The sequence below is a fragment of the Rhinopithecus roxellana genome, chromosome 6 (genome assembly GCF_007565055.1).
Source record: "Rhinopithecus roxellana isolate Shanxi Qingling chromosome 6, ASM756505v1, whole genome shotgun sequence".
In the NCBI taxonomy this organism is placed as follows: domain Eukaryota; kingdom Metazoa; phylum Chordata; class Mammalia; order Primates; family Cercopithecidae; genus Rhinopithecus; species Rhinopithecus roxellana.
This window is the reverse complement of record NC_044554.1, coordinates 132,142,808-132,281,937: the sequence shown is the minus strand read 5'-3', so window position 1 is coordinate 132,281,937 and position 139,130 is coordinate 132,142,808. Positions and strand designations below refer to the sequence as shown.

General features: G+C 37.1%; 1 pseudogene; it reads left to right on the top strand.

Annotated features, from left to right (window-relative positions):
* Positions 1 to 49,829: 49,829 nt before the first annotated feature.
* On the top strand, positions 49,830 to 120,365 carry LOC104655123 (annotated as a pseudogene).
* Positions 120,366 to 139,130: the final 18,765 nt, after the last annotated feature.

Below are 139,130 nucleotides of genomic sequence, written 5' to 3'. Positions count from 1 at the left end.
GCATCATATAGGCTTTCGAAAATCAACAATTCCTAGCCAGAAAGATTTAAATGTAATTACAGGTTTATAATGAAAGCAGATGTAGCAATAAATTGGTACATTATCTTACTTAGATGCTAATACCAAGTGTAGGCATAGTCCATTGGTATGGAAGTATTAAGAGCAACACCTACCACTGACAATGGTCAGATCCCGCATATTTTACAAAGTTTGTTAAGAAAAGGAAACCAAGAAAAGACTAAAAACCTCTATTGAAAGTTCTGTCAGGATATGGGAAGAGGGCCCAAAGAACAAAGAAGAAAATACAATAAATAGCTTTTGAACTTACCAAAAAGATTCTCAAGAGCATTTATAATGAAAGAAATGTTATTTAAAACAATGACGCAATGGATGGGGAAAATGAAATTTGACAATCCACTATCTTATCAAGTATATAAGAAAACCAGTATCATTCTTTTTTATTTCTAGTAGAGGTAGTATTAATTGATAATCAAGTCAATAAAGGGCAATGTAAATACTATTTTTAATTATAAATAAACATATCCTTTAACCTAGTAATTCCACTTCTAAAAACTGACCCCAATGTCTAGAAATAGATTGACAGATGATAATGATTTGTGTATTATATATACGTGTACGCATGTGTGAATACAGAAGTGACAGATATATAATTAATATAAAACATGCACAATAATATAATACAAGGATATGTGTTGCATCATGTTGGTATTTGCTAAAGTATGGAAACAACATAAGTAGACAGAAACATTGTCCACTGTGTTTTGTGGATGAAAAGTTTAAACAAATAACACAAGATCTTGTCTCTAAGATCTTATTTCTGTCTTTAATTTGTCAGAATTGGGGACTGGTAAAATTAGTAAGAAATCTCAGCACATATATATTCAAAAAACATTTCTTAGTTATCTTTTTGAAATGGCCCTCAAGCTGTTTATTTTTAATGCTTCAAACTATATATTTTTTTTTTCTGAGGCAGGGTCTCGCATGTGCCCAGTGCAATGGCAAAATAAGCTCACTACAGCCTTGACCTCCTAGGCTCAAGCAATCCTCCTACCTCAGCCTCCCAAGTAACTGGGACTATAGACACACGCCACGACGCCTGGCTAATTTTTTGTTGTTGTTATTGGAAGAGACAGGGTCTTGCTATGTTGCCAAGACTGGTCTTGAACTCCTGGGCTCAAGCCATTCACCCATCTCGGTCCCCCAAAGCACTGGGATTACAGGCATGAGTGACCGTACCCAACCTGACACAAAATATTGATTGGAAGTTGAGAGTCAAGATCTTTGATGTAGTATAAAACTCAAAAATGTTTATTCCTAATCATGTGTTTTAAAGCCAATTTAAAAAGCAATCATAAATGAGGGTACTTCTGCATAAATAAAAGTAAAAATGATGCTAAATATTTGTCATTTTGGAATGGACCTTTTTTTCTGCCTAAGTCCCTATCTTCCAAAATAATTTTAATTTTTTTAACCCTCTGGCTCGTTGCTGCTAATGTGAAACTGTACTTTGGATGTGCCAAAGGAATAACAAAAAGGAATTATCTTACATTTTAGCAATTGCCTGAAGTTAAATTTAATGAACTGAAAAAAATGTTTCCGCAACATTAGTAGGAACAGCTAAAAAAAAAAAAAAAAAAAAAAAAAAAGTCCCTTTTCTGTCTGTGGTGGTCAGTGCTTAACAAATAATGAGCAAAACTTTTGAAGCTCATGTGGACTTAGAAAACTTGGAAGTTCAGAGAACTGGTTGTCTTTCTGATTAGATATCCAGACTCAATTTTTGAGGCTAATAAGTAGGTAGGGGGAAAAGGTACATCAAAGACCTCTGGGGAAAAAAATGGAACAAATGCTTGCCTAATTGGATTATTGCTATATATCTCCCAAAACATCCTGTTAGAACTTGGCTGTGAAAAACAAGAACAACAAACACTTCAGAAGCTTTTGTCTTTCATCCAGGAATAGTTGGAGGAAGTTGAAAACTAGTATCAATGGTCAATCCAAGGACAGGTGTAATGAGAATGTTATTTACCACATGAAAAGACTTAGTTCTAACATTCCTCAATTGCTTCACTAATGTGATAACTGCTGGCAAACTATATTTATACTACAGTATAGAGGGAATTGCAGACAATTAAAGCTGAGAGTCTGAGAAAACCATCTTCTCTCAAACAAATGAGAAGACATGGTGTAAGTATTCACTGAATACAGGCAGTGGCATGTGGCATGCATCTCTACCCATTCATTCATTCCATAATAATTATTGAGAATCTATTATATGCCAGACACCATCCTAGGCTTTGATATAGTTGAAAAGAAAAATGACAAAACTTGTGTTTATGGAGCATACAGTCCAATGAGGGGAAAGAGACAGTAAAGAAACAAGGAACTGCAATATACTGGTTGGTGGGAAAATGCCATTGAGAAAAATTAAGTAGGGTAAAATGTTAAGAAGTGCTACAACATGGAAGAAGAAGTCCCCCTGATCTGGACACATTAAGAAGAAATGTAAAGGATGTGACAATTGAGAGAAACAGAGGTCCCAGGCAGTGAGCATTATGTGCAAAGCCCCTGAAGGGGGATCATGATTTGCTCATTATAGAATTATACAACAAATCCTACATGGATGAGAAAATTCTGCCTAAGAATAATAGTGGGTTGCTCAACTGGGAAACATTCTCCATCATCTCCTTAGATATTATGCAATATGTTGATGCTTCAGTTAGAAACTTCATGGAAAGACAGATTAGACTGAGAAAACTGAGATTCCAGAGTCAGAACCACCCCAACTTTCTATTACCATAATGAAACATCTCTGCATCTCTTCTAAATATATCAAAATGTTCTTGGTATGTTTGGAAAAATGCTGTAAATGTTAAAAGAAAAAAATGGTATCCTCTTAGAAATCACAGGCAATAAAGACTTTGAGAAATGTTTTTAATTATAGTATTCAGGTTTGTTAATAAGGAAAAGGCATGGACATACTCACAAGAAATTTAGCAATATATATTGATCTTAAAATGTTAATGCCCTTTGACCATGTAATTCCACTTTAGCAATCCTAAGTAAATTATTCAATATGATAAACTTTTATGTACTTCATTGCAACATCACAGATATTGGTTGAAAATATATGTTCAATCATACACATGAAAAAACTCATACTTAAGAGAAATCTACAAATTTAAGGAATATGGGATAGTATGCGATTTTCCCAGTTCTTTTTGAAAACATGAAAGAATTCATACTGGAGGGAAAGCCCTGTAAGTATAAAAAAATGGGGTAATAGCCTCAGTGTTTTTAGTTCTAGTTGAATACATCAAAGAATTTATTTGAGAATAAAACCTATAAAGGTACAAAATGTGGTAATGTGTTCATTTCTCTCAGATGCACTAAAAGACATGCTAATGCCCACTGAAGGTGGGTCGCAAATACAAGAATGTACTCTTGATTGAAAACCCAGTAGTTTGCAAAATATAGGAAAGTTTTAATTTTAATGATTATGTTTAAAGTCATATGGAAACACCCACTGGAAAGAAATCTCATAAATGTAAGTAATTTGGAAAGCTTCATGCAAATTAAATATTGCATAATGCTCAAAAATGCACATGGATGAAATGTTATGTAAGTCATAAATATATTGTGCTTCTCAGTGACTCATTCTTAGGGAGGGTCTCTAGTCTATAGATTTCTACTTCTTTTGCAAGGAAACAGGTGAGAATTCTGTAGATATTCTTTAAGCAAGAGTACACACATTTAATAGGTAGTTTTTTGTTCTTAAGTCAGTTAATAAAAAATTTTTTTCATTCATCTAAAAAGGTGTTGGATCCATGGGTGAATTGAAATCAACTTCTAACATATAGGTTAAGATGGATTTTATATAACTTTTTAATTGTTCTGTGATTAAATAAGTATTGATTGTTGGGATTTTCTTACTGTATATATCGCAAGTGTTGGTTATCCCTCATTTATTATATATACTCCAAATGTTTTATTAGAAAAACTACTCTTTTTGTCACAAAGAATTTTACTCTATATTCTTTGCTAATAGAATTAGTATCAAATTATAAGTATGTAAAGTTTAATGTATAGTCTCACATGAATTATCATTTCTTGTACTTTATCCTTTGTGACTCCGTTATTTGGATAGTTCACTTTGAATTAAAAAGACAAGTGTGTGTGTGTGTGTGTGTGTGTGTGTGTGTGTGTGTGTGTGTGTGTGTGTTCAATCTTAGGGGATGTTAGAGGAAATATGTTACATTCATATTGAAGCACTGAAAATTCTAAATTCTATGCTGATTTTCAATTTTATGTTAGTGAAGAATTTTGACATGGAAAAGGTTTATAATGTTCACTGAAAAGCAGCAGGATACAAAACATTGCACATGGTAAAAATATACTTCAGCATGGCCCCATGCCATAATGCAATGTAAACGGGAACTTGGAAAGAGAAGGTCTGGGTTCCAGCTCGTGTTCATCACTTATCATCTTGGTGTCTGAGAGCAAGTCACTGAGCCTCTCTACACTTAGGTTTTCTCTTCTATATAAGGGGAAGAGAATAACACCACTTCTGCCTTCCTTATAAAATTATAAAAATAAAATAATATGATACATTTAATATGGTTTATAAATGCTATTATGATTGGTGTAATCTTCCTTCAAACATTTTTAGTTTTAATATTATACCACAGAGTTTGAACTTAAGGCATTTTAAGCTGAAAATTAAATAGAAAAATAACTCTGGCAGCCATCAGGGCAAGGTTAGAAACTAATTAGAAGACTACTGCATTGGTCCAGAAAAAATAAACTGAGAGCTGAAGAAAGAGGAAGGAGTAATAGATATGAGAGGAGGATTTCATCAAGATATGTTAATGAGTTTGAATTGGTAGCACTTGATAACCTTTTAGATGAAGAGATTGATAAAAAGATTATTCCCAGGTGCCAGCTTAATTATCCATTTACTAAGACTGAGAGTGTAGAATAAAGATTGCATTTGGGAGCAATTGTTAAGTTTCAGGTGACTGTAGGACATCCAAGCAGACCTATACAAGGAGGATACTATACACTGGAGTCTAAACTCAATAGAAGGCTGGGTACAGTGGCTCACGCCTGTAATCCCAGCACAATGGGAGGCCAAGGCAGTCAGATCATTTGAGGTCAGGCGTTCAAGACTAGCCTGGCCAACATGGTGAAACCCTATCTCTACTAAAAACACAAAAAAAAATGAGCCAGGCATGGTGGCGCCTGCCTGTAATACCAGCTACCCAGCAGGCTGAGGCACGAGAATCGCTTGAACCCAGGAAGCAGAGGTTGCAGTGACCCGAGACTGCACCACTGCACTCCAGCCTGGGTGACAGTGTGGGACGCTGTCTCAAAAAAATAATAAAAAACACAAACTTAATAGAGAAGTTCAAAATTGTAGATTCAGAATTTGTAAGTCATCAGCCCTCAGTTAAATAAGAAGCAGTCAGAGTGCTGTGTAGAGAGACAACCCTGAGAAACACAAATATTTAATGGATGAAAATACAGAGACAAATCTGCAAAGGATAACATTAATGTAGAAATGAAAGAGAACAAGGAGAGAGTGATATAAAGGCCAAGGATAAGAAAAGAACTTGTCAAAATATTGCAGAGAAGGCAAAATGAGATGAAGACTAGAATTTATTTATTTTTTTTTTTTTTTTTTTTTTTTTTTAAATGCTGGAGGTGATGGATACCCCATTCTCATGATGTGTTTATTTCACATTACATGTCTGTATCAAAGTATCTTCTGTATATTTTGATAAATATACATAAATATATACACCTACTAGGCACCCACAAAAATTTTTTTTTTTTTTTTTTTTTTTTTATTATTATACTTTAAGTTCTAGGGTACATGTGCATAACGTGCAGGTTTGTTACATATGTATACCTATGCCATGTTGGTGTGCTGCACCCATCAACTCGTCAGCACCCATCAATTCATCATCTACATCATGTATAACTCCCCAATGCAATCCCTCCCTCCTCCCCCCTCCCCCCTCCCCACGATAGACCCCAGTGTGTGATGTTCCCCTTCCCGAGTCCAAGTGATCTCATTGTTCAGTTCCCACCTATGAGTGAGAACATGCGGTGTTTGGTTTTCTCTTCTTGTGATAGTTTGCTAAGAATGATGGTTTCCAGCTGCATCCATGTCCCTACAAAGGACGCAAACTCATCCTTTTTTATGGCTGCATAGTATTCCATGGTGTATATGTGCCACATTTTCTTAATCCAGTCTGTCACAGATGGACATTTGGGTTGATTCCAAGTCTTTGCTATTGTGAATAGTGCCGCAATAAACATACGTGTACATGTGTCTTTGTAGTAGAATAATTTATAATCCTTTGGGTATATACCCAGTAGTGGGATGGCTGGGTCATATGGTACATCTAGTTCTAGATCCTTGAGGAATTGCCATACTGTTTTCCATAATGGTTGAACTAGTTTACAATCCCACCAACAGTGTAAAAGTGTTCCTATTTCTCCACATCCTCTCCAACACCTGTTGTTTCCTGACTTCTTAATGATTGCCATTCTAACTGGTGTGAGATGGTATCTCATTGTGGTTTTGATTTGCATTTCTCTGATGGCCAGTGATGATGAGCATTTTTTCATGTGTCTGTTGGCTGTATGAATATCTTCTTTTGAGAAATGTCTGTTCATATCCTTTCCCCACTTTTTGATGGGGTTGTTTGTTTTTTTCTCGTATATTTGTTTGAGTTCTTTGTAGATTCTGGATATTAGCCCTTTGTCAGATGAGTAGGTTGCAAAAATTTTCTCCCATTCTGTAGGTTGCCTGTTCACTCTGATGGTAGTTTCTTTTGCTGTGCAAAAGCTCTTTAGTTTAATTAGATCCCATTTGTCAATTTTGGCTTTTGCTGCCGTTGCTTTTGGTGTTTTAGACATGAAGTCCTTGCCCATGCCTATGTCCTGAATGGTACTACCTAGATTTTCTTCTAGGGTTTTGATGGTATTAGGTCTAACATTTAAGTCTCTAATCCATCTTGAATTAATCTTCGTATAAGGGGTAAGGAAAGGATCCAGTTTCAGCTTTCTACTTATGGCTAGCCAATTTTCCCAGCACCATTTATTAAATAGGGAATCCTTTCCCCATTTCTTGTTTCTCTCAGGTTTGTCAAAGATCAGATGGCTGTAGATGTGCGGTATTATTTCTGAGGACTCTGTTCTGTTCCATTGGTCTATATCTCTGTTTTGGTACCCGTACCATGCTGTTTTGGTTACTGTAGCCTTGTAGTATAGTTTGAAGTCAGGTAGCGTGACGCCTCCAGCTTTGTCCTTTTGACTTAGGATTGTCTTGGCAATGCGGGCTCTTTTTTGGTTCCATATGAACTTTAAAGCAGTTTTTTCCAATTCTGTGAAGAAAGTCATTGGTAGCTTGATGGGGATGGCATTGAATCTATAAATAACCTTGGGGAGTATGGCCATTTTCACGATATTGATTCTTCCTATCCATGAGCATGGTATGTTCTTCCATTTGTTTGTGTCCTCTTTGATTTCACTGAGCAGTGGTTTGTAGTTCTCCTTGAAGAGGTCCTTTACATCCCTTGTAAGCTGGATTCCTAGGTATTTTATTCTCTTTGAAGCAATTGTGAATGGAAGTTCATTCCTGATTTGGCTCTCTGCTTGTCTGTTGCTGGTGTATAAGAATGCTTGTGATTTTTGCACATTAATTTTGTATCCTGAGACTTTGCTGAAGTTGCTTATCAGCTTAAGGAGATTTTGGGCTGAGACGATGGGGTTTTCTAAATATACAATCATGTCATCTGCAAACAGGGACAATTTGACTTCTTCTTTTCCTAACTGGATACCCTTGATTTCTTTCTCTTGCCTGATTGCCCTAGCCAGAACTTCCAACACTATGTTGAATAGGAGTGGTGAGAGAGGGCATCCCTGTCTTGTGCCAGTTTTCAAAGGGAATTTTTCCAGTTTTTGCCCATTCAGTATGATATTAGCTGTGGGTTTGTCATAAATAGCTCTTATTATTTTGAGGTACGTTCCATCAATACCGAATTTATTGAGCGTTTTTAGCATGAAGGGCTGTTGAATTTTGTCAAAAGCCTTTTCTGCATCTATTGAGACAATCATGTGGTTCTTGTCTTTGGTTCTGTTTATATGCTGGATTACGTTTATTGATTTGCGAATGTTGAACCAGCCTTGCATCCCAGGGATGAAGCCCACTTGATCATGGTGGATAAGCTTTTTGATGTGCTGCTGAATCCGGTTTGCCAGTATTTTATTGAGGATTTTTGCATCAATGTTCATCAGGGATATTGGTCTAAAATTCTCTTTTTTTGTTGTGTCTCTGCCAGGCTTTGGTATCAGGATGATGTTGGCCTCATAAAATGAGTTAGGGAGGATTCCCTCTTTTTCTATTGATTGGAATAGTTTCAGAAGGAATGGTACCAGCTCCTCCTTGTACCTCTGGTAGAATTCAGCTGTGAATCCATCTGGTCCTGGACTTTTTTTGGTGGGTAGGCTATTAATTGTTGCCTCAATTTCAGAGCCTGCTATTGGTCTATTCAGGGATTCAACTTCTTCCTGGTTTAGCCTTGGGAGAGTGTAAGTGTCCAGGAAATTATCCATTTCTTCTAGATTTTCTAGTTGATTTGCGTAGAGGCGTTTATAGTATTCTCTGATGGTAGTTTGTATTTCTGTGGGGTCAGTGGTGATATCCCCTTTATCATTTTTTATTGCATCTATTTGATTCCTCTCTCTTTTTTTCTTTATTAGCCTTGCTAGCGGTCTGTCAATTTTGTTGATCTTTTCAAAAAACCAACTCCTGGATTCATTGATTTTTTGGAGGGTTTTTTGTGTCTCTATCTCCTTCAGTTCTGCTCTGATCTTAGTTATTTCTTGCCTTCTGCTAGCTTTTGAATGTGATTGCTCTTGCCTCTCTAGTTCTTTTAATTGTGATGTTAGAGTGTCAATTTTAGATCTTTCCTGCTTTCTCTTGTGGGCATTTAGTGCTATAAATTTCCCTCTACACACTGCTTTAAATGTGTCCCAGAGATTCTGGTATGTTGTATCTTTGTTCTCATTGGTTTCAAAGAACATCTTTATTTCCGCTTTCATTTCGTTATGTACCCAGTAGTCATTCAGGAGCAGGTTGTTCAGTTTCCATGTAGTTGAGCGGTTTTGATTGAGTTTCTTAGTCCTGAGTTCTAGTTTGATTGCACTGTGGTCTGAGAGACAGTTTGTTATAATTTCTGCTCTTTTACATTTGCTGAGGAGTACTTTACTTCCAATTATGTGGTCAATTTTGGAATAAGTGCGATGTGGTGCTGAGAAGAATGTATATTCTGTTGATTTGGGGTGGAGAGTTCTATAGATGTCTATTAGGTCCGCTTGGTGCAGAGATGAGTTCAATTCCTGGATATCCTTGTTAACTTTCTGTCTCGTTGATCTGTCTAATGTTGACAGCGGAGTGTTGAAGTCCCCCATTATTATTGTATGGGAGTCTAAGTCTCTTTGTAAGTCTCTAAGGACTTGCTTTATGAATCTGGGTGCTCCTGTATTGTGTGCATATATATTTAGGAGAGTTAGCTCTTCCTGTTGAATTGATCCCTTTACCATTATGTAATGGCCTTCTTTGTCTCTTTTGATCTTTGATGGTTTAAAGTCTGTTTTATCAGAGACTAGGATTGCAACCCCTGCTTTTTTTTGTTCCCCATTTGCTTGGTAGATCTTCCTCCATCCCTTTATTTTGAGCCTATGTATGTCTCTGCATGTGAGATGGGTCTCCTGAATACAGCAGACTGATGGGTCTTGACTCTTTATCCAGTTTGCCAGTCTGTGTCTTTTAATTGGAGCATTTAGTCCATTAACATTTAAGGTTAATATTGTTATGTGTGAACTTGATCCTGCCATTATGATATTAACTGGTTATTTTGCTCGTTAGTTGATGCAGTTTCTTCCTAGCCTCGATGGTCTTTACATTTTGCCAAGTTTTTGCGATGGCTGGTACCGGTTGTTCCTTTCCATGTTTAGGGCTTCCTTCAGGGTCTCTTGTAAGGCAGGCCTGGTGGTGACAAAATCTCTAAGCATTTGCTTATCTGTAAAGGATTTTATTTCTCCTTCACTTATGAAACTTAGTTTGGCTGGATATGAAATTCTGGGTTTAAAATTCTTTTCTTTAAGAACGTTGAATATTGGCCCCCACTCTCTTCTGGCTTGTAGAGTTTCTGCCGAGAGATCTGCTGTTAGTCTGATGGGCTTCCCTTTGTGGGTGACCCGACCTTTCTCTCTGGCTGCCCTTAAGATTTTTTCCTTCATTTCAACTTTGGTGAATCTGGCAATTATGTGTCTTGGAGTTGCTCTTCTGGAGGAGTATCTTTGTGGCGTTCTCTGTATTTCCTGAATTTGAATGTTGGCCTGCCCTACTAGGTTGGGGAAGTTCTCCTGGATGATATCCTGAAGAGTGTTTTCCAACTTGGTTCCATTTTCCCCCTCACTTTCAGGCACCCCAATCAGACGTAGATTTGGTCTTTTTACGTAATCCCATACTTCTTGCAGGCTTTGCTCATTTCTTTTTCTTCTTTTTTCTTTTGGTTTCTCTTCTCGCTTCATTTCATTCATTTGATCTTCAATCGCTGATACTCTTTCTTCCAGTTGATCGAGTCGGTTACTGAAGCTTGTGCATTTGTCACGTATTTCTCGTGTCATGGTTTTCATCTCTGTCATTTCGTTTATGATCTTCTCTGCATTAATGAGTCTAGCTGTCAATTCTTCCACTCTTTTTTCAAGATTTTTAGTTTCTTTGCGCTGGGTACGTAATTCCTCCTTTAGCTCTGATAAGTTTGATGGACTGAAGCCTTCTTCTCTCCTCTCGTCAAAGTCATTCTCTGACCAGCTTTGATCCGTTGCTGGTGATGGGCTGCGCTCCTTTGCAGGGGGAGATGCGCTCTTATTTTTTGAATTTCCAGCTTTTCTGCCCTGCTTCTTCCCCATCTTTGTGGTTTTATCTGTCTCTGGTCTTTGATGGTGGTGACGAACTGATGGGGTTTTGGTATAGGTGTCCTTCCTGTTTGATAGTTTTCCTTCTGACAGTCAGAAGGACTCTCTGTTGGTCTGTTGGAGATTGCTTGAGGTCCACTCCAGACCCTGTTTGCCTGGGTATCAGCAGCAGAGGTTGCCGAAGATAGAATATTGCTGAACAGCGAGTGTACCTGTCTGATTCTTCCTTTGGAAGTGTCCTCTCAGGGGTGTACTCCACCCTGTGAGGTGTGGGGTGTCAGACTGCCCCTAGTGGGGGATTTCTCCCAGCTAGGCTACTCAGGGGTCAGGGACACACCTGAGCAGGCAGTCTGTCCGTTCTCAAATCTCAACCTCCGCGTTGGGAGATCCGCGGCTCTCCCCAAAGCTGTCAGACAGAGTCGTTCGCGTCTGCACCGGCTCCCGCTACTTCCCCTGTTGGTCTTCAGCTGTGCGCTGTCCCCAGAGGTCTAGAATTTATTATATTTGGCGCTTGGGTCATTGCTGACTTTTATCAGAGCTGGGTGAGTGGAGAGGTGGCTACGGAAGCTTGTGGAAGGGCAAGTTGTAGGTCAGGAAGTGAAGACATTTTATAAATAGTTCTTTTGAGAGTATTGGCTAGTGGGGCAGGTAGGATATCTCCCTAAATAAATGAAATACATGAGAGAGCAATAAAAATATATGTGATTTAGTATAGAAAGTAAAAGCAGACAGTTGCTATTAAAGATACAATTATTTGCTTTAAGTTTACTCCATTAACTGAACTAAGAGTTTAGCATGCGTCATTATCTCATTTTCACAGTGCTTCAATGAGGTAATATGACATCAATTGTAAAATGATAATATTGAGACTTGGACGACAAAGCAGGCATGCCTGTAAGCCTCCAGGGCCTGTCCTCTTAACCACTGGACTGTGCCAATTATAAGTTTATTGAGCTGAGGTCTTCAGCCTAAAAATGTGAAATGAGTCTCAGTTTCTCTTCTAGAACTACAGAGAATAATTCATATCTTTTTCCATATTACAGACTGAGCATCCCTAATCTGAAAATCTGAAATTTGGAATGTTCAAAAATCCAAGATTTTTTGAGAGTCCATGTGATGCTCAAAGCAAACGCATATTGGAACATTTCAAATTAGGTATGCTCAACTTGTAATTATATAATATCAATATTCCAAAATTACAAAAATTCAAAATCCAAAACATTTCTAGTCCCAGACATTATGTATTATTCGTCGTAAAGACGAATAAAGGGATACTCAACCTTTATTCATCTTTAAGTGTTTAAAGAAAAGTTCCCATGATATCCCACACCTCCTTCTCAAGCAAAATATTCCTGATTCCATCATGGTTCTTCAGATTAATTTCTATCTAAGCTTGCCTTTAATACACAAAGATTTGAGGTTCACAGACTTCTTATAATTCCAGTCATCTCACTCCAGACATTCTCCATTGTATCACTCTTCTTGGGATAAAATGCCCAGAACTAAAAATGACACACTAGATGAGGTCAAACCATCCTTGTTCTAGCCACAAAATACCAGTAAAAGCACACTAAGATTATATTCACACTTTTTGGTACATAGTCTTCTTTCAAATGACTAAGACTCCTAAATTTTCCTATTCTCATGAAGGAAAGTTATAAATTCTTTTCAACATTACATTCTATTACTATAATATTACAGAGTTCATTATTTTTCATTGATATACCATCGTTTGCATTTATCTATTACATGATTTTACTTTTATTTTCCAGTCTCTGCCTTTTAAGAAATATTGGAGACTTGTCTATAATCCAATGTATTATTTGTCTCCATCTTTGTGCCCTTTGTGGGTTTAATGCATACCTTTCTGTCTTCATCCAATACATCCATACTATTTGAAAGTATAAAACAGATCCTGAATACCTCTCAGAGACTGTCATTCATTCAGTAAATATTTATCAAGAAAAGGCTTCTAGGCCAGGCACAGTGGCTCATGCCTGTAATCCCAGCACTTTGGGAGGCTGAGGCAGGAGGATCACTTGAGGCCAGGAGTTTGAGACCAGCCTGGACAACATAGTGAGACCTCAATTCTACAAAAAAAAAAAAAAAAAAAAAAAAGAGGTTTCTAGGGTATTGGTAATGTGAACCTCTGGTGCTTAAATGAGAGGTTCACATTAGGATAACACATTAAGCTAAATATGTATAATTTGTGCAACAGAACAGAGTTCAAAAATCCAGATACATTTAGTTTATAATAAAGGTGTTAATTCAAATAAGTAAGGAAAAGAGTAATTATTTAATAAGTAGTAGTATAGAGACAACTAATAATCATTTGGAGGAAAAAACCCTGAATAATTTTTTAAATTATACTTTAAGTTCTGGGGTACATGTGCAGAACGTGCAGGTTTGTTACATAGGTATACACATGCCATGATGGTTTGCTGCACCCACCAACCCATCATCTACATTAGGTATTTCTCCTAATGCTAGCCTTCCCTAAGCCCCTCACCCCCTGACAGGTCCCAGTGTGTGATGTTCCCCTCCCTGTGTCCATGTGTTCTCATTGTTCAGCTCCCATTTATGAGAACATGCAGTATTTGGTTTTCTGTTCTTGTGTAAGTTTGCTGACAATGATATTTGCCAGCTTCATCCATGTCCCTGCAAAGTATATGAACTCATCCTTTTTTGTGGCTGCATAGTATTCCATGGTGTATATGTGCCACATTTTCTTTATCCAGTCTATCATTGATGGGCATTTGAAAACCCTGAATAACTTTAAGGTTTATTTTTACAGTTTTATTTTACTGTTTATTTTTCCTTTACCAGCTTGTGGTTTCTAGTCTGCAAACAGCAGAAATTTTTGCCTCTAACATTGCAATGTTGTAACATAGTTTTGCATATTCTGATTTAAACAAGTATTTCAATGACATTGTCATTTGCTTATTTTTCGTTTTCCTTATTGATTAATTTGAAAGCACACATTTCCTCATACTTAAAAAAATTTTCTAAAACAAAGAAATGTTATAGTCAAATAAATTGATTCCTAGCAGAAATGTTAATCCAAAAGTCTGGCTTTACAACCCCAGAGGGTACATTCCTTTACTCATTGATTCATTAACAGATATTTATTGTATATCTAATATATGCCAGGCCATGTGCCAGACTCTGGAGACACCAGCGATGAAAAATCGTGATCCCTTTTTTAAAAGAATTTTTATTTCTGTAGGTTTTTGGGTAACAGGTGGAATTTGGTTACATGAGTAAGTTCTTTATTGGCAATTTGTGAGATTTCAGTGAACCCATCATCCGAGCAGTATACACTGAACTCAGTTTTATAGTCTTTTATCCCATAAACCCCCTCCCACCCTTTCACCCGCGTCCCCAGGGTGGGAGCTAAGCAGTGAGGATGCAAAGGCATAAGAATGATACGATGGACTTAGGAACTCACGATCCATCTCTTAATGGGATTCAAGATCCATTGAGAACTTTGTCAGGAGAAAGATAACCTGAGACAGAATAAAACAATCGTTCTCTGACTAAATGTTGACACTTAATGTTAAAAATAAATAAAATTGATGAAATGTTCATTTTTTATAAAATCAGTTGGGAATATCAAAAGAGTTATAAACTTAAAAATGTGCTTTTGGTTCAAGAAGATAGTAGGAAAAGTAATAAACTTTTTTAAAAGCATTAATTTATTAAGTTTAATAAACTAAAATTGATAATTTGATTCATATTTTCCCAAAGTGAAGAAAATGCCACAACGTCTTTCATGCACCAATCAGGTTACCTGTTTCTACAACTTGAGAAAGTAAAAGTAGTCCTCTTCCTTGGGTTGTTTCCTAAGAACTCCAACCACTCCTCACCTTTAGTCAGGACTGCTGCGAAGGATGCCCCACCATATGCCAGCAATCCCAAAGCAAGTGGAATAAGGAAATAAGACTTCAACCCCTCACCCCATCCCAGATGCCCAGAGTCTATAAAAGATAAGATTATTTCATTTTGCACATTAATTAGATCACTTTAATTTCATGGACTTATTTCAAAGCATCTGCTAGGTTCTGTGTAGCTGCAAAACAACCTTAAAAGGCGTATGGGATACCAAACCAAAAGCAATGGATAGCAGGGACAGGTAGGGAAGGCCACAGTGAAAAGCAAAGGCCACCTGATGAACCACTCTCCCTGGGTGCTCAAAATGTCAAAGAGGCTCATGTGCTAGTCTTGGGGAGACCCCAAGAGAATAGATTTAGCATGCCCATATACTCAGATGTCATCATGGTACAGAGAGAACTAGGAAGAAAATAGACGATCTTAAAGACTGAATTTTTTCATCACAGAAAAAGCGAACATTGCTTAAGGAACTATTAAAATTATTAGATCAGTTTATATTTTAAAACAGATAATATAAAAAGTTAATTTTTCTCAGAGGTGAGATGAGCTGTAAGCAAAATAAAAATATGGAGGATTTAAAATCTGTTGAAGTTTAAAATTTGTAAATCTGTTGGAATTTGTTACATCACCACGCTGAACTAAAAGCCAGTCTTCACTGATCAGTGGGAGTGTTTCCTATATGTACATATTAAGATACAGTTCCCTTAAGGCTTTGATTGGCAGACTTAAAATTAAACCATAGTAGTCAATTGTAAAAGGCTTCCTTTTGTGAAATTTTCTCATAAAAGTATACTTGTTAAGAACAAGGAATCTGTGACCTCATTCCCTGGATTAAATGTTGAGTTCTGCCACTTGCAAGCTGTGTAAACTTGGAGAAATTAATCTTTGTGTTTCCATTTTCTTGTTTTTAAAATCTGGATAAAATTAATTTTTTTTCTTTCGTAAAGTCTTTCTACTCCTGCTATATCCTACCCTTTTAAAGTGCGCAGAATATGTGACTGCTTGATCAATGGCATACGGTAGAAAGATTCTGTGTTTAGGAGACTGATAGCTTCCACTTTCTCCCTCTGAAAGCATTTATTTTTGGAATCCAGCCACCATGCTGTAAGGTCTCACGTAGCTCCATGGAGGCACCATATGGAAAAGCACCAAGCCTCCAACCACAGACAGTGACTGAGCTACCAGCCAATAGCCAATACTAATGGAACAGACAAGATGAGTGAGTTGTCTTAAAAGCTGAGACACCTAGCAAGACTCCGTCTCAAAAAAAAAAAAAAAAAAAAAGCTGAGACACCTTACCTGTCATCACTTCAAACAGAGATGAGCTGACCCCACCAAACTATGCCTACATCACAGGTTTGTGAGTCAAATAAATGATTGCTGTTTTAAGCCACAAAGATGTATACAATTTGCATATTCAGCAATAGAGAACCAAAACAAAATTTGATACCTACAAGTTACAAATACCTAAAACATGTGGCACTAGCTTTGGCACCAGGCAGCAGGTGGAAGTTCGCAGGATCTTGGAAGATTTGCTCATGAAACCTAAAATAGACTTTTCCTAACTTCAGATAATTGTGGACCTTGGAAGTCATGTTAGGACCATAATTTACCCCCACGTTTATGAAACATAGAAGCTCTAAATAAAAATAGTTTAAGGAAGAGAAAAAGAGATCAATTATACTAGAATATAATTAGCTGCTTTGGGTCCAATTTAAAGGGTTATAAAATGGGATCTGTCAAGAAAGTCTTAAAGTTCTAGAGATTAATTAACATTGAAATAGAAATGGCTAAGATTTGCCAAATAACTCTAAATCATCCATTTTCTCCTCTGACAGGACAATAAAACTCGTGCTTAAACAGTAGCAGGAATGAGACAGGATAAATTTAAAATACACTTGGCAATAGAGTTAAACTTGTAAGTTCTGAGAAGGTAACATAAATCTGTCACAGTCACTCTGGGGGAGATCCTGACAAGATGTTCACAGACAAACTAGTTGGCCTCAGTTTTCATTTGTGTACTTTCAGCTGCAAGTAACCCTAACTCAAATTGCTTAAGCAGTGAAGCCATATATTATTGTGCCTAGCAGGGAAATCAAGACCACTGCAGGACTGACTGGCTCCCTGGCTCACTTCCATCATCAAGGATCCAGCTTCTTGGTACCTCTTGGTAATGCTCATGTTATCAGTGAGAATTCATTCATGTGACTATACCCCCCACAAGGCAGGCTGAGGAATATAGTCTCTGATTGATCAGCCATGTTTCTGGATGAAGTAAAAAATATATTTAGGGGAAAAGCAAGAGTCTGGAACAAAGAGTTTATGGCAATAGCAAACAACACTAAACTCAGCTTTTGTTCGCTTTGCAGGCTATATGGGAATAGTGCTCACTGGTGTTAGCTGGATAGTCAAAAACAAAGGCAGATGAGACTTGCTGGTAAATCTTGATCCCCCAGAAAGTTGAATAGTAGATTTACCTTTTTGGTAGACATAGTTGCTGGAATGAGAACACAGGACTAGCGCTCAACTGGGAATCCTTCATATGGTAGTAGGCGGACCCACAAATGTCAACATTCTCACATGCTCACTCAACCTAATAATAAAAAAGCAGGGTGCTCCTGCTCTAAGCACCTGTGACCTAGAGGATTCTCAATTCCACATAGACCACACTGACCAAATTTTAGGTGGATTTTGTTGAAGAGCAAGAGAAGCAACCGGGAGCTATGTCCACTTTCTTTTTTCCTTACCTAGTTAATTGCACTGCTTGGGGTAGAACCTGAGAAATCACATAAGCCAAGAAAAAAAAAATGGCATTCTTGAAGCCATGAGCAGGCCTTGGTAACCTGGCCTCTCTCACCTGCACAATGCTCTCTATCCTCTTCAGAATCAGCATTACCCATTCTCAACTTGGAGTGAAATTACAGGAGGCATTCAGTGAAAGAGACTAAGGTAACCTGGTCATGTCTAATACCTGCAAGAGGTCTTCACAGCCCAGCTTCTGAATGAGTTAGCTTTCTATCTGAGAGCCACCACACCAAGCTGCTACTTTACATTCCATCATTTAAAAAAGCCTGTTTGGGATTATTTTATGTTTTGGATTAATTTCACTACCATTCCTTTCTAAATCAATGGTTGAGTACACAATACATAATGCAAGATGTTACCTACATCCAGAAATTTTAACAGCCATGGAAATTCAATGTGTATTTCCCAAAACACATAATAAAATGCCTTAAATTTTGAAAAGAAAAATTAGAGCCATATAACCACTTGTCTCCAACTATCTCCAAAAGAGCCATATCTAGCACCTCTTACTTGTTAATTTCTCTGCCTGGCCCTTATCAAAAACAATAGGAGGGAACTCAATTGATTATACATGTGTTTACTATTATATCTTGGTTTGATTCCCAGGAAAGTTCCTTAAAACAAAGCTGGTCATGTTGTCTCACACATGAACACACACACACACATTTCATAGATGTCTCATCTTTAAACAGATTGACATCAAATGTCTTTTAAGACAATGGCAAACCCCCGAGGGTTTTAATACTGAAATGTATGATAGATAATGTCAGAAAACCCTAAGCAAATTAATTATTATACAACAGTGAGCTTCAAATAACTGAATACAGAGAAGTGAGGTGGCAGGGCAGTGGCACCGTAAACCTCCAGGGAATGTTATGTACATCACAGATAAACTGCAGAGCAAACCCTAAACAGCCATACAAGGCAGCCCCGCAGGTTTTTCCTTGCTTCCTCAAAACTTACAGCTATACGTGACACAGGGATTTTCCACTGCTGCCCTTGTGGATGACAACTTGCCAGTATAAAAAGCAGACCCCCAAGTTCCAAATGGCATCGCTTTACATTTGATGCCCAAGTGAACATTCTTGAGCTTCCATCGCCTGTCGGAAATTAACCCCTCCTTGCCATGAATACTCGCTACTTCTAAATCTCCAGGACACTATCACAGATGGTTTAGACACAAGTGCCTCACATGCTTTAGCTCCAGCTTCTCCACCATGCCACCTTGCTGCTGCCTCCTCAGCTGGTCACCGTTGTGAGTCTGGGTTAGACAACAGAAACCTGGGGCCGGCAAGTACCTCTGAACTGCCTGCTGGCCCTGCATTTCTCCACTGATGAGATACAAGACAAGGTAAATGCCACCGGACTCATATCCATGCAGGATTCCTTCTGCCTCTGTTTCCTGGAAAGGACTGCAGACAGTCATGTAATCTCATAACAGGAAACTCAAAAAAGAATACGATTTGACTCTCTAATTGGGGTGCTGGGGTCCACGTAGCATCCAGCCACTCTCCCATTGCATTTGCCTCTGTACTATCTACATAACAACAAGCATGAAGCCTATCCAGTGCTGGGAGGTCCCTACAGTTCATCTCTGAGGACTCTGGAGACTGCACCCTGGAAGATAAGTGACTGTGTAGAAGAGAGGCTTCAGAGCTGGTGCTGAATGGCTGACTGGAAGAGGATCTTGGTGCTTCTGCAGCAGCAGGACCATTTCCCAGTGTTAGGAGGAGCCACTTAACACTAAGTGTCTCCTCCTTCAGCTGCAAGTAACACCCAGGCTTCCAGGGGATGGAGAGTACCCTCACCTCTGTGACTTCAGCCCAGTGGCAAATTTTCAATTAATTATCCAGAGCACAACAGAAACCAGTCCATAGGTTTCACCAAGATTTTACAGAAGGATCTGAGGCAAAGGAAGGAAAGAGCAATATTTACAAGCAGCATTACTTATGGCTACATGTAGCAGGCATTGCTCACCAGGATAGTTTAGAGCAATTCCACCCAGACCCTTGATATTTGTTAGTGTTACTTCCCTGAATCCCCAAGCTCACCTTCTAGTGCAAAACCTACTTCCACAGGCTTCATTTTTTGAGCAGCTGAGCATTGTGTTCGACATCACAGCATTTCCCAGTTATGAGTGGATTACAGACAACTTTCACTTTCTTATTTATGCCTTTTTATTTACTAGAATGTATATAGATAGTAAACATTTTCATAACAAGAAAATTTAACATTTTCAGTCAAAAAATAATAAACTTCTTTCTGAGTAATGTTTGTTGTGGTGGAGGCTACTTTTCTCGGAAAAAAAAAAAGAAATTTTCCTTTGTAAAGGTTAATTTCATGAAGCATACACAAGTATCAATAGCCAAATCAATCAAGCAGAATAAAGGATATTAGAGAGCGAAGATCAACTTAATGAAATAAAGCTTGAAGACAAGATTAGAGAAAAAGGAATGAACACAGCCTCCAAGAAATATGGGACTACGTAAAAAGACCAAAGCTACGTTTGATTGGTGTACCTGAAAGTGACTGGGAGAATGAAACCAAGTTGGAAAACACACTTCTGGATGTTATCCAGGAAAACGTCCCCAATCTAGCAAGACAGGCCAACATTCAAATTCAGGAAATACAGAGAACACCACAAAGATACTCCTTGACGAAAGCAACCCCAAGACACATAATCATCAGATTCACCAAGGTTGAAATGAAGGAAAAAATGTGAAGGGCAGCCAGAGAGAAACGTCAGGTTACCCACAAAGGGAAGCCCATCAGACTAACAGCAGATCTCTCTACAGAAACCCTGCAAGCCAGAAGAGAGTGGGGGTCAATATTCAACACTCTTAAAGAAAAAAAATTTCAACCCAGATTTCATATCCAGCCAAACTAAGCTTCACAAGCAAAGGAGAAATAAAATCAATGGTTGAGTACACAATACATAATACAAGATGTTACCTACATCCAGAAATTTTAACAGCCATGGAAATTCAATGTGTATTTCCCAAAACACACAATAAAATGTCTTAAATTTTGAAAACAAAAATTAGGGCCATATAACCACTTGATCACCCCAACCATCTCCAAAAGAGCCATATCTAGCACCTCCTAATTGTTAATTTCTGTGCCTGGCCCTTATCAAATGCAGCATTTACAGACAAGCAAATGCTGAGAGATTTTGTCACCACCAGGCCTGCCTTACAAGAGCTCCTGAAGGAAGCACTAAACATGGAAAGGAACAACTGGTGCCAACCACTGTAAAAACATTCCAAATTGTGAAGACCATCAACACTATGAAGAAACTGCATCAACTAATGAGCAAAATAACCAGCTAGGGTCATAATGACAGTATCAAATTCACACATAACAATATTAACCTTAAATGTAAATGGATTAAATGACAGGCAAATTGGATAGAGTCAAGATCCATCAGTGTGTCGTATTCAGAAGACCCATCTCACGTGCAAAGACACACATAGGTTCAAAATAAATGGATGGAGGAAGATTTACAAAGCAAATGGAAAGAAAAAAAAAAAAAAAAAGCAGGGGTTGCATTCCTAGTCTCTATAAAACAGACTTTAAACAAACAAAGATCAAAAGAGACAAAGAAAGGCATTACATAATGGTAAAGGAATCAGTGCAACAAGAAGAGCTAACTATCTTAAATACATATGCACCCAATACAGGAGCACCCAGATTCAAACAGAAAATTTTAGACAGAAAAGTAACAATATTCAGGACTTGGACTCAGCTCTGGACCAAACGGACCTAATAGACATCTACAGAACTCTCCACCCCAAATCAACAGAATATACCTTCTTCTCAGCACCTCATCGCACTTACTCTAAAATTTACTACATAATTGGAAGTAAAACACTCCTCAGCAAATGCAAAAGAATGGAAATCATAACAAATAGTCTCTCAGATCACAGTGCAATCAAACTCAGGATTAAGAAACTCACTCAAAACCACACAACTACATGGAAATTGAACAACCTGCTCCTGAATGACTACTGAGTAAATAATGAAATTAAGGCAGAAATAAATAAGTTATTTGAAACCAATGAGAACAAAGACACAAGGTACCAGAATCTCCGGGACACAGCTAAAGCAGTGTTTACAGGGAAATTTATAGCACTAAACGCCCACAGGAGAAAGTGGGTAAGATCTAAAATCGACACCCTAATATCACAATTAAAAGAACTAGAGAAACAAGACCAAACAAATTCAAAAACTAGCAGAAGGCAAGAAATAACTAAGATCAGAACACAACTGAAGGAGACAGAGACATGATAACCCCTTCAAAAAAATCAATGAAACCAGGAGCTGTTTTTTTTTTTTTTTTTAAGATCGATAGACCGCTAGCCAGACTAAATAAAGAAGAAAAGAGAGAAGAATCAAATAGATGCAATAAAAAGTGATAAAGGGGATATAACCACTGATCCCAGAGAAATACAACCTACCATGAAAATACTATAAACACCTCTAAGCAAATAAAATAGAAAATCTAGAAGAAATGGATAAATTCCGGGACACATACACCCTCCCAAGTCTAAACCAGGAAGAAGTCGAATCCCTGAATAGACAAATACCAAGTTTTAAAATTAAGGCAGTAATTAATAGCCTACCAACCAAAAAAAGTCCAGGACAAGATGGATTCACAACCAAATTCTACCAGAGGTACAAAGAGGAGCTGGTACCGTTCCTTCTGAAACTATTCCAAACACTAGAAAAAGAAGGAATCCTCCCTAACTCATTTTATGAGGCCACTATCATCCTGATAAGAAGACACAACAAAAAAAGAAAATTTCAGGCCAATATCCCTGATTAATATTGATGCAAAAGTCTTCAATAATATACTGGCAAACTGAATCCAGCAGCACATCAAAAAGCTTATCCACTACGATCAAGTTGGCTTCATCCCTGGGATGCAAGGCTGGTTCAACATATGTAATCAATAAACGTAATCCATCACATAAACAGAACCAAAGACAAAAACCACGTGATTATCTCAATAGATGCAGAAAAGGTCTCTGAAAAATTTCAACACGCCTTCATGCTAAAAACTATCAATAAACTAGGTATTGATGGAACGTATCTCAAAATATTAAGAGCTATTGATGACAAACCCACAGCTAATATCATACTGAATGGGCAATAACTGGAAGCATTCCCTTTGAAAACTGGCACAAGACAGTTTTACACCTCTCTCACCACTCCTATTCAACATAATATTGGAAGTTCTAGCCAGGGCAATCAGGCAAGAGAAAGAAATGAAGGGTATTCAAATAGGAAGAGAGGAAGTCAAATTCTCTCTATTTGCAGATGACATGACTGTATATTTAGAAAACCCCATCGTCTCAGCCCAAAATTTCCTTAAGCTGATTAGGAACTTCAGTAAAGTCTCGGGATACAAAATCAATGTGCAAAAATCACAAGCATTCCTATACACCAATAATAGACAGACAAAGAGCCAAATCATGAGTGAACTCCCATTCACAATTGCTACAAAGAGAAGAAAATACCTAGGAATACAACTTGCAAGGGATGTGAAGGAGCTCTTCAAGAAGAACTACAAACCCCTGCTCAAGGAAATAGAGAGGACACAATCAAATGGAAAAAAATTCCATGCTCATGGATAGAAAGAATCAGTGTTGTGAAAACAGCCATACTGTCCAAAGTAATTTATAGATTCAATGCTATACCCATCAAGCTACCATTGACTTTCTTCACAGAATTAGAAAAAACTACTTTAAATTTCATATGGAACCAAAAAAGAGCCCACATAGCCAAGACAACCCTAAGCAAAAAGAACAAAGCTGGAGGCATCATGCTACCTGACTTCAAACTATACTACAAGTCTACAGTAACCAAAAGAGAATGGTACTGGTACCAAAAAAGATATATAGACCAATGGAACAGGACTAAGGCCTCAAAAATAACACCACACATCTACAACCATCTGATTTTTGACAAACCTGAAAAAAACAGCAATAGGGAAATGATTCCCTATTTAATAAATGGTGTTGGGAAAACTGGATAGCCATATGCAGAAAACTGAAACTGGACCCCTGCCTTACACCTTATACAAAAATTAACTCAAGATGGACTAAAGACTTAAATGTAGGACCTAAAACCATAAAAACCATAGAAGAAAACTTAGGCAATACCATTCAGGACATAGGCATGGGCAAAGACTTCACAGCTAAAACAGCAAAAGCAATGGCCACAAAAGCTAAAATTGACAGACGGGATCTCATTAAACTAAAGAGCTTTTACACAGAAAAAGAAACTATCATCAGAGTGAACAGGTAACCTACAAAATGACAAAAATGTTTGCAATCTATGCATCTGACAAAGAGCTAATATCCAGAATCTACAAAGAATTTAAACAAATTTACAAGAAAAAAACAACCCTATCCAAAAGTGGGGTAAGGATGTGAACAGACACTTCTCACCAGAAGACTTTAATGCAGCCAACAAATGTGAAAAAAAGCTCATCATCACTTGTCATTAGAGAAATGCAAATCAAAACCACAATGAGATACCATCCCATGCTAGTTAGAATGGCAAACATTAAAAAGTCAGGAAACAACAGATGCTGGAGAGGATGTGAAAAAATAGGAATGCTTTTACACTGTTGGTGGGAGTGTAAATTGGTTCAACCATTGTGGAAGACAGTGTGGCAATTCCTCAAGGATCTAGAATCAGAAATACCATTTGACCCAGCAATCCCATTACTGGATATATACACAAAGGATTATAAATCATTCTACTATAAAGGCACATGCACATGTATGTTTATTGCGGCACTGTTCACAATAGCAAAGACGTGGAACCAACCCAAATGCCCATCAATGATAGACCGGATAAAGAAAATGTGGCACGTATACAACATGGAATACTATATTTTATGCAGCCATAAAAAAGGATAAGTTCATGTCCTTTGCAGGGACATGGATGAAGCTGGAAATCATTACTCTCAGCAAACTAACACAAGAACAGAAAACCAAATGCCGCATGTTCTCACTCATAAGTGGGAGTTGAACAGTGAGAACACATGGACACAGGGAGGGAAACATCACACACTGGGGCCTGTCAGGGTTGGGGGTGCTGGGGAGGGATAGCATTAGGAGAAATACCTAATGTAGATGAGGGGTTAATGGGTGCAGCAAACCATCATGGCATGTGTATACCTATGTAACAAACCTGCACGTTCTGCACATGTACCCCAAAACTTAAAGTATAATAAAAAAATTAATTTCAACTAAACAAAAATTGAACCTCAGCAAGTAATTAAGATGTCATAAATCTATATAAAACAATTTAGCAAAGGAGAATGTTGTCTTTAATACACTAAATACTCATTTGCTTGAATAAAATGCTCTGGATTGAAAAAAAAACTAAGATAAATTCTCACTGTTTTAGTTTTCTAATACTACTATAACAAACTATCTTATTTTAATAATAAATGTTAATGATTTATGTTTAAAATTATTTAAGCCACAAATTTAGTAGCTTAAAATAACACAAACACTGGAGAACAAAAGTCTAAAATTAGGGAAGATCAGGGCTGGACTCTTTCTGGAGGTTTATGGGGAGAATTTGTTTCTTTGCCTTTTTCATCTTCTAGAGGCTTCCTGCATTCCCTCCTTGGCCCCTTCCTTTCATCATTTTAGCCTCTTGCTTCCCTTGTCACATTTCCTACTATTATCTCTGATCTTCCTTCCTCCCTTGTGATTTCTTTGGGCCAACTCTGAAAATTCAGAACAACCTCCCCATCTTAAGATCCTTAACTTCATCACACTTGCAAAGTCCCTTTTTACCATTTAAGATAGTATCTTTGATGATTCTAGGGATCTTTTTTGGGGAGGGACATACTCAGCCTATCACATCCATTTATATTTAAAATATGCTCTTATTAAGTAGCTACACAGATATTGTCAATATATCTACAAAGTCCAAAATGGAAAACTACAGTAATTGTTTATTTTAAAGGCTTACACAATTTTTTGATTTTATATCTGGAATTCTTTTAAAAAATAACCTCAGATTAGAAGCTGGTTAACCTCTACGTCTTTTCATGCATAGACATAGTAAGAATAGTTGTAAATATGTGTATGATCACTTTTTGAAAATGTAATCATTCCCAATTATACCTTTGTAGAAACACTTAGTCCAGAGATTCTATAGTCTCTCGAGTGAATCTTTTTAACTGTTCTTTTCCTAGAAGGAAAGGGAATGGGTAGGAGAGGAAGGGAAGGGAGAGGACAAGAGAGGAGGGGAGGTGAAGAAGAGAAGAGAGGAGGGAAATGAGAAAAGAAAGAGAAGAAAATACAAAACTGCAGTTTAGGAGAAGCAAAACACTGAAGTCTAAGTGAGAGCTCTCCTTTCATCACTTATTAGTCATATGACTAAACAAGTCACCTCATCATATCATCCTATATAAAACTGGGCCTATTATTTTCTGCCTTGCCTTTCTTACCAGCTGGGGTGAGGATCAAATGAGATACTTACAAGCTCAGACTACTATTATCATCCTGCAGGGTGAGGCATTTAAACTGCTCGTGTCCTGCTTGTCATTTAGATCACAAGGAGAAACACTTCCAGTCTGAGCTATTTACCTCAAATACAGAGCATGGTACATTGAATCCAAAATTTCTTCTGTCTTCACATAAAGCCTTCCAAGGGGAAAAAGAAGGATCATTTTAAAAGTAAAAAGTGATCTTTAAGAAACAAACATGTCTGTGCCATGTACAGACTTAATGATGACTTATCTAGGGAGTAGAGCTCAGTGAATTTGTGAGCAAAACTGGCCTACTCCAGCTTCATTTCTTCCACTTCCAAAAAATTTTTGTCAAGTTTTCAAAGAACAATGGAAAATCACCAAAAAGAATAAATATATATTTCAGGTTGGGATGGCCTGAACTGTGTAATTTGAGCTCCTTCCTGTTTCCTGGGATTAAAACACTGCATTGTAAAATATGCTTATTCATATGATAGAATCAATTGACTTAAACAATCTTAAGCCCTAGTCGCCTAAGTTTCCAAAAATTATGTTTTTGCACATAAAACGTCAAGAACTTCTTTAGCAAACTGCAACATTATAATTGGCATTACCACATCTCAAATGTTTTGCGTGGACATGCTCCAAATTCTAAGGCTTTAAGAGCTAGATGATTCAGTATTTCCAGATCTTCTAAGGCAAGGCTGGCAATCAACTGTAAGAACCAACAGACAGCTTTGTCTAGCTTAAAGAAAACCTGCTTCAACTTCTATTTAATATTACTGAGAGTCATCACACTTCTCTTTGACAAGACTGTTTGCACAAAGGTTTCTCCAGAGAGAAAGCCATGGGATTAATTTACCTCCATCATGGTGATTGACTGCAAAGCAGCCGACGGGCAACTGAAGTTTCTCCAATCTCCCTCACAAATTACTCTAAATGGTTTCGGGGATAAACTTGCCAAGGCTGTTTTGCCTAGCAGCTCTGACAGAAAAATGGGCAATTGACTTAAATAAAAAACTGGAGGATCCATTTGGGGTCTTCATAATAAAACTGTCATGAGGCCTTTGTTAGTTGGTGTTTGAGAAGTTGTGGATATATCATGTACATCTAGAAATTAAGGAGCCTGTTCTATGCACAGTTCTTAGGGAATTCATGATCTAACAACATAAAGCTGGGCCTTTCTAACACGGAATGTAAAGTAAGGCTAGAAGGAGATTTCCTAAAATGTTAAGAAAAACATTCATCACATAATGCTGTGAATTGTTTCTGTCCATCGTTCTTAACACAGATGAATCCCAAAGGAGAGTAATGTATTTCACTGATCCACTTTTTCAGAGAGGTGAATTGTGTCTCCACAGTATGGAAATAAGTCTGTTCACTCTGATGGTCAATTCAATTGCCTGGATAATGAGGATGTTAAATATTTTGAAGTAAGGACGAAGCCCTAAGAAAAACCACCCATGAGAGGAATCAGTTTATGTTATTTTCTGCTTTTAATTTTTAATTTATATAGCTGTGAATGTTTCCTAGGAGTGACTTTACATTGCTGATTAAAAGGGGGTTTTGGTTATCTTGCCTTTTATGACTGGCAAAGCACATGAAGAATAAGAATGCCTTGAATAATTGGGAGGAGATATGAGCTAAAAGTAATCTAGGCCCTTGGTGCACAGAGAGAACTTTAAATGCTTCCAATGCTATCATAAATGATTCCCTAGCAAAGCAGCTATTAGAAGGTCCTGTGAGCAGAGTACACTGATAAAAAGAAAAAGATATTGATTATTATGGTAGTTATTGAGTATAATTCCTTATCAAGCTCTGCAGTAGGTGCTGGGGATATAATGAATATGATGTGGTCTCTTCTCCCAAACAGCTCACAGTAAGGTAGGAAGAGAATCAAAATAACTTTGGCATACCAAAACTCATAAAATTCAGCTAAGACAGAGCTTAGATAAAATTTTATGGTTTAAATGCTAATATTAGGAAATAAGAATCATTACAATAGTCTCAGCTACAACAGTAAGTTAAAAATAATAACGAGTAAACTAAATCATAAGTAACTAAAAAAAATAGAGCAGACATCAGTAATAGAAAATAGACAAACAAAAAAGTCAGTATAATCAAGAGCAAATTTCTTAAAGCCTCGCCAGAATTATCAAGCTTTTTTTAAAAAAAGGAAAATATAAATTGCCTGTATCAGAAATGAAAGAGGAAACTTCACCACAGGACCTCTAGATGTTAAAAGAGAATCAGGGGAATATAAATGAACATTATGCCAACAACCTCAGCAACCTAGATAAAATGAGTAAATTCCTAGAAGGACAAATATCATCAAAACTGACAGGAAAATAAATTTAAAATCTTAATATTCCTTTATATATTAAAGAAAGTGACTTTTTTTTGTTTGTTTGTTTTTGTTTTTTTTTTGAGACGGGGTCTCCCCGTCATCCAGGCTGGAGGGCAGTGGTGCGACCATGGCTCACTGCAGTCTTGACCTCCCTGGCTCAGGTGATTCTCCCACCTCAATCTCCAGAGTAGCTGGGACTACAGGCACGTGCCACCACACCCAGCTAATTTTTCTCATATTTTTTCTGTAGACAGGGTTTTGCCATTTTGCCAAGTCTTATATCAAACTCCTGGGCTCAAACAATCTGCCTGCCTCAGTCTCCCAAAGTACTGGGATTACAGGCGTGAGTCATTGTGCCCAGTTGAAAGTGACTTTTTAAATTTAAAACATTCTCACGAAGAGAACTGCAGGCCCAGATGGCATCACTAAATTCTATTAAATATTTAAGGAAGAAATAATACCAATCTTACACTGACTCTTTCAGAAAATATGGGAGGATAGGATACATTAAACTAATTTTTACCAGGCCATCTTAAACCAACATAAAATTCTGAGAATATTATTAAAAGTAAAGAAAGTTCAAAATCAGTATCAATATTTTTTATGATGTAGATGTAAACATCCTTTAAAAATAATTGAAAATCAAACCCAGAATATACAAAAAGGATAATATAGCATGGACAAATCAGGTTCAGTTTTATACCATGAATAAAAAGGTATCAAACAAGCAATATTGGTTAATCAATATTGGTTGATCAATCAATGCAATTCACCATACTAGCAGACTAAAAAGGAGAATTTACACAATTAACTCAATAGATGCAGAAAAAGCATTAAACAAAATTACAAAAAATACAAAGAAGCTTTCTCAAACTGATAAAGTGATTTCTATGAAAACCTACACTTAACATCATACTTAATGGTGAATCATTTCCTCCTAAGATAAAGCACAAGGCTAGGATATCTGAAATCATTACTTTATTAACATTATATTAGACATTTTAGACATCGCAATAAGGTAAGAAAAAAATAAAATACAAAAAGATCAGAAAGCAAGGGGTGAAATTATCTCTGTTTTCAGATGATAAAATTGTTTATATAGAAATTCCTAGGGAATCAAGCAAGGTAAATGACTACAGAAATAATAAGTAAATCTGACAAGGTCAAAGAATACACACTTAATTATAAAATTTAATTGCATTTCCATATACAAGCAACAAACAAATGGAAAATTAAATGTAGAAACCATATCATTGATAATAGTATCAAAAAATAAAATACGTAAGTATAAACTTAATGAAAGAGTATAAGATCTCTGCACTGAAAACTGCAAAATACTGCTAAGAAAAATTTTTAGAGATCCAAATATATAAAAATATATACTATGTTTGTGAATTAGAAAAATCAATATTACTTATTAAGATGTCAATATTTTCCAAATTGATTTATAAGTCAACATAATATCAATTAAAGAAGCTGAGAAGCTGATTATAAAATTTATATAGAACTACAAAGAACCTAGAATCACTGAAACAATCTTGGAAAATAAAAATGGCAAAAATTTATACTACTTAATTTTAAAATTTACTATAAGAATGTCTGTAAACAACCTTCTCATCTGAAAATACAGTTTTACTTCTTCTTTTTGATCTTTATGTGACAAAATTTTTATTTCCAGCCTATATTCACTGTTCTTATAAACCAATATGAAAAAGAGAACAACCCAATTAAAAGTAAAAGGGCAAAAGGCAGGGATATACCTTCACAAAGGAAGATATCAAAATGCCAATAAACACATGAAAGGTGTTCAACCTAATACATTAGTAAAATGCAAATTCAGTCCATAATGATTTTGCATTACATACCTACTAAAAGACTAAAATTATTTAAAAGATTATAATCTCCAAATATTGATGAAGATGCAGAGCACCCGGAACTCTCACATAATGCTGGGGAGATTGTAAAATACTTCATCAACTTCAGAAGCTATTTGCAGTTTCTTTATAATGATACAAATATGCCTGCTAAATGACCCAGCAATGATTCCCCTAGGTTTATTCCAGAAAACAAAAAATACATGTCCACAAAAAAGAAATGTACAAGAATATTGACAGATTCATAATTACTAAAGCTGAAAGCAACCCAAATGTCTACTAGTAATCATAGGGAAATGGATAAACAAATACCATTATATTTGTACAATGGAATACTACTCAGAGATTTTAAAAAGGAACAGTCTCCTAGTACATGCATCAACATGGATGAATCTCAAAAACATTTTTCTAAGCAAAAGAATCCATACAGTATGATTCCATTTATGTAAAAATTCTGGAAAAGAAAAAACTAATTTTTGGTCCTAGAAATCGAAATTGTCTCTGGGGGTCTAGGGCAGGGCTTAATTGGGTAGAAGTATAAGGAAATTTTCTAGAATAATGGAAATGTACTACATCTTGACAGAAGTGTAGGTTCTATGGAAATACATACAGTATTTGCTACACCTGATTTAAAAGTACGCTGAAGACTTGTGCATTACTCTGTACGTAAATTTTATATTAAAAAAGTCCTAAACAAAATGAGAAAGTGTTAACGTTTGTTAAATACATGTGACTAGCATATGGGTGTCTGCTTATTAATCTCAATTTTTCTGCATTTTTGAAATAATACATACCTTTGAAAATGAGAGAAATAAATTGATTTTTAACAAAGATTCTGAAAACTAGCTTTGTAGGACCTCCTGACAGCCTTGAGAAGACATAAGAGAACATTGGATGCCTAAAAGTTGGCAGAAGTTGAAACAGAGAGAGGGATGGGAGCTTGGGGGGAAAAAGCACGCCTCACTATTTTACACGTTTACAAGAGACTGAGATCCTTATATTCACAGTTTCAGATCTTACGTCTTGAAAATAGACATTAATATCTGATTGTAGTAAACATAATCTTACTCAAGGTTTTGTAAATCTCACAGTCAATAGTTCTAAAATAAATTAAACCTATAAATAAATAATTTATTCCATATCAGCTACTAGGAGGATAGTCTCAGAGGAATTTGGTTTTCAATGCTGTGTTAATAGCTCTTCAAATAAATAGTGGTTTTAAGAACAGCAAAATGTAAACATGATTCAACATAAATCACAACTATGCTATTTTGCTTTACCGTACATATATTCTTGTAACGTTATACTGCTCAATTTCAATTATCTGTCACTTTAATGAGTAGGGGTTGAATAAAAATAAGATGTTATGCTTTAGTAATTGCTGAGCAGGATGTGAATGAGATAAATATTTAACTGGTCAAAACACAAGCCATTCTGACTCTCTGAATTTCCTTGGGATCCATATTTGAATTATCAAAGCAATTAACCTGACCTAAGTTTCCACCAAAAAGTCATGCATATCTGTGTTGTCAGTATCACACATTCAACTCCCAGGCTTCACTCACTTCTCCCTCTCTCTTGATCCTTACTGAAGAAAAGATATAAAATAAGTGTATGGTTTAGGATGGCATCTGGCAAAGAATTTATGATCCAGTGTCTCCCAATGTCCCGTTAAAATTCTAACTTTAAAAAAAAAAGAAAACACTAATAATAATAATACTGGAAATTAACTGGCAATACTGGCAATAATAATATTTTTCTACAATTAGAAAGAAATTTTCACTAATTATGACCTATGGAAGATGCTGTTTCCTTTCTCCCAAAGATTAAGAAAAAAATTACATTGAGAAACGGTTTAATAAAAGAACCGGAAGAAAATGATTTTTATTTCTAAAAAATATCTTCAAAAAGCTACCAAAAGCCATGACCTCTAGGAAATGGAAACAGAAAAGCATAAGCAAAAACAGATAAAGGTGGAAAATAAAAGAGCCATTTCTGAACATAAAAGCTGAAAATGGAGTGTAAAGGAAAAGATTGGTGTACTTTAGTACACACACAAAGTTAAAACTTCACAAACCAAATAAAATACACAAAAGCTGGAAAAATGATTGGCAGTATATATGATCAAAAATAATTAATAGCTTAACTTCATAAATAACTCTAACAATAAAAAAAAAAGCCATGAGAAAAAAACAAAAAAATACAAATAATTGCATAAGAAATGCAATTCTGGTAAACATGAAAGAATTCAGTCTGTTTAATAATCAAAGAAATGCAAATTATTATTCAATGAGATATACTTTATACTTTTATTTAATCAAATGAAAATAGCAACATTGGCAAGGATGAGATGAAAGGAATTCTCTCATACAATGCTAGCCTGAATAAAAATTATTACAACTTTATAAAAGATAACTTTGCTATTTAAATAAAAAGCCTTAAAATACATCTTAATGTTGAAGCCTCAAATTTCAAGAGAACTTGACATTAGGAAATAATCAAATTCTCACCAAAATACGCATCAGTTCAAGGTGGCAGTATTTATAAGAGAAAAATCATTGGAAATAACCTTTACTTTTAGTAATTAGTATTGGTTAAATAAATCTCATATATAACTATGAAAACTATTTTACAGTAATTAAAAATTCAGTTCTTGAATCATGTGGAGAAAATGTTTATCTTGAAATATCAATTTTAAAAAGTAGAACCAAGGTGATTAAAATTTTGTCAAAGAAAAATTGTAAATATATTACATCTATGAAGAGGTTAAAGGCTGAAGAAGGAAAATATATAAAACTAATTTAAAAAGAGGGTTTCTGGAGAACAAATTATAGGTGTCTTGTTTATTCTTTAAATATTTCTGAATTTTTCCAAATTATCTATAATGAACTTGCACTACTTTTATAATCAAGAATTCTATTTTAAAATCACAGAATTCAATCAGGATGAATTTCTTCCCAAAAAAATCACTAATTGATGATCAAAGAAAGCCAAATAATATGTCCTTGTATAATTACATATATTCATCTATGCAAAAAATGAGTGAATGATATAAATAAAACCACCGATACTATACCATAGGAACAGCTATGTGTTCCTTTAGTTTTTCAAAGAGCATCTGTCACAGTGAAAATACTCCACGTAATATAATTAATAAGGAGGTTAACGACGTATTTTTGAAAATTTCTTTTTCTAGGACAAAATGGCTTTGTGATTTTTAATGCTTCCCAAGAAAGACACCTGCACTTAATTTCAGCCTTTCTTCTAAAACCATTTCTTCCATTAGTTTCACCAGCTCACTTTTCACAGCAATTATTACAACTCTTCAGAAGTTCTGCAGAACTTAATAAAACAGCAAACGTAGTTATATATCCAGCAGTCATTTTAGACAATTAAATGCAGTTTTCAGTTTCCCTACACAAATGTGATAAATTGGAGCCCAGGACATTGCTTTGAACTCTGATGAAAGGAGTAATTTCTATTTCAAGCAACACCGTTCCCAATTTAAACTTTGGAAACAATCACTATAAAAAGTTGTCTTGACCAATTTATTCCACTAGATGGCAGTCTTGGGAAGCTACATGTAACGAAATTGTGTGATTTCTGAACATCAACCAAAAGACTAAGAAAAAGCAAGGCTATGGGAAGGTAAAATGAGGTTTAAAACGCTACAATAAGGAAATATAAACAAATTTGGGGGAAAAATTTAGGAATCACAGCTGAGACGGATAAGGGGAAACAAAAAATGACTAGACTCTCCTATCTGTATTAAGCATGCATTTTCAGATGTATAGCTCACTCCCTTTCTTACTTTGCTTTCATTAATCAAGTCCTCATGGAGCCCGTCCCCACCAGTGAGAGGACCAGATTCAATGTGGCCTTGTGATAATCATCTTCTCTGGCTTATGGCTCACATGCATGGCAAGCAAAATTAGGGATCTAAAAATGCACAGAACTGAGTTGCCCTCTGAAATGGAAGGGGAAGGGAAGATAAACAGACACCAGTTAGCGATGCAAGATGGAGATGGATCATGTTCCTATACCTCCCAAGATACCACTTTATGCTAACTGAATGCTTCGCCTTTTTATACTAAAGAAAACTACTTTGAATTAAAATTAGGCCATTTCAGAATCCAAACAGTTTGAGACCATGTCACTGATTCTTTTTGACTGAAGCAAAAGCTGGAAGGGTATCCTTAGAAAGCCTTGAAACTGAAAAACACTTTTTGCCCAGAATAGAGAGGACATGTAACAATACCTCATCCCTCTCATCAGGCTGTGGCATTGCAGGTAACTGCTTAATGTGGCTTTCTATGCTTTTCCTCTTTGGGCCCTTACTTTTTTCAGTGCCAGTTATGAAATGGAATTAAGGCTTCAGTTATTTCAGGAATGCCACAGATGAACTCAGCAGCACTAAACCATATGAGAAGCCAAGGACAAAGAACTATCGCTGAATCTCTAATAATTGGTCCTTATCCTTCCACTAAAATCATCACTAATTGAGACTGAATTGCTGGTGCAAAGACTGAGTAGAAATCACCTAATGGCATTCATTTACTGGGTCAAGAATGATAGCGGTTCTTTAGTTCATTCTTACAAAACACTGTTAATTCTTTAGTCTCCCCTTTCAAGAATTCATCTAGCACAGTATTTGTCTGTAATTCTTATTAGTAAACCAGGGCAACTCCATAGATGTAGGATAATGGTGTCAGGTGACTGCCTTATTACGAATGTCAGACTGAAGTTTAGGATATGAATTTCTAATTTTAACAAATAGTCAATCGGGATGGTAAACATTTAGATAATCCTCAAATGCTAAAAAAAAAAAAAAAAGAAAAAAGTCATTGAATAGAACATCGTTAGGAATAATGTGGAACAGAATACAAGCATCATCACATACCCTATTACAAAAAGTTAGTGACTGTATATTTTTACCTAATCAAACATTTTTATTCAAAGGAAAGTAAATACTTTCCTTATCATCCAAATTGTCCTTCTATATTGCACTAAATGTGTACCTGAAAATTTCAAGAATCTGTATGTATAATGTTTTGAAATTCAGTGTACAATAAATCCACTGTAAACTATAAAATAAATACTGATGTACTTGAACAGAGATGCTCATACAAGCAGATATTGGTATAATATGAATAGAATTAATGAAAATATTAAGAAGTTTGATATGGAAAATATAAGACAATGGATATATTTTTCTTGGGGACTTGGTAGGTCTTCTTAAAAGGCATAGAGGAAAATATTAACAATTTTGGCAATATTAAAATTTAAAACTTTGTTGCAAAAGGCATAAAAAGTTAAAATATAAGAGATTGAGGCCGGGCGCGGTGGCTCAAGCCTGTAATCCCAGCACTTTGGGAGGCCGAGGCGGGCGGATCACAAGGTCAGGAGATCGAGACTATCCTGGCTAACACGGTGAAACCCCGTCTCTACTAAAAAATACAAAAAACTAGCCGGGCGAGGTGGCGGGCGCCTGTAGTCCCAGCTACTCGGGAGGCTGAGGCAGGAGAATGGCGTGAACCCAGGAGGCGGAGCTTGCAGTGAGCTGAGATCTGGCCAGTGCACTCCAGCTTGGGTGACAGAGCGAGACTCCGTCTCAAAAAAAAAAAAAAAAAAAAAAAAAAAAAAAAAAAAAAAAAAAAAAAAATATAAGAGATTGAGTGAAGTTATTTCTATTGTGCCTCCAAGACAAAGGATTAGAATCCAGAATATATATAAAGAATACAAATTACCCAACAAAAACAAAGTAGCAAATAATATACCCGGCAAATCTCAGATTAGGGCAAAGTATACAAATATGATCCCAACGCTTCTGTGAACCAAGGGGAAGGCTAAGGTACAAGAGTACTGTTGAAGGCAGAGGTGGGAATGGAGGGATGAAAGAAGATAATTTCATTTTCTTTGCATCTTCTCAGCTGTTGGCTACAATTTTTTTAAACTTTTACTGGTCTATCATTTGTTTCAACTTCTGTACATGAATTAACTATGTTTTTAAAAAGTCTAGATTTCCCTAGTTTATTGTATCAAGAAAGCCTTGAACTCTATTCACAATAACTCAGACACCAATGCCAGGTAGAAGACGAGGTGGTTGAAGGAAAAGAACAGACACTCTATTGTATGCAAAGATGTAGCAAACATTTTTTAAAAGAACAATGGTCAGGTTTGGCCTTTAGGTGTAGATTTGTTTCTGCATCAAGATGATGAATGAAATTCTGTGTATGGATGCCACTCAAATTTTCAGATATTGTTCTGAGATTCTGACAAAGTGGACCACTTTAAACCAGGTTTATGATCTTCTCTAGGAAAATCATAAGCAACTCAGTCCAGGTTTTACGGGTTGGCACTACAGATTTCCACAAGAGAGCAGCATGTCCTCAGTTTTGAAAAGACATTGGCGTGTTTTGCTTCCATTCTCCACTCTAGATTTCTTTTTTCCCTTTCATACCAATGGCTGCTAAACACAAACATGTTTGGCTTCATCTGAGAACACCGATGTGAACATAATACATTCCTCCTCTACGCAGGCACAGGTGAGACTCTACTGGACACATGCTCATCATTTGCAAGAACACAGACCTGACCCAGCATAAAGAATGTGTTAAATGACAGTGGGGACAGTGGAGAGCTGTTTGAGATTATGTAATCTCATTCTACACAAGCTGGTAGAATTTTTCTCTTTATTAAGCACTGTTTACCTTCAGAAAATTTATCTTCCTCTCTTAGGTGAGTATATATTCACCAAAAACTTACAGCAACATGTACTGCTTATGTAAACATACAATAGATGGAGGTACTGTTTTCAACTTAAAAATATATATTTATACAATTTAGCACCTTCCTTCCAAGGCAAATATTAAATTATAATGTTTTCATGTTGACTGAGTCCCAAAAAGGTGCCAGGTTCTATAGTTCATATGGAAATAAAGTTAGGAGTGTATTAATAATATAAGAATTCAGTTTTCATTGTCTTTAATTTCAATACACAAAAAGAAAACTGAATTTTGCAGTAAATATATTTTCCAAATTGGTAAAAATTATTTTAATCCCAAATCTTACTGACTGCATAGACTACTTGAGCATTTTGTAATTTAAGTAATGCTTAACTACATTTGATTTAATGAAACATCAAAGAACCTAAAAGTAAAATCCTCTGTTTTTTACCCTTATTATCTATAAAACAGATTTGTTTTGTTGGGTTTTGTTTTTGTTTTAAATTCCCTAAAGCTTAGGTTGTTTTCCAGGGTGAATTATTTACTAATACCTATTACCCTCAAAAAAGGAGATTTCCCATCAAACTATTGGCATCCACTAAGTAATAATAACCTAAGAATTCAGCTGTGCAAAAAAAGCTATCTAAAGGGACCAGGAATGAATTACTTGTTTCACAGATAATTCTGTCTCTGCACAAAAGAAACAAGGGAGGGCTGCATTGTTCTTTTGATAACAAATAATAGATACCTTCTCTTATTTTCTCCTTTGCCTGCTCCAGGAATGAAGATGGAAATTTAACGCAAAGCATCCTGGTCCTTGCTCATTATGATTCTGTAAAGTCCTGCCATTTAGGAAATGTGTCTCAATTTCTGTGGAGATGAAGCAGGAAGGTCAGATTGAGCTTTAATCAAGGTATCTCCCTGCTGGGGTAGGAAGGCTTCCCTCCCCTCATATATGTGGCTTTAATTTGACTGCTTTTTTTTTTTTTTTTTTTTTTTTAAGTGCCTGAAGCCATGTTAGGGTCTGGCCGTGGCTGCTATTCACTTAATCCCTGAAGCCCAGTGAGTATACTGATATTGTCATTGACAATTTACTCTTGAGGTATTTTTCTGCTAAACTGGGAGGAATTTTGTTACTGTGCACTATCAAAAATACATGAAGGACTTGCCCCTTATTAAGAGATGCCATGTCAGTTGAGCTAACATTTATAATGAAACCCCAGCAATGAGCAGTCTCCATCCCTAACAGGAAACAAGGAAAAAAGTAGAACTCTTAAATTGCTCTATGCTGCAGGGAGGATTAGCTTCCTCCTGGGGAAAATATAGTGTGCTATCATGCCATTTTGTTCAAAGGATTTCCCCTCTTCTCACTGCCTTGGACTCTTTGTCATAGTCTCTCCCCTCACCCTGCCCCACCAGCATCCCCAATGCATGGGCATGGCCCCCAAACCCTTTGGCAATCTTCTCCATCCCTTTTATTTCATAAGGGAAAATTTATTTTCTTTTTCCAGTATTCTAGATGCTATAATTCATTCTGCATTAGGTGGGGATTACTGATTGACTCCCGAGAAGTCTGGAAAGTTAGACATTGATAAATCAGGTAGTTTTGGGGTTCAGAAGGGTGTCATACATGCTCCCAGACTTGATACTAGGTATGCCAGCTAAATTTTTCCCTTCGATTTGGAAGTCTCTCAAATTCCACTAAAGTGGTAGACTATATGCATTAAAAACAAAACTTGATTGCTATTCATCAAGTTTGAAACCATATATGTCCCACCCTTGGGCACTAGACATATGACATGGTTATGAGTGGGGCAGCCAACCCTACACAAAACCATAGGAATTGGAATCCTGTCATTGCCCCCTCCACCACCATTACCCTTGTCAGCCCCCTCTCCCGAGGCACCTTTTCTTCCCCATTCTTCCTCTGGCTGGCTATCTGTTGACAGTTAAGGGATAATTAACATCATTTTAAATTAGAAACATTTTCAGACAGGTTTGCAACTGAAAAGTGAGAATCAAGAAAGTTCTTCCATATGGCCTTTGGAAGGCTGCTTACCCGGGTTCTAAATAAAATCTCCAAAGCGACTCCAAGGATGTTGTTTGTAATTAGGGACTTTCAAGGAGGCCAGGAGCTTCTCCATGTTGTCTCTTTAACAGACTTTAACAGACTTTAACAGACTTTTCCTAATGAAAAACCTGTCCTTTTGCTAAAAATACCTTGAACTAAGATATCAATATTAAGAGATTAAGTAATAGTGCTTCAAGAAACAGAAAAAACTATTCTGTTAATGCCACAAATACTCCCCTCCCAACTTTTTGGTTTTCAAAATTACCTGCTCTTACTAGATAACACCTAGACTTTTCTAAACCATTTACAAGAGCCAAACTATTACATTAGCAAAGTGTCTTGGAAGCTCTGTCTCACCTCCCAGTTATCAGCCCCAAGACTGCCCAATATCCAATGTCAAGGGATGCAAAGTTTGATTCTTATCTACAAGTCTTGGCCTTCCTAACCTGATAACAGCCATGTTCTCTCTCAATATCTATATTCTTACATTTGCTAAGGCTCTTAATTGAGAGCAACAAAATCAGGCTCAAGAGAAGAAAATAAAATTTTTGATAAGATATGAAAGTGTCTACAGAAACTAAGGAAGAGTTGCCCAGCAGACCACGGTAAGGGCAGAAACTCAGACGGCAGATGGTCCTCAAGAATGGAATTAGGATCATGGTAGGTCTCCCACCCCATCTCTGCTGTGTGTTCTGCAATCATATTCATTCATTCATTCATTCATTCATTCATCCATTCTCTCTCTCTTTCTCTCCCCTCACCCCCTCCCCCACCCCTGCTTCTCTCTCAACTGGCATTGTTTTCTCTATTCATTATGGCAGAAAAATACAATCAGTAAGTAGTCTAAATTTTATACAGTATAGGTCTGTCATCTTGACAAACACAGAATCATCCTCAGAATAAGTTTTAAAATGCAGACAAATACTTTGGCCTATACAAATATCTTAATTTTAGGATATAAATTGTGTTCAGAAGATGTACTCACATGTCAGTGCACACTGGAACATGGTGGCCAACAAAAGGTCAAAAAACGGAATGAGTACTTGTGATCAGCTGAATAATAATCACCAAAAAGTATTCAGGCCCTAATCTTTGGAACGTATGGATGTTACCTTATTTGGCAAAAGTAACTTTGCAGGTGTGATTAGGTTAAGGCTCTTGAGGTGGGAAGATTATCCTGGATTATCCACTGTGCCCTAAAGGTGATCACAAATGTCCTTATAAGAGACAGGCAGAGTGAGATTCAGTTTTAGAGGAGATGAAAGCAGAAATTGGAAGGACGTTCTTTGAAGACAGAGGAAGAAACCACAAGCCAAGCAACACTGGAGTCTAAAACATGCAAGAAAACATATATTCCTGGGAGCTCCTGGAGAGTGCACAGCCCTACTGATACCTTGATTTCAGCTTAGTGAAAGCCATTTCTTTTTGTTTTTTGTAAGGTTTTGTTGCTGTAGTTGTTGTTTTATTTTTTCATGTGAAAGCCATTTCTGACTCCTATCCTCCATTACTGTAAAAGAATAAATGTGTGTTTTAGGATATCAAGTTTGTGGTATTAGAGCAGACATAGGAACCTAATGTAGTAATTCTTTAAAACACAAGAATGGGACTGGGCGCAGTGGCTCACGCCTGTAGTCCCAGCACTTTGTGAGGCCGAGGCAGGCAGATTGCCTGAGGTCAGGAGTTCAAGACCAGCCTGGCCAACAAAGTGAAACCCTGTCTCTATTAAAAAATGCAAGTTAGCTGGGTGTGGTGGTAGGTACCTGTAATCCCAGCTACTTGGGAGGCTGAGGCAGGAGAATTGCTTACACCTGGGAGACAGAGGTTGCTGTGAGCCAAGATTGTGCCACTGCACTCCAGCCTGGAGGACAGAGATTCCATTTCAAAAATAATAAAATAAATAAAATACAAGAAGGGGTAGCAATGCAAGGAAAGGAATTCTTAGTAAGACTCTGAGACCTCAGTACAAAAGAAGACTATAAATGGTCACTTGGGAGGAAGTTCAAAGAAAAACCAAGTATCGGGGGGGAAACCTAAATAGAGGAAAGAAAGATAAATATAAAGGCTAGAAAGGGCACTAAACTGGAAATTAACGTTCTGTTCCCAGATCCCTTACTCAGATTATAATGTAGAATAGGCTCTTTACCTTCTTAGCCTTTGTGTAGGCACCTTGACAGGAGGGTTTAAGTGACATAATCACAAAGGTTCCTGCAGCTTCAAGATTGTATGATGCTAAACCTCTAAGTTTTGGCCTAGATTTTGCAGTGTTAGCTCCTGGGGGCTCTTGAAGTTTACATTTCTGATTTTGACATGGTAGATACATTGACACAAAATCCAATACAACTAGAATGGAAAACCCCAGATGGGCACGTACAAAATCTCTGAGATTATTTAATAAGAAGGAGAACAAGGGAAACTAAAGGCAAGACCCTTGAGTCAGCTCTGGAAAAAATTTTCACAGTGGACTAACAACTGCTTGTAAAAGCATATGTGAATATTCCTCAAGGAAATCTGGAGACAGTTCTGCAGAGTTGAAAGTAAAACACAAATTTATCAGCACCACTGGAGGGAAAAACACATTCCCCGGTGATGACAGAATTTGTTGGTATAGAACAAATAGCACTTTAAAATAATAAGGTAATGTTTATGTTTGGGGAAATAATTTAAAGATAAACAAATGTGCCTACAATTGGTACATCAAAATTTATTTTGCCCTAAATTCCTCATCTGTGTTCCTTTTGTTGGTTAAAATCATAGCAATTCTAACAAAAGTTACTAGATATGTGAATCCTTATAAGTATGGCCATAAATTGTGTTTCAAAAATCTTCAAATCATTTGCATAGTTCTGTCATCATATGGAAATGCAAAGATGTTTGTTCTGTCTTGAAACCATAATAAAAAGACGACAAGCTATGTATGTGTCTGTTCAGTATTGCATTTAGCTGAGTGTAACAAAACTCAAGCTCTAATGGTTTAACGAAAGTGGGAAATCTCTTCGTTGATTAGAGTAAGTCCAGATGTAGGCAATTCCGGGTTAGTCCAAGGATTTCACGATGACATAAGTCTCAACTCCTATTCTGCTCTGTCATCCTCGCAAATGGCTTTACTTTACATTACTGACCCATAGCACAAGATAGCTGCTCCAGCTTCAACTCACTCTGCCTTCCAAGCAGGAAAAAGAGATGCAAAGGGCAAATGGTTTATTAATCCCTTTCAAAAGCTTTCCTCAAAGCAACATCTACGCACATTACACTGCTAGAACTATGTCCCTCTTTACACATCCCCAGTTGCAAAAGAGGCTGGCCAAAGCAATTTAAAAAAAAAAAAAAAAAAAAAAAAAAAAAGGCTGAGTACTTGCTTTCTTAAAAAGCATCAGAATTTGTTTTAGAAACAAAGCGCAGGATAATGAATATTAGGTAGACAACTAAAATATCTGTCAAATTCTTCAAAAATTGTCAACCATTTTATTTGCCTCAGTGAAGTGATCATTAGGGCTTCCCTTATAATCTCTTTTTAAAGAAGACTTTTAAAGAAAACTTTAGATTTTAAGATTATTTTTTAACTTTTAATTTCAGGGGTACATGTGTAGGATGCACAGGTTACATATGTGAATGTGTGTCATGGGGGTTTGCCGTACAGATTATTTCATCATCAAGGTATTAAACCTAGTATCCATTAGTCGTTTTTCCTGATCCTTTCCCTCCTCCCATTTTCCACTCTCTGGTAGGCCCCAGTGTGTGTTGTTCCTCTCTATGTGTTCTCATCGTTTAGTTCCCACCTATAAGTGAGAACATGTGATATTTGGTTTTATGTTTTTGCATTAGTTTGCTAAGGATAATGGCCTCCGGTTCCATCTGTGTCCCTGCAAAGGACATAATCTCGTCTTTTTTATGGCTACATAGTATTCCATGGTGTATATGTACCACATTTTCTTTATCCAGTCCATCATTGATGGGCATTTGGGTTGATTCCATGTCTTTGCTATTGTGAATAGTGCTGCAATGAACATATACGTGCATGTTTCTTTATAACAGAATGATTTATAATCCTTTAGGTATATATATATCCAGTAATAGGATTGTTTGGTTGAATGTTATTTCTGTCTTGAGGAATCATCACACTGTTTTCCACAATGGTTGAACTAATTTACAGTCCCACCAACAGTGTATAAGCATTCCTTTTTCTCCACAACCTCGCCAGCATGTTATTTTTTGACTTTTTAGTAATAGCCATTCTCACCAGTGTGAGATGGTATTTCACTGTAGTTTTGATTTGCATTTCTCTAATTATCAATGATGTCGAGCTTTTTTTCATATACTTGTTGGCCTCATGCATGTCTCCTTTTCACAACTGCCAAAAAAAAAAAAAACAAAAAACAAAAAAAAAAACAAAAAAAAAACAAAAAAAAAAAAAAACAGGAATACAGCTAACACGGTAAATGAAAGATCTCTACAAGAAGAGCTACAAAACACTGCTCAAAAAAATCAGAATTGACACAAATAAATGGAAAAACTTTCTTTGCTCATGGATAGGAAGAATCTGTATCTTTAAAATGGCCATACTGTCCAAAGCAATTGATAGATTCAATGCTATTCCCATTAACCTGCCATTGACATTCTTCACAGAATTAGAAAAAAAAAACAACAACCTATTTTAAAATTCATATAGAACCAAAAAAGGAGCCCAAATTGTGAAAGCAATCCTAAGCAAAAAGAACAAAGCTGGAGACATCATACTACCTGACATCAAACTATACTACAGGGCTGCAGTAACCCAAACAGCATGGACCTGGTACAAGAACAGGCACACAGAGCAATAGAACAGAATAGAGAACCCAGAAATGTGACTATACAACTACAAGTATCTGATCTTCAACAAACCTGACAAAAACAAGCAATGGGGAAAGGATGTCCTATTTAATAAATGGTGCTGGGATAACTAGCCATAAGCAGGATATTGAAACTGGACCACTTCCTTATACCATATACAAAAACTAACTCAAACTGGATTAAATACTTAAATGTAAAACCTAAAACTATAAAAAACCTGGAAGACAACATATGCAATAGCACTCAGGTCATAGGCGTGGGCAAAGATTTCATGAGGAAGATGCCAAAAGCAATTGCAATAAAAGGAAAAATTGACCAATGCAATCTAATTAAAGAGCTTGTACACAGCAAAAGAAACTATCAACAGAGTAAAGAGACAACCTACAGAATGGGAGAAAATTTTTGCAAACTGTATATCTGACAAAAGTCTAATATCCAATATCTATAAGGAACTTAAGCAAATTTATAAGAAAGAAACAACCACATTAAAAAGCAGACAAAGGACATGAATTCAGATTCTTTTGGTTGCAGCAACTGAACCAACTGACAAACTCCAGCAGAAAAGGGGGAGATTCTTGGACATACACTAAAGAATTTTATAAAATGAAGAAAAGTTTGAATAACTCCTCTCAGAAAGAAAACAATGTAGGGCTGCTCCAGAGACATTGTGGATTTTTTTCTCTACCAATCTGTCAATAACAGGTACAGACTACACGGTACATTTTATAAAATAGCACTCTAAAATTGCAAGGTGATAACTGCCAGCTCATGTCACAGCTGGATTTTTATTAGGTCACTGAATCACCCTATAAGGCCAGCATTTTCTGAATGATGGGGTATGTGATTGTTTCCATTAATCCCTTGGGTATCATCCCATTGCCTTGCCACTTTTGCTGTGAAGTCAATTTGGAGGTAATAAGTTTATTCCGACAGTGTATACGACCTTCAGTAAACTCACACATGGTGATACAGAGGACTAAAGAGAAGATAAAGAAAATTCAAATCCAGACTATGCATAACGATTCTAATATGGAAAAAAATTCTGATTTCTTCACTGATGAGAATTACCCAATTTAGTTAATTTAATTACCTCGTACCTAGAAAGCACCCTTGAGGTTTGGTGTTAAATTAGTGTTCAGAATTGAGTTCTTCTTCTTGAAAAATCATGCACTTAGCAATGATAGTAGGCAAGTCAGGCCCAGTGAGGAGACATTCATGCAGTTGAGCCTACAGTGAGGCTAACATCTATCTTTGTACCATGCCTGCCTTGTTCATGAGCCCACTGAATAAATACCTTTCTGGTTAATCAAGGGAAATGACTGACAACTATGGGTCATTTTGTCTACCTGATTTACTAAGGGCCTCTTCCACAGTGAAAGTCTTCTGAAAAGCATACATAAGATACAACTCTTTTCATCCTCTAAATGCATTCTGAGAGATTCAGCCACACCAACCCATCTCTTAACCTTCTGTCACCAATATTCCAATTTTGATCTTCCCCAACTAGAACTAGACAAAAACTGTTACCTAGAAATAAGTATAGATCAAAATTTCCTTTTAGCAAAATAAGCAGTAAATTGTTGTTTTGTGTTCTGGTCACAAAGAGACTTAACCTTCTCTGCTGTCTTTCAGGGCCACTCATAACTGGAACTGAAACACTGCAGACCACTTCCAGTTCATGTCAGCATTTCACAGAGAACCAGGCATGAGTGATTTATCTTTAGTTAAGTGGCCATGGGAAACTACCCATGAGGCCATCCTAGGTATGAATTGAGGAATTTATTGCAATGTAAACGATGGAAGTGAATGTGACCTGATTATGCAAATAATTTCTATATTCATGATCTAGTTTGATGAGAGAATGTTACTAGTTGTATGCAGCTTTAAAAATAATATATCACATAGCATGAGTTGCTTATGAGTAGCTCAAAGCCTGTAGCTGTCCAAGACCAGATGTTCTATCTTCACCAGTGTCAGAAAGCTGAGACTCATTCTAAGGTGAAGGAGAGTTACATGGAAAAAGAGGATGGCTCTGCCCTCACTCTGACTTCCACTCAACTGTCCCATGAGGGCTTGTCACAGACTACACAGTACTTCCTATTCTCCATACAGCACCTTTGGAACTGCTAATCATAGGGCTGAGTAAAGAGTAATGTAAATTTTCTTACAGAAGAGCTAAAGATGCTTCTCTTGCTCTGGGAGATTTTTGGATACCCAGAGGTGATAGATTCGTAATTCTTTCCCTCCTCTCTCTTGGCATGGTTCAGTGTGGATAGAGTCTATTTACCTGTCCCATAGACTTTGGGCTTCACCACCATATGACTTGCTTTGATCAATGAAGTGTTGGAGGGTATATACCAGTATTCCAATTTCTGAAAGAGACTTTGAGAGGTGATGTGTGTTTCTAGCTGCCCTCTTGCATCCCTGCCTTCCACGGAGAGAAACTCATACCTCAAGTAGGTGGCACTCCTTCAACTTGGACTCTGGAAAGAGAAGACACCTGAAGCAGACCAGAACCCTACCTGCAGCCTGAATTAGAGCTCCAGTGGCAATGTACAATGCAAGTGAACGAGAAATAAATGCTTGTTTTTGTAAGCTACTGAGATTCTTGAGGTTGTTACAGCAAAACCTAATGGAAGTATATAAATATGTCAAAGTAAACAGGTTAGAGACACTGCATAACATGCTTCTTCAAAATGTGTTATAAACTGTCTTTGCAATCTGAAGAGGACCACTTTGTCATGTGTTGTGCCTCCTTTTTTATAAGGGACACCAGGTATAGAAACTCATCTTTTAATTTGGAAATAATATCTCAACATACTCTAAACCATTAAAATCTTGGAAATTTCATAGTATCAAACCTCAATCATTTTAGAAGTTATGTGCTACCCCTTGAACCAAAATGTCTAGGGTAACTCCCATTTCCTGTTTTTCCAGGTCCATCATCTTGACATCATCAATAGTATGATAAAACCCATATAATACAGACTCTTGGGGGTTTGCTCAAACTATGCACCAGACTCCAGATGCTTTAAGTGTTGTTTGTTAATGACTCATAGCTATAGCCTTTTACTCAAGGCTACATGAGAAAGAGACTTTTTGAGCAAGGATCCTAATGGCCAATTTGGGGACAAATAGGCTGCTAGTTTTCCATCCTAGAATATACAGGAGTGCCCCTCACCTGCACACACACACACACACACACACACTCCAAAGGCCAACTTCAAATACCTAGTTTCCCACATTTCCTGAGTGTCTACTGCCTGCAATCTCTTCCCAAGATGATGATTGTATTTGTTTAGGTTATTAGGCCTGTGAGCAACAAAAATGAACTCTAGTTAGCCTAATTTAAAACATTATTGTAAGATTATAGCAGTGGCTCACAAATTAAAATAAGAGTTGAACAGTGAATATTTGAAGTGTGAAGAAATCACAAAACCTCCAGGGACATTTGCAGCAGAGATTTGAGACTTTAACACTGGCAGTTTCTGGAGTTTGGCTGCACATTAGAATCACATGGGCATTATGAAAGTTTTGTTGCTAATGCACAGTTTTTACCCTAATCTAAAATAAAAATCTTTTGGAATGGGACCCAGGCCTCAATAGCTTTTAAAATCTCAGAGGTGATCCCAGTTAGTAACCATAGTTGAAATTTAAGCTGCATTAGCATCACCTGGAGGGCTTGTTAAATCTCAGCGTTCCTGATTTACATAAAATCAGTTAGAAATAATTTGCATTCATAAAAAGTTCCAGGTGACACTGCACCTGGGTCTGGGTGGGGTCTGAGCTACTGCAATCCTAACAAGCTCTCATGTGTTCTGAGACTGCTGATCCTGAAATCACACATAGACTAGCAAAATTCTATAGCAGTGGCCCTCAAACTTTAGCATGTATGCATAGTAGTCATTGCAAACTTTGTGAAAACACAGATTACTGAACTCCATCACCAGATTCTGATTCAAGCAGCTGCCAGATGATGCTGATGCTGCCAGTCCATAAACCAGACTTTTTATAGCACTGCTCTAGAGCACTGGATCTAAACCAGAAAAGATTTTTCCCCTGAGGGGACACTTGGAAAGATCTGGGTACATTTTTGACTGTCACACTGGGGCAAATGAGAGAGGAGGGCAGATGGAGAAGGCACCTAGTGCGTAGAGGCCAGGGATACAGCTAAACCTTCTGTAAGGCACAGGACAGCCTTCCACAACAAGGAATTATCCAGCCAAAAATGTCAATAGTGCCAAGGTTGAGAAACCCTGCTCTAGAGTGTGGCCATTACCGAAGCCCAGTTGCTCCTCCCTAGCTATCTGTCCTGATTTTATAATTCCTGTGAAAAAGAATAATATTGCTCCCTCTAAGGTTACGTATCCACCCCTGGATCAATCAGCTATATCTGGGAGGCAAGACCTTGCTATACACACTGGAGATGCAGCCTTTGGAGAGACACAATAGAAGGCAGAAAACAAGATATTTCAAAAGTCAAAAGAAGCAGGGAAAGCTTAACCTTAGCTGAGACCACTGTGTTCACTAGAGTCAAGATGATGGTGAGTAATGGGCATCTCTTTCTGAGCGGTAAAAAGATGTTTGTGTCTTCATATATGCAGCAGTCACTGGAGCTGCTGTCGTAACCTGAACAGCTGAGAACCTCACCCTAGTCTTTGAACCCTAATGCAGTTGCAAAGAGTTCCTTGTATTTCTATACTTCTTATTTTTCCTTGAAATAGATCATCATCCCTGAGGTAGCTGAGCCTATTTCTTTTTCTTGCAAACCAAAGCATGCACACACACACATGCAGGCACACATACACACAATGCTTGGTGTTGGTTCAACATGTACTTTCCATCTGTCCCTCCCAGGATCTGGTGAAACACACAGCCAGCTGAGGCTAAGGGACATGGCCTACCCAGTCTTATGGGATCACCCTTCACTTCAGTTGTTCAATACTGTATCAGCACTAACTTCTTTATTCTACCAAAGTGTTTTGGAATTGTTACTTTATTGAGTAGAAGTAATAATAGCTATCTTTTATTGAGCACCCTTTCAGGCTTTGTCCTGAACAAGTATCCAAAATTTGCAGATACAGATATATACATATACAAACATACACACATATATACACACATATATTCAAATATACACACATATATACATGTATACAAACATATGTTTGTATGCATATATATGAAATATATATATTTTTAGTTCTAACAAGATTTTCATGAGAAAATATTATCAACAAAGAAAATTAGTCTTAATGAAGTTAGATAACAAGCCCAAAATAATATATTTTGAAAGTAGAACTGGAATACAAACCCAGGTCTGTAAAACACCAAAATCTTTTACTTAATCACCATATTCTCCTTTATACCCTACCCTCTCTGCCATCATCCCACCATCCATCACCTAGTAATAGTGGTGCGAGGCTTTCATCATTTGATGCACATTATTTCTAGGCTACATGTTAGCTAAAATATAACTTCATAAGTGCAAATTTTACTCACACACCTACAGCAGAACCTGGCCAGATAGCAGGTTGTCAGTAAATGTGTTTTTAATAAGTGTTTTGTTTTAGAAGAGTTTTACATTTGTACAACATTTACAAACACAGTACAAAGAGTTCCTGTCCACCCCTCACCTAGTTTGCCCTTTTGTGATTTCAAACAGATGGTAAAGTAAACTCAGAATGAAAGAGCCCTCATTGTAATCATTTTCTGAACAAAGACACCGCATATGAGCCTGTAACTGCAACCAACTCCCTGTAGGTCAGCCGGCAACATGCTGTCAGATCAGCCCAGCTGGAATGAACCCTGGGTGTCAAAGAATGTTCTGGGAATTTCCCGGAGCTTTGTGGATTTCACACCTGACACTTCACTGGCTCTTACAACAGAGGGTAAGTGAGCAGAGTCTGCATTTTCCAGGCTAGCTCCTCAGAAGGTTGTGTCTCACTTAGATCATCAAAGCCATTGGCCAGATGTCCTGTCATGCCCTGCACTTTGTACAATGCCAAGTATACTGCAGATAGTTCCACAAGTGCTAAATAACAGTGTCTAACTTTCATGGGCTATTTGCTGTACAGTCATTCTTTATATTCATTCTATTAACTGCCATTGTCTCTGCTCTTGGTGAGAAAAAGTGTTACGGGTGACAAGATGGACATCTGTTTAAAAGACATGTTCAGAAATAGAACTCCTTGCTCCCAATCATGTCAAACTCTCACAGTATTTGACTGGAGCAAAGCATAAAAAAGTTTTAGCGGCTTGTCCTTTATGCTAGTTGCAAAATTTACAACCACCCCTCCACTTGCATCTTCTCTGAGATCCTATCTGCCTTTGAGGACTAACGTGACATAATTCTACTCAACTATAATAATGTAATGGTGAAGAGGAATTTTCTGCTTGGAAGAGACCATCTCATTTCAATATGCTGTGACATCTTTTGGAAACCAATATCCTCTATAATGGAGAATGGCTGCAGATCAAGGGCAATCATTTCTGTGATTTATGAGCAGTGCAAGCAGATGGTTTTTTGAATATTTGGCCTTTTCCCAAAACCTCATGCAAGCTAAGCTGTTATATCTTATTGCATGAAAAGTCTGCTTCCAGGTGAGGGGATGGGCTGACTCCGAATCTGCCTTTGTACTTGAAACCAGGGGCAGAAGATACAGCTAACCTAAAGAAAGTCAAAGAAACTGGGTTTTGTTTTTTGAATTTTCTCTATAGTTAGCAGCAATCATAACTACAGACCAACTTGTGACCACCAAAAAAAAAAAAAAAAAAAAAAAAAAAGACAGCCAGATACCTGGTCTGGAAGGTGATGATGTCTCACTTTGCCATGGTTATTAGATTATCAATTTTCTCCCCCCAAGACTTGTGTGATTCACAGGGAACACTATTAGCCTGGCAAGAATTAATTACAGCCCTGACAAAGGTGACCTTCCAAACAAAAGCAAAAAAGCAAACCAGTCTTTTGTGTGAGGCACCTGAATGATTAGGAGGTTTGGCTAGGATTCTTAACAGGATCTTGAGAATTGCCATCTGATTAAAAAGGAACATGTTGGATTGTTTTAAGCAGAAGGCCAGAGTGTGTGGGACTTTAGCCTAAGCCATGACAGGAAATATTAATTATCTGCTGTATTCAATATATAAGATTTGAAGGCTCCTATTTCAATTCTGTTAATCTCATCACAGGTCATAAAAAAATGGGAATTTTGAGGACCAAAGACTGACAATGGAGAAAGAAACATCATTTCATTTCAGCATCAGAAGACTTGGGGATGTTGCACATTGTCTTAGTCTGTTTGGGCTGCTATAACCAAATAATAGAAACTGGGTGGTTTATAAACAACGGAAAGTAATTTCTCACAGTTCTGGGAGCTGGAAAGTCCAAGATCAAGGCATCAGTAGATTTGGTGTCTAGCGAGTGCTCGCTTTTAGTTCATAGATGGTGCCTTCTTGCTGTGTCCTCACATTGTAGAAGGGACAAGGCAGGTCCCTGGAGCCTCTATTATAAAGACACTAGTCCCATTCTAATGATCTAATCACATTCCCAAACCCCACCTCCTAATACCCCTAATACCATCTCATTGCTGATTACGTTACAACACATGAATTTTGGAGAGGCAGAAACATTCAGACTGTAGCACACATAGGAGTGAAGGAAGCCAGTCAGAGCCACCTGAAACAGGACCCGCAAAAAGTGACTTTATCTACAGTCAGTCTATCCAACACTGTGTCCCTAGCTTGAGATTCTATCTGTTACTCTTCCTTTTCCAGGATATTAATATTGGGAAAATGTATGAAGTCACCAAAATGAGTCTTTAAGAATCCCACATTCTTCCCTGTAGCAGTGAAACCGTCCCTCTCCTCAGTTTCTCAGTGCCCAACAGCACAGCAATCCTTTCCTAAACAAAACTGTGCATTCAGGAAAGGTTTTGCTACCTGTAACAAACCTCGAAATAAACCTACATCAATTTTTACTGCAAAGGTTTTATTTTGGGGCTGAAATGGAAAGCTTTGGCACATGTTAAAAGGATTTCAAGGATAAACAGTAAGTTTTCTTTGTTTTTTGTTTTTTGCAATGCTACCAACTTGTCACAGTGGCAAGCTTCCTTCCTATGATTAATTTTGCTCCCAGAAAGTATCCAATGTCCCAGAAATGAACAATTAGGCAGATCTGTCTGTCTCTACCAGTGTATTCTAAGACCATACTGGGTTCAGCTCATAGGTTTCCCTGGAAACATGTACTTGCACTGGTCTGTCCATTTTCACAGCTCTGGGTGACAAAGGGTACAATTCTCTTTAAGAATGTAGCCCTGGCTGGGAGCAGTGGCTCACACCTCTATCCCAGCACTTTGGGAGGCGGAGGTGGGCAGATCACCTGAGGTCAGGAGTTCGAGACTAGTCTGGCCAACATGGAGAAACCTCATCTCTACTAAAAATACAAAAAAGTTAGCCAGGCATGGTGGCAGGCACCTGTAATCCCAGCTACTCAGGAGGCTGAGACAGAAGAATCGCTTGAACCCGGGAGGCAGAGGTTGCAGTGAGCCCAGATCACCCCATTGCACTCCAGCCTGGGCAACAAAGAATGAAACTCCGTCTAAAAAAAAAAAAAAAAGAATGCAGCCCGGAGCATCCTTAGGAAGTCTTACAATTTTCAGTTCTATGAATATTCTTCTTATTCCACAAGTTCTGCTTTTATTCATCCCCTTATTTGATCATTCACATACCCATTTAACAAAAGTTTATTGATTGCCTGTCCTAGACTAATGACACAGTCCTGGGCTTACAGCTCTGAAAAGGGCAGACAAGGTTTATGTTCTCACATATACATTTAATTATCTGCTTGACTTCATGTTATTTGATTATACTTTTAATCATTCCTTGAGCTACTTCATTGTTTTTGAAGAAGCAAAGTATCTCTAACCATTTTACATTAAATGCCAACACAAGCCAGCTTCTCATAAACCGTTAAGTAAAAGATATTCAAGTCCATTATTAAGAAAAACAATAGCAAGGAAAATATTAAGAAAATTAATGGCATATTATTAAAGCTGTAATGAGATACAAATTCATAATTTGGTGTTGGTCACTGTTTCTTATTTTAGCCATTCTGATAGGTATATACTGACATTTTAATTTGATTTTCCTAATGATTATGATGTTGGAAATCTTTTCACATGTCTATTTGTCATCCGTTTTTCTCTCATTTTAGCCATTCTGATAGGTGTATACTGATATTTTAATTTGATTTTCCTAATGATTATGGATTATGAAAAGATGTTGGAAATCTTTTCACATGTTTATTTGTCATCCATTTTTCTCATTCAGTAAAATATCTCTTCTTGACATTTGCCCATTTTCTTGTTTTTGTTTTACTGTTTTGAGTTTTTTTGCATATTCCAGACACTAATCCTTCATCAGACATGTAGTTTGCAAATATTTTCTCCTAGTCAGTATCTTATCTTGCTATCCACTTAAAAGGGTTTTTCACAGAGAAAAGGGTTTTTAATTTTTTTTTTTTAATTTTATGAAGCTCAATTTATCAATTTTCCTTTTCTGGATCATACTTTTGGTGTCAAGTTTAACCCTAGATCTCAAAGATTTTCTCCTATTTTTTTTCCAAAATTTTATAGTTTTACATTTAAGTCCATGTTCCAATTTGACTTAATTTTTATATGCAGTATGAGACTTATGTCAGTTTTTGTCTATGGATGTCCACTTGCTCCAATATAGTTTGTTGAAAATGCTAGCTTTCATCAAATTGCTTTTGCATCTTTGAAAAAAAATCAATCAGGCTTAATTTTGGAGACCTGCTTCTGGGTTTTCTATCCTGTCCACTGATCTATGTGTCTACCCTTCTGCCAATAACACAGTCTCAGTTACTGTAGAAATTAAGTAGACTGGTTCCTCCCAATTTGTTCTTTTTCAAATAGTTTTAGCTACTCTAGTTTCTTTGACTTTCCATTTAAATATTAGAATAATCTTCTGTATATATACACAAAAAATATTTCTGGAACTATAGGAATTGCATTCAGCCTGTGTATCAATTTTTGGAGAATTGACATCTTTACTATGTTGATTCTTCCAATCTATGAATATGGTATGTCTTTCCAGCTATTTAGATCTTCTTTGCTTTCTTTCATCAGTATTTGTAGTTTCTGTCTCCAAGTCCTATTTATGTTTTGATATATTTATACCTCAGTATTTCTTTCTCTTTTTTTGGAGCAAATTTAAATGGTATTTTATATTTAATTGTGGCTTTTCTACATGTTTATTGCTGATGTATAGAAATAAAATAGATTTTTGTATGCCTATCTTGAATCTTGCAACTTTGCTGAACTTACTTATTCATTCCAGGAATTTTTGTATAGATTCCTTGGAATTTATACATGAACAATTATACCATCTGAAAGTAGGAACAGGTTTTTTTCTTCCTTTCCAACCAATATGCCTTTTAGTTCCCTTTCTTGTCTTGTTGTACTGACTAGAACTTCTAGCACTAAGTTGAGTAATAAGAGCAGACACCCTTACCTTGTTGCCAATCTTAGGGAAAAACATTTAATCTTTTACTATTAAGTAAAATATTAACTGTGGAGTTTTTGTAGATGATCTTTAACAGATTGAGAACACTCCCCTTTATTTCTATTTGTTCTGAAAGTCTTTGTGATGAATGGGTGAATGTCCAGTGCTTTTTTCTGCATTGCTTGTTATGAACATAACAATTTTTTCTCTACCATGGTAGGTTGCATTAATTTATTTTCCAGTATTGAGCTAGACTTGCCTTCTTTGAACAAATCCCATTTGTTCATAGTGTCTAATTCTTTTTAGCTGAATTATATTTGATAGTGTTTTACTGAGGATTTTTACATCCATGTTTATGAGGGATACTGGTCTATAGTTAGCTTTTTTGTACTTTAATTTTTTGGTATCAGAGTAATACTAGCATCATAAAATGAATTGAGAAGCATTTTCTTCTCTTCTAATTTCTGGATGACTTGGTGTACAGTTAATGTTAATTCTTTTTTTACATGTTTGCTAGAATTCGCAAGGAAAACCATCTGGGCTCGGATATTACTATTTTGGGAGTTTTTAAGTAATAAGATCAATTTTTTAAATAGTTACAGGGCTATTTGAATTATCTGTTTTATATTGGGTGAGTTGTAGTAATCTGTGGTTTTTGAGGATTTGGCCCATTCATCAAAGGTATCAAATTTATGTGTGAAATCATTTCTTGTGGCCTCTGCTAACATATGAGGAGAGTGAGTGGTCTTTCCACAAAAGGGAAGTCAGGAAAGTCATGACACTCCTCTAGGCCACTATCCAGGAGAGACAGAGGTGCGTGATTACTGCCAGGTAAGACTGGGAGTTCAAGATCCCCATGTGGTATCCACTGATACCACAGAGTAGGTGGGTCCTCATAACTGCCTGGTAGGTATGAAAGTCTTGGCTCCCTACTTATCCTTCCCTAACATGACCCTGAGAGGGGAGATGATGCACCTTGTCACATTCTGGTGAGGATAGAAGTCCAGATTCACATTTAATCCTTGCTATTGTGGATAAGGGTTGGGATCACAACATTTCTGTGGTGTTTGGCTACAGTGCTTTTTATTGATCTAAGAGAGCTTTTAGGGTTCTACTCTTGTTGTTTTGTCTGTCTGGGCTGCCCATTTCTTGGTCCTTTGGCTAGAGGAAGGTGGCTTTTATTGAGACTTTTGAAAATGTGTGCCTTTTGATTTTTCTGGGCTGCCAACTTCTTCAGCTCCAAGTCTGTGGTATATTAGGCAAAAAGAAAATCCAAGGAACTTACTACTCCATTATTTCTTGGGTCTCAAGATCTCCAGTAAGTCCACCTTCTTCTCTTCACCTTTCAGAATCTCCTTATGCTTGTTTTATATGTAAGTCTGGGGTTTTAGTTGTAGTTAGTGGGAAGAGTAAAGAACAATACTTCTAATCCATCTTCCCAAGAGCAGAATTTCTGAGTATCTTTAAAAACAAAAATAAAAAAAATTACAGTGTATTTTTTTTATAAAGAGTAATACGTGGAGTATATAAATTTTATAGCCCATATAAATCTATCAATAGATAGTAAATACAAAGCTTCTCTGATTCCTTTACATAAGAATGATAATATATGACTAAACAGAGAATTTCTGGTTAATCTCAAATTATTTTTACTTACTTCAAAATTCTATAAATATGCTCCACTAGCATCTAATGTTCAACATTATGGAGAAAAAGATTGAGACCAGCCTGATTGCTCTACTTTGTCTTTCTAGATGCTCAGAGGATTCTTTGTTTACTATTGAAATTCCAAAATTTCTGTAGGTATGTTTAGGTGTAGTTTTCCTATTGACCAGTTTGTCTCATGTGCTGTCTTAGGATGTTACTCATCTCAGGAAAGTTTTCTACTATTAGTTCCTGATGCTTGCTCTGTTCAATTTGTTCTCTCCTCTTGACCAATTTTCTGTAGGCTGAACTTCTGTTCTTTGCCTTCTGTTTCTGTCCTCTTCTTTTTGTTAATTTCTTCTATTTGTTATTGTGCTATGAATTCCAGGAGAATTGTTGAAAATATCTTCCAAGTTATTGGTTACATCTCTAAAGAGATGATTCTTATCAGTAACTGCTTCCAATGCAGACTTTAATTTCCTCATTACATTTTAATTCCTTTACAATGTAAATTTTTCTTGCCAATTCACTGTGTACTTACAACTATGCAGAAAACAACTTTTGACTTTTTTAATGTCACCTTTCTTCCCTTATTTCAGGGATTCTGATGTTGTTTTGAAGTTGAGTGCACAATTAAGATGTAATTACCTTCCCTCTAGTAAATCTTTTCCAACTGAATAATGTGTGGACGGAAAAACAAATATGACAAAAACAAATGTAATGAAAAGCAAATCTCCCTCTTACCCCCAAATATGCAACCATTTTCTGTAATCAAACATTGTTAATAGTTACTTATTTCCTTCCAGAAACATTTTATTTATACTCGAGCATGTAAATGTATGTTTATCTGTGCTGTTTTTAATATAAATGGTACAATAGAGGCCTTGATTTTTAAAAAATATCTTGAAGATAATTTTATAGTAGCATGTAACATTCTATACATTCTACTAACAACATAGAATTCTGCTAAATGAATTCACAATAATACATTTTTCTACTATCTCATGGGAGACACTTAAGTTGTTACAAGTACTTAACCATAGGGAATTTTTGAAAAGCATGATGTTCTTTTATTCTTTAGTTATGGTTAGGGGTGGGTGGGTTGTAGACATTTGTTTTTTGTGTTTTATTTTTCTTCAATTTACTTTTCTGTTTTTTGTTTTCTATTTTTCTTCAATTTACTTTTCTTTTTAATCTTGTTTGAATATCATCTTTGAATAATAGGAGATAGATCCAGACTTTGTGCTGACCTTACAATAGAGTGACTTAATTATCCCTGTTTCCTCTCATCCCATCCACATTGTGCTGACCTGACAATACAGTGACTTAATTATCCTTGTTTCCTCTCATCCCATCCACATTTTTACACTTTGTGTCTTCCTTCCGAACAAAACCAAGGTGCTGATCACCTTTATAGACAATTGATAAAGTCTGAAGAAATTCAAAATGTTAACAATATTTATCTCTGAGTAGTTGAATCAAGGGAGATTTTCACTTTTATGTTGATGCCTTTTATATTGCTTAAATCCTGTAATTGAAAAGGTTTTAATGTTTAAGAAAAAAATGCAATGGAAAATTAAAACATAGCATTACCAGTTCAACAACCCAAAATATGGGAGTAGTAGGCCACTAAAGCTGAATGTTACTCAAAAGAGGAACTTCATCTCTACGCCATTTTTCTAAGTGTGTTGAAGCCATTCCACTGGTGACAAGCTTTCAGTTGGTCCTGGCCCCATAACAGGAATAGCGGACACCTTTAGATGTCAACCCATAAAAGTTCTCCCTTATTCACTGCTAACAAAACCCTAATTTTGTTTGGGCAGTAAATTAAGCCACAATCAAAAGATTTAATATGCAAAAGCTCAGCAAAAGATTTGAGCTGGGTCCAAAGATCAGCAACAACAGAAAACTAAAACCTACTCCAGGTCTGAAAGAAAAGAGAGATGAGCAATTATTCAATCTAAGGCAGAGCTATAACTACAGGAAAAAGGCCTCCTAGCAGGAGCTGTGGCCTTCGGTAGAAAGAGAATGATATTACCAAACCCAAAGAGGGGTGGAGTCATGGAAGCCGGTTCATCCAATAGGAGTGGCAGCCCAGAGGAACAAACTGTGGCAATGCAGGAAGGACAGAAGATAGGGGAAACAAATGCTCTCAACCATTCTATTCTCCTGCCTTCAGATTTCTTACCATTTCTTCTGGTACCAAAGACTCAATGAGAAGCCAGATGGAAAGGGAGTTCAGGTGATCTGTGCTACAGAGGTCAGCTCCCTGAGGTATGAAGCAGGTTGAGAAGGACAGGGAGATATACATTTTCAATGCCCTGTCTCACATCCTCTTGGCTCACCATTTTGTTCTGACTATTGCTTTAGCAACCAGCCGACGCAATAGAACCTTAATTTAGCTGCACAAATGTTTCTTGTGCTTCAGGAATTCTTTGTCTCCACTGCATGAGATACCTACACAAGACTAGCCTGCTTACTCATTCTGCATCATACTCTGACTGTACATCCAAGGAACTTAGCAGCCCCAGGGGCAAGCCTTGACCAACTGGAGTTGGAATCAAGTAGATAAATATACCCTTTTCCCATGTCTTCAGCAAACAAGTCTGAAGGAGGATCTATACCATTCTTCAGAGGGTTTTCAACTAAACTGAACCCCAGTTGCCCATAGTAGTAACTAACATTCAGTGTTAATAACTCCACTCTTGGATTATCTTTATATATTCTCCATTTCACTAGTCCTAATACTCAAGGTTTAATTTGTATCAAATAGAGAAGAGGCTTCCAATACCGGCCATTGAATCCCACGACAGAATGCCGTAGCTTTTCCTGAAGCAAAATAACACACTATCAACATCACCGTTCAATCCTCTGACTGCTGTTCCCTGAGGTCACTTCCTCAAATAAGCTATCTATCTGCATCTATCCCTTTTCTCCAGCTCTTCTTTTGGGGGAAACCCATGATAAAATAGGCAGAAAACAGGTAGCTCTAGAGTAGCAAAAGGAAAGTAAGCAATCCAGGTGTCCATCCTTCTCCCAAGCAATGCAAGAGTAAATAACTCCATTCCAAAATTCAAGTGTAAACTAGGCATGGTGGTGCAGACCTATAATCCCAACTACTTGTGAGGTTTAGGTAAGAGGATTGCAGGAGCCCAGGAGTTCATACATATGCCCGAGGAACATACACAGATCCCATCTCAAAAATATAAATTTTTAAATCTAGATACAAATTCTTATTAATCTACAATAATGGCTTAGTAGTGGTTGTGTGACCAGTTTTGGCCAATGTCAAAAGATAGAAGTATGCTGTCATGGTTTACAGCATAAGAGCAACTATAGCACAAGGGTAGTTACAAACAGATAGTCTAAAATGTGAAGCTGTGGCTGAAAAAAAAAAAAAAAAAAACTAACTCTAAGGCTCAAGGCTGTATACACACTATCGATCCAATATTATCGTCTACCAAACCCAAACTGCTGGTGCCACAGTCATAGATCTATCTTGAGAAAGGGAGAAAAGAGAAAGTGAAGCTTGTGGTTGCCACAAATGTCTAGCCAGAGTCCAAGGGATGGGAAAATCTTAGGATTGTTTCTCAAATATGTATTTTGATTCTCCCGTGGTTTAGAGGATGTGCACAGCCAGCTCTGACTCCACAGGATAAAGTTAATGATATAAAGGAGAGGTACACAAACGTTTTCTGGAAAGGGATGGATAGTAAATATATTTTAGGCTTTGAAGTCCATATAGTCTCTTAAAAGCAGACACAGAAAACACATAAACAAATGGGCATGACTATGCCCCAGGAAAACTTTATTTACAAAACAAGTGGTAGACCTGATTTGGCCTGCAAGGTGTAGTTTGCTGACCCTGGTGTAAACCAAGAAGACTTTTGCTGCCACTTCACAAAGAACCCAATTGCACCAGAGTTAACAATCTCTTCAAAATGTGAACAATCTCATTAATAAATAAAATATTCAACTATCCAGTAGCTGTCTTCAAAAATTTTTTCTCTCACTTAAGAATATCAGCTTTCTATTGTTATTTCCAGAAAAAAATCAGATCACCAAATTACTATCAAATGATTCTATCTTCAATATTTTTAATTTCACAAATCACTTTATATCTCACTCTGAAACTTCCACACCCCCAAAAATGAAATTGAAAAGTGCAAGACCTGAAAACCTATTGTGAAAGTCCATCAATTTAAAAAAGAACACTAAGTAGAACTAAAGAAAATGTATTTGCTCAAATACAATCACATAACTAAACCAAAAGTAGCCTCCTGGAGATAACCCTGTGTTAAAAGATTTTCATGTTTTCTTGAGAGCCTTTCATGCTAAAATTTCTAAAAGCCCACTGGTTGCACACAGTGGCAAAATGCTACAGTGATTTAACAACCCCAGGCATAATGAAATAACAAAGGAAAGATATGATGGAGTATATTTCTTATCCAGTAGTAAAGTAATCTGCAATTTCACAAGTTAGAATTTGGTCGGGACCCAAATGCTAATTTCAGTACCAGGCAGAGTGTACTCAAGGTTTAATTTACATCAGAGAAGAGGTTTCCAGGACCAGTCATTGAACCCCATGTTGGAATGCAGTAGCTTTTCCTAAAGCAAAATAACACACTACCAACATCATTGTTCAGCAGCACCATAGGTATCTCTGTGGGAATTTTTTAACAAATTACTGACAAGGGTTGGCCCTATTTAATCCATGATTGTGAATGCCATCAGCGCCTATGGTTAGAGGGCTATAAAGCCAAAGAATAGCACACACTTGGGTTTTGTTCAGACTAAATTACTACAGAAAAAGGGCCAAATACCAAAGTAACCACAACCGCATCTTTAGATTGCCCTCTCAAAATTGTTATTTTTTTGTTCTGAGGATTTAATGGAAAAATAAGCAATTCCTTTAAAGTTGGAAATTAATTTTTTTCTGGTAAACGAATGTTTATCCCATTAAATGTGGATTTCTTTCTTCTTCTTTTTTAAATCAACACCCACACTTTCTATCAAAGAGCACAAAATTATTCTGGCATCTTCTTTAGACATTCTACAAACATAATTGGTTTCTTACAGATAGATAGATAGATAGATAGATAGATAGATAGATAGATAGATAGATAGATATTGATATCAAGCAACTTATGGCTAGAGAGTACAATTTACACAGATTTGAACAGATGCATACATTTAGAACTTAAAAACCACTGACCAAACACTGAAGCGTTTTGGTGGTGGTGAGCAAATGCAGCAGTTACATGTGTTGTATTCAGACAGAAGCGTGGGGGCAAGATTCCTGCTGACCTCCATTTTATCACAAAAGTGCTCCCAAGAGATCGAGTTGTAGAAAGGAAGTCCAAGTCCAAGACAAAAACAAAAAACAAAAAAACACGACAGATGAAATAGAGATAAAAGTTCAATTTAAAACATTACATACCATTTAAATGAATGGGAACTGGAATAAAGTTCCAAAAAGTACACAGAAGGAATAATCTGAATATGAAAAGTTACCAACGTCCTAAAGGGACACAACTGAGGTCACATTAAGGCTACTGGTTAAGTAATGGGTAAGATATTAAAAATCAAAAGAAAAGCCTCTGATCTGTCATTCATAGTGCTTTGCAAAGGATGCCATGTATAGTGATTTAATCCTGATAACAACCTGTGAAATAGATGTATTATCCCAATTCCCCATAAGGAAGTCCAGGAGGGATGAGTGCCTCATCCAGTCAGTTTAGCTAGCAACCAGTACAAAGAAAAACAAACTCAGGTCTTTTAGCTGTCTGTCTAGTGTTACTTTCACGCTACCACAGCATTCATTTTATGAAGGACAAAGCAGCAAAATGTCACAGTCCATGCACCTGTGGACTGAAAGGTATAACACGTTCAAAGTCAGGTTGAAACATTTCACCTCTGTACTCTGTACTTCTCCGGTCTTGCCAGTCACTGGCTGTCTGTGGGATCACATTAGTGGTGATGACCCAAATTTCACTGGTCTTGCCCCTACCTATATTGAACACACTTTCAGACTTTTGCAAACCTCTCCAAGAGCCTCCAGGAGATCCAGAAGTATCTCGTGAGTTATTTTCTCACTGTGTCTTAGCTTTTCAGTGACACCCACTGCTTCAAAAACACTCAAAGACTGTGCCTCTCAGTGCCACTGCTACAGCCACGGGAGAATATCCTTGTTTGACCAAGACGTTCGTAAGCTTCCCTTCAGCTTGACTAAACTTTTGACAGGCTTCTTCATGAATGTATAAGTCCCCCGACCTCCCCTTTTTTAGAACATTTACTTTACAAAGCTTACAATTGCAAATTTGTACTCTTTCCCTTTGAGATGTAAATCTTCTAGTCTCTTGCTTCACAGTCCAGTGATGTCTTTCTCAAGGACCTGAGAGCCATCTCTTTGAAATGCAATCATCAAGAAAGATAGCACTCTTTTCTCCTAGTCTCTGTGGGAGGGTAGGAACCTAACTTCCATAAGTGGCAATTAGCCAAAACACATGGCCTAATCATATGACCAGCCTCTCCCCTAATATCCTTCAAGAACTTTTCTACTAGTCCAGCCCAGCACTTAAGTCTTCCCACCTCTTGTTTCAGCAGAATTGAATTCTATCTCTCTTCCCTATTCCAAGATCTTAAATGAAGTCTTCTTTGCCTGTTTCCCTCCCTCCAGTGCAAATTTTTCACATCAAAAACCACACTGCCAAAATCTTCCCAGGACAACAAACCCTCAGAGACTCACAGAGACTCCTGGGAGAATGTCTCACTCCCTGACTCAGGTTACAGCTTATAATCTGCAATAAAGCCAGAGGACTCTCACTTTTCCCATATCTCATGGAGTTCTTTATGAAGTGTTCCCCTGCTTTTTGGCTGCAAGTCTGTAGCCTCAAGCAGAGACAGTGTGGTGGGCAGACACACGCTGCCCTCTTCATCTCAATTGTTGTCTCAGGTGCACAGAAAAAATCCAAAGCCCCTCAATTTTTAAAAAATCAAAATAAACGCCTCATGAACCCATGCAACTAAATAACAAACATGCTCATACCCATTTGAATTTCAGTTTAGTCCAAAACCAAGATCTTGATTTCACTTAGATGAGTGAAATAGTGCAATGGAGATGCTTAAAAATAAAACAAATAAGGAGAGAAAATTAAACGTTTTTATTCTTTTTTACCCCTTTTGCATTTTTAAAAAGTCCAATTTAAACCACCACTCATAGAGTATGTTTAAATACTATGTCTTACACTACATATCAATTTTTCAATTCAACTTTAGATTCCAACCCAGCAAATTTAGAGCAGTTTTATGAGAGAGAGAGAGCGAGAGAGAGAGAAGTAGAGAAAAGAAAAAAGAGGACTACCAGCATGGTGAAAACTAGAGAAAGTATATTTCAATTCAGTATTAGAAAAGGGTATAAGAACTACAGCTGTCCAAGACTCTAATTTGTGGTTGTAAAAAAAGTGTTTTTGTCCATGTTTGGATCAGGGCAGAGGCTGGAGATAGTGCATTCAGGATGTTGTAGAGGGTATTCACACATAGGGGAGGACATTGGAAACATCTGATGTTCAACACTGAGATAATACTATTTGATGGTATTGCCATTTGTAAAATATTACTATTTTGGATCCCTTAATGAGGTTTTCTTAATTTCTTTTACATGTATTAGCACCTCATGAACCAAATATAAAATATTCTCAAAATATACAGCATTTTTTGAAATGAACTCCCTATATCAGAAAGTCATTTTTATCAACACATGAACTTTAAGGCAGGGAAGGCAAAAACACTGAATGGTGCATTTAATTGAATATTATGTGTTGCTACTATCTTTACTCTTTGGCATCATGTATGAATGTGATTTAGTTCTTCCGTGTGGCAGTCTTCATGCAATTAGGCATTACTTACTCTTGGCTGAATGATCTGAGCACTACAGATAGGTAAATTATTCTTCTTCCTTTTCTACAAATAATGCATTCAATAGTTACCATAACACTGTGCCAGACGTAAAACTACACCAGAAGACAGAATCCCTATTCCTAAATAGCCAATGCTATAGGAAAGAGGGAGAAAGCTCCAGACAGGAATCAGATGTTTCTCTTTTAGTTATTGCCCGCCACCCCCAGGGTGGAGGGTGAGCAGCTGGGCTCAACCAAGTCTGGAAACCAAGCCAATTGGCCTGGCATCTTGGGCATTGGCTCACTTAATTTCTGGAGGTCATTCAATCTGGCTGGCACAGAGAGCCATGCAATATTAACAACAGCAAAAAGAGCTTACAAATTTTAGGGCACTCTAGGTTCAGACATTCTAGGCTTCAAATCTTAAGAGTTCTTAAAACTCTGCAAAATGGGAATAATACAGCAGGCTGTCTTTATCCATGGTTTCCGTTTCCGCGGTTTCAGTTACTGATGGTTAACTTTTGTGGACAATATTCCTGGCCCGAAAATACTAAATGGAAAATTTCAGAGATAATGTCTAAGTTATATTTTGCCTGCCATTCTGAGTAGATGGATCCCACTCCATCACACTGGGGATGGGAATCATCGTTGTGTGCAGCATCTCCTCACTGTGTATGCTACCCAGCTGTGAGTCACTTAGTAGCCCTGGTGATGATCAGATGGATGTCTCAGTGTTGCAGTGCCTGTGTTCAAGTCACCCTCATTTCACTTGATCACTGCTGTATTATTGAGGTCAGGAGTTCAAGACCAGCCTGGCCAACACATTGAAACTCCGTCTCTACTAAAAATACAAAAATCAGCTGGGTGTGGTGGTGCCTGTAATGCCAGCTACTCAGGAGTTTGAGGTGGGAGAATCACTTGAACCCAGGAGGCAGGGGTTGCAGTGAGCCGAGATCGTGCTGCTGCATTCCAGCCTGGATGACAAGGTGAGACGGTCTCAAAAAAAAAAAAGAAAGAAAGAAAGGAAAAGAAAAGAAAATGAAAAGTGGTTATTATTTTTGAAGAAAAACACAAAAAAGAAAAAGAACCATTGCCATATTATTAAGAAGGGCCCGAGACTGTATGATTTACATACACCTAATGCCCAAGTCAGGGAGAAAAAAAACAAATGACAGACAGATCGGCTGAGGCAGTATTTCCTAACAGGTTGTAGCAAAGTACAGCAGATCTATTGGATTCCAATTTCCTGTCCTTCATCAGTAATGTCAACTACTAACCAAGACTCCAGATATAGAACACTAAGAATTTTGCTTATACTGAATACAAAATGTTCCCTGCCTCATTCGCCCCTTAGTATATATTTAAGGCTCTTGAATATACGCAAAACATAAAACTTATGCACCTTAAGATGACTTTTTTGGTTACTAGAATAATTTTAAATAAATGGAAAAAAAAAAACACTTGTTTTAAAGCTTTTTAACTCTAGTGGGATAGAATGCTAAGAGTAATAGTAAGTTCTGCCCTTGGCGACACCATTTCATTCTGCTCTGCTATTATTTACCTCTCTGATTATGTCATCAAAAAGAGTAAAAGCCCATTATATAAGAAAACCATTTATAGAATGTATTGGCATTGTATAAACTCCTCTACTCATCAAAATAAATGGAAAGCAGAATTGTCTGTGATTGTTGGAATCCAGCACTCACGGATTGTGTCAAGAAGAATATAAACAGCCAGATTCCCATCCACCAAAAGCCCACATGAGCCCCTGGTTCGAATGAGGTTCTCAGAATTTGAAACTTGCAACAACTAATCCGAATCACACTATTTGGTTTCACCTAAAAATAAAACATCTGACTACTCCTTTCTTCTGCATAATAATGCTATTTTTTTCTGAAGGTGGAGGAATATACTTTAATGGCATGAATGAAAAGACTAACAGTTTTTCTTTGAAAATACAGTTCCAAAAGGGAACAATTCTGTTTCTTTTTTTTCCCTAGTTACTGCCTTCCTTTTATTTTTACCAACAATATTTTAGGTAAGCTTCTCTTTATCAAATTTTACTTTGAAAGACTATGAGTTTAAATTCTATTGGTGTTCCCTGCTGCTCTAACCAGAGCACAGAGAATTATGGCAGAAGCCTATCTTTAAAGTCAGTGTGTTGGCTTAGACCCTGGCCAGCTTTCATTACAAAGGTGCTTTATGAATCATGAATCAAATGAATAGCATAATAAAAGTGCACACCTCTAGAAGTATCTATCTAATGTATTTTAGGGGGAGAAAGAATATCTAGTCTCTCTCTTCTGAAACTATGCATGTAAAGTAAAAGGGGTTTTTTTTATACAAATGTGCACTTCTTTTCTTCCCTTCTTTTTGTAGGGGGCATTACTCATTTACAATGTGCTCTCCCCTAGGAAAGTCTGGGACAGGCAACGTCTTGCTTGCCCAACAGTCAAAGAAATGGTGAGCACATAAACATCAATTATTGCATGCCCCCATAATAGAAGTGCAACAACTTTGGTAACAATACAAATCAAATAAGGGTATAAGGGTAACGGGAAACACACACACAGACACAAAGGTTAAAAGCAGTGATGAAGGTCATTCCTGAAAGTTGTCCAAAAATATTTCTAAGTGCTTTTATAGTGACAGAAGTTGGTGGAAGTCTCTTGAATTTACTGCCGTATTTAGCTCAAACACAGCTTTATTTAAAAATTTGTGTTTTTCGTCCTCATTTCTTCCCCAAATTGTTTCATCTTTGAAATTTTCTTAAAACTGAAATTGAAGATATAAAGAATTTAAGAAAACATATTTCATCACAGAAGAGATAGTCTTTAACATTAGTGCATAGGTTATTAGCAGAGAGGTGAATGGGAGGAATTTTACCCCATAACACTTCCTCAAAGGTAAGAGTTCTCCTTTCTACTCTTCCCTGCATCTTTACGTGCCATAAAACCTACCGACTATCAGTTTTTGACCATTGAAAAGGCCAATTCCAAAGGGGCAATTCAAAACCACAATGAGATACCACCTCACACCAGTCAGAATGCCTATTATTAAAAAGTCAAAAAACAACAGATGGGCCAGGCGCGGTAGCTCACGCCTGTAATTCCAACACTTTGGGAGGCCGAGGTGGGTGGATCACGAGGTCAGGAGATTGATACCATCCTGGCTAACACAGTGAAACCCTGTCTCCAATAAAAGTACAAAAAATTAGCCGGGCGTGGTGGTGGGCACCCGTAGTCCCAGCTACTGGGGAGGCTGAGGCAGGAGAACGGTGTGAACCCGGGAGGTGGAGCTTGCAGTGAGCCGAGATCGCGCCACTGCACTCTAGCCTGGGCGACAGAGTGAGACTCCGTCTCAAAAAACAAACAAACAAACAAAAAAAAAAAAAAACAAAACAAAACAAAACAAAAAAACACACAGATGCCGGTGAGGCTGTGGAGAAAAAGGAACACTTACACACTGCTGATGGGAAAGCGAATTAGTTCAGCCACTGTGGAAAGCATTGTGGAAATTTCTTTAAAACAGAACTACCACTCGATCCTGCAATCCTACTACTGGGTATATACCCAAAGTAAAATAAAGCATTCTACCAAAAAGACACATGCATGCATATATTCATAGCAGCACTATTCATAATAGCAAATGCATGGGATCAACCAAGATGCCCAACCATAGTGGACTGGATAAAGAAAATATGGTACATGTACACCATGGAATACTACACTCCATAAAAAAGAAGGAAATCATGTCCTTTGCAGCAACAGAGATGGAGCTAGAGGCCATTATTCTAAGCAAACTAACACAGGAACAGAAAACCAAATACTGCATTTTCTCACTTATAAGTGGCAACTGAACGTTGAATACACATTTACACAAAGATGGGAACAATAGACACTGGGGACTGCTTGAAGGGGTGGGAGGCGTGGGATGGAAGGCTACCTATTGGGTACTATGCTCACTATACGGGTAATGGGATCATTCATACACCAAACCTCAGTGACATGCAATTTACCTATGTAAAAACCCTGCACATGTACCCCTCGAACCTAAAGTAAAAGTAGAAGAAATAAAAAAAGAGGGGACAATTCAAATACACTCCATAAAAGCTTCACGCAGGCATCAATGGAAGGCCCTCCCTTGGCCTAAAAGGAGCAGTTCATGAGGATTCCTTGCAAAGACTACATGAAGCTCATGGCACTAGCACAATGATATTCAGTCAGCTTTCCTCCATACCCTCAGGGAGAGGGTACCACATGTCTCAAGTCTCACCGACCTCCTCTTATTTTCCATCTAACCCTCACACTTGATCTTAGCCAAAAGCCGAGTAGCAATCCCTCTAATCCTCTGTCCCTCACCCCTAAGCTGATGTTGCTCTTTCTTTCCTTGGGAAAACCACACTAAAATAAAATAAACAAAATAAAACATTTCCCAGACTCCTTTGTAACTAGGTGTGGCAGAGCCAACTTTGACTTATAAAAACTTAGCATACTTCTCCATGTGTTTTACTTTCCCCTGTCCTCCTTACTGCTTGCCTCCTCTTCTCTTTCTGTCTAGTCAGAACACAGACATGGGGCTGGAGCACCCATCTTGTGATCATGCAATCACCATGCCAATGAGAACCAAAGAGAGATAACTGGGTAACTGAGTAGAAAGACCAAGTCCAGAATACTGCCATCGTGGAACTGCCATGCCAGTCTAGAATGACTTTTCCTAGGCATTTTAAATTAACCTGTGCTTGGTTAAGGCACGTATGGCTGGTTTCCATCACACGCAAACATAATTCCTAACGAATATACCAATTGTGGCTCATCTAATGTCCTACAGGGAGGGGACAGAAAGAGAAGAGTTGGATCTTTCTGTTCTCTTTCTATTCTATTATGTGCCTGCTACTTTCCGGGGTTTTCCCCCCCTCCCCCCAATCAAATATGTTCTTAAAAAGCACAATCTTTGGCCTTTTAAAATATTGATTTTGATGTGAATTTCAAAAGTCTATTTTGAAAGTCAAAAACTAAACAGCTGTTGATTCTTTTTGCATTCTAATTATAACAATTTTAATTCTCCTCAAGGCAATGTGGAAATTATTGACTACCAGGAGAATGACCCTACACTAGGAATCATGGACAAGAAACTACAATAAATTTAAGATATTATATGAAAGAATGGGAAAAACCAAATAGGCTTACAAATTTATCCTGAGCTGTTTTTTGTTTGTTTGTTTTTGAGATAGAGTCTTGCTCTGTTGCCCAGGTTGGAGTGTAGTGGCACGATCTAGGCTCACTGCAACCTCCCCTTCCCAGGTTCAAACGATTCTCCTGCCTCAACCTCCCGAGTAGCTGTGACTACAGGTGTGTGCTACCACACCTGGTTAATTTTTTGTATTTTTAGTAGAGATGGGGTTTCACCATGTTGGCCAGGCTGGTCTCGAACTCCTGACCACAGGTGATTAGCCTGTTTTGGCCTTGCAAAGTTCTGGGATTACAGGCGTGAGCCACCACACCTGGCCCTGAGCTGTTTTAAGTGCCCAAGTTATTTTTATTACAATCAGTAAGTTAAGTTTCCTTTTTATCCTGTATTTCAGGTTGCACACTCCACCTAGAAAGAGATGGGTTGCTTAGGCTTATTTCTAGATCTCAATACACATGTACTCCTCCAATCAATGAGTATTAACAGAAAGCGATTGGGGTGGTGGCTGTCAAGCCAACAAGATACTAAACCTGGAAGAATTCTAGAAAATAGTAGTAGAGCATAGCCTTTAAACCCTAGAAAGGCATCCAGAGCTATGGAAAGTAAGTAGTCCAGAGTTTTGATGGAGTGCCCAATGTACACAACACAGTGGAACATATAGAACCTTGTTTCTCTAGAGAATTGAAGATGGTTCGGTAGATTCTTATAAAACTAAATGTATAGAAAATGTTTGATTCTACTGCTTCTAGAGGGATAATCCTTTAAAGACAAAACAATAGAAAGGAAAGAGATTTCAAGAGTAGGAATCAGCATCTTAGAGGAGAAGATGGAGAACAGGAACACCACGCTCTGTAGGATGCTAGACCAAAGCCATTGATTTGCAAATCTCAAAGTGTGATGCAGCACCAAAGAAGCTGGTAAAGACCAAGGAAAACTTCCTAAGCAATGGCCTTCAGGAATCACATGGCCTCAACATGTCTCTTCAAAATGAGAAGATATCAACTCTGCATCTCTGTATTTTTCCTGAGAAAGAATAATTTCCCATGGCATACTTGCAGAAAAATAAGATTATAACGAAACAGATATTGGATTTTCAGATATTTTGAGCAAGAGCTCAAACTACTAATGCCCATCTTACAGCACTTCTGAATTCTAGACAGAAATAAGCATACAAATTTATGAGCAATGATACACCACCATTTAATCTCCAATTTAAGTGTCTGGGAACTTACAAGGACACATCACCATTCTGTTTAGCTTTCAGTAAGTGCATTGCCTTGGGTTGTGTTTTTCTATAACTCTTTCTGTAAAAGAAAATTGTGTCTCCTCTCAAAGACAAAGACTATGGCTTATACTTCCTCTCCATAAGAAACACTAATCTGACTCTTATTAAAGTCTGTGGTAAGTCCCAAGATGCTCCATATCATGTTTGAATCACAAAATTTTCATTTAAAAAGCCACAGTTAATCTGTGAGGCATGGTTCATTTTTGTTATAAGACTCCCAACCTTCTCCTTTTAATTTCTCAAGTCATCTCCTACCTCTAGTTACTATAATTCTTTTTCAAGATTATTCATAAAATGTATTTTCTTCATGCACCTCAACACTCCTAGCCCAACCCTCCTCCTACCATCAGTGTTGGAGAAGGGACCTCATCCGGAGATCCAGACCACTCTTTCTCTTCACTCTTGCCCCCCTTGTGATGCTGGTGTGTGATGTTGTCTGTGGGATCTTTTCCAAATGTTTCATGAAACTTTTGACATAACGTTTATTATTCTTCCACTTCCTCTTATCTTCTAAACCTATGTCCCCATGAAGAATTCCATGAACTTGAATCCCAGGCCTCACTCTTCCGTGATCATTAGGTTACAGTACACCCCAGATCCCATAGGAACTCAAAGCATCTACCAATGTTTTCTAAGAATTACAGATGTACATATGCAAAGCAGCTCCCTTGTTCCTCTTTTTTCTGTCCTTCTTTTAAGCTTTGGTGTCCCTGGCCCTGCTGTGAATGGCCTCCGATGACTTTTAATGGCCCCAATGGCCTCTAGTGGCAGCTACTCTCACCTCTAGGTAGAGATACAATTCTCCAGTTTTCTTCTCTGTCCCAAGCAATAAACAGCCTTCTTCTAGTTCTATATTCATGCAGAAAAAATTCTGAGGCTGACATTAGCTTTGCTCTTGGAAGCAACATTCTTGGGGGAAAGGAAAGAAAGAAGAACCAGACAGAAACAGAAGTTTGGATGCAAAGCAGTCTCAATGAAGATGTCAGTCAGTCCCACGGTGTGTTCTAGAGCTGGGATGACCTCTCAAAGTCCAAATCTGGGGCAAGGAGGCCAAGTTTTTATATAAACTCATCAAGTCATTGGATATAGGTTACCCCAGAAGGAGACACGACTTTGGGCTTGACAATTCTCTTGAGATGAAACAATCCCCAAAGCAGCTGACAACTGAGTTGTCTGTCAGCAACATATCCTGTAGTACTAGGTAACTTTCTTATTCTTTTCCTACAAAGCCTATCTACCCTCTCAGTCCAGCTCTAATCCTGCAAATGCCTCAACTATGACAGCACTAATGTGTATTTTAGTTGCTTCCTGAATATGTAATAATTGTTGCAATATATACTAAACAAAAACTATCTGCAGATTTTGAAGTTTCTAATGCTCAAAATTACTATATAGAGCTCTTAAAACAAAGTCCATATTGCAAAGATTTCTCTATAGTGCTTTTCAGATTCTTGTCTAAATAATAGCTCTTACCATTAGCAACAACCACAAAAAAGCATGTGGTTGCTATTAACTAGCAGAAACGTGAGTCTGCTTCATATGAAAAATATGGATCATTAATAAGTTAGAAAGTTGGTATGAGAATTGAATGAAATTGAGGGCTCTTAAAGAACATAATGTATACTAGAATATCCTATCCTGGTAGCATTGTCTAACACAACTCCAGAAAATAAATAGTAATTTCAGAATGTACTTTTTGAAAGATCCTCAAAGTTTAGCGACTACTTATTGGTCTTCCTAGATCTAGCAATATTTACAGTAATATCCTGTTTTCATAATTTCTATTAAAAAGACAATATATTTCCTAATGCATATCTTAAAACACAGTTTAACCCATATTTCTCATTATGTTTTTAAAATACTGGAACCTTTTCCCCTACTGAGTGTCATGATGTCTTTATAACTATGATGAGTTTTGTGACTTTTCCTCTCCATCAAATATCATTTAAACATGCTAACAACCTCTAATATAGGATAATTTATTACTCAGCCTCAAGGGTTTTGTAAAATTTAAAAGAAATATACTATATTAAACATTTTTACCTAAGTATTTGGCCAATAACAGATTTTATATGCTTTTTTTTTTTTTTACTGAGGTGTAACATATATGTATACAAATGTTAAATGCAATCACCACTCAGATCAAGATCTAGAACATTTCCAGCATCCGAGAAGTCTCTCTCATTTCCCTTCAGGACAATGCTCCCACCCAGAAGTTAACGATATTCTATGTTGTTCAAGTCTCCTCTATCTTTCCCAATTTTTGTCTGCTTGTTTCATCAACTATTTAGATGATGTTAAAATCTTTAACTGTGATTGTGGATCTATCTATTTCTCATTTTAATCTTGTCAATATATTTTTTAAATGATATTATTAAGTGCAAAGTTAGGATTGCCTTGGCTTCTTATTAAATGGATTCCTCTTTTTCATTGTAAAATATCTTTTTTATGTCTAGCAATATTTCTTGCAGTAAATTTTTCTTTCCCTTATTTTTTTATAGCCACATTTCTTTACTTCTTTTTTTAGACAGGGTTTCATTCTGTTGCTCAGTGCAGTGCAGTGCCGCAACCACAGCTCACGGCAGTCTTGACCTCCTGAGGCTCAGATGATCTTCCCACCTCAACCTCCTGAGTAGCTGGGAACACAGACGTGTGTCACAACACCCGGATAAATTTTGCATTTTTTTTTTTTTTTAAGAGATGGGATTTTACCACATTACCAGGGCTGATCCTCAAACTCCTGGACTCAAGCGATCCACCTGCCTCAGCCTCCCAAAGTGCTGGGATTACAAGCCTGGGCCACCCTGCCCTCCCTGAATTTCTTTGTATTAGCATTTCCGTGGTGTATCTTCTTTCATCTTTTTTTACTTGCAATCAATATCTATAAAGTTTGTCTCTTTCAAGAGCATATATTTGATTTTCTAAAATCCATTTGTCTTTTAAATCATGTTTTATCCATTTTTATGTCATAGTTAATGTAGTTGCATTTAAGGATTTCTCAATAATTGTTTCTCTTTGCACCATCTGGGGTCCGTCCTTCCTCCCTCCCTCCCTCCCTCCCTCCCTCCCTCCCTTCCTTCCTTCCTTCCTTCCTTTCTTTCTCTTTCTTTCTTTTCTTTTCTCTTTTCTTTTCTTTTCTTTTCCGGAAACAGTTTCGCTCTGTCTCCCAGGCTGGAGTGCAGTGGCGCGATCTCAGCTCACTGCAACCTCTGTCTCCTGGGTTCAGGTAATTCTCCTGCCTCAGCCTCCAGAGTAGCTGGGATTATAGGAGGACACCACAATCCCTGGCTAATTTTTGCATTTTTTAGTAGAGACGGGGTTTCACCATGTTGATCAGGTTGTTCTTGAACTTCTGGCTTCAGATGATCCACCCACCGCGGCCTCCCAAAGTGCTGGGATTACAGGTGGAAGCTACCATGCTTGGCCTGTTCCTATTTTCATCCTTCCCTGCCTTCTTTAGAATTAACCAATTTTTAAAATTTACTCCCTTTTATTTCTTATTTTAACTTGTTTTACATTTTTGTATAAATTTTAGTGATTACCCTGTAGATTATCATATGCATTTCTGCAATCATGCAGTCCTTCTAAAATTAAGTTCTTTTATCACTTTCAAACAGCACAAAAATCTTACAACAATTTAATTCCATTTACAGATCTCTTTACAGTTGTGCCATTTTAGTCACATATTTTACATCTACCTGTGTATAAACCCCAAAGATATTTCTATTGTTGTTTAAAACAGTAATATTCTTTCATATTTACTCATATAGTTACACTTTCTATTGCCTTTTCTTTCTGTAATTCTAAGCTTTTGTCTGGATCATTTTTCTTGCATATGAAGAATTTCCTTTAGCATACTCTATAATCTGCTTCTACTGGTGACAAATATAACTTCATTTCACCTTTATTTTTTAAACAAACCTTTTTTTTTTTTAAAGATTTTAGATTTTTATCAAACTTCCAAAGACAGTACTGAGAGTTTCTGTATAGCTTCACCCAGAGTCCCCTAATGTTAACCCTTTATATACCCATGGTAAACTTCAAAACCAAAACACAAACACTGCTATTGATTGACTAAACTACAGAGTTTACTCCTATTTTACCATTTTTTTTTTTTTTCTTTTTTTGAGACGGAGTCTGGCTCTGTCACCCAGGCTGGAGTGCAGTGGGGGATCTCAGCTCACTACAAGCTCCGCCTCCCGGGTTCACGCCATTCTCCTGCCACAGCCTCCCAAGTAGCTGGAATTACAGGCGCCTGCCACCACGCCCGGCTAATTTTTTGTATTTTTAGTAGAGACGGGGTTTCACCGTGTTGGCCAGGATGGTCTCGATCTCCTGACCTCGTGATCCGCCCGTCTGGGCCTCCCAAAGTGCTGGGATTACAGGCGTGAGCCACCGCGCCCGGCAACCATATTTTCTACTGATGTTCTTTTTCTGTCCCAGGATCCAATCTGAGATAATGCACTGCATCTAGCTTCTTCATTTTTGAAAGATATTTTTGCTGTGTAAAAAATTCTCTATTGGTAATTGTTTTCCTTTCAGCACTTTAAATATATCCTTCTATTGTCTTCAGGATTCCATAGTTCCTCCTGCAGATTTAGCCATCAGCCTTACTGCTGGCTGCTCCTTTAAAGATAATGTGTGTTTTCTACTTCTGATTTTCAAGATTTTTTTTCTTTTACTGTGGTTTTGAGCTGTTTTAATATCACACGCCTAGTTTTCTTTACACATTTTTTGATTGGAGTTCACTGAGTTTCTTGTGCCTGTGGATGAATATCTCCTTTCAATTTTGGAAAATCCCCAAATGCTATGTCTACAAATGTTGCTTTTGCCCAATTTTCTCTATACTCTGCTTCTGATACACCAAGCATATGTCTGTGAGAGCTTTTCTTTTGTCTTGTGTTTCTTGTGCTCTGATTTATTCTATTTTTTTCTCTCTTCACTTCAGTTTTAATAGCTTTTATTGGCCCATCTTCAAGTTCACTGTCTTCCATTTCATCCAGTTGGCTGATAAGCCTCCCAAAGTGTTCTTCATGTCAGATTTTATATGTTTACTTATGTCAATTTTATTCTCTTTAATGGATTCTAATCCTATGTCAAAATACTGAGTCTTTTCACTAGTATTTTAAAATTTTTTAATTTAAAATTTTAATTTTTAAATTAGAAAAAACTAGTGAAAATTTTTAACATTTTTTAAAAAATGTTTTAATATATTTTAAATATTAAAGTCTTCATTATGTCCAAAACCTGAATTATTTGGAGGTCTTCTTTTATTGGCTGTTTTTGCTATTATTCGCATTATCCTATATGTCATATTCCCATAATTTGTATTACATGTCAGACATTGTGCAAAAAATAATTGTAACACCTGCTTGTGGTGTTATTCTCCCCAAATGAAGGTTATTCTTTTCCCCCTTAGGCAGTTAAAGTAAAAAGTTGTTCACTTAAACCCAATCATAGATTTAGCTGAGTCAGCTCTAGATAGCAGTTTTAGTAAAAGGTAACTCACCATTTGTTCAAATGTTTCTTGGTCATGGGAACCTTGGACTTTTTCTGTAGAAAGATCTCTGTTTCTTAAAAACTATGGGTTCTGATCTTTATAGATTTTGAGTTTGGCTCTTTTAGTTCTTTAAGATTTTGAGTTTCCTGCTTTAAATACAAATGTATTGATGTATCAAATATTTTAATGGGGAAATTGGGCATGTCAATCCTCATCCCTCTAGCAGGAGCTTATCTCTAGACAGAAGGAAATAGAGTAACTTCATCTTACCTTTTAAAGTTCGGACCAATCTCCAGCCTTATGTCCCATAGGAAAAATCAACCATACTTTTTAGTTTCCTCTGGATCTATCAATCATTCTAGCCTGTACAATTATCAAAAGCTCCAACATTTTTTCAGTAGGATTCTCTGTTTAGACTAAGGCCCATCTTTTTCCAGACTATGCAGGCAAATGCTCCATGAGAAGAATATAGCTGACAAATATGAACTCATCCAAGAAAGGCTCTTTGGTCTCTGGAATTTTATTTCATCTATTCTTATTTACAAAGCTCTCCAATATCTTTTAAAACAATTTTTAAATTTATCTTGTTTTTTAAATTTGTTACAAGGGGACTGTGGGCTCATTGCCTTCCCATGATCTATTATATCCTACTTGTAGGCAAAATTTTAATCCCATTACATTTAAACAAACATATATTTAATTATTTGAGGTCTGTATTAAGCAGAATTGTAAATAATCTTTAAAACAAGTCTTTGACCTATAATGTTAGACCAAAGTCTGAAAACAGTAATGATACTCTAGAAAACACAAAATCATTGGCATTACCTACCCACTCATGTCCAAAGTGGCCAAGATGTGGCCACTCTCCAAAACATGCCATTGAGAAAGCATTATATGCATTTATCATGATACAGGTTGTGTATACCTGGGGAGAACATTTATTCCAATTTTCCCGGGACACTCTCAGTCTACATCTACAATTATTCCATAGCTATAAGCAGTGCCCCTTTTACAAACATATCCCAGGTTAAATGGCAAATTATGGGGTTCCACCTCAGTTTATAAATTAATATGAATGCATGCAGGAAGATAACTCTTTTTATTTTTGTTATACCTTTTCACCACTCATGCTTGTGTATATCATTAGATCTTACTATCAATAACAGTTTTTTGGGGTTTCTAAACCATGGCCCTGTTACAATATAATTTTCCAAAAACAGGAGCAAAAATAATGACTCATATTTTAAATATTCCTTAATAACTCACACTGCAGCTTTAGAACTTTTTTTTTTTTCTTTATGTTCATCTGTTTGCAGCTTTAAGAAAAACACTACAAAAGTTCACTATTGATATAACCTTACACCGACATAGGTAAAATTTGGTTTAATTCCATCCAAATATTTTTACATTTTAACATAAATGGTTTATTGTTTTAAGACATTTAGAAATGTACTTTTCTTCAATCATAATGTAAAAGATACTTGAAACAAAAGAGTCAGAAAACACCTTTGGAATTCTCTATTTTTATAGGCAGCATATAAAACATGTTGCATTCAATTCTCTATGGAGTGAAGTATGGAAATGAGGCTGAAGTATTTGCAGATGACAAATTTTAGACCCTAAAACATGCACGGTACATTAGAGAAAATCTTGTTGGTTAAAGCACCTGAGCCATCAACTTTTTCTTAAAGTGTCTTGATATGCTTTTGACTGATGCCATCTGCTATCTAGTGAAAAAAAAATTGTTTTACCTTTGAAGGTATTCATCAAATTATAGGTGACATATTTGTTTGAGAATATACTAGACCATCTGGTACTATAAAAAACGTGTTTCTAAAAAATACTGCCATCCTATCTCAGCAATGCCATCCGTATTTTCAGAAGCTCTTTTTGTTACACTCTGAAAACAGAAGCACATGATATTTTTGGCTTCTGGCTAAAGAAGCAAAGAAAAACATTCACAAAGAGTTTTTTCTAAGCACCATGATATTTTTACAGCTATTCACTAAAAGACACTAAGTAGGTGTCCATGAGAACGAAGTGTGGAGAAGAAAGAAAGAAGCCATGGTGGGCTTGATGAATATTTTATATCCTGAATAGAAACCACTGAAACAAAGAACTTCAGAAAATCTCCCTGCATATATGAGTTTTGTAGAACAGCTAGGGATGTTATCTTATTTGTAGTCACAGAAACTAAATATTCAGTTTACAGACATACTCCCATAGCTATTACCATGGTGCAATTGCTACTTGCCATAAAAAGTTCTGTCTTTTCCTAGGGATGCTTTTCTATTCATTAAAATAATAGATGAGAAACCTAAGAATATTCTCTAACCTCTGATTTTTCTATATGATTTTAGTAAACTTGCTGAAGTCCAAATTTCCCTCTACTGTAAAATGAGCCAGTTTCTAACCAGGACAAAGTTTCTCTAAATCAGGCCGAAATTTCATTTTAATACTATGACTAGAGCAATGGTTCTCAAACATTGACACTGTACATATCACCAGTCCTCCTATATGGCTGTAAACCATTGTGTAAGAAGGAAGCTCTACAATTGTTCTATTAAGAATTTCATATATTTTACCTCATTTAAATGAATATAGTACTCATCTATTCATTTAAAAATATTCACCACTTACTGTATTGCTGGGACTACTAAACTCTGAGAAGCTAATAACCAACAAAAATAGGCATGATCCTTGTCCATAGGGAGTTTAAAGTCTAGTAAGTGAAAGACACATTATCTAAGTAACCAATGAAACAAATGTAATACCGCAAGTGTAGCAAGAGTTATTGAGAGATAAGGGGGATTTAAGTACATTGCAGGTGCATAATAGAGGGCAAGGAATTATTGGAAAAGTCATGTAAGGTGCCTGTAGGGAGGTAGTACATCATATGAGATATAAAGTGTGAATAGGAGTTAACTCATTAATGAGGGAAACATTGAAAATAAAACATCCCATACTTGATTGGCTTACACGGAACCTTTAGTGTAATATAATTCACAATTTATGTCTGGGAAGGAATAGCATGCCTAATAAAACACGCACTATTCTGATAGATTTTATTTGGTTTTAGGATTCTTTGGGAAACTTGTAAGCCAGATGACTGTCAGTTGACCTTTAACCAGATGTTCATTTCTCTTTCCCTGTTGTCCATCCATGGACATGATTCATGATTATTGAATCACCTGTTGTTGTTTTTTTTTCCATAAATACCACTTATTGAGAGAAATCTCCGAATTGCCTGCAAGAGGCTTTTCAATTGTAACAAAATTACATTAAAATGTTGACATGAACTCATAATTATTGTCAGGAAAGTTTATCCCACAGTTTTGGAGGACTCATCAGGATTAGTTTTTTTCACAAGGATCCACCAGAGTGGAGGAGATCAAAGACCAGCACAGTAACACGTTGAGAAGGATCTCAACGTGTTGCCCCAGTCTTCCAGTACCTGAGCTTCTACTGGAAGTCTTCACTGACATGTGAAAAATGGGTTTCATTCTCAGAGTGTTCTTATATCAAATGCCAATGGCCAATGTGTTCGTTTTCTATTGCTATTATCACAAATGATCATAAATTCACGACTTTTTTTTTTTTTTTTTTTTTTTTTTTTTTGAGACGGAGTCTCGCTCTGTCACCCAAGCTGGAGTGCACTGGCCAGATCTCAGCTCACTGCAAGCTCCGCCTCCTGGGTTCACGCCATTCTCCTGCCTCAGCCTCCCGAGTAGCTGGGACTACAGGCGCCCGCCACCTCGCCCGGCTAGTTTTTTGTATTTTTTAGTAGAGACGGGGTTTCACCGTGTTATCCAGGATGGTCTCGATCTCCTGACCTTGTAATCTGCCCGCCTCGGCCTCCCAAAGTGCTGGGATTACAGGCTTGAGCCACCGCGCCCGGCAAAATTCACCTCTTAAAACAACACAAATTTATTATTTCAGGATACTTTAGATCAGAAGTCCAGGTACAACCGAAGGGGCTACATTGTCTGGGGTATATACCCTGGGGTTCGTCATTGTACACCAGTTAAATTTAGGACACGCACACATATGAGGAGTTTAGGAACTGAGGTTTAATAGGTGGAAGGGAAGAGAAAGAGAAACAGCTGTCTCTGTAGAGAAAGGTCTCTGAGTGGAAAAGACTGGCAAGTGGCAGATGCTTCGAATTTTAGAGTCAGGTTTGAGGAGGCGGTGTCTGATTTACATAGGGCTCACAGATTGATACCATTAGGTATAACATTTACATAGTGTGTGGGAAGGCTGGTCGCCCCACCCTGATCTTATCATGCAAATAAGTTTTCCAGTTGATCGGTGCCATCTTGTCTGCTTCTTACTGTACAAGTGACCTACAAAGAGAAGGGAAGATGGAGCCACCATCTTGAACATGCCTAATCCTTAGTTCTGCTGGCATTCACCTGCGCAAGCTCCCAGCTTGCTCGTCTCTGTCTGCAGCTCGACTTTACAGGCTGCTCTTTGTTAGAAAATGATTTGGGGCTGCTTTTCATTAAAAAGAAAACCCTTACTGAGGACTCCCATACCCTTCCATCTGCCTAAGTAATTTCTACTTACCTCCTGTATCACAGTGTGGCTCAGCTGGTTCCTCAGCTCACAAGGCCAAAATCAAGGTGCCAGCCAGGCCGCATTCTTTCCTGGAGGGAGGCTTTAGGTTTGAATCTCCTTCTCAGCTCATTTAGTTTGTTGGCCAGATTCAGTTCTTTGTGGTTATGGAACTGGCTTTCTAGGCTAGCTGTCAGCTAGAGGCTTCTCTCAGCTCTTTAATTCTGCTTGCACCTCTTCCATTCTATTGCTCCCTGTACCTTGAAACCAGCAACAGTATATCAAGTCTTTCTTACGCTTTAATCGCTCTGGGTTCCCTTTCAGCCACATCTCTTCCATCTCCAGTCAGAGAAAATTTTCTACCTTTAAGACTTTATATGATTTTCTCATCCAGGAAAGCCAGAATAATCTTCATTTTAAGGGCTATAATCTTAATTACATCTGCAAAGTTCCTTTTGCCATGTAACATTACATACTCAGATTCCAGGCATTAGGGAGTAGGCATCTTTCAGGGGCTATTATTTGGCCATTTTTAAAGGTGATTGTGCATCAGCCATTTTAAATGATGATTGCTTTTGAGACATCTCTCCATCCAAGGTAAAAGCTTAGAGAGGAAGTTTGGGTCTGCAGTTTGCGTCCTCAGTGACCTCCTTCAAAGAAAGCACTTGCAAAGGTGATTTGATATGTGGGGGTGTCAGATTCTCCCAGGAGGGGGAACTAGAAATGGTACCATATGATTCTGGTCAATGCTTTATGTTAAGGAATTCTAGGAATGTTCGAGGAATCATGACTATATATTGTCTTCTGCCTAAAGCATTTACTTTGGGACACATTTGTCACATTGGCTAGAATATAATATTTCATTCAGGATTTTCTGTATGTTTGTGTATAAATTTAAGAAGTTGCTGGCTGGACACAGTGGCTCACTCCTGTAAATGCAGCACTTTAGGAGGCAAACAAGGGAGGATTGCTTGAGGCCAGGAGTTCAAGACCAGCCTAGGCAACATAGAGCGACCCTGCCTCTATAAAAAACACAAAAACAAAATTTAGAAAAAAAATGTTCAAAAAAGCTACTTGTAGGCCTTTGTGTTTACACATAGTGAGAGTCTATTAGAACCTTGGATATACACAACTGCCCATTTACTGAGAGCAGCAGTTTTCAAGCTTTTGGTCTTGGGATTCCTTTATGAGTCTTAAAAATAATTGAAGACCCCAATTGGCATTTTTATGGGAATATCCCCATCGATATTTAACATATTGCAAATTAAAACTAAGAAAAATTATTTTAAAACTAATAAAAAGTCATATTAACATAGTTTATCAAAAAAGAACTAAAATTTCCTGAACAAAATTATATTTAGTAAAAAGAATAGCATTTACTTTTTTACAAAACTCTTCAATGTCTGACTTAATAGTAGATAGCTATATTCTCATACCTGCCTCTGCATTCAATCTGTTGACCATGTTGTTTAGTTTAAGAAATGAAGAAAATCTGGCCTCACAAAGATATATAGTTGAAACACAGAGAAATTTAAAAATGTTCTTTCAGATCATTGTGAATATTCTTTTTCACACCAAAATTCAACAAGTGGTAGTTTTTAAGAGGTTAGTTGGCATGTAAAATCTAATACCACATGTACGCTATTATGTTAAAATCCATTTTTCTAATTTGTTTGAATAGATTTTTTAGGTGCCTGATTTTGTAACATTGTGCATTTATCATTTGGAAAATACTGATTTACTGAGTTATGAAGACATTCCAAACGCTGACAAATTTCATTTATAAAATGACAACAACAAAAAAAACTTTACCCAGTATCATGACTGATCTCATCAAATGAGTATTATGAACCTATGAACCTCCTATTGGCAGATACAAGTTTTCCAAAATTCTAATCTTTTACTTGAAAGTTCAAATATATTACTGGCAACAAATGGCAGCAGATGTTTTTCTTGAAGTAAAAGATATGTTTCATTATTTTCAAAGAGTGTTGGCCAATTGCCCAACTCTAAATAACCTTCATTGTTATTTCAAGTAAAAATACTGTTTCATAAAAAAACACACTAGTTGAGCTTACCTTTCAAACTATTTCTAATGTGCATTTTGCTAATGTGCATATTTTCATATACAACAGAAGTGCTATACATATATTTCCCACTTTGACACATACAGTATTAAAAAGATGAATATTCAAGGTTGATATTTAATAATAGTAATCATTTGTATGGCCTCATTAAGAATATTCTTAAGTAAAACACATTTTTTGTTTTACTATGAATAAAATCCAGCAACACAACACAAATCCTGCTACTCCCTTGAAGCACAGTCTCCCTCTTGTAACAGAAGATGTGGTCCTCAGAAGGGAGAGATAATAGCAATATAAGAAACCTGTCCTTGCAACAGAGGATGTAACACTTGGAAAGTAAGGATACTACCAGTAGTGTCAATACAATTAATTTTTTTACATACTCTTGTTTACTTATAAACACATTTGTTTTTCTTAATATTCATTTTAAAAAGATGAAATTAATAGAGTTTGGTGGAGCAATTTTATCCACCATTGCTTTTGCCTCATGCCAACTCAGTGAAAAAGACAAATAGTTTAATACTGTTTTAAAAATAGTTTTGTGCTTTTAGATCTCTCAGGAACTCCAGAGGTATATGGCCCACATTGAGATCCTTTAGCCCAGAACATCTCCAAAAATCAAGATTAACACTTCAGGGTTTATCCTTTTTGTGACCATAAGGCTATCAAACTCAAAGCAAATAGATTGACCAGCTAAGGAGACTCAAGAGAATATTCTACCTATGTATGCATTATTGAGAAAAGCTCTCAATAACTTAAGAAAATGGTACTACTAAACTAGAAATAATTTGAATTTACAACGGTGCATTAGTTAACTATGGCTGGGTAACAAATGATCCCAAAATTTAAAGGATTTTTTTAAAAGATTAATTATTCTTTTTCACAGTGCAGTGTGTTTGCCAAATGGTTCTTCTGCTGAATTTGCCTGAGCTCACTCATACAGCCCATTCAGTTGGAGGGCAGCTGTGCTCGAAGATCCAGAATGGCTTTACTCTCATGTCGAACAGTTGGAACTTGTTGTCACTGCATACGGTGCTATTCCTCCAGGCAGACTTTCATCCTTCAGAGGCTAGCCTGGCATCTTTACATGACAATCGCAGGGCCAATTCCAAGAAGGTGAAAGTAGAAGTTGCACATTCTGCCAATCAAAGCAAGTCACAAAGCTTGATGGAAGGGCCTGCAAAGACTCTATGGCCATATTTAATCCATCACAGATGGCCATTGAAAGTCTTTTTCAATATGATCAAAACAAATCATCTTAGAGAAGTCCTTAATTCAAACAGCAACAAAATTTCTTATCATATCTGCCCTATAAGATGGGGATAAGATATTCCCCAAAAGATGGCACAAGCCTCTTGTGAAGTCCGTTTAAAATACTTTAATTCAACTGTATTATAAGGAAGTGCTGAAAGATGAATGGAGACATAGCAAAGACCATAAGAATTCCCACTGGCCAAAGAAGGGACAATTTGAGCATCAAAATAAATAATGGTAACAATGGTTTATGAACCATTAAATAAGAATACATGAGTTCATACTGCTATGAATAAATAAACAAATGGGGATGAGGGGAAGATTGCTCTTCCTTACAATAGAATGCCAAGTAATAAAAATAGAAGAAACACTGGAGTTAGAAAAATCATCATTTGGCAGTGCTCTATTAGTAATTCCTTCAGGCAAAAATCATCGATATGTGCTAAAACTAGTGAGTGTAAGCTTGATGAAAAAAAAAAAAAAGATGTTTATATCATCTCAGAGTAAATCCTCATCAAAGACTTTTTTAACTACAGAAAGGAAACAAAGTTTTCAGGGAAGAAACCTGGTCAACATGTTTACAAGTAAACCTGGTTAAACGTGTTTAACCAAGTGATCAAAATAAACTTTACCAGTAAAAGGAAAAGTAAATATCATGTGGCTCCTGATAGGACGCACTGAGAGAACACAACATCACCTCCTTGGCATTCTTGACAAAATTGCATAGCCCAAATTTAATCAAGATGAAACTTCAGACAATCCTAAAGTGAGGAAGATTCTACCAAATGACTGATTATCAAGTCAAAAATATCAAGGGCACAAAAGAAAAAGAATGACTGAGGAACTGTTTCAGATTAAAGGAGACTAAAAAGACATGACAACTAAACACAATTTATGTGTTCCTGGATTGGATCCCATACTAGAAAAAAACAAAAGTGCTATTTTCTTGTGCATTCTGAAGGACAGTAGGATAACTAGTGAAATTTGAATAAGGTCTGTGGATTAGTTAATAATGTTGTATTGGTGTTAATTTCTTGATTTTGATATTCGTGCTTTGGTTATATAAATGAACGCCCTCATTTATAGGAAATACATACTGAAGTATTTATGGGCAATCAGGCAACAAGTCCTCAACTTGTTATCAATTGCTTCAAAATAATGCTTAGGTATATGTTTATATATAGAAAGAATAATAATGCAAATGTGATTGAAATGTTAACATTTGCAGGATCTGTGTGAAAGGTATATGAAAATTATACCTTCGTATAATTTTTACAGCTTTTCTGTAAGTCTGAAATAATTTTAAAATAAAAAGATTAAATAAAATAATTTTGTAAATTACTCTTACAACTTACTGTTTTGTAAATTACTGTTACTGTTACTGACTCTAAGTTATCTTATCATGAACCAAAATATAAAGTTGTACACAAAACTCTGGAGAGTCAATAGCAAATTACCTGGTCTGGCTGTATCAGTAATTTATGTAACATAGTGGTTTCACAGATCCTAACAAAATGATAGAAGCATTTTAGCTGCTACTTTTTAATTGACTGAATTCTGAAATCGGAAGCTTAGTGAAAAGCTGAAGTTAATTGTAGCCATTTTGGAGAGGATTCAGGCTACATAGAACATTGCCAACATAACCTCTTAAAGACAATAAGAAATCTATAAAAATAAATGATGGATTGATAAATGCAACAGTTAAGAAAACACATACAAATACGGAGATCTCAGAGATGCTGAATTGGTCCAAATTCATTTCAAAATCCCCAATACATTTCAGATCCTTTATATTCACCTTAATATTTGCAAAGAAATAGATCATTGAAAAAAATAAATGTCTATATAGAAACAATAATTTCTACATCAATTGTATTTCAGGGAAGTTTTCCACAATTGGCTCTAAAAATAATTACGTTTTCCTCACAGAAAAAAAGGAAAGTCTCCAAAGAGGAAAGAATTGAATTTCAGTTAATGGAGAGAGTCTTGGTTATTAATATCATAAAAAAATATTTTAAAAATTGATGTGAAGCCATCCTTTAAAAACCTTTCCTTACTGAGATTTTATCATTTAATTCAAAGAATATTTTAAATTCTAGTATATAAATATTTTAATCATTGATAAGGAAATATTTCATAAATAAATATTTTCTATAAAGCTACAATATTTAACACTCCTAATTATAGTAAATACTTGAACAAATTAAACATTTTCACAGTGTGGGAGAAAATAAAAACATTTTAGTTCATGTATGACTTTAATTTATGTTCTGACAAGGAGCCTAATTAATTGGAGACAACTTACATTTGTCTTATAGATCAGATAAGTGATTATTAATTATACTGAAATTTTAAGATTGCAGAGATATAAATACAGAACTATACTGAGTTAAAATAATGGACATCTTTAAACATTATTGTAAACTTTAAGTAATGCTACAAATTACTAAACCAACAGAATTACCTTTATGTGAGTAAAATTTTAGGTGTAAGTATTTAATACCAAGTAGATTTATTGTTCTTTAGTGTCAACTTAAACTGTATTTTAAGACTCTTAATTAACTTTAAGACTTCAGACTTAATTAACCTTAAGACCTGAGGTTTGGAAATGTTTAAGTAATTAAATAGAAATGTGTCCTTGCAACAGAGGATGTAACACTTGGAAAGTAAGGATACTACCAGTAGTTTCAATACAATTATTATTTTTTTTACATACTCTTGTTTAATTATAAACACATTTGTTTTTCTTAATATTCATTTTAAAAAGATGAAATTAATAGAGTAAAATATTGCCTTAAAACATGCTTGGTAAGAATAATTATATCTCAAAACTAATGTGTAAGCTTAAGTAACGTCAGATTGTTATTGTGTAGTATAAGTCTGTATATTTAAAATACAGATATTTAAAGGTATTAAGATGAAATTTGAAAAGAAGCTCTGTACAACAGAAAAATGAACACTGGTAGTTCACAAAGAAAAATGGCCATTAAGTATACAGACTGTCTTCAATATGAAGCTGTACAAAAATATTTTTGTTTTCTTCATGGTCTACCCAGATGGCACAGAGTTTTGCCTAACTGCTGCATATGTGTACTGTTAAAAAGATTTATTGACTTTAGAGCTTCTTTTGTTTATTTCATAACTATCAACAATTATAAGCAAGCAAATAGAAAAACAGGAAATTTCTCACTTCTATAAAAGTAACATTCCTATAGCAGTTATAAGATACTATCATTCTGGTTAATAACATAGCCAATACTTTGGCTATTTCTTGTTCTCTAGCTTCTGAGATTTTATCCAAAACCATTTCATTGTTGCTCTTCTCCAAGACAAGTCCTCAAATTCAGAATACTAAAACTGAGCAGTTTTTAAATATATCGAAACCATCTCTGCTGCTCCCTTGAAGCACAGTCTACCTCTTGTAACAGAAGATGTGGTCCTTGGAAGGGAGAGATAATAGCAATATAAGATAGATATGGCATGATATTTTCTTAGTTAAATAAAAAAGAGAAGCTTAAGCAAACCTCGACTACTTTCACTCAGGAAAAGTGTTTTTGATATGAATGTAATTTAGTGATTATATAACTCTTTTCCCTACAAATGTCTCTACCAAGAGAGAAATCCTTGAAATGGCCTGCTATTTTACAACAAGCCTGTAAAATCCTTGGTATGTGTACATAACTAATTACTGAATGTTACGGAATAGCATTTTGTGCAAGAGGAGCAGTAAATTGTTAATAATTAACAGATGTTTAAAAATGATAATGTTGAAGATAAATTGCATTGCTATGGCTTAAGAAAAAGCACATTGAAATAATTACATTAGTCCCAGGTTGGGGGCAGGGAAATAATTCCAAGATCATCAGTAACAACGTCTTGTGACATGACAGCCTCCCCTGGGGTGACATGGGACACATGCCTGAACAGGGGAGAGAACAATGAATAATTCCTGGTGAGTGGAGGAAATTAGGGAAAATGAATAGTGTTTAAGGTGCCTAGAAAAATTAAACATAACAGACTGTGGGTGGTAGGGAAAGTAGGCAGAGGATGGCATGTCATATAAACATAGGGGCTGAGAGAAAAAGGAAATACTTCTTAGTAAGATAGAATAAAAGTAGTGTATCTGCTGTGCCCGCATTTCTACAACACAGAGATTATGATTTATCTTAAAGGTTTAAGCATGTGTATAGATATTTACGAAATATTTAGCAATCATTTAGCCCTACTTTGGGGATATAAACATCTACTTAGACTGTCAATAACTAAAATTATCCAATATTTATTTTCAGTTACTACTAAAAAAAAAAAAACATTTGATATAACATATGCACCTATATTTTTTCCTTCTGGCCTTTTCAAAATTTCAGTCATCTAAGATCAGACAACTCACATCACATGAAAAAAATATAGAATGTAACAGTGAACAACAGAATGCTTAAGTCCAGTGTAGAAAAAATAAGCCAGGCACTATTTAAGGATATAGACAAGAGATATGGATACAATAGATGAAAACTTACAACCCACCATTAAGAGGGCCAGGGGTTGGGTACAGCTTTTCCAACATGCTGTGCCAAGTCTTAATTCTTCTTGTCCCTTACAAGCCATAGAGATGAAAGCAGAAGAGAAGTCTAAAAATATTTAGGGAGTTAGATGATAAAAAAGAGGGTCAAAAAGTAGGGAAAGATGATAGATCTGGATTTTCCTGCTAATGTACACACCCAATATGCAGCTATATAATCTTATACCTATAACCATATATATCCTTAACAACAGGGTTAAAAGAAGTGTATTACCTATTGGTTACCAGCCCAGAATCATATCATGTAATCTTTAGTTAGGATGTATCTGGTAAGTCCTTAGTGTGGTTGAACTCTCAGTGAGTATCCCAGGGCTCTGAGTTAGTATAAAAAATAACAACTCAGATAAGAGGAATGAACCATAGCAGAGAGTTCACTTAGGAACCCATTTTGTTCCATGTGTGTTCGGGGAATTCAAATTCCCTTTGAAACAAGGAAATTGAAAACAAGAACTTTGTTAGACCCTAGTTCTCTGCCTGGAATGCAATTTCCAGCCATAGGCACCTACAGGATCTACTCTGAGAAGCATCCCACTTCTTCAAACCTCCTCCCACCTGCTCTGAGGAGAAGAGGGATAAAAGCAGGGCTGAGGACAATACATGCCTACCACGGCATCAACACTCAAAACCCAATGGTGCTGTTCTAGGACTCTGCCCTGTCCAGCTTCCATTCTATACCTTCCTCTGAAATGCATCCCAGACCTGTCAGCCTTCTTTTGAAAACTTAGGTCACTCTTCTTTGTCCTGACCTTTTCTACCTGGTCTACATTTCTTGTAACTAAAACTAGCAATTTCATTTGGAAACTACTCTTGCCTCTCAGAGTCTGGCCAGTCATCTGCCCTCTTGTTGATAATTAATGGACACTCTCTACTAATTTCTTTGGACTCTTTATCTTTTTCCATCAATCAGGGTGCAGAATTCTAGAACCCTCTCTCACTAGGGAATGATACAGACAAGAATAAAGAATCACATTCTTGGATCTTGAAAGCCATAGATAGAATTATTTTAAAGTCAGGGCTTTCAGTTGCATGTGCTTGTATGTGTGTAAGTTCCCTATGCTGAGGCTCCCACTGGCAGTTTATTTCATCGCTCTCTTCTCCATCGGCTATTCAATCCCTTAACCAATCTAACTTATTTTCTAGTGATCAGGAAGAATCAGCATACATACAAACTCATTCAATGCATTGGAAACCCAGCATACACAGAAACTCTATTTAAATTTTGAGTGATCTGAACACAGAACACAAGGTATTCTGAATTATTTCCTGCCCCAACATAGTGCTGTGTCCAAAAGCAGAAATGATGGCAGAAGAAAATAACTGAGGCAGCTTCCCAATTAGCTGTGCCCACAGAGGGTATGAGAGCATCTACTATTTCCTGGTTACCCAAGATGAGCACAACAATGACTCAGAGAAGACAGAAAAACATAAAGGGGGTCCCATGGTTTCGACAAAGGTGTACTGTCAGCAAAGGTGGTGTAGGTAGTGACAGGGACCATGCTGGGACTGCAAACAGCAGCAGTAGATGGCTGTGGGACAGCTGCCAGGTTCCATAAAACAAACAGGTCTGAATGAACAGAGGACAGCGGAAACCAGATACTCCTCTCCAAACTCCAACCCCAAGATGTAAAATAAGCCCAAGCACCCTGAAATATAACTATAACTCAAGAGAAGGGAGACTGAACCTCAAAATACATCCTTACTACCAGAAGTGATGTAAACATCTCTGGGCTTTATTCAGTTTACTTGAGAATGACAGGTAAAATTTCCTGTTTTTAGGCATGGTGGGTTCAAGACAGATACTAAGATACAATAAAGCATTTTTGTATATCTGAGTTTGTGAAAATTCATTTTTATACAAACCATTTTACTTCTCCAATTCTGCTTTCTAAACTAACTTCCTTTCCCTCTCCTACTTATCCTGTGTTTTTGACACATGCTACCCTCAGACTCCAGAAATTGAGAGCCACTTCCCATTTAACTAGATGTCTGGGCTGCCACATGCATCCAGCAAATGGCATTGCCCAAAGTCATTAGCTAGATACACACTTCTCACAAACAAGATCTACTTTTAAAGCCACTGGTTTCCATTTGTTTTCAATTTTAGGAATTTCTTAAATTGATTCAATCTTGTTTCTAAAATAATGGTAAAACTAATGCATAATCCCAAAGTCAAAGAGTAGGGGTGAATAAAAAGAATTTGTTGTAACAAAGCCACTCGATTATTTGAATAGTGTCTGAGTTATACGGCAAAACAAATTGTATGTGTATTCATAATTTTTAAATTGCAATCAGTCTTTCCTTACAATGAAAGATTTTAATTGGAAACCAGCGGAATCACAAGACTACTTGCTACCCAGACAACAGAGTGTTTCACTTTCTCAATTTCATTACTAATATTTCCAGTTGATCCATTTTTTGGTCGACCAGAAGTTTTGATACCTTAGAGATATGCATGATATTAAGATAATCAGGAAATAGGGTTTGCTAAAAGAAAAAAAAGGTATAGAAACTATTGTTAAAGGGGAATTGGGAAATAATCTGAACGATGGATTCTCAAGCAGATCAATTTTAGGAAAGAGTACATAATGGAAGGTGAACTGGAAGTAAATCTCTCTCACAACTGTCAATGTTTATGTCCCCCTTGGCCTATTTTTACTTCACCTTAAAGACCAATACTATCTATCACTCTAGACCTAGAGATAAAGCAGTGAAAAAGACAAAGTTCTTGACCTCGAAGAAATTGTATTCAATTCCGAAGACAATTTTTTTAGATAAATACATGATCAAGGCCTATTATTTCAGAAAGCGGTAAGTTATTTAAAGCATTTAAATCACTCCTTATTAAAGTACAAGTATTTATAAGGGGTGACAGGATGTTCGATGACTTTTGAACTGAGACCCAAGGGATATAAAAGGGACAGTAATATGAGAAAATTTCAGGAAGGAAAAAAAGTAAGTCCAAAGGTCCGGGGCAGAAAAAGACATGATTAGAGAGAAGGAAGAGGGCAATACGCAATGAAGTTTGAGGAGCAAACAGTAGGTACCGACTGCTAGGCCATACTCAAGAGATAGGACCTTATTCTAAGTGCACTGGGAAGCCACCGAAGGCTCTGGGTATGAAAGTGGTGTGATTTAATAGTGTTCTGTAAAGATTAGTTTGTAAAGAAGGAATTACGGAGGGGCCTATTAGGATACTATTGCAGCCTTCCAGGTAAGAAATAGTAGAGTCTGTGAAGAACATGGTGGCAGTGAAAAGAATAGATGTATATGGATTTGAAATATGTTTTACAGGAATGAAGACTGGTTCCTTGTGGTTTGCAAATGGGAAACAAAAGAAAAAGGGAAATAATAACAACTCCCTAATTTTTTATTTGAGCCACTAGGAAGATGATTAATCTGAGACAGCTAAGAAAGCAATAGGTTTGGGAAGGAAATCTAGGGTTCCATTCTGAATGTGCAGAGTTTGAAAAGCTTATTACACTTCTAAACAAAGACTCAATTAAATACTTGTCTATATGAGATACTCGGAGAAGAGGTCAGTTTACATAAATACATTTGAGAATCATTAGTATATATGTTGTATTTTAAAAATAGGTCTAGAAGAATGAAATAGAAGAAGATACATTAGGAACAAGCTCTAAAGCAATCCAACATTTAGCACTCCATGGGATTCAGAAAAATGAAGATCATTAGTGACTGATGAGACCAGTTTCATTGAAGTGATAGAGTGGGATTAAGCGTAAGTAGGAGGTGTGAAAATAGAGACAAGCAGCAGAAATGGGATGGTAGCCAGAGATGATGGATCAAGACAGGGGTAGTTTTGTACTTCTTATTTATCAAAAGGAAGGCCCTGGAGTATGTATGTATACTCATCAATATAGCCCAATCAATAATGAGAAATTGATGATGCAGGACAGCAATTAACAGTTCAAGTATGGGCTGACAGAAGAAATTCTGTGCTTAGGCAGGACAGGTATCAGCAGTAAGGGGACGTATCTAAAAAGGAAGAGTGAGATCCAAATTTTTTAAATAACTGTGACTCCAGGAGGCAAGCACTTTCACTTAAAATAATTCTCAAAATCAATAAAGTAGCAATGAGAAGTGGCTTTGGGGCATTGTGAAGAAGACTATTCAGAGGACTTTAGTGTCAGCAGCTGGGCCAAGTGATCCCTCCACCAACCCTATGTGTGCCACAGAACACATTCTAGCAGCTTTTTCAGTGGTGTGCTGGTAAAGTGACTCTACAGAAAAAGGAAAGGAGGAAGTGAAGGATGGAGGGAGGGAAAGAGGAAAGGGAGTGACAGAGGGGGAAGGGGAGGGGAAGGGGAGGGGAAGGGGAGGGGAAGGGAGAGAGGAGGGGAGGGAAGGGGAGGGGGGAGGGGAAGGGAGGGGGAAGGGGAGATGATGGGGGAAGGGAGGAGGGGGAAGGGAGGAGGGGAAAGGGAAGAGGGGGAAGAGAGGAGGGGGAAGGGAGGAGGGGGAAGGGAGGGGAGGGAAGGGAAGGGAATAGAGAAAGAGGGAGGGAAGGAAAAAAAGCCTTGATTTGTGGAGGTTGATTATTTCCATACTCATGAATAGGAAGAATCAATATCGTGAAAATGGCCATACTGCCCAAAGTAATTTACTGATTCAATGCTATACCCATCAAGCTACCACTGACTTTCTTCACAGAATTAGAAAAAAACTAGTTTAAGTTTCATCTGGTACCGGTACCAAAACAGATATATAGACCAATGGAACACAATAGATGCCTCAGAAATAACACCACACATCTACAACCATCTGATCTTTGACAAACCTGACAAAACAACCAATGGGGAAAGGACTCCCTATTTAAAAAATGGTGTTGGGAAAACTGGCTAGCCATATGCAGAAAACTGAAACTGGACCCCTTCCTTACACCTTATACAAAAATTAACTCAAGATGGATTAAGGGCTTAAATGTCAGACCTAAAACCATAAAAACCCTAGAAGAAAACCTAGGCAATACCATTCAGGACATAGGTATGGGCAAAGACTTCATGACTAAAATATCAAAAGCAACAGCAACAAAAGCCAAAATTAGGCCGGGCGCGGTGGCTCAAGCCTGTAATCCCAGCACTTTGGGAGGCCGAGACGGGTGGATCACGAGGTCAGGATATCGAGACCATCCTGGCCTACACGGTGAAACCCCGTCTCTATTAAAAAATACAAAAAACTAGCCAGGGGAGATGGCGGGCACCTGTAGTCCCAGCTACTCGGAGGCTGAGGCAGGAGAATGGCGTAAACCTGGGAGGCGGACCTTGCAGTGAGCCGAGATCGCGCCACTGCACTTCAGCCTGGGCGGCAGAGCGAGACTCCGTCTCAAAAAAAAAAAAAAAAAAAAAGCCAAAATTGACAAATGGGATCTAATTAAACTAAATAGCTTCTGCACAGCAAAAGAAACTATCATCAGAGTAAACAGGCAACCTATAGAATGGGAGAAGATGTTTGCAATCTATTCATCTGACAAAGAATCTACAAAGAACTTAAACAACTTTACAAGAAAAAAACCAACAACCCCATCAAAAAGTGGGTGAAGGATAGGAACAGACATTTCTCACAAGAAGACACTTATGCAGCCAACAAACATGAAAAGAAGATCATCATCACTAGTCATTACAGAAACGCAAATCAAACCACAATGAGATACCATCTCACACCAGTTAGAATGGTGATCATTAAAAAGTCAGGAACAACAGATGCTGGAGAGGATGTGGAGAAATAGGAATGCTTCTACACTGTTGGTGGGAGTGTAAATTAGTGTAAAAAGATGTGGTGATTCCTCAAGGATCTAGAATCAGAAATACCATTTGACCCAGCAATCTGATTACTGAGTATACACCCAAAGGATTATAAATCATTCTACTATAAAGACACATGCACATGTATGTTTATTGTGGCACTCTTCACAATAGCAAAGCCTTAGAACCAACCCAAATGCCCATCAATGATAGACTGGATAAAGAAAATGTGGCACATATACATCATGGAATACTATGTAGCCATAAAATGTATGAGTTCATGTTCTTTGCAGGGACATGAATGAAGCTGGAAACCATCATTCTCAGGAAACTAACACAAGAACAGAAAACCAGACACCGCATGTTCTCACTCACAAATGGGAGTTGAACAATGAGAACACTTGGATACACGGGGGGAACATCACACACTGGGGCCTTGGGGGGTGGGAGGCTGGGGTGGCATAGCATTAGGAGAAATACCTAATGTAGATGATGAGTTAATGGGTGCAGCAAACCACCATGGCATGTGTATACCTATGTAACAAATCTGCACGTTCTGCACATGCACCCCAGAACTTAAAATATAATTAAAAAAAAAAAAAAAAAGGCTCTGGCCTCTTGCCTGTTTACAGCCAATCTGCAAGTTCCACTGTGAATCAAGTAGAGTAAAACCCTGAGCACTGTGGACATGGAAACAGATAGAAGAGAGGCACTAATTCAACAAGTAATAGAAGACACTTCCCAATGATGGTGAAAGGCTACAGATGGATAAACTGCAACAATTACCAGTGAGATTAATAAAAAATATGTGAGGCCGGGCGCGGTGGTTCAAGCCTGTAATCCCAGCACTTTGGGAGGCCAAGACGGGTGGATCACAAGGTCAGGAGATCGAGAGCATCCTGGGTAACACGGTGAAACCCCGTCTCTACTAAAAAATACAAAAAAACTAGCAGGGTGTGGTGGCGGGCGCCTGTAGTCCCAGCTACTCCGGAGGCTGAGGCAGGAGAATGGTGTAAACCCGAGAGGCGGAGCTTGCAGCGAGCTGAGATCCGGCCACTGCACTCCAGCCTGGGCGACAGAGCGAGACTCCGTCTCAAAACAAAAAAAAAAGAAAAAAAATGTGAACTAGGTAAATTTCAAAAATTTCTAATATCAGAGGATAAAGACAAATCTTACAATCTTAAGACTGCAATAACTTCTCATTCACACCAGAAAGCTAGAAGAGAATAGAAAAACATCTATAAACTCTAAGAGAAAAGGACTCCTATCCAAAAATTTAACTCTGTCAGAATATCATTCACCTTCCAGAAAAAAAGGAAGATTTGAAAACATGCAAAAATGCAGAGATTATATCTTCCACATCTGAAGAAACACTCAAGAAGAAAACTCTTACCAAACAACACATGGACCAAAATGAGAAATAAATATTTTTTTTTAAAAAAAGAAAGAAATTTAAAGCACGGAAAACAATTAAATGTGCAGTGTGTGTGTGAGAGAAACAGACAGAGAGAGATCTAAAAATATAAAGACTGAAGAGGAAAGTGTTTTATGAAACATGAGTTATACATTTCAAGGTAAATCCTAATAATTATCAGGAGCAAAAAATAGTTGTTTACTAAACTAAATCCTCAAAATTTGGAAGTTGATAGAGGAGGCAATGGGAGAGGAAAAAATGAGAGAATAAAAGGATAAAACCATAAACAAATATTGAACTGTAGTTAATGAAAAGTATAATAAAATATTTAGGGAAAGTGACAAGAAATTGAAATTCATTTTAAATGCATCAAGTGACAACAAAGATTGGTGAGTGAAGAGAGGTATAGACTGATATGTGACAAAGCAGTTACTGGTAAAATGTGAATGGTAGAATTCTGTTTTAGTTATAATGAAGTTCTCAGTAAACATCTTTTAACTTTCTATATGTTGATTCTTAGGTTTACTAAACTTAAAAAAAAATTATTTTAGCTCTAAACCACAGAAAAAGATTTTTTTTTTAATATCCAGAATATACAAAGAACTTAAATTTACAAGAAGAAAAAAACAACCCCATCAAAAAGTGGGCAAAGGATATGAACAGACACTTCTCAAAAGAAGACATTTATGCAGCCAACAAACATATGAAAAAAACTCATCATCACTGGTCATTAAAGAAATGCAGGCCGGGTGCGGTGACTCAAGCCTGTAATCCCGGCACTTTGGGAGGCCGAGATGGGCGGATCACGAGGTCAGGAGATCGAGACCATCCTGGCTAACACGGTGAAACCCCATCTCTATTGAAAAATACAAAAAAATAAACTAGCCGGGCGAGGTGGCCGGTGCCTGTAGTCCCAGCTACTCGGGAGGCTGAGGCAGGAGAATTGTGCGAACCCGGGAGGCGGAGCTTGCAGTGAGCTGAGATCCGGCCACTGCACTCCAGCCTGGGGGACAGAGCGAGACCCCGTCTCAAAAAAAAAAAAAAAAAAGAAATGCAAATCAAAACCACAATGAGATACCATCTCACACCAGTTAGAATGGTGATCATTAAAAAGTCAGGAAACAACAGACGCTCAAGAGGATGTGGAGAAACAGGAACGCTTTTACACTGTCGATGGGAGTGTAAATTAGTTCAACTATTGTAGAAGACAGTGTGGCGATTCCTCACGAAATCAGAAATACTATTTGACCCAGCAATCCCATTACTGGCTATATACTCAAAGGATTATAAATCATTAATCCTACTATAAAGACACATGCACATGTATGTTTACTGCGGCACTCTTCACAATAGCAAAGACTTGGAACCAACTCAAATGCCCATCAATGATAGACTGGATAAAGAAAATGTGGAACATACACACCACGGAATACTATGCGGCCTATAAAAAAGGATGAGTTCATGTCCTTTGTAGGGACATGGACGAAGCTGGAAATCATCATTCTCAGCAAACTAATACAAGAACAGAAAACCAAACAACTCATGTTCTCACTCCCAGGTGGGAGTTGAACAATGAGAACACAAGGACACACAGAGGGGAACATCACACACCAGGGCCATTGAGGGGTGGGGGGCTAGAGGAGGGATAGCATTCGGAGAAATACCTAATGTAGATGACGGGTTGATGGGTGCAGCAAACCACCATGGCACATGTATACCTATGTAACAAACCTGCACATTCTGCACATGTAACCCAGAACTTAAAGTATAAATAAAAAAAAAACTTCCAAATTTATTTTATGAACTCAGGTACTTTAACAACCAAAAGTTGTTAAATATAGTAAAAGAATTATTAAGTAAAAAAGATATTAAAAAGATACTTATGAACTTTTTAGATGTAGAAATAAACATTTTAATATAAACTCATGATGTAGAAATAAACATTGTAAATAAAATATTAGCAAAAAGAACCTAGCTACATGGCACAAAAACAATACATTAAGACCAAGTTATTCCAGAAATGCAAGGGACATTTCAAAATCAGTAACTCTGTTAATAAAATTTATTTCAGCATTAGTTTAAAAAAGTAAACAATCACTCGTAATAAAAGGAATAGAAGGAAAAGTTGAAATATAGTTAAAACTATTTACTAAATTATAAATGATAGAATAATAAAATCAATTAAATTAGGAATTAGATAAAAATGTCTTATAATTATTCATTTTCTGTAGGGTTCTAAAAAATCAATGACATGAAAATTAATTCTCATAAACACAGAACTTTATAAAGCTATCTCTTGCATTTTATTATATGATTTTATACCTAAAAATCCAGAGACACTTTAATTAAAAAATAAAAATACTTAATGAATTAAGATAATCTGATAAATCGGTTGGATTCTAGACACATAAACAAAAATCAGTCTTTCCCAACTCTAAAAATAGCAACTAGAAATGAAAATATGGAGAAATATTTAGTTTTGGAAACAGTAGTTTCTAAATGATAAAAGTTTGTATCAAGTAATATTTAATAAACATTTAATAAAATCAGTAAGTAATATATGGGTCCATACATAAATTTTAAAATTATACAATTATTTTAAATAACACAAGGCAAAATTTGAAAAAAGGGAAAGGCATAGTTCATTGTTAAATAAGAGGTCTTACCATTTCAAAATGTCAATTCTCTCATAAAAATAAATACAGCAATATTAACACCAAACAAAGAATAATTTAAAATAAAACTCATCACATAAATGAAGAGAAGTGTTTCACACTGGCAAAACATATGCTTTTACTAAGAGCATTTTATAAACCTGGTAATTGGCTTCAAAATATAAAATTAAAATTTAATAGAAACATGGAGAAAAATGTAAATTATACAAACACAGTGGGAAACTACCTCTAATCAAGAGGTTAAGCAGACACTAAATAAGGGTATAATAGATTTGAATAATGCATTTAACAGTCTTAATCTAATCAACATATATATATATAAAGAATCCTGTACCTAACAGAGAATACCTATTCCTTTCAAACAAAAAGCTCACACTGACAAATATTGACCACATAGTTATGTTAACAAAATCAAAAAGTAGAAATCATACAGGCCAAATGCTGTAGTACAGAGCAGCAAAAATAAACACAAAATAATAAAATAATCACAAAAATTTAAACACTTGAAAAATTTTTTAATTAAATAATTCTTGGTTTAAAAAGAAAATCAAAATAATTATTCTATGACTCAGCAACTGTCTCAAAATGATATAATCCAACACTTGCTTCAAATTTTAATAAAATTCCTCTCTGGTAATCTTAGAAAAAAAAATCTTCCTTTACTTAATAAAAAGTATCAATCAGAATCCCAGAGAAGATATCATACATACTATACATGAAACATTAGAAACATTTCTACTAAAATCAGGGAAAAGGCAAGTATTCCCACTACCATTGCTGCCCTACAACATTGGACTAGAAATTTAAAATGTAAAGAAAACTCAAATTTTCCTTGTGATATAGTTTGGTGCTATTCCTCACCCAAATCTCACCTTGAATTGTAATAATCCCCACATGTCACAGGAAGGACCCGGTAGGAGATAATTGAATTATGTGGATAGGTTTTCTCCATGCTGTTCTGGTGATAGTAAGTCTCACAAGATCTGATGGTTTTATAAAAGGGCAATTCCCAGCCAGGCGTGGTGGCTCATGCCTGTAATCCCAGCACTTTGGGAGGCTGAGGAGGGTGGATCACAAGGTCAGGAGACGGAGACTACCTGGCTAGCATGGTGAAACCCCATTTCTACTGAAAATACAAAAAATTAGCTGGGGCTTGCAGTCAGCCAAGATTGTGCCACTGCACTCCAGCCTGGGCGACAGAGCGAGACTGTCTCAAAAAAAAAAGAAAGAAAGAAAGAAAAGGCGAGGCAATTCCCCTGCGAACACTTTCTTGCCTGCCACCGTGTAAGACGTCCCTTTGCTCCTCCTTTGCCTTCAGTCATGATTGTGAGGCCTCACCAGCCATGTGGAACCATGAGTGCCTTAAACCTCTTTTTCTTTATAATTACCCAGTCTTGGGTAAGTCTTTATTAGCAGCATGAAAACGAACTAATACACCTATTCAAAACAACACTATTTTTTATCTCAGAAATTCAATAGTATCAATTTTAGTAAGTAACAAAATAAGGTTTTAAGAGGGGTAGATCAAAATACAAAACTCAATTGTTTTCTCATGTATTAGCAAAACCACTTGGAAATGTGACCCCCAAATTATTCCAATAATCATTATAAATAACCTAGGGAAAACACAGCTGGAAATGTAGGACCTAGATGAAGAAAAATTTAAAACATAAAAAACTAAATAAATGGAGAGATGTTTCATATATCCAGATGAGAAAATTCTGTCTAACAAGTATTTCCCAACCTTCAGAAAATAAGTGGAGCTTTTCAAGCTTTTTAAAACTTGGGAGAAATAGGAGGGAAGATGGTGACTAGATTTATGCCCAAGGCAAATATAAAAGGTATTAATGGTTGGTGCTTTGTGAGAATTGGGCATCATATGTATTGGCCACTTGATCTGTACTTAGTGCGATTTGCAAAAAGGCACAGAAACAGATAGAAAGGAGATATTTTATCCAAATTAGATGATAAAATAAGGTAAGATAAAACAGTTAATCCTGGGGTCTTGAGGAAGAGGCTTAAATTTCCTAAATCTTTGTTATGTAAATGGAGGTAATTTAATAATCCTTGTCAGTCCTGACTTTCTATGAACTGTGACTTACGTTTTATTTGATTCAAAATCAAAACTGAGGCATCAAGTTTCATTTCTCTGATGGAAATAAATCCTTTTTCTATGTCTATATAGAGTCACTGTTTGCAGAAAGATGAAAATAATAAATCTGTACTCACTAATCAGCATAATACAAAGGATGAAGTAGACCCTAAGTTACCAGTTACATTAAGGTACAATTGTTAAAAAGCTGAATTGTACAGCATGAAGCAAAGGGTGAATTTGAAATGAAAAGCAAAAATCATTCCTTTTTGTAAGTGTGTAAAATGCTTTCATTGATATGTCCTATTCTTAAATAATTCATGCTGAATACAAATAATGTAGAAACCAAATTCTGCAAACAGCAAGTAGTAACAAAGATTGAGAAACTATTTTTTTGTCATCATATGAATCTACAATTTCCAGGTATAACAGATTGAGCAAACTGAATAGAGTTCTGAGAATGCTATGCACATTTGCCAAAAAATCAAACCACTTCCAACAGAGAGAAAAGCAGATGTATGAAAAACATTTTCATGATATAGAACCATTGAATTAAATGATTTTCAAATAAAGATGTGAACCTTACAATAATTTCAAATCACATTCAATATAAAGCAAAGATTTACATGAAAGAACTAACATTAGGTGTATGAGCATTCAGATGAGAAAGATGTGCTCAGTGAAGTAGAGAGCCCAAAATGCTTTGCAGTATTCTGTCCATCACTGCAGCATGACTTCAAAAGGGGCCACAGAAAGAAATGGAAAATTGGAATAAATGCTGATCTAGCAATGAAAAGGCTGAATAGAGTTCCCATCTCTATAGGTCCAAATCCAGATATCATGTCTACATAGATGATCCAGAGATAATTAAGTCGTAGCATGTCAAGACTTGAATTAATCTCAACTGTTACCAAAGTTTCTTTCTCCAGATCTTGTTTTATAACAGCACATCTATCCAGTTGCCCAACCACAAACCTGAGAGTCACTTTTGCATCCATGCTCGCTCCCACTTTTCCCCATCTTTCACCAGTACTATTGATTTCCCTGCTGTTCTTCAGGCACTTCTTTTGTCTGTATGCTAATGATATTAGGCAGAGCCTCATCAATCTCCTGCTAAGGTCACAGTAACAATGTCTTCATTGACCTCTATGTCTCCAGCTTTTCTCCTTTCAATCTATTCTCCAAATTGCTGCCAAGGTAATCATTCCAAAATGCAAATCTAGTCATATCATTCCTTGATAAACTTCCTTCAGAAGTTCTCTGTTACCAACTGGAATAAAATCCAGACTCTTTAGCATGCATATAAAGCCCTTGATTGGTGTGACTTACACCACCTCCTTCCTACCAGTTCTTTTCCTAAATACACTATGCTCACCCTTCAAGACCCAATTTAAGAATTATCTCCTCTGAAAATTCACTAACGATAACCTTATCTGAATCAGGTTTGCTAACCACAGCACCTTGCAGTTTCTTCTTAGAATTTATCCTTGTAAGTTGTAATTGACTGAATATTTCTCTTCATCTCCACCATTCTGTGAACACCTGAAGGAAAGAGGCTGTTCTTCATTTTTGCATGCCCCGCTTGAAACACATAAAGTAAGCAATCAAAATGTTTGAGAAAGAAGGCAAATAGGGAAATTTTAAAAAGAAAGTACCAATTAGATGACTCTAGGAACTTTTTAATTCTAAAGTTCTGTTTCCATGATTCCATTTATTCAGGCCAGGCTTTCATGTCATAAACATGCAATCCACAGGGAATGAGGAGTAAACTTTCAAAACCAACAGCTATTATTCTGTTCCTCAACCCCAAGAGAAAGTGTTCCCTTAACCCCATCAAATAAAGCCATTAAGAAAGCTTTAAAATGAGGAAAACTTGTAGTGGTATAAATGTTTAGGATTACCAAGAGAAACAGATCCCCTGGTGCTATACCTAGAATTTGGGTCCAAGGCAACAGTGCCCAAGTAAGCTTGGATCATGGATCACCCTCCCATTCTGTAGAAAGTCGCCAGACTTGAATGCCTGAGAGATGAAGGCTTTCCACCAACTAGAGGGCAGTCCTAGAGCAGCAGGGAGTGTTCTCCTGATTTGAAGTTTCCTTTGTCTGCATTTTGCTTCCCTCCACGGCAAGGTAAAATGTATCTTCCCTTATTCCTAGACTCCCCAAAGCAGATGTGGTTGTGTCCTCCTCTGTGGCATACCTATAGTTCATCCACAGAATGTATCATATTCTAAGGCTATTAATTTCATTATATAAATGCTGGGAAGCAATTCTCCATGAATCTCTTATATTTTTTATTATTTGAATGAAGACATTGACAGCCTTTGTCTTCAACAATTTTTTAAGGATGCTTGTATGGAAAACTACCTTAGAAGAGAGATAGTGTATCCCTCTGAGAAAGGAGAAAGCAAGTTTTTTCCCAACCTGTCTTAATAAAGATAATGTTTCCCTCCAAGGTGAACCTTAAGCAAGTTTGCCAACAGCCTCCTTTATAATACTGGAAACTTCTTAAGCTTGGGGCCCCTCAACAGGAATACAAACCTATGGCGTGCATATCTACCTGGTCCTCTTTATATAGCCCCCATGGAACTTGGTGGGGTTTGGAAATAAACCTATGGCAACACTGAAGCTTGTGTTGTCTGCTGTGCCATAAGTAATAAAGTTCTTTTCTCTGACCCAGGAATCTCATCTCTTCTGCTAGCATCCTTGAAACTATAGCAGGCTCACTTTTTAAGCATTCAAATAGGGTGAAATCTGAGACACTTAAAAGTCTTTGATAAGGTGCAGTATGTTGTGTTTGTATGGGGCATGGGTGTCTGTGTGTGTTTAACGTATCTGGTTTCTTCTGACCATGACCTTCTCAAGAGGAAGGATTGTATCTAATTCATCCAGGTATATTCAATACCCAACCTAATTAAAATAGATGTCAGCTGAATAAAAATATGAGCACACAGTTAGTTAAAGAAGAGGAAAAGGAGCCAGGAAACACCATGACATAATTTTCAGATCTTTTTATTACTCAAATTCATGTACCTTTTCATTAAGGTGAGTTAATGTTATTGTTTCAAGTTTGAAAAAAACTATTGTCTATATATATTCTTTACATGACAAGTACGATCTTAATCCCAACTTTCACATTGTCATTCCATTTTCATATCAGAAATTTGACATACATCAGCAAAATGAATGCATTAATTTTCAGTATCTCCAATATTTTATCACAGATAACATAAAAATTTACACGGGGTTTTGCTTGAGTAAAAATCTGACTTATATGTAATTAGTGATAGAAATGAGATGCCATTCCTTCCCCCAATGGCTTGGTGTGGCTCAAGAGGAAGAGCGGGAAAAAAATCCTCTTTCAACATATATATATTTAATGCCACTTATTTATATGGGGAAACAGGAGTCTCATGGAAGATAAAGAACATGAACTATGCCTCCTCTTCTCCACTTAACAAACCACCATCAACACTAAAGTTCAAAATATAAAACTATGTCCAACCAGGTGCAGTGGCTCATGCCTGTAATCCCAGCACTTTGGAAGGCCGAGATGGGTGGATCACCTGAGGTCAGGAGTTCGAGACCAGACTGGCCAAAATGATGAAACCCCTTCTGTACTAAAAATATAAAAATTAGCCAGGTATGGTGGCGGTCACCTGTAATCCCAGATACTCAAGAGGCTGAGGCAGGAGAATCGCTTGAACCTAGGAGGCAGAGATTGCAGTGAGCCAAGATCATACCATTGCACTCCAGCATGAGCAAGAGAACAAGACTCTGTCTCAAAAAAAAAAAAAAAAAATATATATATATATATATATATATATATATATATATATATATGTGTGTGTGTGTGTGTGTGTGTGTGTGTGTGTGTGTCTTTTTACCAAAAAGGACAATAAGGGCTTCCAGCTGAAAGTTTGCCATAATAAAGAAGGAGTTTTGACCTGTGTTCCAGACAGGCATGTTGCTTCTGGATCCCGTATTTGGTCAGACTTGAAACTCATCCTTATTAAATCACTCTTGCACTGTGTGTCTGGAGAAATGGCTCTATATACTTGCATTTGCAATAGACTAAATGTTTGTGTTCCCCCAAAATTCATATGTTGAAGTCCTAGCCACCTAGGTGATGGTATTAGGAGGTGGGGCCTTTGGGAGGTAATTTGGCTATGAGGGTAGAGCCCTCATGAATAGGATTAGTGAGAAAAGGGACCCCACAGAGCTCTCTAGTCCTCTTTCCACCACGTGAGGATGGATGAAGAAGGTGGAAGTCTGCAACTTGCAGACCTGAAGGGGACCCTCAACAGAACTCAACCATGCTGGACCCCTGAACTTGAAATTCCAGCCTCCAGCAGTATAAGAAATAAATTTCTGTTGTTTATAAGCCATCCATCTATGGTATTTTGTTATAGCATCCTGAACTGACTACAACAGTATCCAGAGAGTTCAATTATTGTAATTGATTAAAAAAATTAGGGCCCAAGTAGTTTTATCCTAGGTCTCTCCCTCCTGAGTGCTACACTGAGGAAAGACATGTTCCCCTCGTCACCGAGATGAAACCTCATGGGTGGACAAAACCAGTGCAAAAGATAGTGGTGATAGTGATGAAATCAGCAAGAGAAGCAAAAGGACTGGGAGAAAGAGAAATTTTAAATAAGCCATATCTCTGTGAATCTCCTGGGGCACTTGAGGCTGCTCACAGTGACTTCAGGAGACTGGGCTTCAATGAACTGGTAAGCACCTGACTGGACATACTTGACAGATAAAGTTATCTGGGTGTCAGCTTCAGTAGGATCCACACCAAAGGTCTGAATTTCTGTTTCTTCTAAAATAACTGACTCATGGTTACGTGTAAGCAGGTCCCAGTAAGTCTCAGAAAAAAATTGGGAAAAGGAACCTCGCAAGTAAACTGGGTGAGGTTTAAAAGTCATTGAAATTTGGTCGTAAATACAAATGCAATTCCATTATATCCACAAGCTTATAAAACACAGGGGACATTTGGTAACGAAAATATCAAAGTACAAAAGATAAATTTCAAAGGAAAAGTTTACAGTTTGTCCTCTGCAGGGCAGACGATCTATGATGTTCTTTCATCACAGTTAGTTAAATGAGGGCTCTGGCAGTGCAATGACTCAGAGATAACAACCGAAAGTTGTAACATCGATATCCTCAAATGTTTGGGTATATATGTGAGAACATAAATATTAAATGTTGAAAAAGAGATTCAACCTATCCTTCAAGTCTAGCCAGCTGGCTTTCCTGCATCATGCAGTATCCTCTAAGATTATCCTAATGAAAAAAACAAAACTCTCAAGGAGCAATGAAGTGCAATACTTTGTTGAAGGGTAGTGGTTTCATTGTTATTGTTTTGTTTCATTTTATAAAGAAAAAAGAATCATTCTGACTCCACAAGAACAGATATCTCATTTGAAGGCAGCTATTACAGTATTAGGGCCACTGAGCACTTCTAACCAATGAGGCCATCTACCACCCATCCAGAGTCACCATTGGTAGGTAAATTTCAGCAATTCTTTTCTTTGAAGGAAGACCTTGTTCTACAGGAACATTCAATTAACATTCAAGGTCTATCGGTTAATAATCCATTAAAGTAACTTTATTACCCTTTCCAAAATGGCAGCTAAGAAAAACCATTTGGAATAATAAACAGTGTGAGAAATAAGTCAAGAACATGGCATATAGACTTTCTCTTTACCCAAAGTTTTTATAAAAGAGGAAGGAAAGAGGAGAAAACAGTAAACAAGGAGGTGAGATGGCTCCAGTTGTAAACTGCGCAGAAATAACCTGTGACCTGACCATAAAGAGCCGTGTTAAAAATCTAAACTCCTCTGAAGTATAATAAAACTTTCTACCCTTTCTTGCAAGTGCACGTCTCACAAATGTTAGATGGTAGCCACTAGGGGGAATCTCTAAACCCTGCTTTGCTGTACATTGTTTGATAGAAGTACAATGTCATCTTAATACACTAAAATGAAAATCCCACCAAGACGAAAAAGGTTGGTATAGAGAGGTAAATATTCCCCTAGCATATATAACACCTCTGACTATTTTTCTTAAGTTCAAAGAGCTATTAGAAAATTGTAGCAGTGTGCAGTTAAGTGTGGCAGATGGCATATAGGAGTGAGTGGTGTGCAATTTACAGTAAACAAATTCTTTATCTTTGACGGGTCATGGGGAGAACTAAAACGGTCTCCAATTCAATCAGGGAATATGCTAGAATATACTGACATGCAGATTCACTAATTATAGTGAAATGTGTTAAAAAGCTACAATTATCCCAATGGATGAAACCTTTCCCATGAAGATTAGAAAAAACAACCAGGCGTCATGAGCTGACAGCAGGATGCCATTTGTAAATGTGCCCCCAGATTGGTTGACACCTGTTCAGAGAAGAGATTCAAATCTTCAGGGCCTTAAACTTGGTCTCCTCCGGAGATAGGTACACTTTTTGATAGTATGTGTACTGTGAGCTCATCAGCTGTTTTTGTATCAAATATATGGGGCAAAACTGTAACTGACATTTCTTTCTGTCTTTAGAAAGAGAACCACAGCTCAGCGGGGAATGAGTTCTGCAATGTTCATTAGTTTGGTTATCATCAAATTAATATTTCAAGTATTGCAGAGTTTGATCTCTACCACTACTAAAAGGGAAAAGGGAACATATACATATTATGAAATGTGTTTTTCAAAAACAGTTTGATCATATATTGAACTACAACCATGAAAATGTATTGGACTACAAAAGAATGTACAATTACATAAAGCATAGGAGCCACTCAAATGATCCAGTATGTGTCTTACATCAAAGCACTCCATGAGATTTACGAGTGGCTTGGGGCATGTAGAGGCCAAGGGAAACCTTCCCCTTCACCCTCTGGACGTTTGCTGAAAATCAACTGACAAAAGGCAGATTAATAGGAGAAAAGGCATACAAATTTGTTAATATCCACATGTGTGCACAGGAGTCATACAAAATGTGAAAACTCAAAGGAAGGGCCAGATGGTTGACTATTTTATACCATCTTGAGCTTATAGAAAGAATGGGGGCTTGGACTGTGGCAAGACAGGTTACGGGAGGGAGAGAAGAGGAAAGGTATGGCTACCAAAAGCAGTCTTATTATGTAGACAAAATCTCATTGGTAGCTCTCAGAAAGAATAGATGGTAGCCTGTGGTTGAGTTAATCTTCCCTACATCTGGACAAGCGAGGGGCCTCAAAGAAACCCTGTTTATTTCCCTTACTTGGATTTTCCTCTATAGATGCAAATCTCCTCCACAGAAGGCAGCTTGGCAAGCATTAGTCCGGTCTGCAGGCCCTTTGAATAGCTGTTTCAAAAGATGTCAAAGAGGTATATTTTAGGGTAAATATTTCTGGTTTCCTTTAGGTGTGTGAACCTGTACAGAGGTGCAATGGGATGCTCTTAAACAATGACATGTGAGAATTTGATTCAAAGGGACAAGATCACTGCATTGAAGAAGAGTTGATTTGAATAATCCCTTAAATTCAATGGTAGATACTAGGATATATAAAAGACGACCTAGAATTTGAGGAGAGCAATTTACCAAACACCCTCCAGATACATGGAGCCTGGGAAATTTTACTGAGTTTGTACCATTTTTGTGTATGATATTGCCTGTAACATAACCATTGCTTAAGGAAACTCAGGCCGAAATTTCAGGTCTAGCAGCTGATGTTTGCCGCACCAGTTGTACTGAGAGTGGTTCAAGCACCCTTGGATATGTGGGGCAAATTCTGGAGCATGAGGCTGCAGATTCTGCCCTAGAATGGTGGCACCGCCATTGTTTTGGATGAGAGATTGACTTCTCACTTTAACTGGGAAGAGATTCCCAGTTCCTCAGAAAAATGTAACAATGTGCTATTTACAAGACTTATTCATAAGGAGTTACTGGGAGTTGTTCCATCTCACTTACTGTTCATCATGTCACTGACCATACATTCTCTCCTGAAAGAAGTTCATGACTTTGTGTTGGGCCAGCGTTTCTGGACCTGTAACAGATGTTTGAAGAGATATCCACCAAGTGGGCCTTAAGGTAATGTTTTCTAAAAGAATTCTATTGTATACAAACTAGCTGAGAAAAAAATTAATTCTTTAGATTTATAACTCACAGGGATAAGATAACTTGATTTGAGACTTTAAATGTCTTGGTGTTTAACTTAAGATTTCTGGAATTTAATTTCTTTGTGATTTTAATCTTTGAACTTTAGTTTGTCCCTGACAATTTGGTAATAGTACAGATATTCAGATGTGGGGCACTTCTATATTGGTGGCATTTTGTTATTGGAATAGCTTTCTGTTGTCATCTAATCTCACTGCATATCCTCTGGTGAGCTCTAGTAGACCACATGTCTCAATCTAATGTGAGGAGAAATAAAGTGACCTCTAAGCAAAATCCTGGAATTAATTTAGATAACATACCATTCTCACTCATTTTTAGAGCCTTCTGTATCAAAGCCTACACAGCTCGCCAGCAGACCCTGAATGCTCCACAGTAGTGCCTTGTTGGAATTAAGAGAATGGTGCCATGAGGGTAAGAGTACTACCATAAGTAGGATGTATACCCACAGGCCTGCAGAGCCATAGACCAATTGTTAAGCCAAACAATTTACAGGAACAATTTACAGAAAAAGTTGGGTATGTGATGAGGAACCCTGCATGATTCCCTGTGGAGAGGTTCCAAGTAGAGCAAGGCATTTTGTATTAGTCCATTCTCATACTGCTATAGAGAAATACTCGAGACTGGGTAATTTATAAAGGAAAGAGGTTTAATTGACTCACAGTTTCACATGGCTGGGGAGACCTCAGGAAACACACAGTCATGGTGGCAGGGGAAGCAGGCACATATTACATGCCAGCAGGAGAGAGTGAGCGAGTTAACAAGAGCAGGAAAATTGCCTTATAAAATCATCAAATCTCATAAGAACTCACTCACAATCACAAGAACAGCATGGGGCAAATCACCCTCATGATCCAATCACCTCCCTCCCACAACACGTGGGGATTACAGTTCGAGATGAGATTTGGATAGGGATACAGAGGCAAACCATATCACTTTCGTATCACCACTTCATCACTGCTCACCACCCCCTACTCACCCACTATTTTGGTGGGGGAAATTATTAGATCAGATTTCCAAACCAGGAAAGTTTCCTTACAGGTCTCTTAGACAATGAGGACTTAGTCTTCCCTTGCCATCCAAACCAGCAAGTGGGAGGCAGTGATACTAGATAGCCATCCATCAGGGAAACATTAGCAACCTCATTTGTTCCTCTTATTTAAGCCACATTCTTCAAACCAGGAATAAAAGGAATGGTATTTTGAACTTCATCTGCTTGACTTATGTAACTATTTCTCAAATAGTTCTACACTCAAGCAGAGAATAAGGGTGTTATTTATTAGCCTACTCAAATTATTATACATTGTAATTGTCCTGGTACTTAAATTATTTTAAATATCAAAATGGGAACTTTCACACTTATGTGTTTGCTCTTGGAATATACTTTGGTTTCTAAATGCTATTTTAGAATTTTATCTTTCCAGAAAAAAATGAAGGTCAACTAAACATACTTTCAAAGCTTTTATAAAATTCCCTTGTTATATTTCTGGCATGAAACAAAGTCACTATTTCTTGAGTATTATACTTATGTTGGGAAGGAAACATTATATATATATATAAATATAATATATATAAAAAATTAAAGTTTTTTACTAATGTAAATTCTTTTTAGATTTTTAAATCATCAGGATTTAAAAATCCCATCCCACTGGATAGTTAGAAAACCCAGCTTTGTTAGTGGAACATTGTCTTCTTTTTGGACTGTAACAACCGCCCTACCCAGCTCCATATGTAGGGAATTCCCTACTCCATGTATCTTGATGGGAGGCAGAGCCTCTCATTACTACCCACTGCGGGAAGTAAAAATTTTCCCCCTTCTTTTTTTTTTGCAGCTGCATCACATGATCTAGATTCTTCTAATAAGATGCACCCACACTAGCCTGGGCTTGGAAGCTGGGATGCAAAGAAGCAGGGGGTGTGCAGAATCCACTCTGTCAACATTGACTGTAAGGGACAGTGGTTGCATCCATTTTTCAAAGGTGGCAACAACTGAAGGAATTCTAGCATTGTCTCTATTGTCCAGCTTTGAGCTCTGGGGCACCTTCAAGGGCAATACACATTCTCAATAGCGCTGCCTTAATGGACAAATTCTGCAGAATGATTTGTACTTTTTCTCTGCCTATATAGCCTCCAAGTCCAGTTTCCCAGCAGTCCCAGAGATTGTGAACCATGTAATAGCCTTTTAAAATCTCATTTCTGCTTAAATTAACCAAACATTCTATTGCTTGAAAGTAAGAATCTTGATGAATACCTTGCTCAATAACACTATCTCAGCTTCTGCCAGTATGAATACCCTCCTATCAGTTTAACACAACACTAATAAAGCTCACACATCTACAGGCATCTGATCTTCAACAAACTCAACAGAAACAAGCAATGGGGAAAAGGCTTCCGATTCAATAAATGATGTTGGGATACCTGGCTAACCATAAGCAGCAGAATGAAATTGGATCCCTATCTATCACTCCTATCACTATCTACAAAAATTAACTCAAGATAGACTAAAGATTTAAATGTAAGTCTTCAAACTATAAAAATCCTAGAAGAAAACTCAGGAAACAGCCTTCTGAATATCAGCTTTGACAAATAATTTCTGGCTAAGTCCTCAAAAGCAATTGCAACAAAAACAAAAGTTAAGTTAAAGAGCATCTGCACAGCAAAAGAAACTATCTGGAGAATAAACAAACAACCTACAAAATGGGGGAAAATATTTGAAAACCAACCATCTGACAGAGGTCTAATATCCAGAATCTATAAGGAATTTAAACAAATCAACAAGCAAAAAACAAATAACTCTGTTAAAATGTGGGCAAAGGACACGAACAGAGACTTCTCAAAAGAAGATGTACAGAAATGCAAATCAAAATCAGAGTGAGATACCATCTCACACTGGTAAAAATATATTTTGTTAAAATGTCAAAAAATAACAGATGTTAGCAAGGCTGCAGAGAAAAAGGGACACTCACACACTGCTGGTGAGGATGTAAATTAGACCAACTACTGTGGAGAGCAGTTTGGAGATTTACCCAGCAATTCCATTACTGGGTATATACTTAAAGGAGAATAAATCATTCTATCAAAAAGACACAGGCACTGATATGTTCACCACAGCACTATTCAAAATAGCAATGACATGGAATCAACCCAGGTGCCCATCAATGGTTTAAAGAAAATGTGGTTCATATACACCACAGAATATTACACAGTCATGAAAAAGAACAAAATCAAGTCCTGAGCTGCAACATGGACACAGTTGGAGGCCATTATCCTAAGCAAACAACAGAGGAACAGAAAACTAAATACTACAAGCTCTCATTTGTAAGTGTGAGGTAAACATTAGATAAACATGGACATAAAGATGGAAACAATAGACACTATGGACTAATAGAAGCGGGAGAGAGGGCTGAAAATCTACCTATTGGGTACTATGCTCACTACTTGAGTGACAGGTTCATTCATACCCCCAACCTCGGCATCACATAATATATCCTTAAAACAAACCTGCACATATACCCTGATTCTAAAATAAAAACTGAAAAAGAAAAACAGGGCTTTTTAGTCAAGTCCTCAGTCTTTCATAGTTCTGCCCTCCTTTTTTTTACTCCTACAAAAAGTATCTAGCTCTCCATAGTCCAATAGAACAGCTACTAATCCTAAGTAGCTATTGAGCACTCAAAATATGGCTATTCTGATTTGAGATGTGCTGTAAGTGTGAAATGCATGCTGAATTTCAAAGATCTAGTATAAAAAAAAAGAATGTGGAATATCTCAATCATGTTTCATATTAATTACATGTTGAAATATTTTGGAAATAGTGGGTTAAACAAAAATTAAAATTAATTTCCCTTTTCTTTTTACTTTAATGCAGCTACTAGAAAATTAAAAATTACACATATGGCTTATGTTATACTTCTACTGGAAAAACATACGAGGGAACAAGTGGTCATACATTTATATATTATATTACATTATTCTGTTAATAATCCAAATACCTAGTTCTTAAAAAAATAAAATTCTTATTTTCTACAATATAATTTTACAACTAGATCATTTTTATTACCAATGGAAGAGAAAGGAGCTAATGGTTATTAAGTGCATAGGTACCAGGCACTATGCTATGTAATTCACCTAATCCTCATTATCTCACTGAAGGAAATATTAAAATGAGGACGTGTAAATGAGGAGATATACTAAGAAGTTAGGTAGCTTTCCCAAGGTGATGTATCTACTACATGGTAAGACCAGGCCAGGAACATAGATTAGTTTATCTCCCAAGAACTCGTTTCCCATTACCCTGTGCGGTGACACCTCTTTCCCTCCAGCCCTCAACCCATTACCATTCAGAGGAAGGCTTCCAAAATAAATCGACAGCCCATGGAACAACAAAAACTCTGTTTTAATCTGTGTATCACATTCATTCCCTCTATTTTTCTTTCAGAAAATTATGGTCTTTTCCATAAGTTCTTTTATGGTTTACTGTTTCAGATTGCCCCAATTCCATAACTAATAGGAACTTAAACTTATTGGAATGAGACGTTCTTAGCCAATACAATTTCTGTACTGAAAGCAACTCTATTACATCTTCATTTGAGGTCTAGTTCCTCAGCTCCAAGTGAACTTAGACCTATTTTAAAAGATAGATATTTTTAACTCTGTATTTTAATCAACTGATTAGCTGGTCAACATTTGGAACCCTTAGAACCAGTATAGACAATGACTTTATTTTTTATAATTTCAAGAATATACACAGGTGTTCAAATAATTTTCCATATGTATGTGGTAGTCTAAGAGAGATATATATTTTTTCTTCTACTTTTTAAGTTCAGGGATATATGTGCAGGAAGTGCAGTGTGTTACATAGGTAAATATGTGCCATGGTGGTTTGCTGCACAGATCATCCCATCACCTAGGTATTAAGCCCAGCATCCATTAAGTATTCCTCCTCATGCTCTCCCTCCCCCAACCTTCACCAACAGGCCACAGTGTGCATAGCTACCCCTATGTGTCCGTGTGCTCTCATTGTTCAGCTTCCACTTATAAATGAGAATATGCAATATTTGGTTTTCTGTTCTTGTGTTAGTTTGCTGAGAATAACAGCTTCCAGCTTCATCCATGTCAGGGGAAAGGACATGATCTCATTCCTTTTTATGGCTGCATAGTATTCCATAGTGTATAGGTACCATATTTTCTTTATCCAGTCAATCACTGATGGGCATTTGGGTTGATTCCATGTCTTTACTATCGTAAATAATGCTGCAATGAACATGCGCATGTATGTATCTTTATAAAAGAAGGACTTATAATCTTTTGGCTATATACCCAGTAATGGGATTGCTGGGTCAAATGGTATTTCTGCCTCTTGGTCTTTAAGGAACTGCCACACTCTCTTTCACAATGGTTGAACTAACTTATACTTAGGAGATATATTTTTAATTTGTGTTATGTTGAAATTTCTGGAACATATTGATAATTTATGAGACCACCTGGAAAGATTTCTTTTTAGTAAGTAAAATATCCAGAGCAAATAAAACCATAAAAGTCCAGGCAAAAAATTTAATAGTACTATTTATAGTTGCAAAATAAACAAAAAAGGTTCATTAATTTAGCTTTCATAACAGATTTGCTCCCCAAATCTGGTTCATAGCCTCTGAACTTTTGCCAATTTCAGATTAATCTGCTCCATATATATATTTATCCAAAACAGTATTAGCGTTGTTATTCATTCTGTGGTGACTGTAGAAGCAATAGTGAGAGAGCTGTAGAATCGAGGTCTTTGTTGAAATGTTCTTTTAACAAAAATCTTCACAACCTGAGTGCCATAACTCATATATCCCAGGAAGTTGAGAGAACTAGGGTCTGAGAAAGGTAGAAGTGGTGTCACAGCACATCTTTTGTCATAATAAAATTGAATGTATTCAATTCTTCTAAGTAGCTTCATTTGAGTACTTTAAAAAATAAACCAGATGCTATCTAAAGGACTCTAAAATATGCTCAAAGGAGAGAAGTAAGAAACATATATCCTAAAGAAGTGCACAGTGAGGTTGAGAATAAGAGACACTCTGACTTGAAGTGCAGGAAAGATTGCCATGAACTAAAATGATCTGAGGAGGTTAAGAGGCCTTCGACCAGGATAGGCACTGAGGGATGAAAGCAAAAAGAACCTCAAAAGTGAAAATTAGAGGCAAGGAAGAGAATAGCATTTTCTAAGACAGCTAAAGTTGGTTGGAATAGAATGCAAAATAAATGAAAGGAAAATCAGATCAAACATCTGTGCCTTAGTTTATGTTGCAGAATATCTTGAATGCCAAGCTGAAGACCCTGGATATTATCCTATCTGCTATGAGGTAACATTAAATAATTTTATGTAAAATAATGAGAATATACTGGTTTGATAAGATTCTGAGCTAATTAAATCAAAGGGAGGAAAAGAGGGTATAAAATACATAATAAAGCAAGCACTAGCAAAACAGTGGCTGTAATTGAGGAATAAGGATGAGGGTTGAATCCTAATTGGAATGAAGGTACCAAGCCTGGAAATTTAGGACTTCAGTATGAATAAAAATACAATTAATATGGATATTGCAAGAGAAAGCCAATTTGAAAGAATAAAATGCTAAATTCCATTGCTAAGTTGACTATAGTATTAATAAGACATCAAGACTGTGTAAAGGGTTGTGGAGTTTGAGTTTTCTGATTTGCTAACTTTACCACATGTATTAAGGTATTTAAGCAGTATGGACAGTCAAAATCCTTGAAAAGTTGCTTTTTATTTATTGGAATTATTTATTACCTTGAATCACTGTCTGATTTTAGCTTGAATAACTTACTATGAAGTGATTATTCAGAGGTGATCACAAATAATTCCAAGTAGTTGGGCAAATGAAAATATGCCAAAGCAAAGAGACTACTACTAAAGGCATTTATCCTTACAAGATATGCATTTTTGTTTTTATGATAAAATACCTGAAGTAGTTGTTTTATTTTGTTCTCATTGGAATCTATCCTTTGATTAGACATAATATAATTTCTTGCGATAGGTATGATTCGCCTTGATCTTGACTTTTTAAAAATGTAATCAGCAGTTCTCCAAAACTCCATTCTTATTCCATGTTATTTTTATATAGTGTACCCAAACATAGAAACTGAATGAACCAACAGCACATTGGTGCGGAATTTGTTGGTTCAAAATAATTTATACATTTAACCAAAATTATTGTTATGAGAAAAACCTGGGCCAGGTGTGGTGGCTCACACCTGTAATCCCAGCACTTTCAGAGACTGAGGCGGGTGGATCACCTGAGATCAGGAGTTTGAGACCAGCCTGGCCAGCATGGCGAAACCCCGTCTCTAATACAAACACAAAAATTTGCCCGGCGTGGTGGCAGGCACTTGTAATCCCAGGTACTCAGGAGGCTGAGGCAGGAGAATCACTTAAACCTGGGAGGCGGAGGTAGCAGCGAGCCAAGATCACACCACTGCACTCTAGCCGGGGCAACAAGAACGAAACTACAGAACAGAAGAGAGAAGAGAAGAGAAATGAAACCTGGGACTATAAAATCCCCCTACCCCCGCAAGCTGGGAAGGAGCCAAGAGACCAAAGACAGACTCGGACAAGTCCAGCTTGACCATTAGATGAGTTTATTAGTACTTACATATAGGGTGCTCCCTGATGGCAGCAGGACAGCTCTAGAGATCCACCTTATCTCTAAGCTACCTTTAAGCTAATTTTCTGGCTCTTTGCCTACTGTGGATGTGTAATGAGACTGTTTTCATTGGCACGTTCCCAGTTACGCCCCAGGATGTTTGGGTTCTCAGGGACATCCACTCTTTAATTGGGCACCATGGCCTTGGCTCACTGCCCAGTCTTCATTAAGTAACCTGGTGGGAGACCTGTCACAACACAATTGTCGAGTTCTCTCTAAATTATTTTAAACACATAATCCTCCGATAAGAAATACATAAGGACTTGTTTTTTAAGGATGCATTTGGGAGGATTGGCTTTTATTTCACCATATACTCAAAAGCAATCACTTAAAACAGATTGAAGAATATTTATCTTTTTTTTCTCTTTTGCTGTTTGTTATCTAAAATTGCCTACTAAGTTCATTGTTCTTTTTGTTTTTCTTTTTTTACAGATGAAGTATCATTATATTGCCCAGACTGGTCTCAAACTCCTGGCCTCAAGTGATCCTCCCACCTCAACCTCCCAAGTAGCTGGTATGAGCCACTGGCCCACCAAAGTCATTCCTCTAAATTAAACAAGTTTGAACATAGAGATTTGGGGATTTTAAGAGCATGATAACTGGATTAATGCTTGATAATTCCTTATAGTACGTTATAATAGACAAGAAAATTACTTTTTTTTCTAACACATCTCTAGACCACAAGTATAATAGAGATACTACAAACTTTATTCTAGCTTGATTCACTTGGAAAAACACGAGTACATAAAAAAGTTCTAAGACAAATGGACTATTACTACAGCCAGCAGCTATTAGTATTATTTATAATTACTACCCCCTTCTAAAAGGAGCTCCTTGCCAAAGAAATCACAAAAGCTACTGATTTTAACTTGTAAGGAGATGGATTTGTGGATATTTGTCCCCTTTTGTCACATCTTTTTATTTTATCCAGCAAAGTAGAGAGAAAAGCTGAACTGGGCAGAACAAATAGAACCTATTTGACTTATATGACAGAAAATTCCTCCAGGTGGAAGCTACAAAGAGCTATAATAAATTTTGATTTAGAGAAATATAATATTTCATGATAGAAAATATTTCATTTCCCTAAACTGCTGCATTGCACATGCCTATAAGAGAAGAACAAGAAACATGAAATTTTATTGACTGATAAAACAGGACTGATAGGATTTGGGGGGAAAAAAGAGCAAGCTAATTTGTGAAATGAAGATAAGGCTATAAATTGTGGGATATTAGTACCTACAGTATAGGGGTTTTTGAGGATTAAAAGAGAATGTGTATGAGGTGCTTGTTAGCATCCATGTCGCACTGTAGGTATTCCAACATCCTTCCTAACACGCTACCTACTATCACCCCCACTACCAGTGTTACTTCCGTCACTACTAATATATCTCAAGCAATTTATTAATTAGAAGTATCTGTGTTGCATTTAAATGATTTTCATTATATTAGAGGTTATCATTCAATTAGAAATCATACTTTCCTTCCTACCCATATTCAGACTAGAATGTAATTTAATATAAATCAGGATTACTGGTTTAATCATCAAAAACTTATTTGATACTTTTCAATAGGCAAAGTCCAGCTTTAATTAGCCAATTCCTCACCCTAAACATTCAATTTTCATCTTTTGAAACAATCAATATTTAATCCCAGAAAGAGTCCCCAGATTGTTTAATGGAGATATGCTGGAGGCGAGGAGGTGATCATCAGGTCACACCCCAACGTAAGTGAGGTTTCAGAAATGCTTGTCATCCAGCCAAGGATGGGCCAGACTGGAGAGGAATGGAATGTTGGTGGAATGCATAAGTTATAAGGTTGCCGGAGTTAACCAGGAATAAAATAAGGATATGTCCAATTTTGTAAACAATAAGAAATGAAATTTAAAAAATAGAATAATACCTAACTTAGGTAGAAATGAACTTCTATTAACCCTAATTACCCAAAACAAAGCTGGGAACCTTGCTAGGAGAAAATGGCCACAATGCACAGGCACAGAAAGTGGCCCTCAGCCCTTACTCAGAGTCTATCGATTTCCATTTTGCATACAAATCATGCAATCCATCCCGGGTTGTAAGAAAAATGGTTCAAGAAGGAGAATTTTTAAAAAACACATGAAAGCAGTAAACTATTCTAAAAGCAACAGTCTAATGCCTTTGTTGTGGGGAAAATATAGTTGAAAGCATAAAGATACCTCCAGGGAACATCTTAAGCTGGCATCATCATAAAGATGAGTTGGTTACTTTACAACTCAACAAGAGGGAGAAAATGATTTCTGCTAAATTTCTGAGTGCTAAGGAGAGTCAACAGCAAGAAGGGGCTAATTTACAAGAGGGCAGCAGGATAGATACAGACAGAAGGTGGCTAAGTATTCCAAAGGACAGCCAGAAATAGGAAGGGCCACCTAAGTGTGCAGCCTTGGGAGCGATCAGAGAGAGAAGCAGAGTGCCTGAGAGTTGAGGTAATGCCATTGAACCCCATGAGAATACTGTAATACCTACTTCATTGGATTGTTGTAAGGATGAAATGATATATCTGAAGTTGTATTCATTGTTGATTGCTGTGTAACAAACTGCCCCACAAGTTACTGGGTCAAAAAAGCAAACATCTCAGAGTTACTAAATCCAGCCACCCTCCAGAGGGTAGAACTACACAAGGCATGAATTTCACAAGGTGGAGGTCATGGAGGCCATATTAGAGGATGTTGACTACAACTGCATGTAGCAATGTGCCAGCACATAAAGACTCAATATATGCTAGCCCCTATAACTTATCATTTGGAAAATTCACAAAACAACTATTGTCACTGAATAAATGAGGTATTACTGTGCTCAAGCTTCAAATCATGTTCTAAAGAATAAATAAAATGAGATACACTCAATGATGAAACTCAAGCCACCAAATATTAATCCAGCAAGTTATATCTAAACACACAATATTAGAAACAATTTGTATTGGGAAAGGAGGGACAGTCAGAAGCAAAGGGCAATGGAGACCATTAGCATCACCTCCTTACTATGAAGGTTTGCAAAAGCGGCCCCCTCATGCTGGTGTAATTCCATCCTGCATGACTGTTCTCTGGAGCAGTAGTCATTTATCTCTGTCCACTTTTTCTCCCACCTAAGTCCTTGCCACCACCCCAGTGGAAAATTCAATGGACATGAACATGAACCCCCTGAAACCCCAGAACTATCTTTTTGGTTATGAACTAAACACTGGCAAAGTTTGTCACTTTAACGTGAATAATGATGAAAAAGTTATAGTTATCTTTAAGAATAGTCAGTCTAGGGGCTGGTGCATAGGATGAATTGCACACTGCTGAAGCAGAGGAAATGAATTATAAAGGCAGTCCAGTTGAAATAATACTGGTACTTTGAAAATGTCTGTACAGCCAATGGTTTCCCTTGGGGGCTTTGAAATACTACCACCCATGGTCTGACGGTTGAAGTGTGGTTCAGGGTCAGGGCATATTAGTGGACAGCACTTAGTAGCTGTGGAGGAAGAGGCAGAGTGAGAAAATGAAGAGGAAGAGAGTATGAAGCTCTTAAGTATATCTGGAAAGCGATCTGCCCCTAGAAATGGTAGTGAGGTTCCACAAAAAAAAGTAAAACATGCTGCTGATGAAGATGATGATAATAGAGATGATGATGATTATTTTTATTATGACGAAACTGAAGAAACATATCCAGTGAAGAAATCTATATGAGATACTCCAGCCAAAACTGCACAAACATCAAACCAGAATGAAAAAGACTCAACACCATCAACACCAACACCAGAATGTCAAGAATCATCCAAAAAAAAAAAAAAAAAAAAAGCTTCTAAAACACCAACAGGACCTTGTTCTGTGAAAGAAGACATTAGAGCAAAAATGCAAGCAACTGTAGAAAAGTGGGCTTCTCTTCCCAAAGTGGAAGCCAAATTTATCAATTACGTGAAGAACTGCTTCTGGATGACTGACCAGGAAGCTGTTCAAGGTCTCTAGCAGTAGATGAAGTCTCTTTAAGGAAAATAGTTTAAACGGTTTGTTACAAATTTTCTCTTATTTCATTTCTGTAACAGTTGATATCCGGCTGTCCTTTTCATAATGCAGAGTGAGAACTTTCCCTACTGTGTTGATAAATGTTGTCTAGCTTCCATTGCCAAAAATGTGTTGCCCAAAACATCGGTTTTTAAAGATGAAAATCCAGCCTTTGCATGGTTTTAAGCACATATGGAATGTTATGATAGGACATAGTAGTAGCGGTGGTCAGACATGAAAATGATGGGGAGACAAAAACATACAAGTGAAATAAACTCAGTATTTTAATAACATAAATAAATAAAAACTAAAAAGTGGCCCTTTCTCACCATGACCACCAGATTCTTCCACTCTGCAACTGCAAACCCCTGCATTAAAGTACTCTGCTATCTCTGCTTTATGGTGAATCAAATGGTATACATGGAAAAGAAAATAAGCATCTATTACTTCAAAAATTGATGGAATTATTGGACAATAACATTTGTAAATCAAATCAGGTTTGCATCAGATTATATGAATACAAGCTACACGAGAAAAGGAAAGAGGAATTAGAAGAATTTGATGGTGCAAATTCTGAAATGAAATAGCCATCTCTCTCATCTTTGCCAATGAAATATTAAAGATGTCAAAAGTGGATCATTACCACTGCTATCAACATGAACAGCCCTCAGAAGGGAGCAACCTTGGATGCTGTGGCCACCCTAAAACTGACAAGCTCAAATCCATTACACTGTAAATGTATCTTCGTCCCCAACCCACCCACCAGCAAAGTGTCCTAAGACAGCTGCTAATTTAAAGGCAGAATTAATTATAAGTGACTCAGTGACAGATGCTCCCCATTTGGACTCCAACTGAAAAAGCCTCTGTGTTCTGGGCATGATGCTGGTGTTCTACTCTAAAGATTCCACCGCAGCGGAGGCCACATTACTTGGTGGGTGGCTTGCTTGCCACCTGTTTGGGCAAACCACTGTGACTTAGCCTAGTTTTCCAATTTCTCCACTTGACGTTCCTCTTGCCGGTCTTCTCCTCCTTTCCCTGCAGCTAAAGCACAGTCTTATTTGTCACCACCCGTCAAGACACACAGGAGAAAGGGGATTCATACCAGCATTTTTCCTGCACTCCTTTCTCTAGAAGCCAAACAAGGTATTCTTCAGACAAAGAAAGCACTGACCATGCATAGAGAGTCCTTTGCCTCTTTGGGATTAGTCACAACCTCAAAAGTGACCAGCTATCATGTCAATCCATGCTCCTAGCTGCCCACAAACTTCCTCATTCCTCATGCTAGAGAAGACACCTAGAATGTTTTCATGTTTATTTTAAAGTAATATATTTGCATTTTAGAAAAGCTAGACATATAGAACATTTTTAAGAAGAAAATAGAATACATTTTCTATTTTGTTCAATGAATTCTTTTTAAAGAGTTCTCCATGCCTATATTTGGTAGAAGTCCTCAGTATGCATTATGCATAGAGAAAAAGGAACAATTTTACCTTAGGTTGTATCTTATATGCCTGGAATAAATGATGGCCACTAATATTTTCATATTTTTCATTTTGTTTAACACATATTTTTTAGTTCCGTCTAACACATTTTAAATGCTGAATGCCAAGGTGATACAAAATAGCCAATTTTATCAATTATTTTTCTTTATAAAAATTAAGCTTTACCTGTTGATACCTTTGGAGAATGTCTCAGTCAGTTCGGGCTGCTACGCCAAAGTATCATACACTGGATGGCTTATGAACAACAAATTTATTTCTTATATTTCTGGAGGCTACAAGTACAGTATCAGGGTACCAGCATGACTGGGTACTGGTGAGGGCCACCTTCCAAGGTGCAGACTGCTGTCTTTAATTGTATGGCAGCAAGAGGGTAAGAGAACTCTCTGGAGTCTCTTTTATAAAAAGCATTCATCCCATTTAGGAGAGCTCCATCCTTATTACCTAATTACCTCCCAACGTTTCTGCCTCCTAATACCTTCACATTAGCAGTTAAGATTTCAACCTATAAATTTGGAGGGGGAGGGTACATAAACATTCAGTCCATCACAGAGAGTACTGCAGTGCTTGGAAATTGCTGCTTTCCTTTTAATCTACTTTTAGATGAACTCATCTCTACAAATATTATTCCTAGCCCACGTTTGGTCTGCCAAACTTCCAAAACTCTTCCAACTCTCTTCCACAGATTCTACTCCTCAGCCTGCCATGTTTATTTTGTGTAAACATTACGTTTAACAATCATGACTTGCATAATATAATCACAAATAAAATTTATTTCTATATCTTAAAATCCACTCTAATAGGCTAGATCTTTCTTGATATCCTTGATGTTTCTGGTACTTCTAGGGTAATAAAAATATCCATAATTCATTCAAGGCTCATGACAGTCTCAGTAATTAGATTATTTAGTTCTGTGTAATGGTCAAAATTCAGTCTTGCATTAAATTTAGAACAGATATCTCCTTCCAAACTTTTGTATCATGATTTTGTATCTCACTTTGAAATATGTTATCAATTTTCTCAGTGCTTCAACTAAAGCTTCCATGACAACATCTTTTTCAAATGTTTCCTTTCATCTTCTGATGCCCATAACCTTTAGAGGGTCCACTAGAATTCCCAATGTTAGTCATTAGTATAATTCATAGCACCTGCTCTCTCTGTCCAGTGAAAGATACACCAAATCAGAAAAACAACATTGACTTAATATTTGTTTTATCTTCTACTTACCACCAAGAATCATCTACTTTCTCCAAATGGTGTCAACAAAGAGCCTAAATTCCATCTGAAGGGTCCTCATTGAAACCCACGGAAGACAATTTTGTTTCACTGAAGCCCCATCAACTTGCCTTTAGATTATCAAGGAGGGCCTGCCTACTTGTCTTTTGATTCCTCATCCCTCAGTATTCCTGACCTACTCCTCTGTAAATTGCTCCCACCAGGTCAGACATCCTAATTTCTCAACACTCCTCTCCCAACCCTAACACCTCCTCTGTAAGCATATCCTCCTGCCCAGTTGCCAACCCACTGCTTTATCCATTGTACTTGTCCTCATCAATCCCATAGTGCCAACACACATGACTCTTCTATAAATGAAATCTCATCCTAATCTGCATCCTAATGTGTGAAAACTCCTCTCTACCCCAATTTGTTGTTCACATAGTAACATAAATTGAACAATGCATTCACATCATTTATTCCTTACTGGCCTAATAAAGTTTTCCTTTCCTCTGACCCTTTTGACTCAGAGTAGTGAGTGAGAGAGAGCCAGGCATCTCTTCTTCTCCACTGCTTAGTTGGGTGACTAGTGCACTCATTCCACATAGAACAATTACAGGTCAGTCATGTCATACCCATGCTCTGAGTCACAGCTGCCCATGTGTTATTTATCTCATATCCATAGAATCTATTATCTGTCTTCATGAAGCCCAATCTTAAGTTGCTTGTTTTGTTTTGTTTTTTGAGACTGAATCTCACTATCGCCCAGGCTGGAGTGCAGTGGTGTGATGTTGGCTCACTGCAACCTCTGCCTCCCAGATTCAAGCAATTCTCCTGCCTCAGCCTCCTAAGTAGCTGGGACTACAGGTGCCTGCCACCATGCCTAGCTAATTTTTTTTTTTTTTGGTAGTAGAAACAAGGTTTCACTATGTTGGCCAGGCTGGTCTCAAACTCCTGACCTCGTGATCCACCAGCCTCAGCCTCCCAAAGTGCCAGGATTACAGGTGTGAACCACTGCATTGGCCGAGTTGCCTGTCTTCTAAATGTAAGCTTATCTTCTAAATTTTCTCCACTGCTTATCGAAGCCAGAGATGCGGGAATTATCCTGGTGATCAGGAAGATCTCATTCATCATCTATCCTAGCACACCATTATAATTTTTGTCCTGCTAAAACACAATTCCTTTTATGTAACTCTTTGGTCAACTGCCTTTAATGGCTTCTCCTTACCCACAAGAATAAATGCCAGTTCAGATTTGAGCTCCTTCGCTGTAGAGATTTAGCCCTAATTGTACCAAAGATAGGGTTGCCAGACTTAGCAAATAAAAATAGAGGACTTTATCTGGCAACCTTGATTGAAGAGTAACCAACTGCAACAGTAAAACCATACTACTTTCAAACCATACAAATGCCATAATTACTATTCAAAATCCTAAACAATCAGTACAGCAAGGATACTGACCAATCAGGGTAGACGAAGATGGTTAACAAGTGAGAGGCTAAACCAATGCATCCTCGTAGCATCACAGCTATGAGTACATCCCAACTCATACTACCATCCACAAAAGAAATGTCCATTATCCTCTCCTTTATCCCTTCAAATATTTCCCATCTTGCAAAGACTTCTTAATTTTAATTTTCTCTATGAAAACCTTTCTTAAATAACTAAACTAGTGTGAGTTTGGAATCGAAGATCAAATTTATAGTTCCTTTAACCGAATTTCTCTAGCTAGTACTGCCTATGCAACTTACCTTGCAAGATGCTGCCTGTTAGAAGACAACTGTCCATGGGTCTCTTGCATTTCTCCATGTCTTATGAGCAGAACTATTGATTGTCCTTTGTTCAAGGCTGTCTTTTCAAGGATGTTTATACAGCAAACAGCCCTGGAAGATATAGTATCTCTTTCCAGGCCAAAGAGCAGGCATGCTTACTGCCTATTACAAAAAATTCAGGTTCCTTTTTGAGAAATGTCTGTTCATATCCTTTGCCCACTTTTTGATGGGGTCGTTTGTTTTTTTCTTGTATATTTGTTTGAGTTCTTTGTAGATTCTGGATATTAGCCCTTTGTCAGATGAGTAGATTGCAAAAATTTTCTCCCATTCTGTAGGTTGCCTGTTCACTCTGATGGTAGTTTCTTTTGCTGTGCAGAAGCTCTTTAGTTTAATTAGATCCCATTTGTCAATTTTGGCTTTTGCTGCCATTGCTTTTGGTGTTTTAGACATGAAGTCCTTGCCCATGCCTATGTCCTGAATGGTACTACCTAGGTTTTCTTCTAGGATTTTTATGGTATTAGGTCTAACATTTAAGTCTCTAATCCATCTTGAATTAATCTTCGTATAAGGAGTAAGGAAAGGATCCAGTTTCAGCTTTCTACTTATGGCTAGCCAATTTTCCCAGCACCATTTCTTAAATAGGGAATCCTTTCCCCATTTCTTGTTTCTCTCAGGTTTGTCAAAGATCAGATGGCTGTAGATGTGTGGTATTATTTCTGAGGACTCTGTTCTGTTCCATTGGTCTATAGCTCTGTTTTGGTACCAGTACCATGCTGTTTTGGTTACTGTAGCCTTGTAGTATAGTTTGAAGTCAGGTAGCGTGACGCCTCCAGCTTTGTCCTTTTGACTTAGGATTGTCTTGGCAATGTGGGCTCTTTTTTGGTTCCATATGAACTTTGAAGCCGTTTTTTCCAATTCTGTGAAGAAACTCATTGGTAGCTTGATGGGGATGGCATTGAATCTATAAATAACCGTGGGCAGTATGGCCATTTTCACGATATTGATTCTTCCTATCCATGAGCATGGTATGTTCTTCCATTTGTTTGTGTCCTCTTTGATTTCACTGAGCAGTGGTTTGTAGTTCTCCTTGAAGAGGTCCTTGACATCCCTTGTAAGTTGGATTCCTAGGTATTTTATTCTCTTTGAAGCAATTGTGAATGGAAGTTCATTCCTGACTTGGCTCTCTGCTTGTCTGTTACTGGTGTATAAGAATGCTTGGGATTTTTGCACATTAATTTTGTATCCTGAGACTTTGCTGAAGTTGCTTATCAGCTTAAGGAGATTTTGGGCTGAGACGATGGGGTTTTCTAAATATACAATCATGTCATCTGCAAACAGGGACAATTTGACTTCTTCTTTTCCTAACTGAATACCCTTGATTTCTTTCTCTTGCCTGATTGCCCTAGCCAGAACTTCCAACACTATGTTGAATAGGAGTGGTGAGAGAGGGCATCCCTGTCTTGTACCAGTTTTCAAAGGGAATTTTTCCAGTTTTTGCCCATTCAGTATGATATTAGCTGTGGGTTTGTCATAAATAGCTCTTATTATTTTGAGGTACGTTCCATCAATACCAGACACATGAAAAAATGCTCATCATCACTCGCCATCAGAGAAATGCAAATCAAAACCACAATGAGATACCATCTCACACCAGTTAGAATGGCAATCATTAAAAAATCAGGAAACAACAGTTGTTGGAGAGGATGTGGAGAAATAGGAACACTTTTACACTGTTGGTGGGATTGTAAACTAGTTCAACCATTATGGAAAACAGTATGGCAATTCCTCAAGGATCTAGAACTAGATGTACCATATGACCCAGCCATCCCACTACTGGGTATATACCCAGAGGATTATAAATTATTCTACTACAAAGACACATGCACACATATGTTTATTGCAGCACTATTCACAATAGCAAAGACTTGGAATCAACCCAAATGTCCATCTGTGACAGACTGGATTAAGAAAATGTGGCACATATACACCATGGAATACTATGCAACCATAAAAAAGGATGAGTTTGCATCCTTTGTAGGGACATGGATGCAGCTGGAAACCATCATTCTTAGCAAACTATCACAAGAAGAGAAAACCAAACACCGCATGTTCTCACTCATAGGTGGGAACTGAACAATGAGATCACTTGGACTCGGGAAGGGGAACATCACACACTGGGGCCTATCATGGGGAGGGGGGAGGGGGGAGGGATTGCATTGGGGAGTTATACATGATATAAATGACGAATTGATGGGTGCTGACGAGTTGATGGGTGCAGCACACCAACATGGCACAAATATACATATGTAACAAACCTGCACGTTATGCACATGTACCCTAGAACTTAAAGTATAATAAAAAAATGAAAAAAAAAAAGAAGATAGGAAGTATTCATTTTAAACTACAAAAGAAAAAAAAAAATTCAGGTTCCCTACACATGGTGTTCTCTCCTGTAGCAAAATCCAGAAAGTGAACTGGCATTCATATGCCCTCCCTGCATCACTTCTGTGGAACTTAGAGGCAAGGGGAAGTGACTTAAATATGCTAACACTCATGTAGTGTGCTGTTCTGTAAGAAAATCTGAGCTGTCTTGTGTCTTCTGCCAGGATATGCGAAACTGTGACAAGCCTACTTGTAAGTTTACAAATAAGGTAAAATATAAAACCCTTCATAGTTGACACTGCCATGCTACTTCAATGTTTCACACATATAAATCTAATAGCCCCAACTAGATTATGCTTCATTAATCCTACCTTTCATTCAGTGCCATTTTGCAGAGTGACAGCTCTACAAAACTCTCACTGAATAATACTTTAACATATTTTGAGAAACAAAACAAAAACAAAAAGGGAAAGAGGTTATCTCTCATGTTTATGAAAGCCTATGATCAAGGAAAGAAGGCTTCTTGAGAAATTGGGTAATGTCTGAAAGTTAAGAATAAGGCTAGACTCAGAGGGCTAGAGAAAGATACAAAGTGAAAGAATCACTGAGAACCCATTTCCAGATCTGATTTCTGAATCTGTGCTGCACACTGACACTGCCTAATCTGAAAGCAGCCTGCATCATTATCCTCACCACCTCCAACAAATTACTCACTTCTCTAGTGTGTCTACTTGGTCTTAAGAAGGATGTCACTGTCATGGTGACAGCACAGTTGAACTTCAGGAATTAGAAAAGCAGCAATGCTGAGCTTCTCTAAGCCTTGAACTGAGGCAGGTGGGCCCGAGTTAACAGTCATCTGGCTGTGGGCCTCCAAACAGCTGTGGGCCACTCGGGCCTGAGCAAGAAGCCCGTATAATGAGTCTATGCAGGAGCTAGAGTAAAGCATAGCGGTGGAGTAGAAGAAGGTCGCACACTAGAGCATTGTGCCACACAAGAAGTTCGACATCCGCCGGAAAAAAAAATTGTGTTTAATATACCACTTAGAATGACCTCTAGCTACCTGTATTTATTTAGAAAGTGAAATTTGTAGCACTGTTCACCCCAGAAGCTCTGGAAAGAGTGTTTCTATCGTTGCTGAATAGACCTCTGCAGCATTCCACAGGTGATCTGCAGTAAAATATATAACCTCAGTCATTTAAGAAAAAAACACCAATGGGCCGGGCACGGTGGCTCAAGCCTGTAATCCCAGCACTTTAGGAGGCCGAGACGGGTGGATCACGAGGTCAGGAGATCGAGACCATCCTAGCTAATATGGTGAAACTCCGTCTCTACTAAAAAAAAAAAAAAAAAGAAAGAAAATACAAAGAACTAGCCGGGCGAGGTGGCGGGCGCCTATAGTCCCAGCTACTCGGGAGGCTGAGGCAGGAGAATGGCGTAAACCCAGGAGGCGGAGCTTGCAGTGAACTGAGATCCTGGCCACTACACTCCAGCCTGGGCGACAGAGCAAGACTCTGTCTCAAAAAAAAAAAAAAAAAGAAAAAAAAAAAAAAAAAAACACCAGTGGAATGACACTTGATTCATAAGTGGTAAAGTCCAAATTTGACAAATCAAAACTGTTCTTGACCAGAAACTTTAAATTCCAAATGTCAAATGAACTAATTTGAACTGAATGTCAAATTTTTTTCTAGGCTTTTTCTTCCCTTTTTTTTTTAATTTCACACAATTTTGGATGCCATCATGCTGAGTCTCATCACCCATCAGAACATTTAAATGAAAGACATCTGACAGACAGATTTGGCTTATGAATTCATTTTCATAATGTTCAAATATCCACATCAAGGCTCTGTGTCTGACAAGTGGGCTTTTTGGTAATAAGCATATTATAAGCCAGCAGGAGTCATCTTGCTAGTTACATTTTCATGCAAGAATTAGATATTAGGAGATTCCTAGGTCAGTGCAATCAACTGCAATTTAAACATTTTTAAAAGATTTATCAGCTTTTAGAAATGGACTATCATGACTTCCAAATGGGACCAGAAATGGCAGAAAAGAAAAGCATTGTATCATGATACTTTTTCTATATCCTTAAGCCCTTCATCTTAAAACCTATAACTGAAATATAAAAGGTGATTAAAATAACAAGTTTATAAAATATCTATTCTACAGGGATTTTTTTCTCTTCCCTTCAAGGCCTGCAACTGAAAATCAGCAAAGTTTATCTTGCTCGCTTCATTCCCAACCTCAGGCAGACTCTCATTCCCAAGCTCCTCTTTTGTCTCCGATACTTCACAGCTTACCCCAGGTGGATTCTCCAGGTCTCCGTGCTTCTTCTCCAGTTCTCTATCCCAGACTTCCAGGGTGTAGTCACACCCCATGATTAATAATTCCATGGTATGGGGTAAACATCAAGCATTTTGCCCATTTTTCTTCTGAGTCCAGAAAAATATACCTCATCACAAGCTTCCTAAGAAGCATTTTGTTAATACCAGAAGGTTTTTCTAATTGTCACCTTAGTCCCTGGCACATAACATGTGCTCAATCAATGGCTTTTTAACTGAACTAATTAAGACAACTTTCAGCAGATCAAGAGTGAAGATATTGTGGTTCACAAACATTTTACAACACAGGCACAGGGCCTGATAGACACTGACTGATCAATTCTGCAGGGAGAGAGAGAGAAAGAGACCATACATAACATTTTACTCAATAATTAGTTGTACAAGCAAATTTGAGTCATTTTATCTTCATGAGAAATTCTTCAGATCAAGTAACAGAATCATGATAATAACCATAAAGTAATACAATTTTAGGCGCTTCCAATGCACCATATATTATCATCATCATGTTATATACATTGCTTCTGTGCTGGGCTATACCACATGTATTAGTCAGGATATGTGAGTTAATGCTACAAATACAGCTCTGAAATCTCAGACACTTCAATCAGAGAGCAAAGACTTATTTCTGGCTCACGTTATATGGCCAGTGGGAGCCAGCAGGGGCTGACAGAGCACCATGTCAACCCTTGATTCCACAATTCCCAAGTCAGGAGAAAGGATGTGACAATGACAACTAGTACACTGGTTCGTAAAGGCTTCTGCCTAAAAAACACACAGCACTTCAAAAATCCCTTCAAACCTCAAAAATCACTCAAAAAATTGAGCATATGATGGAACCTAGAAAGTTCTTTAAATAAAGTTCTTAAAACTGACAACAAATAATTAAAGTAACTGGGCTGTCCAATAGCAAATACAATATATTAAAATTGCAATGGTAGCAAAAGGTATCACACATTTTCTGTGTACCAGGTATCATTCTGACATTTAACAGGTACTAACTCATTTAATCCTCAGGATAGCCTTTTAAGGTAAGTACGAATACTATCTCCATTTGACTGACAAGGTAACTGAGGAACCAAGGAGTTGGAATAAATTGCCCAAGGGCACACAGCGGCTAAGTAGTAAACAAGAGATTGGAACTAGACATTCTGGCTACAACATCTGTACACTTAACCTCTGTCAATCTAACCCATTGCAATACATGTGAAGACTTTGTTGGTTAAATTTCAGTTATGAAGAAATATACACAACAATCTACAATTACACAATTCCTGTCTAGTTTTAATTTCCAGTTCTTTCAGTAATATGTGCCTTGAAGAACATGTTCCTGGCCTGCCTGGACTTTTCTATTTTGTCTGTTACTCTTGGTAAGTTCCTGTGGGGCAGAGATCACACTAACATCCAGCATCATGACAGCAACATAATTAATGCTTAATAAATATTTGTGGAGCAAATTAATAAAATTCAAGTTGTCCATTTCTTCTGATTTATCAATCTGACTCATAACATCTAAACTAGAAAGTGCTTTTCTTAATTTTTTAATGTTAATACATATTTTAAAAACCTTTGAGTTCTTGGTCTGCAAAGTTCAAACATAGTCATTATCAATTGTTAATTTCTGTCAATGTACTCTCAAAATTCTGGCCATGTATTTTGCCCAAGAAATAGTTTGTTGGTATCAAATTGCACAAATATTCTTCTGATCTCCCCCATGCTGTTTAACCATTTGGTACCATGTCCTGTAGCCTGCATGAGCACCCTCCAGCATCCTGAGCAGAAGGCTCTCCCTGAGTGCACAGGAAGAAATTCAGTTGCCTATTACACACAAATTCCTCGCCGCCCCCTCATGTCTTCCTCACTGTCCAGAATCCAGACTTGGAGATAATAAATAGGTCACAGAAATCTGATACCAAGTATAAGATTCAAAAAAACTCACCATTTGATGTAGACATGTACACTGAAAATTTCTTTTTTCCTTTGATGTACTGATCACTGACTGCAACAAAATAAACAGAAGTGAGACATAAGGAAAGAAAAATGGAGAATAAAGGAGACTGCAAAATAGACTACTATACCCTAAACAACGTAGTCCATATTGGAAAAGAGACCGTGTCATGATTGTCTTTCTGGCTGTTATATTAAGTACCTAGTTTCCTATATGAACTTTGCTTTACAAATTAATAAGACTTTCTTAAAGCATTCAAAATAAGCCACAGGCCTGGGAGAGTATTCCTTGAACTACACTCCATTGATTTGCTTTTCCTGAAATCCTTATATATCTTTGATGTTAAACGGGTTCTTTAATCAAATAGATTAGAAAAAAAATGGATATAGGATAATTGCATCGGTTTCTTTGTTCAGACTGCTCAGATACTTTTCAATGCATACAACTGTATAAATAGAAACCTCTAAGGTATCTCATTTTCATTATATTTTCCCATCTTTGTGCACCACCATGATGAAATAGCCTATGCTTTTGAACATCTATTCTTCTATAGAAAACGTGTCTTTGTAGAATCATACTTGACAAGCAAAGTCTTTCTTTCAAATTCATGGCTGATGACTTAAATGTTCCCAAAGCCCTTACAGTTGAGGACCCACATGTCAAATAAGCATGGCATTTTAACTCAGTCCTTCTAAGCACACACTGTGTGTACACACACACACAATCAGTGAACTTTATCTTGTATCTTGTTTGGAGAATTAGTCATTCACTATTTTGCAGTTCCTTATTTGGCGGGATCTTTCCATGGGTTGGGGGCTCACCTCTCACCTAATTAATTCACCAAGAATTACTAGCTGGACAATTGACTCTACAAGATTCCACAGTGTGCTTAAAACTCATGCTCTCTTTCGGCATCTTTCTTTCCCTTTGATCATTTGAGACAGAGAGCTAAATTCAGCTTCTACAGTTACCACTTACTTCGTAAGTTGTGCAACTTATTTAACCTTTGTTAGTCCCCATTTCCTCACCTATAAACTGAGAGTAGCAATATATCTCCTGCAGAATACTCATGAGATTAAACGAGAACATTTGTAATAAAGAGCTAGTACAACTCATTAACAGGAAGGACTCTGCAGATGCTACTTCTGTTCATTCTACCACTTCATCCTCACCTCCCTTCTACCTCAGCATCTAATATTTCTAAATATTTTAGTAAAAAAAAAAAAAATTCCAAAGCACACTTTGTATTCTAAATCAATTTCTAAATTGTCTAACTGGTATAGTGGAATTCTCTTAAGAGGCAGTGAAATTAGAAGGGAAAACCAAAGATACAATCATGCTGTGGTTGGGTATATTTATCCAGTCATCTCTGTTCTAATCCTTCCAGCAATAACAAAAGATGCAACATTTCTACCACTGAAAGTGTTGCAGAAAAGCCTATGAAAAGACTTTTAATGTGAAATTTGAAAAGAGAACATTTAATTTTGTTGACTTATGTGTTCATCAGTATCTTAAAGAAAACCTGTAGGTGATTGATTTTGTGTTAGATATTCCTTGTCACAATATTAAAACTTTCTTTCAATTGTGAAATGTGGATTAAATAAACTATTTAAGCTAATGCATGTAATTGTGGGCATGGTAAATAAGGAAGATAAAGCTTTATCCTTGTTTTAATTATGGAAAATTAAAGCACAAAAAAAGTGCATGCTTCAGTTTTGACATCTCATTTAGGCTGTGTCCCCATATCTGAAAAAAATCTGAATCAGGATTAAAATTATGGTCTGTCTGCTTCAACTCAACAAATCGAACATTTCTCTAACTCCAACATAGAAAAATAAATCATAGATTTCTTTATAATTTCCCCCTTGCTTTGTGATATATTACGAGTACAATTTCAGAAAATCCTGTTTCATTCTCCATTAGAAAAACAATTTTCTTTTTAAAAAGTATCATTACTCCCTAAATTATAATTTAAAAAATAATTAATATTCTCCCTTACTTCTTAAGCAGTAGAAAATATGTTGTTTTCAACAAATTTAGGCAATATGCAATGCTTTAGAATCTTTTAGAATTAGGATTTTTAATCAAAATATGTCTGAGAGAAAAAAATGATTTCCACTCTGGGATTTACCCAGTGGCATAATCTAAATGTTTATTCCAGAGGAAGCTTATAATTCTGCCATCGGGTTGTTCTAGTCATGTTAATTTTACCACTGACATTGCTCATACTAGGAGTACCCCATAGGATTTCCACACTGAGTAGCAGCAACCTTCTTTCCTCTTCCTGGTCAAAATCAATCAGCCCAGCCAAATATTGTAACCCCTCTCCTCATTACCCGAGCAGCATGAAATGGGCAGGCAACAGAATCTACTTCTAGTTAAATAAATCAATTGGTATCTCTAGAAGTATTGCCCCACTTCAAGCTAAACTCAGAAACCAGTATAAAAGAAAGTAAAAATTTTGCGAGTCAGTTAAAATGTGAAAGCAGCTATGTCTTTGATACTAGATCCATGAATTTCAGTTATGTAAGAAGCAGCACCATATGTTGGTAGTTGATTCAGAATGTATGTTGTATAGTGTAAGAAAAGATTTTATCCTACTGTTTTGAGTACTTCAGTTGTTTTTGGGTGATAGAGTAATAATACCAGCAAATCCCATGGCAGCATCCCAGCTCCCAAATTTTTTCACTCTAACCTGAGTTCCTTAGGAAGAAACAACGTTGTATAGAATGTGATGCTGTAAACTACATTCAGTAATTCCTTGGAAGAGGTCGTGGGCAGAAGGAGGTGTGGTGGGTGTGGTGCTGGCAAGAGTTTGATGCAGGAGAAAAACCCACCTGAACCCAGAATATATATCTATCCCAATGAGGGCATACTGTTGCCTTCTCCAAGATGGAAGGCTTCCAATGAAATCAGACTGTTATAAGGTAAATGCCAGGTCCCTCCTCGGTTAGTATTGAATCAGGGACTTAGTACTGGACCCTCTAATCACAGGAGGGCACTCAACGATTTTGGTAGTCAGGTTCCTAGTTACAGGAAGAAAAAGTACATGTTGTTGGGCTCATGCCTAGCCCCCCATCCATAACATCATCATCACTTTATTCGTTAGCCTGTTTAGTCTTTTCAAAAGAGCTTTCAGTATTAGTGATTTTCACTTCTTTGCCTCAATTTATTCTCATCCAGTCTGGCATTCATACTCACGACTGGTCTTAAAGAGCCCTTAAGGTAATTAAAAACCTCCATTTGGCCAGATCCAATGGTCAATCCACATCCTGGTCAACCCTCTTCAACTCCTTCCTTGAAACTTTTCTTATTTTTGCCTCTGGGACCGCTCCTTTCTCCAATTTCTCCCTACTTCACTCCTCCTGTCATCTTTGTTAGATCCTTCTCCTGTTCCAACTTCTAATCACTGAAGTTCCCTAGGGCTCTGTCCTTAGATATTTCTTCCCTACCTACACTCCCTTTAGAGATGATATCATCCAATCTCTTGCCTTTAAATGTCCTCTATATGCTAGGGATCCTCACCTTCATGTTACCACTCTAGACCTCCTCCCTAAATTCCACACCCATATAACTACCTACTCAATATCTCCATTTATCTAATAGGACTCTCAAAACTAATATATCAAAAAAATTATTTCTTCTTATCCCACAGTCTGCTTCTCATAAAGTCCTCATCTCAGTAAATGCCCACTTTATCCTTCCCATTGCTCACACCAAAATCTTTGGAGCTATCCTCGACACCATTCTTTTTATCATATCCATATCCAATCCGTTAGCAAATTGTGTCAGCTCTACCTGCAAAGCATATCCAGAACTCATCCGCTTCTTACGACCTTCCCCACAACCACTTAGTCTCATCCATCATTTCTTTCCCTGAAGCAATGAATGGTTTCCTTGCCTGTTTTCTTCTTTCCCACTCACTCCCTATAGTCTATTCCCCCACACAGCATTCCAAATGACCCTTTTAAGACATAAGTTCTGTCATGTTACTCTTCCAACAACACTTACTTCCCATTTCACTGAGAATGAAATCCAGTCTTTACCACAGTCTATAAAACCCTTTATGACTGGGCCTCTGCCTCTTCCACTTGTTCCCCTGCTTGCTGTCAAATTTGCCTCCTTGCTGCTTCTTGAACAGACCAAGCATGTTTCTGCCATCTATTCCAAATTGTCTGCAATGCATTTACCCTGTATTGTTGTCAGATTCCCTAAACGATATCTAAAATATCACCTCATTACTTTCTACCCTCAATTTAATTGCTAGACAGATAGGATAGCACAGTTTTTGAGGGCTGACTCAGCTCACTTCATCCCACAGTTCTATGGTCTCTACTGAGCCAGTCACAAATAAAAGCTGCTTTTCAAAATGGTACAGTTAGTTGCAAAGGGAGAATTATTTTTCTAACATTCAGGGCATTCTGTTGCAGATTCTCCTCTTGTAGCTTGATTTAGGTTTTGTCAGCCTCCCAGTCTGCCACAGATACTTTCATCATCACTAGATGTGCTAGGTCATTAAAGCAGAGTGGCACGGCTGCTTGCCTGGCCCAGCTAAAGAGCTCTCCTCTCATTCTGGAAACCTTTAGGGTCATGGAACACACACAGATATGAAATATGTCTGCTCTGAAACAGACATATACCAAAAAAAAAAAAAAAAAAAAAAAAAAAAAAACCAAAGGATTGTACCTCTTTCTTGGTGGCAACAGGGTCAATGAATAACTATTTGTTTTTTCATCTGAAGTAGAAATCTCGATATTGCCCAGATACTTCAAAGAGCTGACAGGCCTCCATAGTATTGAGATATTTATCTTCTTCCTCTGGCACAGTCATCTTACAAAGGCTTCCAGGCTTTACTTTTTCACTTCACATTATCAGGATGCGACACATGTGGTGAACCAACATGACTTTCTGTGAAACAGTAATGTGGACAAATTTCCTTTAGACAAAATGACACAGAGTTGGACAACTGGTTAGATCCTGAGGCAGAACAGTAAGTGTGTACTATTTTCCCTTCCAGGTGTGAACAAACCGCCTCTGCTATTTTTTATTTGCAGAATAAAGGAGGGAAATATTCACCTATTTAATCGCTATATAACAGATTCTAAGGGCTGTAATGATTTTCTCTAGTAAGGAGACCTTATTAAGAAAATCAAATATAATTGAATTCACCACCTGATTAAGCTTATAATAATCCACCATCATTCTCCAAAATACATCTGTCTTCTGCATTAATCTAACTAAGGATATGATAAGAATCATTAATCTTCATCTTTCAAGCCTTTCTTGGCAGTATTAACATCCACAATTTCTGCAAGGATACAGAACTGATTTTGACTTATTCTATGGAAGAGAAAGGAAAGTCCAACTACTTCCAGTTCAACATTCCTACCATAATGGGATTTACATTCAGTGGTCCTCAACCTACAGCAAAATTGTGATGCAATACAATACCTTTATAGTTCTCTTTTCTTTCCCTTCTGTGTCTTACTCCAAATTTTATAGACTTAATGCCTGATTTCTAACACCTTTCTATAAGCAAATCGTGAGTTCTAGCATTTGCCCTCTGAACATATTAACGTCCAAATAAAAAAAGATCCTAAGCTTCAAATATAACCAACAGAATTTCTAATTGTAAACCTATCACTTCTTGAATCCTGAGACTTTGCCCACATTACTTAATTTCTCTAAGCTTTTTCCTCTACGAAAGAATGATTGATACCTTATCTATAGACTTATGAGGTAAAAGTCATTGAACAGAGTAGGCATTCATAGTAACCACAGGGTTCCAAAGCACTTGGTGTTCTCTTTGCCTAAAATACTTCAATTCTCCAACCCTTCTACTCTTCCTTCAAGTTTCCCTGGAAAACGTTTTACTGTTCCTTTTCTTTGCTTAGGTCTATAGACTTATGAGGTAAAAGTCATTGAACAGAGTAGGCATTCATAGTAACCACAGGGTTCTAAAGCACTTGGTGTTCTCTTTGCCTAAAATACTTCAATTCTCCGACCCTTCTACTCTTCCTTCAAGTTTCCCTGGAAAACGTTTTACTGTTCCTTTTCTTTGCTTAGGTCTATAGACTTATGAGGTAAAAGTCATTGAACAGAGTAGGCATTCATAGTAACCACAGGGTTCCAAAGCACTTGGTGTTCTCTTTGCCTAAAATACTTCAATTCTCCGACCCTTCTACTCTTCCTTCAAGTTTCCCTGGAAAACGTTTTACTGTTCCTTTTCTTTGCTTAGGTCAAATTTCCCTTGTATGTATGTTCCCATAACACCACCTCTCTCCCCTTTCCTTCCAGTGTTTATCTTGGATGTTATTTTATATTAATTTTATATTGATATGATTAACGTTTGTCTTTACCATGGCTCTGTATACCCCTTGAGGGAAAGCCATGGCTGTTTTTTCTCATCTTGGTATTTCTAGTGCTTAACATAGGGCTTGACCATTGTAGGCACTTAAAATTAGTTGAATGAATAAATGAATACACAAGGCAACAACTAATGAGCACTTCCTACTGGTAATACTACACATTATGTGTTTTGTGTCCATTACCACATTTAACACCTATTAACTTGATACCCAACAGCCCTTATATTTATTATAAATTTGGGAATGTGTGATTTAGATAATGTTAAATTCTGAGGTTTTTCACAGTCTTCCTCATTGGTCTGGGTATCCCTCTTCCTACAATATCTTATAATATATTCAAAATCTCAGGTCCACTTTATAATTTTTCTGTGCATTCAAGATCTCCAACACAACACAGTTGATTCAGAAACTCTGGTCTGCATCAGAAACACCTGAGAGCTGGTTTAACATTTCCCCCATACACAGAGATTTTAAATCTGTAGTTCAGGAGTGTGACCCAAGCCTACATGTTAATGCATAATACCCCAGGTGACACTGATGCTAATGCAGAAACTGTGCATATATCACTTCAGAATGTGAGATTTTGGAACTCTGAGCTAGGGAAAAATACAAGTGGTAGAGTTGAATTGTTCAATAGTAAACCACAAAGAACTTCAAAGTTAGGGGAAAGAAATTCTCACTCTTGGAGGCTGACCTCTAGTGTTCTAAAGTGAACGAGTGTCCTAGGTGGTCAGAGATTGTTAACTAATATAACGATATACAAAGAAACTATATGCATAACGATAACTAGTATAATTATAGGCATCAACACTGGAAGCTTTAAATATATATACTGAAAAGTTGGCTTCACAGACTGAGAAATCTTGATTTGGTTACATGAAAGAAGCACAAGACTTATTTCTGTGAACTGTCTTATATTTATACCTAATTACCATGGGCCAAACAATACTAATGTATACCCCTAAATATGTGTTGGAGTACTTTTGTTGTAAGCTTTCATGTGATTAGAGCAAGATCTGTGGAACTCAGTCTTTTTAGTTTACTGTCCTAGAACCACAGTCATTTGATCACAACTTTAAAACAATAGTAAAAGTACGGCTAACGTAACACAGATTTATTTTGGTGACTGTTTTTGGCATTGTTCCTCTACCCTACTAGAAAGAGACAACTAGTCTATATGTTCTAGAAGGCAACTGGACATCTCTAAGAAAGACATTTGAGATTTTGGAGA